We start from the raw sequence: 144,179 nt of genomic DNA, 5'->3' as shown, positions 1-144,179 counted from the left end.
CAAGTATTATCAGTCATGACTTTTATTAGACCAAGCAAAATGACATAAATGTAAGTATTTTATGCTTTCTAGATTAGTCCTAATAATTCTTGATGTTAGATTCAAGCAAGTCTAAAAAAGCAGTAATTTAACACAGTCTGGTTCATTATTAACAATCCGAGTGTTTTTGTTTTGAGTTGTTTCCTTTTGCTTTATTCATCTACTTTTGAATTGGAAACACTGCCCAGACAGGGGAGTGCAATTGTCACATGGCCAGGCAATTAGGTTGCACACCTGGCTTCTGCTGAAAATAGGAAAAACTGGTTGCACCAGCACTTGGTGCCCTGAGGTGAAGCAAGGCTAAAATGGGGGTTGAATGTAGATTTACAATGCGCTCATTGTTGAAACTGTGTTCTCCGGTACACAACCTCTCTCTCTCTATCTCTTTATTTATTTAAAATTTCTGTCACCACCCATCTCCCCCAAAGGGGGACTCTGGGCAGTTTACAACAAAATAAACAAACTAAAACCATAAAACATAAATTACGATAGACCATCATTATAAATAGATAAATATCCTTGTGTGAAAAGCTCTCATTCAATGAGGAGGGCACTAACAGGCAACAGTGGGCCGAGGTTATTCTTTAGTACCTCCAGAGTGGCACGTGGGTGGATAACACAATATTCTAGGCTAAAATGTGGTTGGGTAATTTGAGGTTCAGCCTCTTATGGGAACCCAGTCATTGACTTAACCCATTATGTGAATCAGGTGGTTAAGATAAGCCATAATGTGGTTTCTTTCAGCATAGTGAATATAGTAATTGTATTTTTGTAAGTTAGGTTTAGTGTGTGATGGGAACCCTCTTATGATTGCAGCCATCACTGTATCTTTTTATAAATTAAGAAACTCCAAATAATTCAATATGTCCTCATATGAAAGATTCTCCAACTCTACGCCCTAACCAATTTTGTCCTATTATAGTTTATTTGTCATACAACATGTTATATGAACAGAACCATTGAATTTTTAAAATCCAGATTCAGGGTTTGGCATCATGCTAAGCCATGTGAGGTTTGTTCAGTTTTGGCTTAATCTATATACTACTAAAACTCTTGTGTCTGTTTGTTTGTAACCTTTAACTGGGCGAAACTGTGTGTCATAGGGCAACAATTTTTGAACCAAGGTACCTCAAACGGGCTAACTTACAGAATGCATCCAGAATCCAGGACCCATGACTCCCGTGGAATAGAAATTTGGCAAATTTTATAAAACATTTTATGACATAAAAATTATCACAAAACATTTTATGACATAATACAAAATGTCATAAAAATTTCCTGTGGTCAGGTCCTGATGTTTGACTGTGCTGTACAGTTCAATATGAATGACATGGTTCATTTTCAAGGCAGATATATCTCTGAATATCTCCCTGAATTTTTAAGAACTTTTCCAGTAAAGGCGGTATATTAGAAGCTCTGCCATAGTTGAAGGCATTGAGGAATCTGGTAAGGAAATATCTCAGAAACGATGACCCAATGGATCACGGGTTGTCTAATGTCATATACATTTTGTAAACCAGGGTGTCAGGACTGGACAATCAAATGAACTCAGTGCTCTTGATTGCCTGTCAGTGCCAGTCAACCGAGAAGCCTCGATGAGCGTCAAGATTGTTTGTGCTAGATGGAGGAAGGGGGGAATTCCAACAGATTGTTTGTGCTAGATGGAGGAAGGGGGGAATTCCAACAGATTGTTTGTGCTAGATGGAGGAAGGGGGGAATTCCAACAGGAGCCTAAGCAGTGGGAACCAAGGTCATTGCAACAGCTTGAGCCAGGTGTGGGAGGGGGGAAATGAGCTCACCGAGAGGGGAATGTTTTAATTAGGATTTGCTCACCAATTTCAGCAGTTGCAGCTTTCTCTTGGAATGCTTACTTCAATCTTCAAATAAAAAGTTTTCCTTTTCTGCAAAGGAAATGTGTGAAGCTACAATATTTGGGATCTGAGTACAGTGGACCTTACATAGGGTCTGTTGCTTAGCATGAGGTTTTTGTTTTAATTGTACGGCATAGCAGTTTGATGTTCATGCTGCTTTTTCTTGCTGGGAAATCCTTGTGAGGTCCAGTGGCCAGATGTGTAGACTATGTAGCCATAACAAGTCACGTTGCCCAGGGTGCACCACGAGGAGGCTAGTCTACATTGCACCGAGCTGGGCTGAGAGAGAGCAACTGGCCCAAGGTCACCCAGCCGGCTTTCGTGCCTAAGGCAGGATTAGAACTTATACCACGCCTGATTGGCTCTTGGGCTGAGAGGGAGTGGCAGGCCCAAGGTCACCCAGCCGGCTTGCATGCCTGAGGCGGGACTAGAACTCTCATACCACGCCTGATTGGCTCTTGGGCTGAGAGGGAGCGGCAGGCCCAAGGTCACCCAGCCAGCTTTCATGCCTAAGGCAGGACTAGAACTCTCGGTCTCCTGGTTTCTAGCCCAGCACCTTAACCACTAGACCAAACTGGCTCTCTTAGCATGAGTGAACTCATTTGTTTGCAGTTATTCAGTAAACCATGGTTAAGCAATGGGTTTAATGCAAAGTGCAAACCCAGCTTCTAGCTCAACCATACAGCCTGGCATTACTACTGCAGCTCATTCTGAAAGTACTGATCATGGTCAGCATGCACAGAGGCTTTACCTCAGCATTGGGTAGCTACAACCAACTGCTGAAATCTGGAAGCAGGATAAAAGAGAGAACTTCACTGATGAATCCTGTCACTTCTCATTTCAGAAACAGAACACCCGCCTGCCCTTCTTTTGACCTCCCAGCCAGACCTCCCTGCTGGCTGACAGCAGCCTGAGGGCGAACGGAACTGGAAGGTCCTGCAGTGTGAATCCCCTAGGGGGGATTGGAAAGTAGGTCATGCTGGGCTATGAAAAAATTGTCTGTGTGTGTGTGTCGGGTGCGCACATGCATGCTGTTGGAGGTAAATTGGAAGGGAAAGATGCCAAAGCTATGGGAAATTCTTGGAAAGAGGGAAGCAGCAGCAAAATCAGGATCAAGAACCCTGATTCTTAATTACAAAGTGATTTCTTTCTCTATGTAATTATTTGGTTTAAGAATGTTGGCAAGTACTCCTTTGTTATGCCTAATGACAAAATTATTTGCTTTTCGTTGCCCACATATTATTCTTCCCTTGGTTCTTGCAATACAAAGACCACCACCCCATTTCCCACTTCTCTGGGTTAGTGGGCCATTAGTGTGGGGCTTGCAATCTTTCTTATGAAGGACAAACAGGTAATATCCACATCAAAATCTGAGGTGGGAGTAGTGGATTTTAAGACATCTCTGTGTGATTGTGATATCACAATGAAAAGAACGAGAGGTTCTAGTGGGATAGGTATGTAGACAGAGTCACAAAAATATGGAAAAATCTTTAAAGAAGGGGGAGAAAACTGCTCTGAACGTAGCAGAGGAAAATGGCAGGAAGGAAACATCTGTTCAGAGAAACATAATGGAGATTGTTGTAAGGTTAATATCTGTTTTGTAACATACCTTTCCATTAGTCATTATCTTGGATTTGCATTATGAGTTACTGATCTTTAATAACTTACCTTGAGAATGCTGTGCTATTTTTTTTTCATGTATTTGAAACTAGGTGCTCAATCAGGGAAGGGTACAGACTGAGATATCAGAATTCTGGGAAACATCATGTGAAATTAGCAGGAACAGAAAAATGCTTATCATCAAACACAATGGGTTTTCAACCATCACAAGTGTGAACTGAGAAGGTACTTTTAGTCTGCCTCTTATGTAAACTGCATCTACATACCCAACCTGTCTTCCCCTCCCTTCCCTTCCCCGCCTCATCTCATTATCCCAATTTAAATCCTACAGCAGTCTGGCCCAACATTTTTCAACCAGGGTTCCATGGCACCCTAGGGCTCCACAAGTGGAGTTCCCTGGCAGATCACGATTTATTTAAAAAATTATTTCCAATTTGGGCAACTTCACATGAAAGAGGTAAGTTTCATTCTTTATTTTTAGTTTAACAACACTATTAATGCATATATACAAACTTATCCATGAAACGAATATAATAATTTGTTAACTTCTGGCCTATATTGGAGCCTGAATGTGCAGGGGTTCCCCAAGGCCTGAAAAATATTTCAAGGGTTCCTCCAGGATCAAAGACTGAGAAAGGCTAGTCTAGCCACTCTGTACATCTGATGAAGCTTAGGCTTTTTAATAAAATTAGTCAGTCAGAAAGGGTGCTATAAGACTTCTTCTGATTTTTGCTACCATGGGTTCACATGGCCCTTGTACAATGTAAGGCAGATTGTGAGTGAGGACAGTTACAACTTTTATAGAAGCCTCTCCACTGCATTCTAGGCAAACTTATCTTTCTTAAGTACCATGGGGATGGGGGGTGTTTCTGCAAGTTTGATGCAGAAGGCTTTTGTGCACAGAGCTGATTGGTTGATTACCTCTGATGCCATTAAAAAAAATTCCCAGTCATCAGAACAGTGGAACACTGAACTAACCCATAAACAAAACCCTATCACCCCAGCAGTGATTGGCTGGGATTACACAGCCATACAGGTAGTCCTTGACTTACGACCACAACTGGGACCGGAACTCCCATCACTAAGCAAGGTGGTCATTAAATGAGTCACACTCGATTTTACCACAGTCGTTAAGCAAATCACTGTGGTTGTTAAGTGAATCACCTGGTCATTAACCAAATCTGGCTTCCCCCATTGACTTTGTTTGTTGGAAGCCAGCTGGGAAGGTCACAAATGGTGATCACATGACCCTGGGATGCTGCAACCATTGTAAATACATGCTGGTTTGCCACGTACCTGAATTTTGATCACGTGACCCGAGACACTCTGACAGTTGTAAGTGCGAGGACTGGTCACAATTAACTTTTTCAGCACCATCATAACTTTGAACAGTCACTAAACAAATGGTCATAAGTTGAGGACTACCTATAATGTGTTTAGCCTCATTCCCAATGTATAAAAGGCAAACTAGCAACAATATTTAAGTGTGTAAATGTGATTAATGATGCATGCATTTTGTTATGTATGTTACAACCTTGAGGAAGTTTGAGTGGCCCAAGGACCATGGAAAGTGAAGAAGAGCAGTTTAATTATTTCTTTTCCTCCATTTTTTTACTTTGCAGTTGGCCCAGCGATAGATTTTTACAGAATTATCTCCTATTTGTAAGCCTCCCTTGTTGGCCCCGCTACTTCTTTTGTCATTTTTCTTACCAAGAAAAAAAATGTGAGAGAGGAGAAGATGGAAGGGCTTGATTTTGATTGGTATCATTAAAATTCCTCTGTCTGGAGCCACCCAAACCCTTCCTTTCCAAACCTGCTGTTTTGGTTTCAAAGAAAGTGCCTGGAAGACCATGGCCAGAAGAAGGAAAAAAAATCCTTGCTCTCCCTACTGGAAAGCTGCAGTACAGCTTACCCAGAACACAAAACTGAATCCGCACGGCTAACATAGCTCGTTTGGTCCTAAGAAATTAGTGTGCAGCGGGTATTGGCCTGCCTTTCCTTATCTCTGCTGGGACTGGGAGAGAAAGATGAAGGTGCACCCCTAGGGGCTGAGCCAGGGGTGCTGAAGGCATTTGTCAGCCCGGGCCCTTCTTTCTGGGACATACTCCAGCATTGGCAAAAGAAAACTGGTAAACAGGGTGGCCTGAGGCTTTGGCCAGCGGTATTTATCAAGAAGGATGTGGTAGAGGTCTGAGAAAGAGATCCAGGACATTCGCAGAAGAGCCCCTGCCAAAGGAGATGAAAGAAAAAGGCAGTTATGTGTCAGTTACTGAAATGTTGTCAAGTTTATGCTACTATCAACCGTGCCAAGTAAAATATAATATTGGATTTGGATGTGTTTACAGAAGCACGCGATTGCAAATGCCAGGAGAGTGGAAAAGATCACTGCTTCCTGTCTCCATCCTGGCATCCTCACCTTGTCTGCTGAAGAAAGTTGATGTCTGCTTCCAAAGCAAAGCAATTTTGGGTGGGATTTTGCCCAGGAGTTCAATGATCCGAGCCACATGATCTGAAAGGCACAGAAAACAGAGCCAGATGTTTGTTTATGTAGAATGAACGAACTCACAAAAGATGATGCGTGCATGGACCTACCATCATCTCTGGAAAAATACTGCCCGGCCTGAGGCTCAAACAGGTGCTTTCCAGTTGCCAGTTCAAAAGCCTGCAAGATGAGTGAGCCTTGAGTCTATCAGCTGTAGGCCAATTCAAATGATACAAACAATACACTGGACCACATTTCTGTTGTTCTTGTAATGCTAAGGTTTACAGGTGCCATGCAAGTTGCATTTCCCAGAAATTAAGTAAACATCAAGGAGAAGGGGGAAGCAAAAGGCTTATTATGGCAACCCTGATTTCTTTTTAAGGTGTCAAAACTGACCCTACGGTCTGCATAGCAAAGGGTTGAGTTGGCCAGGGCTGTCTCACATATTTTATAGATTAGATTACCTGCCCTAACTCTATAGCAATGTCACAGGTTGGAGGAATGTCAATATGTCAATATTATAGGTCTGAGAAGAATGGGTGGAGGTCTGTTCTTTCAATCCTTCATTTTGTATTGAGATATAGGGAGATAACCAGCTCATGCAACAGCCTCTACACTAGGTAGTCCTTGCTTAATGACCACAATTGAGACTGGAATTTCAATTGCTAAGTGAAATGGTGATTAAGCAAATCCGACCCGATTTTACTACCTTTTTTGTGGCGGTTGTTAAGCGAATCACCACAGGCATTAAGCAAACCACATGGTCGTTAAGCAAATCATACAATTCCCCATTGATTTTGCTTGCCAGGAGCTGGCTGGGAAGGTCAAAAATGGTGGTCACATGACCACGTGATGCTGTGATGGTCATAAATGCAAACCAGTTGCCAAGCATCCAAATTGTGATCACGTGACCACAGGAACGCTGCAATGGTTGTAAGTGTGAGGATCGGTTGTAAGTTGTTTTTTTCAGCACCGTCATAAGTCCGAACCATCACTAAATGAATGCTTGTTAAGCAACGACTACCTGTAGAAGCACTAGTCAGAATTATAAAGAGTCTTCTGTGTCATTGGCCAAGCAATGTGAAATGGACCCCAGTGGGGTACACAGAATTAGGGCCTGGCCATTTCCTTAGGCAAGGTTAGGCAACATGCAGTCTATTTCCCCCACTCCCAAAGTCTATCAAGATTGTGCCTTGGAAATTCAATGGAAAACAAATGAATTACAGCAGTGCAATGATGACGACGATGATGACTAGTAAACAGTGAAATGGAAATGTCCATAATAAAAAAGTGAAACATTCTACCACATCCATTCTTATGATATTGCCATGTTACCACCTTGGCTTTTGGGTGGGGGGAATAATTTTTAAAAGGGTAGCTCCAACTACAACAAAAAACTTCCCATCCCAGGACATGTACAAAGAATGAATCTAAGTTACTTTCAAATTATTTATGGGTCTTAATTACATAACTATGAGATGGGGCTGTTGGTTCATTAGGATTTCAAGGAACAGCCAATGACAAAGTTTGCTAAACCAGCAAACGGCTTATGATTCTTCAAATGCAGCAGCTTTTTAAAAAGTTCAGTGTGCTAATGCTGCTAGATTGGATGGATTGCTCCAATCTAGAGTCTTGCAAATAGACTTTAGAGAGGAGGTTATTTTTTAAATGTTCATTTCTTAACTGATTTAAAATCTTCTAACTAGTTATATATGCGTGGCTTAAAAAGTATAGCTCAGAATGAACTGTTGTCTGGCCTTAAAAATGACCAAATGAATTATACTTCCTTTTCCTTTTCTTTCCTTTTAGTATACATTTAACTTATTTGCTCAGAAAAAAAATTCAGTCTCAGGATAATAGCCTTGCACTTTGGGGTTTTTTTCCCCCACAGTGAGAAAGGGGTGGAAACATCTAGGTCAAGAAGGAGACGCCTGTCTCTCCTAGTGTGTGGCCCAAAGAGGTGTCTGACAAATACATTGAGAATAAGACTAAATAGAAGAATGCATTCCAGTGGCTGGCTACTAGCTTCTTATCTTCCAGGTTCAAGTCTAAACAGACGGTTGAAATTCCACAGGCAAGTATCACCCTCATGTTCCTGCTGCAACGATTGCACAGGAGCCTGGCCCTACCACGCATGCTGTGCTCCAGATATCAGCTGGGGTGCTGTATTCTAATCCAAGAAGAACTTCCAGAGCTCGGTAGGGCTGGGTCTGGATCTTTTTGGAGAATGGCTTATACTGGAATAGAAGAAACAAACAATGGAGACATTAAGGGTGGATTCTCACATGCCCCATTAGATCACTAGGAACCCAGCCAGTACTGGGTATTGGGTGTGCTTAGACGGGATCATTTGCACTGTAAGATACACAAAGAACACCAAATTTATGGAGTTATGGTAATGGAGAGCTTTCTGTATGAAGAAAGGCAGAAGTGTTTAGAGCAGCCTTTCTCAACTTTTGATCCTGGAGGAACCCCTGCACATTTAGGCACCAATATAGGCCAGAAGTTGCAAAATTATTACATTTCTTTCATGGGTAGGCCTGTCTATATGCATTAACAGTGTTCTTAAACTAAAAATAAAGAATGAAATGTACCTTTTTAATGTGAAGTTGCCCGAATTTGAAATAATTCTTTAAATAAATGGTGATCTCCCAGGGAACCCCTAGGAATCTCTTGCGGAACCCAAGGGTGCCACAGAACCCTGGTTGAGAAACCCTGGGTTAGAGTTTCTTAGATTAAAAGAAAAAATCACTAAGGCTGCAAACCTCAGCAGAAGTTCCATTAACGTAGTAGGATTTATTTCTCAGGAAACATGTGAGTATTGTAAGGATGTGATTGAAGTTTATAAAATTATTATGCAGGAACGGGGCACTGGACCTCAAAAAATCCCACTCTCATGTCTAAGCAATACTGAAACTCATATGCAACTATGAACTAATGGCACTGATTGCTGATAGATTCAGAACAACCAAAAAATTCATACATACATAATTTTTAAAAATTACATGCCCTGAACTACAGCAACTGGCTTTTATAGCTTGAAAAATGAGTTACACAAATTAATGGAGACCCAGCTTCTGAATGTTTAATGGATATGTGGTTTTATGGAACTTCCATGTTCGGAGGAAGCTTGCAGCACAGAAAATCAGTTGCTGAGGATCATAAACAGGAGATGGTTTTTGCTGAGTTTTGCATGTGAGCTTTCCAGAAGCATCAGGCAGAAAGCTGAACTTAAGTGGACTTTTGGATGACCCTAATGCAACTCTTTTTGTATCCAAAGAGATGCAGTGGCACATTAGCCATGGATATGTACCATTTCTGATCCTAGAGGACCGCTCTCTCTTATTTTTTAGTTGATTGGTCGCCAGGATCAACAGGATCCATTCACCAAGTCATCTCAGTGATCTAGGTCACTAGGGTTTGTAAACTACACCTTATGTCTTACAGGTAGTCCTCGCTTAACAATCACAATTGGGACTGGAATTTTGGTTGCTAAGTGAAGTGGTCATTAAGCAAATCCGACCCAATCTTACCACCTTTTTTTTGGCGGTTATTAAGTGAATCACCGTAGGTGTTAAGCGAACCATGTGGTTGTTAAGTGAACCATGTAGTTCCCCATTGATTTTGCTTGCTAGAAGCTGGCTGGGAAGGTTGAAAATGGCAATCATGTGACCATGGAATGCTGCAATGGTCATAAATGCGAACTGGTTGCCAAACTCCCAAATCATGATCATGTGACCGCAGGGATGCTGCGACAGTCATAAGTGTGAGGACTGGTCGTAAGTCGTTTTTTTCCAGCACCATCATAAATCCAAACTGTCACTAAACAAACAGTTGTTAAGCAAGGACTACCTGTACAATGTTCTGGGGGTCTAGCTGGTTGTAGATTATTCAACAAAACATGGTCAAACAAACCATGCCGAAGCACAAGGTGTGAACCCACTTGAAGAGTTCTGCACTTCCAGACATACGAAGAAGATTTTAGCATAAGAAGAGAGGTTGGTATAGACTCACGGTCCAGCATGCACTTCCCAGGTCTGCAATTTTCACTCCCATTTTCATTAGGTTGCAACGGTCTAGAACTGCTGCTGGGCCATCTCCTAGAACAAAGGAACACAAAGAAATCAGCTGGAGGTCCTTCCTGGAGGACCAACTGCACCTCCAACCCCAGTTTTTATCTGTTAACATAGTATCACCAACCCTAATTGCAGCTGTAGTTGGGGCATCTGCAGGGGAGGGGCCAAAAAGTCAAGATGGTGGTTGCAATCACCGAATCAAAGTCCCACCTCTTTTTTTACTGTCCTTCCCCATTGCAGCTCAGGTGGGACCAGCTGCCATTAAACTCTCCCCACCCCTGAACTAGCTTTTCTGTCTTTCTGTATCTTCACTGTGTAGAAAAAGATTTCATACTTGGTTTGTTTTCCTCTGCCCTCCCCTTTTCGAACCTTGCCTTTAGGATGGCAAGCCATTATTCCACCTTGAGTTCAGCTGAAGAAGAACACACACACTCACACTGAATGTAATACATAATGAATCCTTGCCACTTAGAAACCTTGGAGAATTCCACAAATTAAAGCAGGGACCTCTTGTGGCCAAAGATGTGTTCTACCACTGAGCCATAATTGTTTATTGAGATTCGGTTAGTGATTGCAGTTTGTAAAATGAAAAGCAGTCCACACTACGGTTGGTTGTCAGCAGGTATGTGGGCACTGTGGGGCACTTAATAAGTGGAATGAGCGATATTCAGAATGAGGGCTACCATATCTGGGCTGCAAAATCCAGACAACCACCAGATCACAGCAAAGAGATCATCCGCATCTCTTGCAGCGCAGGTGTGGTAGCCCTTCCCTCCTCAAGACCACCCAGTGAAGTCATTCACGGGAGAGAGTGTGATTTAAAAGTACCATGTGTGTCTGCATCTGGTCACTAGTTCTTCCTGCCTAAAACAGGGCCCTCCCTCTAAATATGGATTCCAGTTCCCATCAGACCCAGGCTAGGTAGCATGGCTGATAGGGAAGATGGGAGCTGGAGTCCAACACAGAAGACCACAGGCAGAGTTGTCAAAGAGCAGAGTGATGCCTGGTCCCTGGCCTCCATTCCACCATTAGATGTTGGAAGGAGCTGTGGTGAAGGCTACTCTTTCTGCACCTCCCATCATCTGTACAGTGGAAACACTTCGCTTTGCCTAAAGGCCCACTGGCCCTGGACACGTTCCCCACAGGGAGCTCCCAAAACTGAGAGAACATATGTTTCTTACAAATTGCTATGCTCTCCTGCCTTGTTTTCCAAGCCCAAATGTACCTCCTGTCCTGTGTTTTTGGTTTGCTCCCACGCTGTGTTCCAGAGAAACCATGTTATGCAGGCTCTCTTCAGTGACATACAGCAGGATATTGTCTGGCTTGATATCTGTGTGGATGATGCGACATTCCTTGTGCAGGAAATGCAAGCCTTGGAGAACCTGCATGAACCAGATGTGATAGGTGGTCAGTGGCCCAAACTCTGTCTATTGACACCAGGTCAAGATAAAGACTTAAAGGTCAACCTTGATTGTGGCAATGAAATTGGCCACAGGATAGCATGGGTTTGCCCTGGCCTTTTTTTCACTTCCCAGTCTAGCCTGCAGCCACCAAAGTACTAACCAGTTTTAACCTTGTTTTCCTTCTCTGCTCTGCCTGGCAGCTCTAGAGCAAAGTTTCTCAACCTCGGCAACTTGAAGATGTGTGGACTTCAACTCCATGCTGGCTGGGGAATTCTGGGAGTTGAAGTCCACACATCTTCAAGTTGCTGAGGCTGAGAAACTCTGCTCTAGATTGACCAGCTCCATCATCATTAGAAAAGGGTTGACTTTGTTTATTTCTGAAAATCTCTTTGGGTTAAAATGGTTCCTTCTCAAGCCTCTGATTCTGATCAAGGGAAAACAGGTTCATCCTCTGGATTTGAAATGGCCACCCAGAGACTCCGGTTTCCCCCATGGTGGCTAGCTTTATGCGTCCTTCAGAACCAGAATGGTTTGGTTTGGTCTGGTGTGCAGAAAAAAACAAGAGAAGGATCTCTGGCACCCTCTATATGGGTATGAGCCTCAAACTCGTCGACTAAAATCTAGGAAGAGTTTCATGGCAAGAACAAACACCCTTGAGGGCAGGCAAGAGCAAAACTGAATTGGAAGACGGAGGAGAGAAATCACTGACCAAGGAATGGTCCCAGAGGAGAACATGGCTGAGGGATTCGACCTCCCTCATGCTATTTGGAGGACTCTGAGTAGGTTGAGGGTTGGAGTGCCTAAGCGTAAGACTAATATGCTCAAATGGGGATTGCTGACGGACAGATAATAACACGCTGTGCGAACGTGGAGAGATACAAAATTCAGCCCACCTGCTGACCTGCCGATTATTACCAATAGTGTGCACTGAAAATGACTAGTTTTTGGCAATGACAAAGCCAAGAAGGTGGCATCATATTGGCAGCTTAAGGTTTGATCTGGATATGAAAGGAGGAGGAGGAGGAGTGGGCGGGGGAGGAGGGAAGAAGAAGAAGAAGAGGAGGAGGGGGGGAGAAGAAGAAGAAGAGGAGGGGGGAGGGGGAAGAGGGGAGGGGGAGCAGCAGCAGCAGCCAGAATGTGGCTGATGGCCATCATGATTTCCAAATCATTGTTTATGGCTTAGCCTGTTGAGTGAATTCAGCCAATTATGGTTTAAACGAATTCAGGATTAGCACAGCATGTGAACAAATCAGTCTCACATCCCTGTGCAGATAACCAATTTTGAGCAGAGCCACCTTGTCATCAGTTGTAAGTCTACTAGAAGGTATTTCCATTCTATGGGGAAAAGGAGAAGAACAGGCAAGAGGCTAGCCCTTCTGGGCAGTAAGATCCCCAGCAACTGCCCCTTTATGTAGGGCACTGACTAGGGTGTAGCACCAGCCTAGAGTCTGTAAGGCTAGGGACGACTACGGGCTGTCTGTGTGGGTGCGTGTGTCAAAATCTGCATGATGACAGGTTGTTTTTTTTAAATTGTATGGCATAGCAGTTCGAAGTTCATGCTGCTTTTTCTTGCTGGGAAGTCCTTGTGAGGTCCAGCAGCCAGATGTGTAGACTACTTAGCCGTGACAAGTCATGTTGCCCAGGGTGCACCACGAGGAGGCTAGTCTACATTGCACCAGGATGGCAGGTATAAGTATTGTGACTGAAGCTCTACCCGTTGTGTACATGCCTGCAGGAGGGGTGGTGCTTGGATCACAGTACCACAGCTGCCATCCTGTAGATTTTGAAGCACCCTCCCCAACAGATGCTCCTTCTCATCACTTGGCTGTCCTGAAGTTCTACTCACCTGGCGCATGGCCTTCTTCACAAAGGGCAGAGGGAGGCCTTGGGAGCCTCGGATGCTCAGCAAAGTCTGCAGTGAAGGTCCCAGCAGCTCCATCACTAAGCACACATGTGGGATCAAGTCAGGAATCCACTAACTGAGAAGATTCCTCTAATTCTGCAGTTGCTCTAAAGGGAGAAGGGCATGGAGATGGGAAGGGAACTCTTCAGCATGGGACCCCATGAAATGTGAACTGAGACAGTCAGGGGTGGGCCCAAGTCTGGGAGTGTTTCCAGACAAGGCTTTTGTTCTGCAATTGTTCTACCATTTTCAAGAATTTTATTGGGGTAAAGGGCCAGGCATCATCACATTCCCCGTCTACCCTCTCCCCATCAAATGAAATCTTTATTACAGTCATAGACCAACATACACCCCACTCCATGTTTTCTGAATGTGGCTTTTCCTTTCCCTACAAACATAGAAAACCCCTTTTGGAAAAGTGGCTTCCCTCCACAATACTTGGGGCTGCTAGCAGCTGTCTCTCTCAAGCGTCCTTCTCAGTGAAAGTCATATTCTTGGATGGACTACTGTAATGTATTCTACATGGGGCTGCCTTTGGAGATGGCTCAGAAGATGCAGCTGGTACAAAATGCAGCAGCTACGTTGTTGCAGGATAATCGTGCCCATGTAGAATAACAGCAATTTTAAAATTGCTGTGCAGGTTACCAGCAGGTTTCTGGACCCAAGTCAAAGTGCTGTTTGTTACCTCTCAGATGTGGTACGGAGGCTGGGAAAGAAATAGGAGGACACAGAGATAAGCCATCAAGAGAGTAGTGGGTGAGTCCCTTGGCAGCTTTCCTCATAAACAGCGACTTAGCCCAGGTGGAGAAAAATCTGGGAGAAAGCATTTCAGATCATTCAAAGAATCTCTGCTTTCATTAACTCTTTATAAACGAGGCTGGGAAACTCCTCTTGCAGATTCCAAGATTCTGTATTTACCCCAAACTGGCATTAAAAAGACCTTCCTGAAGTCCTTGCCACTTCTTGGGTCCTGCCCAGCTGTTGGGGCTTGGCATCAATACCGTCAAAGCCCAAAATGGAGCACAGCAGCCATGCCCTGGCAGGATTAAATCTGCCCACCTGTCCTGGTGACCCAGAGAAGACCTATTGAAATTCAAACACATACCCCCAAACAAGAGGTGCATGGGAGGTGACTTGGTGACAAGTCCTCTCTGCAGGCAGGTCAAAAAAATCAAGATGGCGACCACACAATGGAAGCCCCACCCCTTTTTTATCTGTGCCTGTGACACATTAAAAAGGGGTACGGCTTCAATCACGCAGTTGTGGCCGCCATCTTGACTTTTTTTTAAGCTGGTCCCCAACCTCTGCCAATGCTTCTTCCCTCTGGATCACTCTTCCCCCAAGTTTCATCAGGCCCCCACCCTGGCCCTGTTAAAGGAGCCCTTAAAACCTGGCTCTGCCCCCAGGCCCCAGGCCAGTATGGGTGGCAGACCCCTCATGGGATGTTCTGGTTGTTTAACTGGCTGTTGATTTTGTTCAGACTCTTTTTTTGAAGGTAGTTTTATGTTTTTATGTATTTTTATTGCTATACTTTATAAGCCACCCAGAGTCACCACAGATTGGGACAGCATATACTTTTAAAAGATAAATAAATGCCCCTGCTTCTCCCTGTAGTCTCCTCTCTCAGGAAGATTCTTCCCCTACAGCAGTGTTTCCCAACCCTGGCTGGGGAATTCTGGGAGTTGAAGTCCACAAGTCTTCAAGTTGCCAAGGCTGAGAAACGCTGCCCTAGAGAAATGTTTGGCCCCAACGTTTCTTGCATTTTGCAAATTTTAATCTGTTCTGTTCCCATGAATTGGTTTAATGGTGGGTGTCCACTGCAGGAATCGCTGATTGTATTGACTGTTGTATTGTTTTGTCTCTTTTATTTGTAATCTTAGTTTCTTCTACTGTTCTATGCCACCGCCCAGGCTCCTATGGGATTGGAGTGGGTTACCAATGTTGTTAAACAACTAAGTAAATAAATAAAATAACCTTACAAGATAAATTTGTCTCCTCCCCTGTCTGTTTGCAGGTTTTCAGCCACAGCCACAGATTCCCTGCCAGGCCATGCCGTAAATGGAGAGACCATATTTAGTCAAGTCCCCTGTCATGGACGTGCCATGTTTTATACGGCTCTTCTCTCAAACAGCCTGCCCTGAAGGAGAAATTGCTTTTCCATCAGGCTGCACTGAATTAGGAGAACAGCTGCAGTGCTATTTCATCACCTCTGTGAAGGGACTGGTCACCCTGGGCTTTTTCCAAACTGTCACCTGACCAGCAGTGCTTACCCCAGGCTGCCAGAGCTGTTTTCATCCCAGGCCTCTGAGAATAGCTTGCTGAGCCTGCTTCTTCCCCACCCATGCTTCTCCATCCCCCCGCCCCCGCTTCTTTTTCCCTTGTGAGTCTTCTCTCTTGCAAATGAAGCCTGAGAGCAGATGCTGTCTCCCTAATGCAGTGTTTCTCAACCTTGGCAACTTTAAGATGTGTGACTTCAACTTCAGCAATGTGAAGTGACATTTTCTTCTTACCCTTCATCTTACTGATTGGCCAGGTGGATCTTGCTGCTCTAAGGGGTTTCTGCTCTCCATGTTCCAGCCCGGCGTTGGCCCTAGGAGACTAACTAGCTTCTCTCCCTGGATACCACCAGCCATGTCAATAACACCTTCCCCAACCTGGGACTCTCCAGATGCGTTGAACTACAATTCCCATCAGTTAAGAAGAGCCGTAGTCCATCGCATCTGGAGAGCACTCAGTTGAAGGAAGATGCATTCAGAAAATGCAAGTCTGGCTTTGTGGCCTCAAGGCCCCTATTCTATCAACCAAAGGATATGGAAGCCATTTTCTCCAATCATCTTGAAGTCATCCAAGAGGTGGATGATGTGATCGCTGCCTTGGTCTTTCCTCCTCTTGCTGTTGACCTGTTGAGAGAGGAAGGAGGAAGAAGAAGGGTGACCTAGCAAAGAAGGCTACAATCTTTTCTCTGTCATCTCAGAATGCAAAGCATGGAACGGTAGGCTTAACTTACAGGAAGACCAATTTGGTTGAGGGTTAAAAAATAACTTCTGAAATGTAAGAGTAGCTTAGCAGGGAAACTAAGTACCAAAGAGGTGGTGGGCTTACTTCCCTGGATGTGTTCCAGCAGAGGCTAGATAGCCATCTGGTAGGGATGTTTTAATTTACATTCCTTCGCTGAGCAAAAGTTTGGATGGAACAACTCCTTCCCACTGTATGATTGTTCAGAGTTTGTGCAGATTACTTATTTCTTATAGTGCCTTGAACTTTCCTTAGTCTACAGTTCAGGGATAATCAGAATCTAGATTTATACCCAAATGGAGGCACTGGAACAAGCCAGCTTGTTCTTTATAGAGCACAGAAGGTGGACCTGTCCATAGCATGCTGAGCTACTGCTTAGACCCACGGACTGAAGTCGCTGTAGGTTAGAAATATCAGGAAGGCAGCAGATGTTCTACACTTTTATTGTCGAGCACTAACTGCCTGTCTCGGCAGGCCTTGGTAATCAAGGTGGGATGAACTAGCAGGAGCATCTGCAGATACAGTACATCTTCCATTTTTTGCTGTTCCTGCCAGTCTCTTATACAGGACTGCTGACTTCACCTGTGCTCTTCCTCTCCTGCTGAAGGGAGATGAGAAATGTGGGTCAAGTGCTGGGGTAGTTGAAAATGCAAAGGGTTATGAGGGAGGGAGGGAGATTCTCCAGGTCAGCTGCGCCATCTGATGGGCCAAAATAGACTTGTGGGCCAGAGGTTGTCCCCATTCCTTTACAGAATCTCAAGACTGTTGGAATTTCAGATCAGTTTCATTGATTCTTACACAGCGAAGGAGCATAACTTCATCTAGGGCTGCCTCAGCAAAATTCTCCCCTCCTTTGGGTACCTTCACAGCCACGCACCTCTTTTTCCTGAAAGAAAACACATTGCTTAAAATGAGTAAGGAATAAAATATCTCTTTCTTGGCTTTGTGTGGTTTTGAATTCCCTTAGCTGCTATTTTAGACGTTGGTTTAAATTTCCCCATCACAGAAGTTCATCGGTGATATTTCACCAGACACGCTTTTAAAATGTGACCTACTTCAAAGGTAAAATGGATGTGATGGTGGTGGTAGTGGTTTTACAAAACTATAGACTTGTTTCCTTGAAAGTATTAATTATTCAGATAGGATAGGTACTGTAGCTGGTAAGTTACAAAGAAGACATATTTTTCCTAGCCAAAGACTCAGTCCCACAGAGTAAAAAGTAAATGTGGGGAGAGGGGGGGAATAGGGGAATGCACTATGCAAGATATGCATCTCACCATGGAGAGGAGGTAGCTGTTAAGGGTGCCTCTGTTGCAAAGAGGGAAAATCTCTGGGATCTGCACTTCCTCTGCTCCCAAGATTTCAGTACCCACAAGCACCAATATCTGGTTCCCTAAAATTCCCCCAGGGCTGGGCACCATGCCATGCCAGAATCAAGAGAAAAACGCCAGCCCAGCACTGATCCTCTAATTCAGTACTGAGCAGTTCTAGGGAAGCAAAGCCTAGAATTCCAAGTTCCCTTGTAGCCTCTTCCAGGCCAGTTGAAGAAAGGTATGGCCAAGCTCTTCAGCCTTCAGCCTTCCATCTCGTTCCCAAGTTCCAATGAAGGGTTAAGGTTGTTTCAGGCCAAGAACATAAAGCACTTTCAACCAAAAGTCTCTATGCTGTTATTCCATCCTTCCCTGCTTGGCGGACTGTTTTGCAATTAAGGGAAAAAAATGATGGCAGAAGAAATAGGAAGACATCCATTACCCACAGAAATCAACATTGCCTGGACTGTCCACACAACTCCTGAGTGAGACAGGATGATTGCATAATAAAAGGACTATCTGGAAGCACTTCTGATGTGTGCTCCTCATGAATGATTTGTCTGCTGACTTCCGGGGAAGCAACAGCGAACTGAAGACGGCTCTGCTGAGAGCGGAGCCGACAACTGTGGTGGAAGGATGAACCGGCGAATGGATCGGCATCTCAGAATTCCTCTCCAGACGAGAGGACTCGGGATCACCCACATGTGCTCCAGATGGCAGCTCCCCATGAGGAGACCATAAGACAGCGGTCTCCGGCTGGTTTAGAGCTCTGGAAGCTGAGGGACTGCTGTCTTTGCCCAAGCCGTGGTCGGCACCTTCAAAAGGACACTGGGTTTGCATACTTCCTTTCTTAATCACTTCTGGAAATGGCTTGTTAATGGCTTTTTGGATATTAAGAACCTTCAGAAAGGCAAGTTTCATCACACTGGGTAAGTTTCCTTCAATCCTTGGCGAAAGAAGTTTTATACAAGTTTAAGGACTTAAAAAATTCTTATTTTGGAATAAACAGCAAAAGGGTGATTAGAACATTGATTTTGGAAAGTTATAAATGGACTAAGGGGCCAGATAGATTTAAAGTAAGACTTTGAAATTAATTATAAGAATCCTTCCTGTGGGAAAATGCTGCTGATTGGGGAAAAAAATTCATAAGATGGGATTTTGAAGGTTGGACACTAGAGGGAACCAGAAAGAACTAAAGACTGTAATTAAAGGAGAAGAGACCCACTAATAAAGAATGGAGCAAAATACTCTAACTTTGGAAGAATTCAAGGTTATTTGGGAACAATGCACTCAGAAATTACTCTTAAGATTGTCTGCTATCATAAAACTGGATTCAAAAGATGTTATAGAAGAGGAACTGGTTTTACTGGATAAGACAAACGGTGGCTGATTCTAATGTGGATTTAAAAATGACAAGTTACAAGAATGATATGGAAAAAGACGTTACACTGGATTTACAAATGAAACTGGTGATGTCTTAATAATTAAAAGGGATATACTAATAACATACCAGAAGAGTGACTTGGATAACTTTCTTATTTTGGATTTACAAATGAGACATGTTAAAATTTTGAAGGAGCTTCTGAGAAGAGACAAAGAGAAAATGAAAAGGTATCAAGCTCTGGGACACTATTTAAAGGGATTTAACATCAAGATCGCTAAAAGCAAAGGAAAAAAAATACAAAATTGGTTTATTTGATCAAGATTAAAATATATATGTTGTTGTTTTTGGTAACTCTTAATGGATTTTTGCTGACCAGGACTGAATGACGAGGCTTTAAAGATTTGTTGATAGACGAGAGATGAGATATGGGAAGGAGAGATCTTTTATTCTATTTTCAGAGAAAGTGATACATTACTGTATTAAAAATAAAAGAAAGGAATATAAAGTTGGTTTATTTGATTAAGGATAAAATATATATGTTGTCATTTCTGGTAATTCTTAATGGATTTTTGCTGACTAGGACTGAATGACGAGGCTTCAAGAATTTATAGATAAGAGATGAGATATGGGAAGGAGAGATCTTTCGCTGTAGTATCAGAGAACGTGATAAGTTACTGAAATGGTTTGTAGTTGTGACGAAGGGGGAAGCCATTTCTTTATATATCGCTTTTCTTTTTTCTTTACTATATATAGTTTTTATTTCTTTAAAAAAAATCTTTGCACTTTTTCTTTTTCCTTTTTACTGTTTTATATTTTTTCTTAGTTTGTATTAGTTTTTTATCTTCGTATCTCTAAACTTTAATAAAAAGTATTTTTTAAAAAAAATGAATGATTGGTCTGCCAACTTGAGTTGAAAGTAGTCTTCTCCAAACTGATGTCCTCCAGATATATTAGGGTCCCAGAAGTCTCTAGCCAGCAGGAAGGTTACTAAGTTGAGGAAGGTAAATGTAATCCATCTAAGGGCAGGAGAGCAGATGCCATTGTCTACCAAGGAAACCTGTATACTCTTGTAACAAGAAAAATAGGGAGAAAAACCTCTGTTCATCTTTCTCAGTGGGGTTTACAGAGGGACTGGCACCACCTTTCCAGGATTTTGAACATCAGTCTTCTCTTACCCCGACCCTGGAGTTAAAACTTGGACCATTTTCCATGCCCTAAGTACGATTCCATCAAGCTATAAGCCCTTCTTCAATAGCAGAATGCATACTTACCACATCATATGGACTGTCAAAAAGTTAATTAAGATCTGGTCATGTTTACTCACCCAGTGTCTTGGCAAAGCCAGACTGTTGAGAAATACCCATAGCCCAGATTTTGGACCACGTGGTATCTTCCATTGAACGTCTCTCCTTTCTTCACCAGATAGTAGCCTTCTGCAAAAAGGTGGGAGTGGAAATCACTACATTAATAAGGGACATCAAAAGGCTAGTTGCTTAGTTTTACAATGATGTGTATTTCAGAATATAACTAGAAGCCCCTTTTGCAATGAGATTAATGTGAAGATATTTAAGAAAATTGCACAGATTTACTGACAAATGCATAGCGATCTTGTTAAGTTGTATTTATCTTGCCTCTCTAAGGCTGTGTTCACATGACACACTGAACCACAATCACATTTTTGCCCATGTGGGGAACATGCTGTTCAATCTTTAAGCCATGTATCTGTTTGTGATTATTATAGGGATGTGAGGTCTAGGGCTACAATAAGGCTATTGTATCATATTTTCGCCTAGCATATTTTGTGAACCTGGTCCCTGTGGTTGATTTATGGTTCAGTGCAAGCTAGAAAATTGGTCTGAGTAAAACATTGCACACGTAATCATGGATAAGTGTGTTGTGTTATCACAGTTTATAGAGGTTACGTTGATAATTCCTCTTATATGTCTGGGGGGGAGGGGGAAGAGAGGGAAGAAAAGTTGCACGAGAGATGGTTTATTTAGCCATGTTTGATTGAGTTAGCCATAACTACGGTAACACAACACCAAGCAATAAAAGAGGTTTACAACCCACATTAATTTGGTTCAGTCAGTACTGTGTATCTAATCCAGTGTTTCTCAACCCTGGCAACTTGGCTGGCTGTGGAATTCTGGGAGTTGAAGTCCACGCATCTTAAACTTGCCAAGGCTGAGAAACACTGACCTAATTCAAACCAAATAAGCCACAGGATGAAGCTTCTGTGCAGAAGAGGAAAAACAACCCTAGTTTGGAGATGCCAGCTGCAGTAGGCATCCCCCAGCCTTATCCAGTTGACATTTCTGCTGGATGAGACTGTCGGTGAGTGTTCTGTGGCAGGTTTTGTCTCCTCCAGCCAATGTCTATAATACATTAAAATCTTTTGTACCACTTTAAAAATGTTAAAGTCATCGTCATCCTCCTCCTCCTCCAAGGTGTATTCTGAATAGCCCACCTCCTCTTAGTCCATTTGCCAATCTGGCTACCAGGCAGAAATCCATCCTTAACCACAAAACCTACCAGGTAACTTTTGGGTAGACCCAGTTTGGGCGAGTGGTTAAGACACTGGGCTAGAAACCAGGAGACAGTGAGTTCTAGTTCCGCCTTGGGCACAAAATGGTCTTGGGCAGTCCCTCTCTCTCAGCTCTAGGAAGCAGACAAGGGCAAACCACTTCTGAAAAAGCTTGCCCAGAAAACTGCAGGGGCTAGTCCAGGCAGTTGCCAGGAGTCAAAAACTGACCCAAAGGCACCAAAACAAAAGAAAAAAATATTTGGGGTAATCACCTGGCCTGGTTCAGACATCATACTTAGGCATAATGTGGTTGTTTTAATTATGGCTTAATGTACTGTGTGAGTCCTGCAATCTAGCGTACCTCAAGGGTTGACCTGAGAATAAGCAGGACTTGCTTGCAACTCACCCTCACAAGATGTCAAGGAGGGTTCCTCCATGGCAGGGATGCCACCCTTCGTAGGGGAGGATTCCTGGACCTGTTTAGGCTGCAGAGGCTTAACATCTAGGAGTAGAAGCATTTCATCCCAGTCAGTTGTACGTTGTCACTGGTCAGGAGCAAGAAGAGACCCCCCCCCCAATTCCTAGCCTCTTATAATACAAAGCCACATATTTAAATGAATCAATGCAAATGATTACCAGGGATAATTGATCTAGGTTTCATGGCTGCGCACAACTCCCGGGCCTCTTTTATTGCAGCCTCCCTAGACTTTTTGTCCAAGGTAAAGGTAAAGGCTTCCCTCGACGTAAAGTCCAGTCGTGTCCGACTCTAGGGGGCGGTGCTCATCTCCGTTTCTAAGCCTTGGAGCCGGCGTTGTCATAGACACTTCCGTGGTCATGTGGCCAGCATGACTCACGGAACGCCGTTACCTTCCCGCCGAAGCGGTACCTATTGATCTACTCACATTGGCATGTTTTCGAACTGCTAGGTGAGCAGGCTTCAGCAAAGGATCGTTACCTTGTCGTGGTGCTGGAGCTTGAGCACCTCAATGATGCCATGAGCTAAACCGTGAAGGGCCACCCAAGACGGGAAGGTCATGACAGAGAGGTCAGACTAAATGCGATCCCTGGGGAAGGTAATGGCAACCCACCTCAGTATTCTTGCCGTGAAAACTAAATGGATCAGTACAACCAGAGATATGTTGGTATACCATCGGAAGATGAGACCCCCAGGTCGGAAGATGGTCAAAATGCTACTGGGGAGGAACAGAGGATGAGCTCAACTAGCCCCAGACGTGATGACGCAGCTAGCTCAAAGCCGAAAGGACGGCTAGCGGCCGACGGTGCTGGTGGTGAACGGCGAATCCGATGTTCTAAGGATCAACACACCATCGGAACCTGGAATGTAAGATCGATGAGCCAGGGCAAATTGGATGTGGTTATTGGTGAGATGTCAAGATTAAAGATAGACATTCTGGGCGTCAGTGAACTGAAATGGACTGGAATGGGCCACTTCACATCAAATGACCACCAGATCTACTACTGTGGACAAGAGGACCACAGAAGAAATGGAGTAGCCTTCATAATTAATAGTAAAGTGGCTAAAGCAGTGCTTGGATACAACCCAAAAAATGACAGAATGATCTCAATTCGAATTCAGGGCAAGCCATCTAACATCACAGTGATCCAAATATACGCCCCAACCACAAATGCTGAAGAGGCTGAAGTAGAGCAGTTCTATGAGGATCTGCAGCACCTACTGGACAACACGCCTAAAAGAGATGTTATTTTCATCACAGGAGACTGGAATGCTAAGGTGGGCAGTCAAATGACACCTCGAATTACAGGTAAGTATGGCCTGGGAGAACAAAACGAAGCAGGACACAGGCTGATAGAATTTTGCCAAGACAACTCACTCTGCATAACAAACACTCTCTTCCAACAACCTAAGAGACGGCTTTATACATGGACTTCACCAGATGGACAACACCGAAATCAGATTGATTACATCCTTTGCAGCCAAAGGTGGCGGACATCTGTACAGTCGGTAAAAACAAGGCCTGGAGCTGACTGTAGTTCAGATCACGAACTTCTTCTTGCACAATTTAGGATCAGACTAAAGAGATTAGGGAAGACCCACAGATCAGCTAGATATGAGCTCACTAAGATTCCTAAGGAATATGCAGTGGAGGTGAAGAATCGCTTTAAGGGACTGGACTTAGTAGATAGGGTCCCGGAAGAACTCTGGACAGAAGTTGGCAGCATTGTTCAGGAGGCGGCAACAAAATACATCCCAAAGAAAGAGAAAACCAAGAAGGCAAAATGGCTGTCTGCTGAGACACTAGAAGTAGCCCAAGAAAGAAGGAAAGCAAAAGGCAACAGTGATAGGGGGAGATATGCCCAATTAAATGCAAAATTCCAGAGGTTAGCCAGAAGAGATAAGGAATTATTTTTAAACAAGCAATGCATGGAAGTGGAAGAAGACAATAGAATAGGAAGGACAAGAGACCTCTTCCAGAAAATTAGAAACATTGGAGGCAAATTCCAGGCCAAAATGGGTATGATCAAAAACAAAGATGGCAAGGACCTAACAGAAGAAGAAGAGATCAAGAAAAGGTGGCAAGAATATACAGAAGACCTGTATAGGAAGGATAACAATATCGGGGATAGCTTTGACAGTGTGGTCGGTGAGCTAGAGCCAGACATCCTGAAGAGTGAGGTTGAGTGGGCCTTAAGAAGCATTGCTAATAACAAGGCAACAGGAGACGACGGCATCCCAGCTGAACTGTTCAAAATCTTGCAAGATGATGCTGTCAAGGTAATGCATGCTATATGCCAGCAAATTTGGAAAACACAAGAATGGCCATCAGACTGGAAAAAATCAACTTATATCCCCATACCAAAAAAGGGAAACACTAAAGAATGTTCAAACTATCGAACAGTGGCACTCATTTCACATGCCAGTAAGGTAATGCTCAAGATCCTGCAAGGTAGACTTCAGCAGTTCATGGAGCGAGAATTGCCAGATGTACAAGCTGGGTTTAGAAAAGGCAGAGGAACTAGAGACCAAATTGCCAATATCCGCTGGATAATGGAAAAAGCCAGGGAGTTTCAGAAAAACATCTATTTCTGTTTTATTGACTATTCTAAAGCCTTTGACTGTGTGGACCATAACAAATTGTGGCACGTTCTTAGTGGTATGGGGATACCAAGTCATCTTGTATGCCTCCTGAAGAATCTGTATAACGACCAAGTAGCAACAGTAAGAACAGACCACGGAACAACAGACTGGTTTAAGATTGGGAAAGGAGTACGGCAGGGCTGTATACTCTCACCCTACCTATTCAACTTGTATGCAGAACACATCATGCGACAAGCTGGCCTTGAGGAATCCAAGGCTGGAGTTAAAATCTCTGGAAGAAACATTAACAATCTCAGATATGCAGATGATACCACTTTGATGGCTGAAAGCGAAGACGAACTGAGGAGCCTTATGATGAAGGTGAAAGAAGAAAGTGCAAAAGCTGGTTTGCAGCTAAACCTCAAAAAAACCAAGATTATGGCAACCAGCTTGATTGATAACTGGCAAATAGAGGGAGAAAATGTAGAAGCAGTGAAAGACTTTGTATTCCTAGGTGCAAAGATTACTGCAGATGCTGACTGCAGTCAGGAAATCAGAAGACGCTTAATCCTTGGGAGAAGAGCAATGACAAATCTCGATAAAATAGTTAAGAGCAGAGACATCACACTGACAACAAAGGCCCGCATAGTTAAAGCAATGGTGTTCCCTGTAGTAACATATGGCTGCGAGAGCTGGACCATAAGGAAGGCTGAGCGAAGGAAGATCGATGCTTTTGAACTGTGGTGTTGGAGGAAAATTCTGAGAGTGCCTTGGACTGCAAGAAGATCCAACCAGTCCATCCTCCAGGAAATCAAGCCAGACTGCTCACTTGAGGGAATGATATTAAAGGCAAAACTGAAATACTTTGGCCACATAATGAGAAGACAGGACACCCTGGAGAAGATGCTGATGCTAGGGAGAGTGGAAGGCAAAAGGAAGAGGGGCCGACCAAGGGCAAGATGGATGGATGATATTCTAGAGGTGACGGACTCGTCCCTGGGGGAGCTGGGGGTGTTGACGACCGACAGGAAGCTCTGGCGTGGGCTGGTCCATGAAGTCACGAAGAGTCGGAAGCGACTAAACGAATAAACAACAACAGGTGAGCAGGAGCTGGGACGAGCAACGGGAGCTCACCCCGCCGCACGTTTCGAACCGCCGACCTTCCGATCGGCAGCTCAGCGGTTTAACCCGCCGCGCCACCGCATCCAAAGATAATGACCAAAAAAAATGGCAGCAGGGTTTTCTGCCATGCTGAGGTGGGAAACACTTGAAATCTGTAGTATAAACCCTAACATAAGTTTAATTCCACCCCAGAAGAATGCAACAGCAAACTACTTCCGTCCTGTTGCTAAGGGAGTCCCTAGGAGTCAGAGTGGGTACTAGACTTTTGAGAACCGGTGAGCTGCTGGACAGTACCAGGGAGATCCACATCCAAGTCTGTCCTCAGCATTGGAAGCTCGCTGGGTGTCTTTGGAACAGTCCTTCTGCCTCACGGGAGGGTTGTGGTGGCGGAGAAAAATGGGAGTATGCATACCACCTGAACGAAAGGTGGGATATAGATCTAATAAATAAATAAAATTACTTTTTATGTGCCTAAAAAAATCTGCCAAGAATCTGATCCTCCATACGGTGCTGGCCCTGTTCATGTATGGGATAGACCTCTATCTACTGTGCATCATCACTGGACTATCGTGGGCCGCTGTTCTTCCAAATAGTAGGAGGTGCTGCCTCCGACCACCATCGGTTGTCCGTGAGCTTTAGTGTATGGGGAATATGAGACCAGGTGAGCTGGTTTCCTGTTCAGACTACGATCTGTAAGTATGTTGAAAGCAATGACCAAAGCCAAAATGAATTTATCAAAAACAGATCTCAACTAACGTTCATTTTTTGATGGGGTAACTTCTTAACAGATTGCGGAAATGGAGCAGACATACTACACTTAGACTTCAGCATGACATGTTGATTAGCCAACTAGTTAAGTGTGGGCTAGACAGCACCACAATTAAATGGATGCATAGGTTGCTGGACAATCATACTCAGAGTGTTCATCAATGGTTCCTCATGCAGTTGGAGAGAGGTATGAAGGGGGTATTACAAGGATCAAAGTTGCAGATACAAAATTCAGCGGGTTAACTCATACTTTAAAACAGGGTTTCTCCAACTTATCTGCATCACCCCAACCATTAATGATGATATTGGTGGAGGTGGTGGTGGTGAAAAAGCAAGTGCTCCAGTTTTAGCAGTGGCTGTGGTGAGCTTGGCCCTGCATTTTCTTCCCAGCTATGCACCCATGCCCAGGCCTCTCTTTTCCATTGGCCATGTGCCAGACATGGCATGGGTTCCTTCCCCGTGGGTTCCCTGCTTGCCCACCTTCCCAGTCTTGGCCGCCCAGAGCGGAGGCTCTGCTTTCATGCCTCGGCTGCAAGTTCTCCTGCAGATGGGCCTCTTTGATTCTAGCTCCTAGGTTCATTCCCTATCCGGAATAAAATTGTCAGGGCAAAGGACAACTGGGCAAGCCAGGCTGCTCTATACCATAGCTTATTTCCCCCTCAGGGGTGAGCCACAGGAAGTTGGACTCAATGGTCTGAATGACTACTTCCCATTCTATGATTCTATGATCTTAGTACAGGTAGTCCTCAACTACAACCACAACTGGGACTGGAACATTGGTTGCTAAGTGATGCGATCATTAAGTGAGGTATCACACAACCGCACCCAATTTTATGACCCCTTTCTCCGCTGTCATTAAACAAATCACATGGTTGTTAAGTGAATCACATGGTCATTAAGCAAATCTGGCTTCCCCCATTGACTTTGCTTATCAGAAGTCAGCTGGAGAGGTCGCAAATGGCAATCACATGACCCCAGGATGTTGCAACTGTCGTAAATACATGCTGGTTGTGAAGCACTTGAATTCTGATCATACAACCGCTGCAACGGTCATAAGTGTGAGGACTAGTCATAAGTCACTTTTTTCAGCACCGTTGTAACTTCAAACGGTCACTAAACTAATGGTCATAAGTCGAGGACTACCTGATTACCTCTGATGCTCAAGATACTTACATGTTGATGGAATCTTCAAGGTGTACATAGTGGATGAGGCAGCCTTTCATACAGAGGAGGCCTCGTACAGGAGACAGTCTTCCACTTTTCATAGAATTATGGAATGGAAAAGGGCCATTAGTTCATTGAAACCAATCCCCCCCCAACACAATCCAATCTGTAATATAATGTAACGTAATATAACATACAGTAATGAATTCTATTTTTCTACTCTTTCCACTGTTTTCATACTATCTTTGTCCACCAGCCTGCTTCCACCTCTTTGAATTCTGGAACAGGTCTGGCTGGAGCATTCCTAGCATTTCTGGGGAGGTCACAGCAGGAATTATTTCAAGAGTTGGCATACAAGTGATAGCAGGCAAGTCAAGCCAACACTGCTCCATGCTGCAGAGAGCTGGAACAATACCAGGATGAAATCTCAGGTTCCCTGGCTACTCTTGCTGGATTTTCAGACAGATTAGAGGAGGTTGCAAGGAAAGGCCCAGGCATTTCTCCTGGAAAGTTAGGCTGATCTGGCCTTTTACAAGTCAGCTTAGACCATTTCTAGAGAAGCAGAAAGAGGCACTTCTCACACATTCTCAGTTTAACCTGTTCTCTTACTTATTCAAATATATCAGCCTTTAGAGCAGTGTTTCTCAACCTCAGCAACTTGAAGATGTGTGGACTTCCAGAATTCCCCAGCCAACATGTTGGCTGGGGAATTCTGGGAGTTGAAGTCCAAGTATCTTAAAAGTTGCTGAGGTTAAGAAACACTGCTTTAGAGGATTGTGGGCTTGGCTTGATAGAAAATCTGAGGTAACACTGAGAAATAATGTCCTGCAATTTTGTCTAGAGCTATTTCATCCCTAAATCATGAGATACATAGAGTAAAACCTCGGTTTTACAGAGCATTGGGGGGAGGAGGTTCTGTTACACCCAAATGTCCATTAAATCCAAATTTACATCATTTGCATCAATTTATACCATAATTACACAATTTAACAATATTTTTTTCAATGGTTTCACTATCATAGTCAACATTGTTGTGTTGTGTATGTTTTTATTTCTGTAAACCACTGAGGGTCACAAGACTGTGAAAGTTTATACAGGTAATAAATAAATAAATATGCAAATGTGTCAATTTAACAAATAACTCCTTGATTTTTTAAAAAATGGGTTTTATTAATTGAATATAAAACAACAACCCAAAAATCACCTTCGGTTTAATGTTAAATGGAGTCAGTATGAATTAAAAGTGATCTCTTGTATCCTAAGTCTGTTAAAGCTATTTACTATAGATGTAAATCCAGACACTGACCACTCATTTGAGATTAAGAATGTTTCAGTGCCCATAGCTCATGTCTAGCCCCAGTTTGGTGTAGTGGTGAAGGCATCAGGCTAGAGACCGGGAGACCCTGAGTTCTAGTCCCACCTTAGGCACAAGGCCTGCTGGGTGACCTTGGGCCAGCCACTCTCTCTCAACCCTAGGAAGGAGGCAATGGCAAACCACTTCTGAAAACCTTGCTAAGAAAACTGCAGGGACTTGTCCAGGCAGTCTCCAAGAATCGGACATGATTGAACAGATTAATTAAAAAAGCTCACGTCTAACCCTGATTAGATTATTTTGTCCCAATGCTGGCCATTAAGCTCATCACACAGACCAGATGGTGAGTTGGCTTCTCAATAAATAGCATGTGGCTTTCTATGGGCTGCCATTTGTCAGACAAAAGGGCTGACAGTGTTTTTTTCTATATTCATCCTTTCTAAAGAAATCCATGTAATTAGCTAGCAAAATCAAGAGGCTTGAGACCACAAGAAAAAAGGCTTTTTTCCAGGCTAGTTAAAACCAAGCTGGTTGCCACCCAGGAGCTTCTGAAGGTCTCCTCAATGACCCATTTCAGTCCTTCTAACACTGGAAACCGGTGCTGGCTGGAGCAGTACAGATCCTCCTCCTCTCAAATCCAGCAGATGCTTGAAACTTACCTCTTCTGCAGGGTCAGGATCGTAGCCCAGCTCAGGCTCTGGATGCACCTTATAAGCAACTTGGGGGAACACCACTTCCAGATCTGCCAAGCTCTGGAGCTTCAGGGAGTATCATGCAATAAGCTTTGCCCGCTTCTCTTTTTAGTCTCTGGAAAGAGACTCAACTGGAAAGAGGGTGGGAGGAGGGGTCGTCCCAAATCCCCCTGGCATAGCTGTGTCAATGAGGGAGAGGTGGGATTGGATTGCACTCAAGTCTGTAGACACATGGCATCAACCCCAGTGCAGCTCAGGGGCCAGGACAGCTGGGAAGTTCTCATTTTATCATCCCTTTTCATTGCTCTGCACCTGTTGAAACAGCTTCCTGCTTTGCTCTCTAATATTTTCCTAGCTCTGTTGCTGCCTTGCTGCCAAAGCAAAACCTGGAACCTCCAGGGTGGGTATTTATAGATCAGCATTTACAGATAGCCAGGATGGAAATGCAAACGTTTATGTTGTACAGTTGGCTGACTGCCACACCAGCGCTATTTTTTGCTGTGTGTCCATGAGAGGGAAAGGTGTCCTGAGTCAATTGCTGCGGTTCGTAAGCACACACACATCTCCCCTTGGAAACTTGCTGGGCTGGCAGATTTAGGACCCTCCTCCCTGCCAGTTGAGAACATCAGCCATTAATTGCAATGGCAGGGGACTGTCAAGTTAACGTGATTTTAAAAACTCGGGTCAGTAGTTCTTGTGAGCATTTGGGATGATCTGGGTTCCACATCATGTTTAGCAGTAATGTGGCTTGTTTTGTGTTGGCTTAGCACAGCGTTCTCAGCCTTGCAACTTTAAGTGGCAAGGTTGGCCACCTGTCAAGGCAGTCTCCAGGAATCAGACACGATTGAACGGATTAAAAAAAAGAAATCGCAAGAACACCATGTGGGGAAAAGCTGCCAGCATCTCTTTACAGGCCCAAGAAACTCCTACCAGTCACCCTGCTCTCCCTCCTAGCCCTGTTATCTTCAAACAATCAACACAACTTGGGCACCTAAGTTAGAGTAACCAGACTGTGTAATTTTGATCTATTCCAGTGAGAAAATATGAGGGAACTTGGTGTGAAGACTCATCTTTATAGAGAAAACCCAATTTGGGGAGGTGGGTTGGGGAAGGACACCCTGCACTTGGGGGGGGGGATTTCTTTCCCATTGCACTCAAAGAAAAATCTTGAGATACTCCCTCTTGCTGAACATCTGCAAACGCCACCAGCTGATCACTTCTCCCCACACAACTATTTGGAGCTACAGATGCAAAGGACTTTTGTTTCTGCCTAGGAATTGACTACAACGCTGGCTGGGGAATTCTGGGAGTTGAAGTCCAGACGTCTCAATGTCGCTAAGGCTGAGAAACACTGCCGTATAGGCTGGCTGGCTTTTACGAGAGTTCGTCTGATTAGAGCTATCGCTTCTGCACTGCCAGAACCTGTAGAGCCACTAGGTGGTGAAAAGGGGATTCAGAAGCTCTTGGCCGCCACCTAGCGACCATCTGGTTTTGGCAGCCTAAATACGGCAGCCGAGTAATTTGAACTGTTTCAGTGTATACGGGAGCTGATTAACAGCAGACAAACGTGATTCTTGGTCTGAACGGGACTGTATTGGCCACTTGGGGCTGAACGGCGCCTGTCATTGTGCATAACTTGCAAGGCAAGAGGCAGAAAATCCCGCAAGTGCCCGGATCTCATTCTTCAAATCCCTTGCGGCGCAATAAAACAGCAAAACAAGTTAGACGAACAATTCGCTCTCCGTGGAAGGCACCAATCTCTCTCGTTTTGGCGTGGCGCTAGGACCCAGCGAGCATCCGGGCTCACGGGGTGCGGGAATCGGGTGGGACCGAAGCGTGAGCTAAACCAGGCATCTCTTCTCCAAACAATCCGGAGCAGAAGCCTGACGGCAGCGCCGCTTCTGTTCTGATGCGGAGCAAGATCACTCACGCGCCGTCATAGAGGACCCTTAGGCGGGAAGACCGCCCCTGCCTCGCTGACTATTCCTCCAGGACGCTGTTTAGCCCCCCCCCACGGCCCCCCTCTCCATATTCGCGACTGTCAATCTATGTTAGCCAGATTCTCCCGCCGCATCCACCCGCCACCGGGGTCCCCTCGTAAGCCAGGAGGCGAGTCCAGGAGCGCAGCTTCGCCACTTGTCCGAGCCGCGGCTCCGCACGCCCGGCCTTCCAAGTCTGCTCCCCGTTTCGGGGGAGGCGGGCGAGGCGGGCACCCACCTAGCGAGGGACCGCGGGTTGGAAAGGTGCAGCGCTGTCCCTTCCCAGCAAAGGCGGCGGCGCCCGGGGCCCCCGCGCTGCGTCTCCCCTCCCCTCCCCTCCCCTCCCCTCCCCTCCCTCGCCAGTTTGCGAAGCGCCTCCGCAGCCGGTCGCGGCGGCCTCGCTGTTTCCTTCACGCGCCAGAAGAGAGAAGGGAGAGAGCCGCTTCCCGCTCGGACGGAGAATGTATTACCCGCAGGTGTTAACGCCACGCCGAAGGATCAGGGCGGCCCGCTTCGTAAAGCAGCGTCCGGGCCCCACAATCTTCATTACTGCCGGCAGGACTTGTAGCGAGGAATTTGTTAATGTGGCGAGGAAGCTATGATTCTTGGTAACGTCTCCTCGAAGCAAGCCTGTGTTGTTAGTGCTACCGGATCTGGGCAGCAAAAATCCGGACCTCTGCTAAATGGCAGCAAAGAGGAACGGAACATTTTGGGGGCTGTCGAGCTTTGCAGGCCAGATCTGGAAACCTTAAGGTTATGTGAGAAGAAATGAGAGTGGAATAATCTGAAAAAGTTATATTGAAGCTTATGGATGGACATTCGTATTTGTAATTAGGATAATAATAATAGTAATAATAATCTGAAGGCTTAATTTTGGCTGCTCAAGAGCAAGCTATTTGAACTACTGCAATCAAGGCCAGAATTAAAAGATCATCAAATAATTCAGAGTGCAGATTGTGCAAAGAAGCAGAAGAAATAGTAGATCATATACCCGGCTCCTGCAAGATCGTACAAACTGACTATAAACAATGATATAACACAGTCACCAAAATGATTCACTGGAACAGCTGTAAAAATTATTATCTGCCAGTAATGAAAAATTGGGAACATATAATTGAAAAAGTAGTAGAAAATGAGCAGGTTAAAATACTGTGGGATTTCCAAATACAAACTGATAAAGTTTTGGCGCATAACACACCAGATTTAACTGGTTGAAGAGAAAAAAATGTGGATAATTGATGTGGCAATACCGGGGGATAGTAGAATAGAGGAGAAAGAATTGGAGAAGATCATAAAGTATCAAGATCTGAAAACCAAAGTTGAAAGATTATGGCATAAACCAGCCGTGGTAGTCCCAGTGGTTATCGGCACACTGGGTGCCATACCAAAAAACCTTGGGCAGCACTTAGAAAATCTGTGCATCGACAACATTTCCATCTCTCAATTATGAAAGGCCACACTGCTTGGATCCACACATATACTAGGCTGACACATCACAACAGCCTAGGTTCTTGGGAAGGACTCAATGCGAAAGAAGGCCAACAACCGCTGAAGAACTGGCGGCTGTGATTTCACATTGTTGTGTATAGAATGATGATGATATAAATTAAACTTGTATGCAGCCCAACATTAAAAGCAATAGAAAATATATTTACTCCATTATGTATTGAGACTTTAAAATAAATTAAGATGGATGAACTTTAGTTGAGTTCACTCATACTAAGCTGTGACATGTTTGATGGTGGTTTAATCAGCCACAGATGGGATTGAATAATGCCCAACTTTTTCTGCATCAAAGCCTGCAGTCCAAACTCCCATGGGAAGGGGCCAAAACCAGAACTAAGTTTGGTTCATTACAGTTATAATGAAGTACAGATAATACCATTATTCTCCTATCCTATGGATAGTTTCTGCCTTTTAGGATCAACCATCAACAGTAAAGGAATAAACAGCCAAGAAATATGCCACAGACTAGTACCTGGTAGAGCAGCCATGAAGGCCTTGGAAAAGATACTCAAATGCTGTGATGTGTCTATACCTACAAAGATCAGAATTGTGCAAGCCATGGTATTCCCCGTGATACACTATGGAAGCATAAGTTTGAAGAAGCAGGATAGGAAGAGTGTTGATGCCTTTGAACTTTGGTGTTGGAGAAGACTCTGGAGAATACAGCCAAGAAAACAAACCATAGGATTATCAAACAAATCAACCCGAGTTCTCACTTGAGGCACAAATGACCAGGCTCAAATTATCCTACTTTGGACACATAATGCACAGACCCAGCTCTCTGGAAAAGGCTCTAGTCCTGGGAAAGGTGGGAGGAAAGAGAAGAAGAGGATGAGCAGCAACAAGGTGGATGGACTCAGCTACAGTGGCGATAAGTGCACCATTGGGAGATTTGAAAGAACAGGGTAGGGATAGTTCGTCATGCTATATGGTTGCTAAGAGCTGACATCAACTTAATGGCCCATAATCAAAAATCAAATATTTCATACTTTCCTACATCTGCCACATTGAAAACTACAACTTTATAAATGTTTACTTGGCCATACCCAAGGATTTCAGGAGTCACCTATGGTTCTGGGACACTAAACCATAAGACATGGTTTATAAAGTCAGAATAACTGAGTTCATCCACATTAGGCCAAAACTAAACCATGTTATGTGTCAGCACCTGATCATTCAAGCATTCACATATACACAGTCAAGAAGCTGGATCTCTTTGAACTGTTTTAATGAAGCGTAATGAACGGTACAGAAGGCAAGCTGCAAATAAAGATTTCCCACTCAAACCTAATTTAAAACTACATTCCCTTAGCTAGTCCCCTTTCCCACGAAACATGTTACTCCCCCTTCCATCCAGATGGTATTCCTGTCATATCTCAACCCCGCGTCCTTGATGTGCTCCATAGCCATAATAAACCACTTTACACTCCAACTGCACACACCCCTCCCATCTGGCAACATGAGAGAATGAAATGATGGGAGATGCCCTGATAAGGGTTTCTGTGAAACCTTTGATCAGGGGATCTGACATACTGCCCGCCCCCACAAGACAGATTAAAAATAATCAAGCAATTGTTAAGTAAATGAAACAATAAGGCTAGGCAGGAGAGGGCTTAGAAGAATACTTCACATGAAACTTTTTGGTTAACAAAGGAGCATTAACGTGACAAACATTAACCCACTCAGGATCTGGAAAATGTTTCCATTGAATTAAGTACTATAAAGTTTTGTGAAAGAAACGAGAGTCCAGAATGACTTTAACTTCAAAATGTTGGTGGCCATCAATCATGGTGGGTGGAGGGGTTACTGCAAGCTGGTGCCACTTAGAACGTTCTGGTGCAGGTTTAAGCAACCTGCAATGAAAAACAGGGTGAAGTCTTTTTAGGGTGGGGGGTAATTGCAATTGAACAGTCACAGAGTTAATTATCTTAGTAATGGGAAATGGGCCAACAAACTTGGGAGCAAGTTTTTTTGAAGGTTGTTGGGAACACAATAATTTGTTGGAGAGATAAATGAGGTCTCCCACTTTGAAATTCCACTCAGGCCGTCTGTGGCGGTCAGCAAACCTTTTCTGAGTCTCATGAGTGTGATCTAATGCCTGGTGGATGACAGGCCAATTAGTGTAAATTTGTGCAGCCCAGTCTGCCACGGAGGAGTCAGGCAAGGACTGTAGCTGGAGTTCAGGTATTGGAATAAAGTCCGGGCCATAGACAATGTGGAAAGGAGAAAACCCAGTGCTTTGGTGAACAGCATTATTATAAGCAATCTCAGCAAAAGGCAGAAGGTCAACCCAGTTGTCCTGTTGAAAACTAATGTAACAGCAGAGGAATTGCTCTAGAGTAGATTGAGCTCATTCAATAGCCCCGTCTGTGGCCAGATGGCTCGACGAGCTGAGAGATTGTTGGACCTCAATTCATTTCAAAAATGCGCGCCAAAATTTGGAAGTAAATTGGACGCCTCTATCAGAAATTACATGCGTGGGACACCCGTGAATTTTATAGATGTGCGTGAGAAAGAGCTTGGCCAACTGCTGAGCTGTTGGGATTTTAGCACAGGGTATAAAATGAGCCTGTTTGGAAAACAAGTCAATGACAGTCCAAATTACAGTTTTATTCTTACTCTCAGGTAAATCCACAATAAAATCCATGGCTATTTCTTTCTAGGGAGCCTTTGGGGAGGCTACCGGTTGGAGCAGTCCTTGCGGTTTCCCCCCCTTCCTCTTTGCCTGGGCACAGACATGGCATGATGTGACATAGGATTGCACGTCAGCCCGCAGGGAAGGCCACCAAAATTGGTGTCTCACCAAATGCAGAGTTTTAGTAAAGGCAAAATGACCAGCAGATTTACTATTGTGGGAGCGCTGCAAAATGGTTTTGCGAAGAGATTCAGGAATGTAGATTCTGCCATTAGAGTACCAGACGTTGTCAATTTCAGTTAATTGAGCTTTGTTACATTGTAGCCAGAGATTGTTAGGCAGCACCTGAAGCAGTTCCTCTTTTAAGTCAGCCTGCACTTTCACTTTACCAGCTACTGCTTGTTTGCGCATTACGCATGCCATTCCAAGCTGCTTTTGTGAAAAAACAGTGTCTACTATTTGTGTTTGTGCTGTGTGATATTGAGGTAGGCGAGAAAGCGCATTGGCCAAAAAGTTCCTTTTCCCCGGAAGAAAATTAAGGGTAAAATTGAAATGGTTGAAGAACTGAGCCCAACAAATTTGTTTTCCATTCAATTTTCTGGGAGTTTGCAATGCTTGGAGGTTTTTATGATCAGTTCAGACTTCAAAGGGACAAAGGGCACCTTCTAATAGATGCCTCCAGTGTGTAAGAGCAGTTTTTACAGCAAAAGCCTCTTTTTCCCAAATTGGCCAGTTGAGCTCAGCGTCAGAAAACTTGCGTGACAGATAAGCGCAAGGACGGGGGATGCCCGTGTCATCTTTTTGCACTAAAACTGCCCCAATAGCTGAGTCAGAAGCATCTGCCTGTACAATAAATGGGCGTGTTGGGTCTGGGTGGGCAAGAATGGGCTCACAAGTGAAAAGCAATTTCAAGTTGTCAAAAGCTGTTTGACATTCAGAAGTCCATGTAAGTTTGGCCCCAGAGGTGACAACTTTGTGGGTTTCTCCCCTCCCCCTAGTTTTTAACAAGTCAGTGAGAGGCAAAGCAAATTGGGGGATAAAATTTATATAATAATTGGCGAAGCCGAGAAAACTTTGAAGTTGGCGGTGGGTGCGTGGGGGTTCCCACCCCATGATGTCTTGAACTTTGGCAAGATCCATTTCAACCCCCTTGGAGGAAATATGGTAGCCCAAATAATCCAGTTGTGACTTATGGAACTGGCATTTAGAAAGTTTGGCATACAGTTTAGCATTTCTCAGTTTGGTCAAAACCTTTTTTACAAGTTTAACATGGTCCTTGAAATTGTCAGAATAAATTAGAATGTCATCTAGGTAAACCAGGACCCCCTTGTACAAATGCTCATGAAGGGCTTCATTGATATATTGCATAAACACGCCAGGAGCTCCTGCCAACCCAAATGGGAGGACTTTGTACTGATATGAACCAAGAGGACAGTTAAACGCCATTTTCCGTTCATCCCCCTCCTGAATCCGAATTCGGAAATAGGCTTCTCTGAGGTCAGGTTTGGTAAACAATTTCCCTTTGGATAGGTGCGAAAACATGTCTTTCATAAGAGGAAGAAGGTATTAATTGGTGATTGAGATGGCATTTATTCCCCGGTAGTCAGTGCAGAGTCTCAAAGAACCATCTTTTTTCGCTTGAAAAAGCACAGGGGCAGCCAAAGGAGAATTGGCAGGCTCAGTGAACCCCCGTGCTAAGTTTTTGTCAATAAATTCCCTTAGGACGTTTTTTTCAGTCTTGGACATGGCATACATTTTAGGCTTGGGTAGTTTAGCCTTTGGGTCTATTTCAATGGCACAGTCAGTTTTTCTAGAGGAGGCAAGAGATCACACTCTTTCTCATCGAAGACATCAATAAAGTCTGCATATTCAGGTGGAATGGCAGATTGTGGCAAAACTTCAGGCGAGGGTGATGGTTAAGAAGGGTTCCAGCCACCTCCCCCCACTGTTGGAGTACAGAAAAGAGGTTGCCAGCTCCTTTGTTAAACAGTAAAGCACCTGAGTCCAAATCGATCTGTGGCTTTCTGCTTTTCAGCCACAGGAGTCCCAGTATGATAGAGTAAGTTGGCAATAGGGGCTACAATGAACTGCAAGGTTTCCTTATGCCCCCCCAACCTCATGGCTAAAGTCTGTCTGGAATTCCACGGGACCCCCGTGGGCAACTGAGCCATCCATCTATGTGAAAATAATGGGATTTTTAAGTCTCTTGGTTTTTAGGCTCAGAGTGTCAATGATGGCAGGGTGCTCCCAGAGTCTAACATTGCTGTCAAAATGGCTTTGTGCTGGGTTCTTAAATTTTTAAATTCTACTTTCACCAATAAGGTGGGACAATCATCACTCACCAAAGGGTCTTCTTTGTCATCAATGTCAGAATGTTGCACCCTGGAGTTGCCACCTGCTCATGGGCACGATTTAGAACAGGTGAAACTCGTTTCCCGCCGGCTCCAGAACCTCTTGTTCGGAGTCTGCTCCGGAGTCTAGCTGAGCTTCCAGTTTGGGTTCTTTTCAAGCCAGTGCGCTTGCAGCTGCTGCCTTGTGTCTGGGTGGTGGGGTTTTAGTTGGTTTAGTTGCTCCTTTCATGGGTTCTGGGCATTCGGCTGCTCTGTGTGTGTCCTTCCCACACTTGAAACAGGCGCCTTTCTTCCTGGTTCTGTCTTTCCAATCATCCCTATCACAGAAAGGTCTTTGCTGGGCAAAAGGAAATTGACTTGGCAGTACTGTATTTTTTCCCATTGCTTGAGCTCGGAGCTGCCTGCAGAATTTGTACTGGGTGTTCTCCACCTCCCCTGCAAGACAGATCCAATCTTTCAGAGTGGGGGGGTCTCCTCGGCAGAGTGCCCACCTTAGGATTTCTGGCTGTAATGCCTCCTTGAAGTAGTCAATCTTAGTGGTTTCTGACCAGTCCATAACTCTTCCAGCAAGGGCTTTGAACTCCATGGCATACTCTGCCACAGTTCTCTCCCCTTGCCTAAGCTGTTGGATACCTGTTTTTGCTCTCATTTTATCCAGTGGGTCCTCGAAGTGGTCTCTCAGGGCTCTCATGAACTCCCGCAGGCTACCCAGTTCTGGGGCACTAGCATCGTGCAGTTGCACAAACCACTCAGCAGCTGGCCCTCTGAGCCTGGCACCCACTTGGCTGACTTTCTTGTACTCAGTGGGGAAGCAGGAACCATACTCTCTCACATATATGGAAACGGTGGTCAGGAAAAACGGCAACTGTCGTGGGTCGCCATCAAACTTGACCTGTATATCCTTTGGGGCTACGCCCTGAGTTGCCCCACTGGCCAGCGCTTTCCCATCTCCTTGGCTTTCTGGGTGGCCTCCACTCCGCCTGTGCCTCACTGGAGACTCGAAATCCTGGGTTTGTGATGGTTGCCTATTCTAAAACACTCTCAGACTCACAAGCAGGAGCTTAATAATATCTGATTTATTTAAGAATAGTATGCAAGTACAAAGAAAGCTGAGAATGATGAAAGTGCGCCAAATCAAACTAAACCCCCCCAATACAAATGAAGTCCCACCCCCCCACACAATCGTCTCAAATTCACAATCCCAGGTGCTCCTAACGAGTTCTGCTGATCAGTGGGAAAAGACCTTGAACAGAGAAGATAACCCAAACACATTCCATCTAAATGAACACAGATAGAGAGCTTGGTACAAGGTCCCACAGCAGCTCTCTCTCAACCAGAAACGCGCGTCAGCGCCTTGGCATGTGAAACATTACGATGTACAATGCACACTGAAATGGTGAACATGACAGGGTTGGGGTTAGGGTACGCCGTCTTCCTTGCATGACTGGCGACTCTGCTCTTGACAGCTGAGTCGAGATTTCTGCCAAGGGGTACGCCATGGTCCAGAGTTCTCGATACCTGCTGGAAGACCACTTCCATGGCAGACATCCTGGCTTCCAAATTGCGGATGTCTTGGGGAGTTCCAGTGGGATCTGGAATGGTTTCATGCGACCCTGGGCTTCGAACTATTATTTGCACGTTCACAGGTAGAGGAGGTCTTCCCTCTTCTTCTCTGGCACCGACCTGGGAAGGTGCCGCCTGTGGTTCAATAATAATGCTCGGCGTCTGAGGTTCTGTCACAAAATTTAGGGAGTGGAGGGCACTTTCCAACTCCGTCTGGTTGAGCCAGGTTTCAACCTCGCACTCGCTGTCTCCGCTCCCCGAACTCTCCTCTGTCTCAATTTTTTCTTCTGCCACTTTGGCATACAGCACAGTTCTCTCCAATGACAGCAGAGGCGATGGCTGCTTAGCCTGGGACTTTCCATGTTTAGGCATGGTTCGTCAACTCTCAGCTGATTGCTTGCTCAGGAAGAGTTTTCAAATTATGGATTCACAGCTTAATGTCAGCACCTGATCATTCGAGCATTCACACATACACAGTCAAGAAGCTGGATCTCTTTGAACTGTTTTAATGAAGCGTAATGAAAGGTACAGAAGGCAAGCTGCGAATAAAGATTTCCTGCTCAAACCTAATTTAAAACTACATTCCCTTAGCTAGTCCCCTTTCCCACGAAGCATGTCACTCCCCCTCCCATCCAGATGGTATTCCTGTCATATCTCAACCCCGCATCCTTGATGTGCTCCATAGCCATAATAAACCACTTTATACTCCAACTGCACACACCCCTCCCATCTGGCAACATGAGAGAATGAAATGATGGGAGATGCCCTGATAAGGGTTTCTGTGAAACCTTTGATCTGACATTATGTCTCAGCATGATGCGTGAACCCAATCACTGCCTCTTAATCATTGCCCAGCAGCAAAATATGTTGGCTTCTTCAACTTCTCTTGTTAAGATTTGATTCGATTGTCAATGTTCTGCTTTAAGATGGTGTCCACAATTGTTTCAGAGCATGGTGGTACCTAGGCTTATATATATTCTAAGTTGTGGTTTATTGAACAAACCACAGGAATTGCTTTACAAATAATATTATGTCATCAATGGCAGTAAACAAACCGGAATAGCTCATTTCATACATCATATAAACTACATTAAAGCTTAGTGCAATTGAGCTGATGCTCTTCCCTGTGATCTGCTAATTTTAAGCATATCTGCTGCATAAAATGCAAAAATAAACCCAGTAAAAACCTGGCCACTGATTTTTCCTCACATCCCACTCAGATCTGATGCCTTCTTGAGGAAGCCAATTCACAAGGACTAGGAGCCACATTCTGTGTTGTATATTAAAGTTTATTGAATTACCATGTAAGAATCTTGCTCTGTAATAAAAGTCATCTGGAATCTAAGCTGATTATTTACAGACAAAACTTCTCATTTCATGATAAAACCCCTACTTTGCTCAGAGCAGTATCTACAATAACGTTATACTATGGAACGACAACAAACGTAACGAAATCAGGCTGGGTTGTCCATCAAGCTTTCCAGATGAATAATGACCTAATCCTCCAATCAGTTAAGAGAGCAGATTTGGGGAGTGGGGGCTGAACCAGAATGCAGAAAGGAAAGGCAGGTTGTTGGCTCAGAATGCAAGAGGCCAGAATAGCAGCAGCAGCATCTTTGCAACTCTCCCTAAATTTAGGATTGGGCAGCCCTTTCCTCAATAACCATGGCCAGCATTTGCTTTCTCCACCTGTAGCCTCGAAGTTTGGAAGTCCTTCCTGCAAAGTATAAAGGAGTGGAGAAAAAAACCCCAACACCACACTTGCTCTAAGTTACTAAGGCAGTGTTTCTCAACCTTGGCAACTTTAAGAGGTGTGGACTTCAACTCTTAGAATTCCCCAGCCAGCAGAATTGAAGTCCACACCTCTTGACATTGCCAAGGTTGAGAAACCCTGTACTACAGTATCATGCTAGGAGCTGCTGCTTCAACAGCACTGCTGTTGTGAAAGAGGGGAGCAGCTGCAGCCCTCTTTTGTTAAACAAGTCCTGTCACGGTCCAGCATGATTATTAATCTGCTGCTATCAGCAGGTCAAGCTTTCCACGGCAAGGGAACAGAAGCATTATCACCTACCCGTATCTGCAGTTCAGGCTGCTATTAAATACCCATCAAAGGCCAGCCAAGAAAAGGATGATGCAACTTCTACATTTCTTTCTGCTTCAAGAGCACCCATTAATCCTAGGTTGACCTGCATCCAATAGGAGAGGAAGGTGTGGGAGAAGGGCATGGAATATTTTGATCTGAACTGGGAACCCTCAAAATGGCACACACCATTTTGAGGGTTCCCAACTCAGATCAAAATATTCCATGCCCTTCTCCCACACCATTCTGTCCTGTTGTGGATGAGTTGATTCAGGAGACAAAAAAAAATACAACTATATCCTGAGTTGCTGCTAGAGGCATTGAATGAAACCCCATTGATAACAGGATTTTTATACAGTTCCTATTTACGTAAAGGCTAACTACAGTTGCAATGTTCAACCTCTTTCTGAAAAAGCAACTGTCCATGGAGGAAAAGAAGGGGGTGACTGGAATGGACAGCGGGGCAAGAGATTGAACAAACCATAGTCTACTAATCGTATTGAGAGTGAACGGTTGTTTTCTAACAGCAGAGATGGTGGTGCATGTGAGCATTCTGGTGGGTCCCCAGAATTCGTCTCATTTGTACACAGCAAGAAAGCATTCCATCCACTGGCATGTGTCCGTGCAGCCTGAAACTTTGCTGTTCTTTCCCAAGAAACGTTGCAGAAATGTCTGCAAGCAAACAACCAAGCTCAGAGAGCACCAAGGACTCCACTGTTCCTTCCCAGCCCTGACTGCTATGTTATTTTCCAGCTTCAAAGCAAGGGGATACCTCCAGGAGCTAGGGAACAACCATGGGCTTCCTTATGAGTTTTCCTGAGGCATCTGACTTGCCACTAAGGAGGAAGTTGATCCATATAAGGCCTTGGGTCTGATCCAAAAGTGCTCTTCTGTTTACATTTTTAACCTTAAGATATACAGAGATTGGGATCTAACCATAATTTATCTCTAGCACAACTGTAGAGCGAGCTTCCATTGCATACTCAGGCTATATTGACATAACATACGTACACATTAACTGGGATTGCATGTGGGCTGAATTTACACAACCTGCCAGGCTGAAACGTTGTTGGCTAGTTTATGATTTATTGTGTTGTGTGAACAAGCCAACCAGACTTATACCAGAGCAACACAGTCCTATGGAGTAGACAGAAGCTTCTTTTCAGCTCTAGCTCTCAACTGGTGCCCTTGGGAGGAAAACGGTCAAAGTCAAAGGGTGTGATTCAGAGCTGGCTTGAACATGATCAGTTTTTCAGGTCACAGGTAGATTGTACGAAGGCAGGAAAGGAGAAACGATAATGCTCCCAGTGTGGTTTCCTCCAAAGTGCATGAGAAGTAAGAGGACTGGTACATGTGTGTGTGTGTGTGTGTAAAATGGGAAGTAGGAATAACCTTGAGGAACAGGAGGAAGAGCTGAAACCAAGGCAATGGTCAGGTAAAAGAAACCTTATAGTAAAGTAGCTTTAGCATTCATAACTCTGGCATCCTAGTCTGGTCTACCTTGAAGGGCTGGCAGTGTGGCTCTCCCTTGAGTCCCACAGCATACTAAACCATAGTTTGGTTACTCATGGTTTGTTAAATAAACTGCAGTTGGCTAGATTCACACAACATAATGTTGCTAACACACAGTGTCTTTTTATGTGTGTGTTGTGTGATCCGAGATTTTGTGTATTAATGGATGACATTTGTGGCTAGGTTAGCCCTAATATTTATATAGCCCAGCCTTTCCCAACTGCTGCCCCTCTTCTAGTCATGCTGGCTGGGAATCCTAATGAATCTGAGTGTATCTTACAATGCTATGTAAGATAAATCAGTATTATCATTGATATTTTCATATTATAAACATGAAGCGGAGGCTGACTGATAAATGGCCAGTTTAAGGCACCCAGGAAGGTTATGGTTAGACAGATATTTAAACCACAAATGCTCAAGCTGATATTAATTCTACCCCTCATTGGGCACTAGGGGTTGACTCCTTTGGGACCAAGTCAGCAGTGACATAGGAAGAGTTTTCAAAAATAGCTAGAGGGGAGAACGGGTGATCCCAATAGGACTTGAAATGGGGGCTCAGTTTTCTCACCACACTGTGAGATTCTCCTTTAAATCCCCCTGTCTGGAAACTAATGTTTGGTTAGACATGTGAAAACATGCATCGGCTTAGACAGTATTTCCATTCCCCCCAATCACACAGGACAAGAGTAACATCAGGGCTGCATCCAGTGGCATAGAGCAGAATGGTTAACTATCCTCCAGCAGTGTCCATGTATCCAAGCCAAACCCCCCTCTCTGTAGCTGAATTTAACTAATTACCTAACTAAAACTCTTTGCAAGTATCCTGTTTAGACATTTCTCATATCTCATTTAGTTTGCTCCCCAAGTGATCAACTTACTTTTGTCCCCAGATATGTGGGTTTTTTTGTTTAAAGTTGAGCCACATTCTTGAAAACTGGTTGAACTCAAAAGCTGGCATTAGCATATTCCAGCAGAGGTGGGAGCAATAAAAACTCCTCTTAGTTGCTGCCTATGGCTGCAACAGTGAGGGTACTTGCACCTCTTGATCTTCCATGTGTTGTGCAGAACCCTACCAAAAAGATTGCAATACTCCTAGATGGTTTGCAGAGGTCTGGAGCCTGTGATATCAAATGGCAAAGAGAAATGATTTCTGGTATTACAACAAACTACTGATGAGCAAGAATCCCAATCTACCCCAGCGTAGCTGACTAGAGTGTGGTTGTTTCTGGAGTTGGGTTACTAACAGATAATGGACACATTGATTGCAAAAAGAAGCCGCAAAGAGAAAAGGAAATGAAATTAAGGGTGCCGATGGTCTCACCTCCTCTCTTAACAGAAAGGACTGGGGAACAAACACTGCATCAACCGGTGGCCAAAGTTTAATTTTAATTACAGATAAAGCTGCCCACTGGCCAACAAAAGGGGGGCTCTGCTTGGCTTGCCCTTTAACAGCAGTTTAAGTTACAAAACTCAGCAGATGGTGCTTCTCATGACATGGAGATAAACATTATCATCTGCTAATGCCTGTAAATCTAGCTGCTCTCAAAGAGACAGGAGAAGGGCACAGCAAAAAGTGGGCCAGGACAACCGCAAGCCTAGAAATAGCAAAACCTGCCAGGGAGGAGGACTTGGAGAAAATCAAAGGGGCAAGTGGCCAGCTTTGTCATCGTTCCAAGAAGCCTCTGAAGAAGGTGGGAAAGTCTCTATTGGGGAAGAGGGTGAATCGAGTGTCTAGACCAGTGTTTCTCAACCTTGGCAACTGTAAGATGGGTGGACCGCAACTCCCACATCTTCAAAAGCTACCTTTGCTGGCTGGGGAATTTTGGGAGTTGAAGTCCACACATCTTACAGTTGCCAAGGTTGAGAAACCCTGGTCTAGGAGGAAGTAATTCCCTGAAGGTAGGTGTTTACTTGAGAAGTGCTAACTCAAAGTGGGGAGGAAGACCTCAAAACCTTGCAGGTCCTATAGATCTTGCCCCTTCTCTGCAGGGTGATCGACAGCCCTTATTCGGTGTTGGGAGGGCAAGGTAGCATTCTCCGTGCTTTTGGGAAAGCAGGATGGCGCATGGGCCGGAAGCAGCAGCTACAGGAGAGCACCCCCAGGGAACTTGAGTGGGTCTGGCAGAGGAAGAGAGGTGATTCCCCCATGTTTCAGGGGTTTTGGCAAGCAGTCAGCTGGATCTTCCTTCCTCTGCCTGCTCCTTTGTCTGTTGTGCTCATCCCAGCTCATCCCCAATACTCCCAGAGGAAAGTTGGTGTTGCTGGGTGTTAAGAGAGACTCCAAGTGCAGCAAGAAGGGGAGGGGTGAATCTCCCCATGTTTAGCCAGTAGAACACTCTCTCCAGGGATCCAAGAGAGTCTGGAGGAAGCTCAATGCAAATTCAGGTCCCCCCCTCATTATTTGCATGAGGGTAAAGATCCAGCATCCCCCCACAGCTGCATCATTCTCTGACTCCCTTGGCCCATTCATAACATCTGGCCTCCTGGCTGAAAATGGCTCAGCTCATCTGGTGGAGTCCTTCAGTTTCTGGGAATGAGTCCATGGTTATCATTACTTTAAGTGTTATTTTTTAGAAGAGTCTGTAAAAAAAGTAGTCCTCTGGCACCTTAGACTCCTTGCCCTTGGCATTTTCTGACCATCTGCTGCCGCTTCTCTCCACCTCAGTGTGGAGCACGGGTTGGGACGGCAGCCAGTGCCGTCTGTTCTCTTTCTACCTGACCGTCCCTCGGACACCTCACAAATCCGTGACTTTGTTCTCCACTGCTGCGGCAATCTGTTGCAGGCGGTATCCCAGCTGCATCTTCTGTGCGATCGGGTCTTCCTCCAAGGCTGTGATGATCTGTGGGCAGAATCAGAGCTGTCAACCAATGATGGCCTTCACCATCAGGCCTAGATATTTGAGGGGAATGCCTCACAGGGCGTGATCTCTTGCTTGTAGAGACCCAGCTCTCCAGGGACAGTTAATCTGAGCCTTCCCCAGTCTCAGAAGCTTTGGCTGGACCTGTTCTGGGTATCTTCCTTGCCTGATACAGGGCCGGCATCTGCTAGCAATGGGGCCTTTTTGATGGTGGGGGTGTTCTAACTGTGGAATGTGCTCCTTTAATCTGGAGAATTGGATTCTTCCCTGCACTCCAAATGGATCCCCAGATTTCCTGTCCTTCCTGACCCTTTCATAAGCCAAGGAGAAGTACGAAAACAGATGTCTGAGGGACGGAGTGAGGGGAATTTTAAGTTCATTAAGTTCAGCCTGACCAAATGCGAGCAGCAGATTGCTTACTTGCTTCTCCTTAGATACCAGTGCTCCAAGCTCTGGCAGAATCCCATCTGAAGACGTTGCTTTGCCACGAGGGCGCCCAAAGAGAGCCACGTTCTTCACTGCACTCACAATCAGAGCAGGGGAGGTGGGTGTGGGGTCTCTACAGCCCTAAGAAAAACAAGCTTGAAGGAAAATAGGAACCTCACCTGATCATAGTATTTGTTGATGTACTTGTAGAGTTCATGCAGAGCCACCAAGGAATTGAGTTCACCTGAGTAATTCTGTAACCAAGAGACACCAGCTATTTTTAGTTATGGGAGCCAGAGCTGCTCTATTTGCATTACCAAGCCATGTTCAGAGTCCACCAAGTTGCACACTGGGCAGGCCGGGTGGCAGAAGAATCACAGACCCTGCGTCCGGTCTTACACTAATGCAGATGAATGGCCTCCTCTTCTCCATCTCATGAAGAACCTCTCGTCGTACCTTATCTGAGTCTTTTAGCTGGAGGTGCCAGGGAATGAACAAGGACTACAGGACCAGGGTCAAGAGCTTCCGCTGGTGGGTTATCTGAACTAATCCTTGTTTTCTTTGCAATCTCTTTTGCCAAGTTGCCAGAGGGGAGGCCACCGTGCTATATGCCAGGAAAGGAGATTCAGGAAGCATGATCTGATTCTGCCATATTTATGTATTTGATGGGTGAGCTTCTAATCTATGCAGTAACTCTATTTCCCTGGGTGGATTACCAAATTACTAAAAGGATTAAAAACCCAACCACCCCAACAAAGCAGTATGAAAGCAATAAAGTGCAAGTAATAAACCAACAGTCCAGGATTGCTATAAAACATGCACTTCCTCTACTCGTTAAGAGTGAGCATGTAAACTAGAGCAGTGTTTCTCAGCCTTGGGCAGCTTTAAGATGTGTGGACTTCAACTCCCAGAATGCTGGCTGGGGAATTCTGGAAGTTGAAGTCCGCACATCTTAAAGCTGCCAAGGTTGAGAAACACGGAACTGGAGGAATGCCTGGGAGAACTTCTTTCAAAAGGACTTCAGTCAACAGGCTTGATGGGGCTGCGCTTAAGAGAAGTCTGTTCCTTGCAGACACTTGCTTCACTTCAGGTGGAGAGAGAACCCAGAGAACAGCCTAAAAAAATGACTAAAAAGCCTGGACAAGCTCATCAGGAAGAGAGGTTCCTTAAGGTACCTTGAGGTGTCTTCACCACCACCCCTACCACCACCACCTCCCCCAGCCATTCAGGCCTTTAGAAATCTCCAACTGGACAGAGAAACGGCTCGGGAACCAAAGCAGCTGCCAAACCCAGCTTTTGTATGACCTGATCAGCCACTTCCAATGAACAGCCCTGGAGCTTTGTTTTTGATCAACCGAAGTTTCTGAACGATCTTCAAAGAGAGGCCTGGGTACAGGTAGTCCTCGCTTAACGACCATTAGTTTAGCAACGGGTCGGACTTACAATGGTGCTGGGGAAACCAACATACGACTGGTCCTTTCGTTTACGACTGTTGCCACATTCCCCATGGTCACGTGATTTGATTCAGGTGCTTGGCAACCGGTTTGCATTTATGACTGCCACAGCATCCTGTGGTCACACGATCACCATTTTTGACCTTCCCGGCTGGCTTCCGGCTAGCAAAATCAATGGGGAACCGTGTGATTTGCTTAACAGCCACGCGGTTCACTTAAAGACTGTGGTGATTCACTTAATGATCGCTACAAAAAAGGTCATAAAATTGGGTCAGATTCACTTAATGACCACTTTGCTTAGCAACCAAAATTCTGGTCCCAATTGTAGTTGTTATGCAAGGACTACCTGTACAATGCATTGCGGTAATGAAATCATGAAGATGGAGGTGGCAAGGGATGATCAACTCAGAGCTGATGCTGTTTCCAAGAATGGTACTCATAAATGCCTTGGCTAGGAACATGCACAAAAACGAGTCATGTAGGTAGGTGGGAGGCATCTCACCCGCGACAGCTCCGCCAAGGCAGAATTCATCTCCTGATCGCTGGCCGAGATGGTTTGGCGAATATCTGCATAGTACCTGCGGAAGAGTTCAGTTTATTATCATTTTATCCAGCTTGTCCTCTGCCTGTCCTCTTTCTCTGTATGTGTCCAGCCTCCCTTTGAATCTTCTTCCTTACCTTTCCACCATCTGTTTATAGCGTGGAATGTCACGAGCATAGAGCAGCTTGTTAATTGGAGAATCCTGGAAAGGCCACCAAAGGAGCAAGAGATTAATTACGATTTCCAGAAGGTTTTACGCACAACGAAAACAATTAACACCCTCTCAGGTGGGAACAACGAGAAAGGGGGAAAAAAGCCATCATTGGAGGGATTGGCCAAGTACTTCCATCTTATCTCTTTATCCAAGGAATCATTCCCCAGCCTTCCTCTGGATTCTGAAACTTGTCCAAAAACTAGACATGCCTTTCAGAATTACACTGCATGATAATAAGGGTTAGCAATTTGCCGGAGTTGGATAATTTCCAAACAAAACTTTGAATATCTGAAATATATGCAATCAACCAAATCTGCCCAAACCGCTTTATATTCCTACTACTCTAAGTCCCAAGATTTCTACAAGGATGACATCAGAAGATAAAATTACTCTGGTTGGGTCAGGACAAGCTCCTACCTAATTCTCCACTTTTAAAGCAGGGAGGGGCAGCCAGTGGCTCATAGACCACAGGGGCTCCTCTATCCAGCACCTTATTTCTGGTTTCCAGAACCCTTTTGGGTTTCATCCAGTTGAATGCTTCAGCCTTTTTGCTCTGGGCTTTTGGATGGCTTAAGCCTTGTAGGAGAGCCAGTTTGGTGTAAGGGTTACAAGTAGTCCTCGCTTAACAACCATTCATTTAGTGATGGTTCGAACTTATGACAGTGCTGAAAAAACCAACTTACAACCGGTCCTCACACTTAAGACTTTCACAGTGTCCCCATGGTCATGTGATCACGATTTGGGCACCTGGCAACCGGTTCACATTTATGACTGTTGCAGAGTCCTGTGGTCACATGATCGCCATTTTCAATCTTCCCAGCTGGCTTCTGGCAAGCAAAATCAATGGGGAACCGTGTGATTTGTTTAATGACCACATGGTTCGCTTAATGCCTGTGGGGACTCACTTAATGGCCACTGTAAAAAAGGGTGTAAAATCAGGTCAGATTTGCTTAATGACCACTTCACTTAGCAACCAAAATTCTGGTCCCAATTGTGGTTGTTAAGCAAGGACTACCTGTAAAGATACTGGGATGGAAACGGGGAGATGGTGAATTCTAGTCCTGCCTTAGGCATGATGTCAGCTGGGTGATCTTAGTCCCGCTCTCTCAGCCCTAGGAAGGAGGAGGCCAGGGCAAACCACTTCTGAAAATGCTACCAAGAAAACTTGTCCAGGCAGCTTCCAAGAATCAAGACTGACTTGAAGGCACACAAACACTCACACACAAAATGCCTCATGGAGACTCCCAAATAGTTTCTTTGGGGCCTTCATTTAACTTCTTTAAAAATTCCCAAACTCCAAATAAGCTATTTTTTCCCATTTTTAGGAGATTTGAAGGGAGCTTTAAATTTGTTTGTGGCTTAGCATGTGGTATGAGCCTGGCCACTGTTGTTGATAAAACATGGTTTATGGCTTAAGATGTGCATGGTTAAACAAATGAAGGGTTAGTGTGCTGGGTTACATTGCACTAAGCCATAATATAATTTGTTATGTCACAAGTTGTTTGAACTTGGCCAAACATGATTAGTTCATGCTTGATAAATAAGCATGGTAAAATAAATCATAACTTAGCACCGAGCATGATGTTGGTTTATAAGGATGATAACATAATTACAGTGAAAATGGGTGGGGTGTTCCTTAGCACTGCTGGCATCGCCGGTACCAGCCAAGAGGTGCCCATGATAATACAGCAACCACGTCCCAAATGGCAGGTTACACAAATACTCATAAAATAGCATCTTCCCCTTAAGAAAATGCTGTGGGTTCTACATGTAATGACTGCCTATTCAAAATGACAATCAGACTCACACAGGTATTCTATGGATATCTAATTTAATAATGAATAGTATGCAGAAATGCAGGCAACGCTGAGAATACCAAAAGTGCGGGATTTCTCCCAGTTAACCCCCAAGCAGTCCCAAGCCCCTTGCCCCAGAGTCGGTACAATTCCATCCCCTTGCAGGTGTTCCTAACGGTTGCTGGCAGTCTTCGGGTAGCATCCTTGACCAGTTGAGATAGCCCAAACATGCATTCCTCCCAACACGCATCATCCAGCTCGCTGCCTGGCACCAAGGAGCAGTAGCAGCCCCCTCCTGTACAACAACACATGTCAACACCAGCATGGCATGGGAACTCATTGCGATGTTTCAGGAACATTGGAACAGGACCCATGACACTACACAGGAAAGAGACAATATACCCACAAGAGCAGGTACTGTTGGTTGGGGTTTTTTTTTTTTGACTGTTCGCTCCCTTGAGTACTTGGCAGAGTAGAAAGCTGGGGTAGAGATCAAGGCATGAAGCCAGCCCATTTGCGGGAAGAGCCTGGATCCCCCATCACACACTTCTTGCATCAGGAAATAGCCATTTGGGGGGCATCACTTCCCGACCCTCTTAACATCAAAGAGAGACATTATGAGCTGCATTCTTCTAGGCTTACCCGACCCAGTTTGTGGTCAGCGATGGTGCAGGAGTCCATGAAGGTCTGAGCAATGACCAAGAGCACAGCGTCCACGTTATCTGACGTCTGCACATCAAATACAAACTGGGGGTTCTTGATGACATTGATCCAGAACCTCAAGGGCAGACTGCAGGAAGGAAAATGCACTCAGTCAACAGCACTCGGCAAGACCTCTTACAAGCAGGGATTGGCAAATGACATGTCCATGACAACGCCATGATACACATGATGACAGTTATGTGCTTGTATAGTGCCATGGCATCATTACACAACCATGTCATTTGTGCAATGATGTCATGAGGCCCAGGTCATCATGTTGATGTCATCATGGCTTGTCTGGAGCTGTCTACAATGCCTTGGGAGTAGGACTCAAACCAGTGGATTAAGAATTGGTTATTACTCTACATGCAAAACATGCCAGTTTTATGATTTGAAATATTTCTTCACTTAGTGCCATTTACAGTCTATTTAACCAAGTCTATACAACATGCAACAGTGTGGTTTACCCTATTTCCCCTCAACTGCAGTGCCTACAAAATTTCTACTAATTGCTTTAGTCTTAGAGAAAACCCCTTCCCATTGGTGCTATGCTCACCATCACATCTAGGTTGGCCCATCATTTTCTGAGTATTATATACCCTAACTGTAAAATAGGGATTATTAATATGACAAAGATGATCCTGGGCTAGGCACCAGCCGAGTTTTGCTAGGGAAATTTTCTTTGGAGAAATATAGAGCAAGTCAATAAATAGCCTAATCAAGACATTGAGCTTTTGAGAAGCAGTTTCCAGTAGTTTTGATTGCATACCTATTTGTCTTCCAGATATGGATGGTTTCTGGATCTGTGATCCCATGATTCAGTGCTTGCTCATCTAGCAGGTCAAAAAAATATTTCACAGCCAGCGGGACAGGACGATTGGTACTGAGGATCACCTGGAATAAGTCATCTACAAACTTCTGCAGTGTCCCCTACAAGCAAATATAGCACAGGTCAGGCCAAATAATGGCACAGTTCCCTTCGGGGCCAACAAAAACAAGGGCAGTGAAGACCTTGAAGGAAAGCTTAGGATCAACTTACACCATAAGAACCAGCCATTAGATATTATGGACTCTTCCACTGTGTGTCAGAGTGGGAAGGGGTGACCCGCCATTTAGTTCTGATCCAAGGGAAAACTGGCTAAGAAAATCACAAATTCTGTGAACTAGGAACCTGATAGATCAAGGGGAGAAGAAAAAATGGCTGGGCATTTCCTATATGAATTCTTTTTCAGAGCATCTCTTAAGCCACACCACCTGTTGTTGTTTTTTTAAATTTCCACTAATACAAAAAACTTTCTATCACAGAGTTGGAAAGCAAAAATGTGCATCTAACCTAAGTACATTTTCCTAAGGAGCCCTTGGACATATACTGTATTGGGGAACTTCTCAGCTCCCCTATCATTATCAATGTACCTCGTGAGAAAGAATCCAATAGGGAGCTGTGCCCAGTGTGCTGAAATGACTCCTTTTATCTGTCCTAGTCTGCCCTCCATTTAAATTCCCAGAAACAAACATTGTAGATGAGATCAAGTCAAGAAAACTAGATTGGCAGAACTCTTTTTTGGGGGCTTGATGGATCAACAACTTGAAAAAAACTTGGAGCTTTGCTTCTGTATATGACAACAGCGGCAAGACTTTTGTATGCACAAAGATGGAAAGATACACAAATTCCCACAGTGGAAGAATGGATGGTGAAATTATTGGAATCGGTGGGGATGGCAAAACTGACAGCACTGATAAGAGAAAACACTGACTGAATTTGTTTCTACGTGGAAACACTTCTGGACTATTTGCTTGAACCTGAAAAAAAATGAAGTTTTGATTTTGGGTTTGGATGATTCAGCTGCTACTGTTTATAGAAATAATGTTTATTAAGGATTAGTTTAGAGTAAGAGATTAAGGTATTATATTTATTTGTTTTTCAAATGTCTATCACCGCCCATCTCCCCCAAAAAGGGGTTATATATTTGTGTTCATACATGTGTTGAAGAAGGTCAGAAGTCACTTTCTCTGTACTTCTTTCAAGTATTTCTGCACTTTTTTAGTTTGTCTTTTCTTTTAGCTCTTTCTCCAAGCTTTTCTATACTTCGCATTTTATCTGTATTTTGAAACTCTAATGAAGTCTTTTTTTTAAAAAAAAAAGGAAACTAGACCGGCACTGTAATGCTATGCATATTTATTGAGAAGAAAGTCTCATCCTTTCAGTGGGGCTTCCTCCAAAGATGGTGTGCATGGAATTGAAGCCTGAAAGAATGGTTGGGAATAAGTAGAAAAGCCTCAGGGCTGGATTCCTTCTTACCTTCATGGAAAGGAGGCGAGTGAGATAGATCTCGGGAATGGCTTTAGCTCTTTCTCGTTCCCGCAGGCTCCCTCGCCGATGTTTGGGCAGCTCAGGTTCCTCGGTCGGTTTCACCAGGTGCCAAAGCTTCATGCCACCCTCATCTGCATCCTCCAGCATAGGAGTTTCTAAAACACAAGCCGGCAGAAGACCACCCTGGATGATTTGCCATAGCTCGCCAGATGGTAGTTGCCCAATTTCCCCGCTGAACTTTTTTCTCCTTCTTAAGTTAACTTCTACTTGCAAACCTCTACTCCAAACCGGCTTCGTAATTAACTTCCAGTCCATTTTGCTCCTTTGCCCGTTCAGTCCACCCAAGCTGACTTTTCGCTAACAACCAAACAGGAGTTGGGTCATCACTCACTCTCTCCAGGGATGTAATCCTGATTCTCCCTGGGAAGGTGCTTGGTCATACGAGGAACTAGTGCAACAGTGGCTCCGTCAGGCACCTGAGCGTGAACAACAACAACAACAAAAATGGGTTAAACAGCGTCCTGTACTTGACATCTTGTTGCAGTGTTTTCCAGCAAAAATATCTGGAAGTTGGCATTTGAGAGTAGACCATCTCATCTCCTTGTGTGCCAATAGCTCTGGCTTTTGATATAATTAGAGTAGAAGCTACCCCAGTCCAGCAGTGTCCATAATTTAAGATGCTCGGAGATCAACAGAGCAGGGCAGGCTTCACCCCCCAAATACTAAGGGTTAGGGTTAGGGTTCCCCTATGAAGAATTTATTTTTGAAACTAGCCTTTTTATTTGATGACAGCAGTAGTTGTTAACGGCAGCTACGTATTTATAAGGAAATACATATCCTGTCTTTCCACTTTCAAAGCAATACTTGGAGTGGCTTTTCATATGCACATACTTTATGCAATCAATAGGTTAAAAAAACATTAAAACCTAATATAATATAATATTTGATGGCACATTTCAACCTCAGCAACACAGAACGTAGCCATGGGTCAGTAATATTAACGTAAGAATCAGAAAGTAGAAGCTTTATATATGTCATGAGCACGGATGGTGAGCAGGAGGGGACCCCTATCCAGGGGGGAAAACGCATGCGTAGTAGTGAGGAGTTGAGCAGCCATTCAAAGAGACACAGAACAGACCCGCCTTGACTTTGAGGGTTTATCTGTCTGGGTTTTTCCTACGCTTCTTCAGTTTGTTAGGATTTTCTGTCTAACGTAGCAGTAATAAAACACTAGAGACTTATTCCTCATCTCAGCGTGGTTCCTGACTGTTAGGACAATATAGGTAGTCCTCACTTAACAACCACAATTGGAACTGGAATTTCTAAGTGAAGCAGTCATTAAGCGAATCTGACCCATTTTATGACCTTTTTGCAGCGGTTATTAAGTGAATCATGTGGTTCCCCATTGACTTTGCTTGCTGGAAGCCAGCTGGAAAGATCGAAAATGGTGATCACATGACCCTGGGATGCTGTGATGGTCGTAAGTGTGAACCGGTTGCCAAGCAGCTGAATCATAATCACGTGACCATGGGGAATGCGGCAACAGTCATAAGCGTGAGGACCGGTCGTATGTTGGTTTCCCCAGCACTGTCATAACTTCGACCCATTGCTAAATGAATGGGTGTTAAGTGAGGACTACCTGTACACCAACGGTCTGTTTGTCCTGAATACCGTCATGGAAGAGGTGACATAAGAGAACTCTATGTCCCTATACAAATTTCAGTACAGCAATACATGGGCAATGGCTTAATTTCTTCTGAACCACAAGGGCAAACTTTATTTGGAAAAGGGGATTTTAGAGTATCTGATAGTGCTGATGGTAACACAGTACGCCATGCTCAGAAAAGGTTCTTCCACAGCCCGAGGAAGGTGAAAGATGTTAACTATTTGCTGGCATCCAAGGTCATCCTGAAATCCAAGTTCCACTGTTATATGGCATCCTGCTGACATGCAGTTGGTACTCCATATCATCTATCCTTTGAGTGAGTATGTGTCTGGCCTTTTCACACCCCAGGACAAAAAAGAACCTGGCCGTGAGTCCACCAGGCCTCCCTCCAGCCGGGAGAATGGTCATCTGTCAATACAAGAGTTAGCAGCCCAGTGGAGAAGAACTGGTCCTTCAGCCAGTAACTGACCATTGGCTTCCAGACTGTAACCTCTACTTTAGGCATCCCCACCTTGGGTTTGAGAGTGGTGGTTACTGAGCTTGTGGGGGCTAGAACAACTCTCAAAAACTTTGTCTGCACCACTTTCCACAGCATTCCTTGTAGCACAGATTCCCACTTGTGTTCTGAATGAGACCTGAGTGAATCTTTTGACAATTGGTTGGAACTAACTCTTCACCCTTGGAGAAAATGAAGCACTTACTGGTGGCAGAAGACTGTAATATCGCCTGAGAGGTGTGCACTTTCCATGATTCTTTGGCATCAAAAACCACTCCAAGCTACTTAAAAGTTGTCAATCAGCTCAAGTTTACTCTCCTCTATAATCCAGGTTTTTGTTCTTTTCCCAAAGGCCATGGTTTTGCATTTCTGACAGTTGAGCGTTAACCTGCTTTGCTCACAAAAAGGATTATAGATTTCATTCTGAGTTTGAGATACAATGGAGCAGCGTCTGCATACAAAAAGATGGGTATCCTGCAGCCTGCAGTTTGAGAGCATGGGAATCAAGTTTGTTGAGGTTTAATGACATTGAATTAATACATAGACTGAACAAGAATTATGCAAATTTGATAGATCTCTCTCTGTATGGCTATTCTGTCTGAAAGGGGTCCTTGTAGGGAGCATCTCACTTGTCGGAAATTGTTTGAACAAAATCATGAAGCTAAAAAAAAAAAGCTGATTATCAATCAATGTTTTGTGAGGTTTCCCCAAAATATACTTGAAGAGAGAAAAGCAAAGCGAACTTGAAATCCAAAAATGCCATGTACATTTTTGTAGATGCTTCTGGGTAAGATAGTAGAAAACAGGTATTTTATCGAGAGTTGACCAGCCTTCCCTAAAGCCAACTTGTTTATCTCCAGTAATCTTCTTGGGTCACTCCAGTCTTGAAGTTTAATTTTTAGGCGCTTAGCATATAGTTTAGTGATCATGCTCAGCAGACTACTTGGCCTGTAATTAGCTATGCCTTGTCTGTTGTCCTTCTTACAGATGGGTATTATTATTGCTACCTTCCAGACCTTTGGTATAAGGTCAGTTTGACTGATATATGTAAAGAGGGAAGCTAATATTGATGCTCAATAGTTGGGATTTTGTTTTACTGCTTCTGGTAGTACTTGGTCAATGTCTGGGGCCTTGCTCATCTTCAGAGATCTTATCAATTTTATTATTTCTGATACTGAGACTGGGGACTGTGTTTCATGTTTTGCTAGCCTTGTTATGGAGCTGCTTAATGAATACTATGAGTCTGCATACAGGCCTTTATAATGTACTGAGTCCCACGTCAGTACAAATACTTGGATGAGATTTGAGATCATCCAAGTACTATGTTTGGTTTGAGGGTGTATTACAAAGGTCCAAAGTTGTTAAATATCAGAAAAATGAAATTTGACGATCTTCAAATCAACATCTGCCAGGTTTTGGTCTTCTTCTCCCTTCTAAGAGATTTAGATGATTAAGGAGGGCCATTTGGCATGCCACTATAGGCTGCTTTTTATAACTTGGGTAAGCCCTTTTTAACATTTTGTTCACATTCATAGTCAAGCCACATAGGCAATTCATGGCCTGAGTTGACCCACCTATGTCTTTTTTCTGTGCTCGTATTTCATTTGAGTCATTAGCTTTGAAACTTCTCTATATATAGGACTATATGTGGGACTCAATGGTGATCCAGCTAGTGTGGGATTCTACAGTGCATGGAGATTTTAGTCATTCAGTGGTAGCTGCTGTGCCCTTATCATTCCACGGGATACATATTCCATTAGTACCGTTTTGTAATCAGGGAAGATATAATTCAGCTGGTCTGGTTAACTCTTTACTGAATGCCATTTTTAGCATTACTAGGAAGTTGTCACTTTCCAAGTGTGGCTTCAACTCCAAACTGAGCTGTAAGTGCATCATATTGTGGGAATCCAGCCAATAGTTGACGGGGATTGCCTGCCATTTCACTAAAAGTGTATTTGGTGGGCCAGTATTTGCAGCCTTCCTACTTACCTCATATGGAATATGGGGGAGATGCTTGAGTGTTGGAGGCATGGAGGTTCAGCAACACTTATCTACAGGGTCAGATGTTCCTCCAGTGATAGGCAACTTTCTCCTTACTTACCCTGCCTTGGAGGACTAGTCGTAAAGGCTGATCTTTAAAAACTCTTATGGAAATAATAAAGAAGTTAGCCAAGAATCTTTCTGTTGCACCAGCACTGGCTGGGATAATTCGTTGTCTGAAAGAGTGATGAAGTGTTTAAATGACCTTGGGAATTCAGAGGAGATTAATGGAGGAAACAGGGCAGTTAGACAATAGACTTTTAAGGCCAGGGTAGGGAGGAGGTATGAGGAACAGACTCAGAGTAACTCCACCTTAATTTTGCTAGGTGTAAGTTGAGCTGGCAAACTGCTCTGACAGGTTTTCAAGATTCTGTTACTAGCAAGAAGTATCTTTCCATAAATCCAAGTGGTTCTTGTTTCCTGAGCTTGCCAGCCTTGCAGAACTTGACAGAACGTAGGAGGATCCTTTCTGAAAGGGTGTGTGTGTGTGTTAGGAAGCCAAACTGTTGTTCTTAGGTTAATGGCTCACTGACAGGGCCACAACTAGGGTCTGTGTCACCCGGGGCAAACATGGATTCCACACCCATTTTGGCGCCCCCCATGCTCATTTTGGTGACCCCCCCAGCACGGCGCCCGGGGCACATGCCCCGCTTGCTCCCCCCTAGTTGGGGCCCTGCTCACTGATCACATCTTAACAGGCTGCCTAGGGACTTAATGATTCCTCTTCTATCCAGCCAGCAATCTTTCTTGGTGCTGTCAAGTTTAATTTGCACACAGACAGGTTGGAACACTCTACCTTTGTGGGGTGGGGGGTGCCAATTACTAGTCACTATATTTGATCTTATAGGGGAGGAGTTATGCTCCTCTTGTTCATCAGTCTGAGCATCCCTAATGTTACAGTGCCTAGTGCTCTTTTATGTCGTCTCAAGCAATACTTTTTGTTTTATGATTAGGAGTCTTTCGAAAATAGCTACTACTGTATGGTATGGATTGCAGGCAGCCATTGCCTGAATACTGAGTCTTATTCTGGTGCTGGTCAATGTTTATTGTGACAAGGAGTCCCGGTGATAACACTGCTGGCACCTTCATCAGAAAGTGACCGAATGTTAATAGAGGAAGGAAATGTACATTCTTGGGTTATAACTGCTTTAGGTCTGCTGTTTACATTGCGGGTATGTTGTTGAAATGCCATTTCTTTCCTGGTGGCCTTAAGCTTGTCAATTTTCTGTCATTTCTTTCTTTCTTTAATTTTTATCCCGCTTTTACTATTTCAGCAGACTTTCCGGCTGCCTGGTTTGGAACAGAGCAATGTCATTTCTTTTTGTATGCCATCAGGGCCCTCATCTCAAGTGTTTGTGACTCAAGAGGGCCTTGTTGTATCTTCTCAGTTTCCATGATGCACAGAGCCTCAGGCTGAAGTTCAGATCAGGTAAGGGAATGGGCTATCCAGAAGTCTAAATTTTCTGCCAGTTATGTGGAGCGCCTTATAAGAATTGCTATTCCAGTATTGGCCCTCCTCCTCTTTAAAGTGGCCAGCATCATTTGGAAACAAAGCAAGGAAAACTTAGAAAACCTGATGGCAAGTAGAAATTGGGCAGGTATATCCACAGGTGCCAATGCCCGCTGGCTGCATCTCAGAGTGGTTAGCATCTAGTGGCAGACCAGAGTCCAGCGCAAGAACAACTTTTCACAAGAAGTCATCTCCTTTTCAGAAAAGATCAAGTAGCAGATCAGGGACAAGATCTCGGCCTGATCACCTTGAGAGCTGATTCCAGTCAGAGGAAACCATACTGGGATCAACGGAAAAGTGGTCTGAAGGTAAGGTGACTAATTCTAAGTAGCCTGGTTCTAAGGGAGAGTATCTTCATGGACTCCTGAGTCAGAAAATACCAAAAGACTCCCACCTTAAACCTCTTCCCTTTTTGGATCTCCCAGGACCAGAAGGGGCCACAAAGGTCCTTACTGAGAGAAGACCAGAAGGCTGTCTTACCCTGAGCCAAGCTAACCACTGCAGAGGCGGCCAAAAGAGTAGGAGGGTTTCCTCACCTTGTAGTGTTGCAGTGTGTTGAGCCGCTTCCAGCTGCCCTGGACGATCGAAGTCACGTCCTCATCAGAGAGGATGAGGTGCCCCGCCAGCCCAGACCGCCACTCTGTTGCCATCACACAGAAGAAAAGACAAGAAGAAGCTTGTTTGGGAAGAACACCAGCAGTTCCAAATCTGATCATCTAGCATGCCATTGGCTACAATCAGCCAGGCGATCCTCACCACAGGGGCTTCCTATTGGCTAATTTGGCTCCTTTGGATTGCCTCCGAAATGGATGGGAGTACTTTTGCAGTTGCCTAGCAACCTGGAGGCTGGCAGTGTAAATATGTTTTCTACTACAGGATTAAGGTTACTATGGTAACTAATCATTTTGGCCAGGTGAAGAGGTTGAATTTGATTGTCCCCTTTTCAATTGTTAATTTTTGCACCTGGGGGGAAGAACTTGCCTGGACTTGTTTTAGTTTCAGTTTCCCTTCTGTGTAGGCATGTAGAGAGTTAAGCAGCTCTCACTGAGAGCCTGTAAGAATGCAGAAGCTTTTAAATATGTTTTGCTTTCTGTAAATAAAATTATTTTTATAGAAATGCCTGGTGTGTGACTTTTCTGATCTCTCCTGGGCCAAAGGCTTTCCTAGCAATCTGCCAACAGGCAGATGGCCTTCCACTTCGGGAGTCTTACTCAAGGCAGCCCTTCCAGCACCTGAGCCTGATCTTGACTCACCCAAGTCAAGCGAGTCCGAGTCAGGTCGATGGCAATAAGGTGTCCCTTTGTAGATCTGGTCCAGGATCTTCTCTTTCACTTGGGTGATTGTGTCACAATCCAGACCCTTCACCAACACTCCCTGGCTGCCCTCTGTTCCTCCCCCTGTGTTCCCAGCTTGAGACAGCGCAGTTAACGTCTGCAGAAACAAGAAATCAAGACCAACTGATTCCCCTTGTCTTTAGCTCCTGGCAACCACAGCAGTGCTGGTGGGCCTTTTTGTCCTCTTAGATTAGAATTGGATTAATGAATTGGAGGTACACGTGGCTTCTTTTTATCCCCAGAGTCACTGATTTGGATCATGGCTGATGTAAGACTCCTCCACCATGACCCAAATGGCAAGTGCCAGCCATGCAGGACTGCAGATGACTTGATCAGCCAACAGGCAGCCACTGCAAAGGAGGAGGAGGGGGTGTCTTCCCTCCCCACTCCTTGTCGTGATTATGATTTGGCCAGAATGAAAATAACTGAGGAAGCATCCACAGTGGTGCGAGCAGGATAGGTGACATTGCAGATGAGTATGGGGTGGGGATGGGCTTACAAACCTTCCCTCCCTTCTGCTGCTTTTTCACTCTCCTCACATGTGGCTGTGCAGGGCACTGGAGCTGCAGTGGCTGCAGAGACTGAATGCTTAGAAAAACCTTCCTTTTATGAGGCCACTGCAGAATTTCATCTCAATGAAAGGAGAGGAAAGGGGCTAGCTGGCCAAGGAAGCAGTTAAATAAACAGACTGGTCTGTCTGGGGCTAAATCCAACCCTCTGAGGGCTGGGATATTTGATCCAGTTTTTCCGCTCACCCCACCCCTCCACGACTCAGTTAAAAGTGCTGCATGAACAGAGCCACTCTGTGAGATAGCTTAGAAAGGGAGGTGCTGATTGCCCAGAAGTTACCAAGTAAATGTTATGGATTAACGGGGAAATGAATTCTGTCATTCTATATCCAAATCAATATACCTTGCTGGCTCTGCAGAGAAGTTATTTTCTCTGATTAAGCTGCAGAAGTGAAGGAGTTCGGGAGGGGGGAATCGTTTTCAAGAGAACCACTGTGTGTTGGTGAGATTCTGACACCTTCACTCTGCATAATCTTTTGCAGAAAAGTATGGGGTTGGGAGCATATATTTTGCATGCTGGATTTGCACAGTCTGCTGGACTCGTCTAAAATGGGTCCTGGTAATTTGCAGTTCAGCGCCCTGTTGGAATCCAGTCCCTGTCTTCACGTGCTATGGGAAACACATTGTCATGGCTAAGCAAACCATGTTAAGTGGACACAGTAACTGTATTTTCTTCATCTCAGTCTAGACCAGTGTTTCTCAACTGTGGCAACTTAGATGCCTGGACTTCAACTCCCAGAATTCTGGGAGTTGAAGTCCAGGCATCTTAAAGTTGCCACGGTTGAGAAACACTGGTCTAGAGTTTAGTAAGTGAACCCAGCCTTACTAAAGTAGTCAAATATCGTTTAAAATTTTAAAAAGTAAAAGTGATGCTCAAGCTTTACTACAGTCTTCTCCAGCCTAGTGCCCTGCAGGTGTGTTATGGCTTCAGCCCCCAGAATTCCTAGACAGCACAGCCATTGCGGGAACTGAAACCTAGCATCCTATGGAGAGCAACAGGTTGGAGTAGACTGGGCAAGCATAGTTTTACCATTTTCCACCCCTTATTATGCTTGGTTAGTCAGGGTGAAAGCTGGCTTGATCCACAGAGCTTGAAAAGGGCAACTTGCTAAGAATGGCAGGACTGTTAGGTACAAAATGGAGATCTGAAAGAAGTCACCTGGACTCTGAAGATGGCTAGAAGCCTACAGCTGACTGTGTGGTCCAAGACTGATTCTAGCTGTGCTTCCTCCTGACAGCCATCAGTAGCCCTTACCAGTGTGCGATATTCCAGGTCTTCCCGGAGAAGTCGGTTGTCATTCAGGGTGTACTTAGCCTTCCCAGTTACCCAGTCCACCGGTCCCTTGTCTACTTGGTGCTTGATCCCTCGGAACAGCATATAGAGGGGCTCCCCAACAGAGTCCTAGTGGAGAAACAGAGAAATCCTCCTCTTCACCTTTCTAGATGCTCTAAAGCAGTGTTTCTCAAGCTTGGCAAGTTTAAGATGGGTGGACTTCAACTCCCAGAATTCCGCTCTAGAGTTTCCACCTGCCATTTCTGACCATCTAGCTATATTCAAGAAATGGGTCAGGTGGATGACTTCCACCAAGCCAGGTTCAGTGCCAAAGTTTAGCTTTCATCTGGCAGATAAACCCCAGTCTGATGTGCAAATGCCAACATTAGCACCATGCAAGTATATGATAAAATGGTGGATCCTAGGAAAGTATGTTTGTACTAAGGGCATCACCTGGGTCTAAAAACACTGAAGGGTAATCATTCATCTCATAAGACTGAACTCATGGCGGCTCAGTGCTGAGTAAAATCTGTTTCAGTCAGCAACTGGCCTGTTTGCATCAGTATTAAAAATGTCTGGGCTCAACCTAAGTACTAGTGTGCCAAAAACAGGCACCATGGAGATTCCTATTTCACGGGTCTGACTGTTCCCAGTATGTCATCATGCCACTAAGAAGGAAAAAAAAAACTTGGCCAGAATGTCTTGTTCCTGATCCAGAGCCAACTCAGACTCCTATTCATCTGTTTTAGCAATATTTAATGCATAAGAGGACACTGGAGTCTTGGATCTCTCCCTAAGCCTTCTGTGCTCCTCCATCAAGACCCCAACAGCTGAGAATTTAGGGGTCCCTGGCAGTATCAGAGCAGAGATTTATGTAGCCAATTATATAGAGCTATCTAGCAGAGAAGTACATGGTATATATGTACACTAAGAACCTTTTAACACCTATATCTTGGATTATATTTTTGTTTAAGAATATGGTTTTATTGTATTGTACTGTATTTTAACGATTATTTCTTCTGGTTTTCTTCTGGTTTTATTGTAAACTGCCCAGAGTCACTCTTTGAGTGAAATGGGCAGTAACTAAATTTGAAACATAAATAAATGAATAAATAAATTAAGTTGACCTTCTACATATCAAGGGGTCAATGGATGTCTCACCCTTACAAATGCGTAGAGACAGATGGACATCCAGTTGGTCAGCAACTTCTCAACCACAGTTTCTGTCCTGAAAGAGAAGTCGGAGTTGTTTCAACCTTGACCCCCTTAGAGATAACCTATATCTCTAAGTCGGGGGTTGGCAACCTGCCATTTCAAGGCTGCATGCAGCCTCTGATTTCCCTTTTTACAGCCCCTTTAATCATCATCACTCTCCTTCCCCATTTTATGATGGGAAATGCATAGAAACTGTAGGGTAGCCTTAAAAGAAGCGTGTCACTTTTAAAAACTCTTTAAAAACAATGATTAATCCTCCAAATTCCCCCCCCACCCAACCCAGCCCCGCACAGGTTATTGTTACACATCACACTGCTGTCACATGTTATTCAGAACATTCCGCTTTTTACAAAATCTTGAAATGGGGAGACGGGATATTCCCAATATCTTTGGAAAGTTTTACCTGCTCTGCCATATAATTAATTGTATGTTCCTTATGGCATTTGTTTCTGTAAAAGGTGGTGATACCTGATGTACAGGCTTTTAAAAAGAGGGATAATATAACTCCATTAAAAAAATCAATAGCTACTTTACTTTTAGGAACATTTTTATTTTTAATAATTGTTTGTTATTCTTCAATGCTAACAACCCTCCCAATTGGTTTAAAAGAATCCAAAACAAAGGGCAAAAAAAAATACATCTAATACTGAGAAAGGAGGCAAATTCAGTCCTCTTAAAAAACAGAACTCTTGAGCACCATGCAGAGCATGCCTGCCTAAAATCTCTTCAGAGATGGGGACAGTGCCAGCTTCTTATGGAAGAGTTTCCAAAACTGGAGGGCCACAGAGAAAAGACCCTTACTGCATTCCCATATTAAGAAGTGAAATGCCATTGTCTCTTTGCAGGCCATGATGCTAGCCGGCAAACACTGGGAATAGACTACTGCCTCCTTGGCCACAGCTAAGCTTTTTGGCTGGTCTCTGTTGGAAACAGAACACAGGACTAAATATCCCAGTTCTGATTTAATTCTGATGGTCTTTTGTACAGCAAGTGTTCAGACCAGATTTATCCATTTGAGCAAGCAATCAGGAGAAAGTGATCCAGTCTGAGAAAGAAGAGCAAAGGCCTCTTGGATCCAGTGTCCTGTTTCACAAAGGTACCACTGGATGCCTACAGAAGATCTACACATCAGGAACAAGGGCAATAAAACTTCCCCATCGTATTGTCCCCCAGCTTGAGCATCCCACAGCTGGTAGCCCTGGCACATGTGCCCTTCCTCAATCTGTCTAACTCCCCCAGGCTCTTTTCTGACATGGTCCCTCACCTTCGCAGCATCAGCTTTGGGTTCTTGGCCACATATTGCTCTACCAAGTCATTCAGGAGAGTCTTGAGGATATCTGTGAAGTACTCAAGTTTCCCATGCAAGGCAACTGTGAGAAGTGATGCCACGTAAGCTCGGTCCCTTGGAGAGAAGGTGCGCTGGATTTCCAAGGTGTGAATAAACTGGACAAAAGAGAGATGACCTAAGATGACACTGCTGTTAGGCAATTATTTCTTGGCTGGGGGGCGTGCCGAATAGCCATTTTAATTGATTGGTGCTGACCTCCATAACAAAAGCTAAAACAAGCAAAAAAAAAACCCTCAGCAGAAATAAATAAAGCCACAAATTCCATGTCTCATATGCAAATGAAAGAATATACGCAGTCGGGGCAAGCTTGCATTTTTAAAAAAGATTTCATGGTGTGGTTTCTCTCCAACTTCCAGTCTCCTCTTCTGCTTCCTCCACTTCAAGAATCTGTTCACTTCTGTTACAACAGGATTTTGTTATAAAACAAGCGTTGCGCTGAGTAACAGTCCTATGTTCTGATTGGTTCAGAACGTTCTTTTTTTAAAAAATTCTCTAATAACTGCTAATAAGCTTTCCAGTCTTCTTCTATGCTGGTGGCTAGGAACTTGCTTTTATTCTTCATGTAATGAACTTGACTTTGCACAACCCCCTTTAACTTTGTTACTGCAGTAACCCATTTTCTGCATCTGCGCAATTACACTGAAAATTAAACGAACAGGCTAGATTCACACAATGTGCTAAGCCAATAAAAAACAAGCCAAGTTGAAACCAACCAAGCTTAGCATCTTATTTGAGTGCTGTCAGTAGGCCATAGACTAGCCTGGCTGTTATGCAAACACAGCCATAGTGCACTGCGGGCATGACTTTAAGCTCTTCATTACGGCCTGGGCCCTGCATGTAGGACTGTGTTGTGTTGATTAATTTGATTTGATTCTTTATCTAAAACATACCTTGGTGAGAAAGAGCTTGCTGTTGAGGAGGTTGGAGAGCTGCACCAAGCCTTGTTCAACGGTCTGCCTCCGAGATTCAGGCACATCTAGGTCCCTTTGCAGCGGGGACTCCCGGTGACCCGGGAAGAAGATGCGTTCTGCGTAGGACTTGTAATCCAAGAAAGGAATCCCAGTGCCAACCAAGTCACTGGTGAGATCCATCATTTCAGTCATGAGGTCTAGAACGAGAGGAAGCACACAGGTCATGCAGAAGAGAGGGGTGTGGTAAATGTAGAAAACTAAAAACGTTTCTGCCTTATATCAGGAACTGAGTGAATATGGCATCTCCAGAAGTAGGAGGCGGAATGCTTTCTCTTACCTGTAAATTCTTTTTTGCACCGATCCCGGACACTCGTTTCCAGATTTTCTAGCTGGATCTGGACTTTTTTGTAATCTCTCAGGGCCTGTTTGCTTTTCCGCCTATAATGAAAAAAGAAAAGAAAAGAAACCATGCTGGTCCCTTTCTTCCCAAATCTTACAAAGATACCTCCTTCATTAGAGAACGTACTCCCATATTCTCTCTCTCTCTCTCGTTCTCTCTCTCTGTGCTGGAGAATCAGCCTAATTCTTTCAATTATAGAGCCAGAATAAGATAGTTGCTGGACTAAGCTGGGTAAAATACGCATCTTGTAATCCTCAGGATTTGCACTCCTAGATCATTTGGGAATTTTTGTGGAGTGTGTAATTTCTATTACAGTTTGAATCTGGAGCACGGGCAGGGAGAAAGACAGATTTTTTTTTTTAAAGGGGGAGTTAGTTGAAGAGGTACTGCAGAAGATTTGGAGTGCTAAACATGAAACCTCAGCTGGGGTGATTAAAAAAAAGTTCAGAGAGTGGAAACAGAATTTATTTTGGCGGGTCTCTACGGGGCAGGGTGCACAGACTGAGGTCCAAGATATGTGCCGAAGAGAGGGGAGAGGACTAGCTGTTTCACTGAACTGTTGGCACACCAGCCACAGCAGTCAAGGTTTGCACTTGCAAACTGGCCCAAAGGGTCAGGTTTGCACCTTCCTGCATGTGCTAAAAGAAATTCTTCAGGTACGTGGGCAGCGTGCATGCGACTGACATATTACACAGACGTCAACAATGACGCTGAATCTTACACTAGGTCGGAATATTTATTCATCTTTTTTTGTACTGTCTACCTAAACTGGCAGCAGGCTGAACAGGGTCATTCCCATCTCTAGTTACTGAATCCTTCTTAAATGCTAAGACCAAGATCTTTTGCACGCAAAGGAGGGATTTTTCCACTGATGACCTTCCCTCTCAGATATGGGGACGGGGGAGCTAATGCTGGCAGAGACGGTGGACGTAACTTTCACTGCCTCTCCAGGTCCGTACCAGCAATGTGGAATAGGATCCCACCTGGGGAAGCCATGGGACAGGGAGGCCCCATTCTAACCTCATTCCTGCTAGGAAATCCAGCTGGCCACCTTCTTCTCACCTGTAGATGAAGACGATGATGAGGACAACCAGAGCCACAAAAGAAGCACCCACTCCCAAGCCAATCTGGGCCTCCAGGGGGAAGGTCAGCTGACTCTCTGTGTCATATTGCACACGGCCCAGCCAGAAGTTCTTGTTCCCCATTTGAACCTGCAGGAAGACAAATGTGTAAGTGTGCCAGCTTGGGAGATACACCTTGCATCACCACGGGAAAAGATAAAATATCTCAATCATGCTGGCTCTTCATCACAAGCAGCCACCAGACCTATTGCTGCTCCTTTTTGCATTATTGCAGAACTTGCTTTTTATGGACAAGAATTTGAGAACCTTTCTCCATTAGTCCCTCAAAGCTGCTGATGGAGAAGAGAGAAATGAATGACCAAAATTTAAACTTGTTTTTTTCCCTCCTCCACCAATGAATTACACACCACTGCAATTTTTAAGGCAAAAAAACCAACCTCTTAAACCAGGTTTCCCATTCTGGACTGAATTTTATCACCCATCTTCCCCAGACGGCTTCTTACCGTAAACTCCGGCAGCGAGTCGGTGCCTTCCCGCTTCGCCCGGTGTTGGGGCGCCGGTTGCTCAGTAGGAGGTTCACAATACAGGTGGTTCTTGGTGAGGGTCTTGACTGAGCAGATCCCAACTCCAATCATGGCTTTCACTTCATCTTTAGAAATGGCCAGGTCCAGGTTCTCTCCCTAGAGGAACGGATATAAGGATAGCCTTGTGAAAAGTGAGTCTACACCAGGGTCCCCAAACTCTTCAGCTCATCGACCCACAAATGTTTATTATAGGAAAAGAATTTAACAAATACTACTTTAACTAATAGTACTACAAATAACAACAACATAGACCCCTTGGATAGTCCCATCAACCCTTGAGGGTCACTATTGACCACTCTGGGGAACCTGTTCTACACATTATAGGTAGTCCTCATTTAGTGACCACCATTGGAACCGCCAATTCAGTCATTAAGCAAAGTGATTGCTAAGTGAAACCGTGACTGGGCGTACAATCTTATTTCAGCTTTCCTTTGCTTTACAGAACTGCGAAGGTCATGTATGTGAGGATTGGTTGCAAAGTTACTTTTTCATCACCGCTGTAACTGTGAATGGTCGCTAAATGAGGCAATCACTAAATGAGGACTACCTGTACCAGTTTGCAAAAAAATGACTGCTGGCTTGCTAGTGACAGGCAGGTTCCAGCTACAATTTTATGCTGAGGGCAGAGGAGGGATTGGGGATCCTGTCTCTCTGCATTCTAGTTATTTACTTTATTTATTTATTTTATTTTTATCCTGCCTTTATTATTTTTATAAATAACTCAAGGTGGCGAACATACCTAATACTCCTTCCTCCTCCTATTTCCCCCACAACAGCAACCCTGTGAGGTGAGTTGGGGTGAGAGAGAGAGAGGTCACTCAGCCGGCTTTCATGCCTAAGGCGGGACTAGAACTCACAGTCTCCTGGCTTCTAGCCCAGCACCTTCACCACTGGACCAAACTGGCTCTTATCAAACACGCTTCACTTCCATCATATCTTATCACATTCTGTAACCAAATTTCAACTCCATACAAAATACCCTCTAATTAAAGCCTATTCATTTCATGATGTTTTCTGTCTATGAAACTTTTTCTACATTAAACTTTCTTTCTCACATTCATACATTTCTCCAAGACTTGCTAAGAGCAAAAAATCAGCTTATGCATCCCCTGCCAGGTGCAAAACCACACCTCATTTCCAAAATGTTGTTCATTGTCCCCCCTTGTATCCATTCAATCAGATTTCTGCCAAACGTTTCCAGGCTCCGTCAGCAAACCAAGCCCCGTGAAGTGTTTACATGTATTCTTCCTACCTTTCCACCTGTATAAAGCAGTGTTTCTCAGCCTCGGCAACTTTAAGATGAGTGGCCTTCAACTCCCAGAATTCTCCAGCCAGCATGCTGGCTGAGGAATTCTAGAAGCTGAAGTCCACACATCTTAAAGTTGCCAAGGTTGAAAAACACTGGTGTAAAGGAACAAGAGTGTCATTCCTCCAGTCATCAGGCACAGATGCCCCTCTCATGTATACATTAAATAAGTTTCTAGCTCCCCATAAACAAACCACATCCATATTTTAATACTTGCCCAGTTAATTCATCTGTGCCTGCAGCCATATTATTTTTCAACACTCTCCCTGCATTTATGACTTCCTTTTCATCAGTTTTTATAACCCTAATCCAAAGATTAGTGATAAGGGGAATTGTAGGCTAGAAAAATTGGAAAGGCGACAGATTCTTCATCCCTGTGTTAAAGGATCTGTCACGTTCATGCAAACAGAGGTCTGCCTTGGGCTATTCCCCGCTAGGGGTTACCCAGAATCTCCAAACCTGAGGCAGACTATCTCTAAACAGGAGAGAATCATGGTCTTCCTGCTTTACTTGTGCGTTCATGGCTCATCAGTGTATGGTAAGATGTCTTGGCTAGGACCAGGCAGATCCCAATTCAGATCCCAATTCAAGCCACTGTCAGCCACAGAAATGAATGGCTGATTTTGAGTTACTTGCTATCTCTCAGCTTGACATTTCCCTCCCAGGGTTGTGGCTGTGGGAGAAAGGTGAGGCAGAAGACTAGATATGTCACCATGAGCTCCTAGAAGAAATGTGCAATGTAAATTAATGGATGAATGGATCAAATGCATATATACAGGGAGTCCTCACTTAACAACCACAATAGGGCCTGGAAAATTGGTTATTAAGCAGTGCAGTCATTAAGTGAGTCACCACACAACCATTTTTAAGTGAATCGCCGCAGTGTTTAAGCAAATCCAGCTTCCCCGATGGACTTTTTTTGCTACAAACCGGCAAAAAAGGTCGCAAATCACGATCACGTGACCGCAGGACTCTGCAACTAGATATAAATGTGAGCTGGCTGCCAAGTGCCCAAATTGCAATGATGTGACTGCAGGGATGGTGCAATGGTTTCCAACGGTTATAAGTGCGAGTACAGGTTGTAAAGCACTTTTTCCGAGGCCATTGTAACTTTGGACAGTCATTAAACCAATGGTCGTTAAGTGAGGACTATCTGCAAATGCACATACAGCACCCTGAGAATCTCAGCTGTAATTTTGGAAACAAAGCAAGGGTAGTTTCCTACATAACACAGGATAATCACAGCCAATAACCAAAGAAAACACATTGCCTCCACTTGTGGAGAACAAGCTGTTCTGGTTACCTCCACAGAGATGATGCTTCCAGGCTTGTGACGGTAGGGTTTGGTGAGATCCTCTGTATTGAGGGGCTTCAGGAAGGGGTCAACTTCATAAGAAAAGCCGGTGGGATGAAAGGCATTGAAGTCAAAGCTGAGATTATCCAGGACAAACTCCAGTTTTACTTGAATGGAGTGGGACAATGGCTTAATTGCTGGTGTCTTGCAAAGTATGAGGTTGGAGGAGTTGACTTCACATGGCTCTTCAAACTAGGATCAGAATGAAGGGAAGTGAATGGCTACAACTAATTCTCCACTCTTCCAAAGCTACTCAGTTTTCTGAACAAGAAATTCCTGAAGTGGCTCTTCATACCCTGTTCCAGGTACATTCTGGTGGAAGTTGACCGAGGCCTCGGCCATATTCCATTCCCAGAGCCAAGTCTCCAAGCAAAATAGAGTGTTCAACACAGAGCTTGGAATTCGGACTGAAACTAGTACAATCCCAGTGAACCAGGATGTGCCCTGAGAGGCCTCGAGGCAGCCTTCCGCTTTTCGGCCCATCCTATTTTGCACAGAGCTTGGGGGGAAAAATTGGGATGGGTTTGGGAGTCAGCTGTATGTTCCACTGTTCCTCCATGTGTTCATAAATATATGAAAATCAATTAATAAATAATATAATTTGCAGTAACCTCATGAGAAAGGGGAAAATTCACATAAATCCAGTAGTAAAAAGGTACTGTAATATATTTAAACAAATGGACTGTTTTTTAAAGATATGAGGCTCGCATTTGCTTATGCTTCCCATTTTGCCACCACAGTGTGGAAATACTTCCATTTTTGGTGAAGAGAAACAGGGCAGATGGCAGATCGCCGCTAGCTGAGAAGCTTTAAGTCACAGAGAGAAGAAAACTCGGCAGGAACTATCCCATGAAAGTCTATTTGAATTTCAGCAAAATCGCCGATGGCAACCCCAAGAATCAGCACATCTTTACCAGCAGCGTTTTGTTTTGAACAAACATTGTAAGGATTCTTCAGAGTTCTTGGCAGTGCTGAAAGGGCACAGCACTTCCCAGTGTAGCCGAAAGCTTCCTAGCAAGACCAAAGGCAATGAATCATAGAGTTGGAAGGGGCCACCAGGTCCAGCCCTCAATGCAGGAATCCAAATTCAAGCATCCCTCTCTGAGGGTTCTCTCATTTCTGCTTGAACATGTCTAGGGAAGGGGAGCCCACCACTTCCCTGGGTTACTGATTCCACTGCCCAACTTCTCTTACTGTTAGGAAGTTGTTTCTAATACTCAGTTAGAAGTTGCCTTCCTGTAATTTGAACCCATGCTTTTTATAGTCTGGCACTCTGGATAGATGGAGAACTGGTCTTTACCTTCTGGGTGACCTCAAGAACGCCTCAGGGATAGAATATGGCTCCTTTCCTCACAGGTGGCATGCAAGAAACATCAGCTGAAGCCTTTAACTGGCTCTGGGCTGTTGGAATAATGTCCAAACTTCCTGCTTTGGAGTGTCTTGAACCACACCTGACTCTTCCTGGCTCTGAAGTGAGCAGAACATGGTTCTGTTCTCCAACCCGGATCCCTCTAGATACAGCTTGAAACAGGTTAAGAGATAGGTTTTTATCTCACTTACTTGCTGGACACTGCAGAGAGCATTCTCGAGACATTCTGTTTCTGGGATAATCCTACGCCACCTTCCCGCTCCCCGCCGGCGGCGCTCCAAGGGTGAAACTGTGACACGGACTTTTGGCCACTGCACAACATCAAGGTTATGCCCACGAACTCTTATCTCTCGCCCGCCACTGAAATAATGCATGAAGATGTTCAAACATTGGTAGCTTTAGCACATTCAGTTTTGGTATTTGAAACTTTGGGATTGTTCCATTAAAGCAGTGTTTCTCAACCTTGGCAACTTTAAGACGGGTGGACTTCAACTCCCAGAATTTCCCAGCCAGTATGGCTGGCTGGAGAATTCTGGGGGTTAAAGTCCACCCGTCTTAAAGTTGCCAAGGTTGAGAAACACTGCATTAAGGCAATGGAAAACGATGGTTGGTTCTAAATCAACACTACAGTCCCAGGGTGATTCCCTGCAGCCTCATAGATCCTACCACGTTAGCATCACCAGACCACACAGAACAGGAGATGGCAACTTGGTGCTGTCCAAATGGTTCAGGGTACAATTTCTATAACTCATGAACACTGAACCCATTGTTTGAGGCCAATAAGAGCTGTAGCCAAAACAGACTGTGGGGAGTAAGAGATTGTGTCCCACTGATATAGAGGTTGAATTTGCAATTAAATCCATGTTTTTTTGTAGTCTGGCACTCTGGATAAATGAAGAACTGGTCTTTACCTTCTGGGTGATCTCAAGAATGCCTCAAGAATAGAATATGGTTCCTTTCCTCATGTATGGCTCGCTAGAAAAATCAGGTGAAGACAGTGGTCATGAGTTATACAAATTGTACCCTGAACCATTTGGCAGCACCAAGTTACCATCTCCTGTTCTGCACTGTCTGGTGATGCAAATGTGGTAGGATCTATGAGGCTGCAGGGAATCACACTGGGACAGTAGTGTCAATTTGGAACCATCCATTGTCTTCCATTGCCTTAACGCAATAATCTGAGACAAATTAAGGCAGCTTCCTATATTTCTATTCTATAACCCTATCGTATTCCACATTCTTATCACATGCTTTAAGAAAAATCTCCTGAAAATAGCCAAGACTTAGCAACTATGAAAAAACTATGATGTCAAACAGCAGATGTTCACAGAGTTATCTGCCTGTGCACCACGTATTCTCACTGGGTGATAATCATTTCCCTGCAATGGCTGGAATGCTGAACTAAAAGTAGTAGAAACTCTCTTTCGACCGTGCTATCCAGAGGTCCATCTTGTTGGTAGCAGGGCACAACTCTGGCAATTCCAGGTACATTAGCTGGATGAATTCCTCTGTCTGACCCCTGAGAGCAGCTACTGGTTGGAGAACTTGGTCTGATGTAGGGAATTGTAATGGGGGATGCAAAAACTACATTGGCTGCTTTCTCTTCAGGAAGACTGACTGGTCTTTGGTACAGATTAGCTTCTCCTTTATGTGGACCAGAGTATCACCATCAAGAGATTTGGAGGACCACCACACCAGGCACTGGTCAGCAGCAAGGGACCTGTGGGCATGATGGCACCTACAGTATGTTCTTCCTCGAATTGTATCTGTTGGACCTCAGCATTAAATTTAAATGCATTTAAAATTTTAAAATGACTGAAAACACCTTAGATTTGCCCCAACTCTCTTCTGAGATTTTCGTTACTTAGTTCTAATTATTATTTTATTTTGGCCTCTACACCAGGAAGCACTAGCATAGTCCTCATGAACACCAGTGATCTCCACACCATAGGTCCGGAAACACTGATAGACAGCGTGACAGAAACTTGCAGGTCATTTAATCCTCAAATGTTAAAATTCCTCAGCATAAGACAGAGTAGGGAACCTGTCCCTCCTTAGACACTGCTGGACTCCAAAATTATCAATCCTAGTCAGCAGGACCCATGAGCAGAAGGGACAGGGGCTCAAGTCACAGATTTTCAACCACAAAGCTTCATCTCAGATCTATCCTATTTGTTGTTACCTCTGGAAACTCTTGGCTGGTTCTGCATAGGTGACATTGGGGTCAAAGGTGTATTTGAAGAAGGGATGCTTCAGCTTCCGTTCTTGATCACCATACTTGACTGCGATGGGAAACTCTGCAGACACATTACTGGCACTTGTCTGGCACAGCAGCTCATCTTCCTGCATCTCAGAATAACTTTGAAGGAAGGGGAAAGCAAGAAAAATATATAAACCTACTCTAGAAAATACTTAGGTTACCAACACTGTAAAACAGTAAAACTTCACTGAAAAACACAATTTAAAAGCCACACAGTATTTGTTGGCAAAGCTGGGCACTTTGTGGCCTACTGTAAGTATCTTCCAAGTTTCCAGGACCCACCAAGAGAAGGAGGTGAGAAGACTGAATTCACAGTCCTGCTTTTTCTCCTCAGTCCATGAGCTGTGGGTACATTCCTAGATGCTACCTTGCCACAGAAATGAACTGCATCTAGAATGAACAGCCAGTGTGTAATGGAAGAGAGAGCAAGCTTTAAGAGACTCTGTGGAGAGATGCCCCCGCCCCCGAGAGATTCTGGCTCCTTTTCTTGATTTAATTAAACATAAAAACATTTTCATGAAAAGTTCATGAGTCTTCAGTTATTGTTGTTGTTTTTTTACTAAAAATAAAAGCTTAGTTTCTAGAGTTTTGTTCTTAGGGACATATAAAGGAAAACAAAGATGAGAACAGCATTGTGTTATACTAAACAGTAGTTGGTATAAAGTAAATCTTCTCCAACCTTTTCCATGTTCTGTCTGGTGGCACTGGGGAGCCACAAGGCACTTGTTTTCAGTTTTGATAGCCATTTTATTTTACTAATATTTGAAACAATGAATAGTGCAGTCCTAATCCTATCTATTCAGAATTATTCCATTGGGTTGAATATGGTTTATTCCCAACTATGTATAGGGTTACAACGTAAACAGATTTAATAGGTTTTGACTGTTCTGCATCAATTTCTCCTATCACAAACATACTACATCCACCCAAGGATGACCCAACAGGTCACAGGGTTGTCCAGGACAAACTAGAAAAGAAACGGGAAAGATACATGAATGGAAAAATGAGAACTCAGAAACTGAATTAACAAGTTTGCAAAAATGAGATCAAGAAAACCCAAACTTCTACAAAGCAGGCAGATTGGAGATTCAAATGCTCCTGGTCTTTCATTTAAGAGGACAAGGATGGATGAGGATCTTCAACCAACTCTGGAAAGGAGCAGTTTGTGCAGCTCCCCAGAGTGATTTCCAATCCCATACCAAAGGTTGCCTTTTATCGTGCATGTACGTATATACAGTATGTCTGTATATATATCATGTGCATGTCCATATATTTGTATATATGGGGGTGGAATGGATAGGTTCCAATGAACTCCATCTTGGACTGAGCCAGATTCTTATATCCTTAAACAATGCCCTGGGAGCAAATCTGAAGAAGTAGCTGCTGCCAGCCCCTGTCCTCTTACATGTAGCAAGGGAAGCGTCCAACCCAGATGCTGATTCTGCTGGGATTTCCAGTCAGCAGCTTGGATCCGGTCAAGGTGAGGCAGGTTCCTCCAGCCTTGGGGCCTTGAGCTGGAGAAACAGATTTCAGCTCCGGATTCTGCACAGAAGGGCAGGAAGGAATGACTGTATCAGAAAAGGCAAGATGTACGGGCAAAGCATGCAGATACTTGGAGTGGTGGTGTTAGTCCTCTTCAAACCACCAGTGCATTGAAGAACAGGCTCCTCTAAAGACAAAGAGCTGGGGGTGGTCTGGTTGCTTCAGAGCCACTTTTTGCTCAGAAAACAAAACTCCTTCCACTCAGTTCACACTGTGTTCAGGAAAAAGATTGATGAGCAAAATCCCCAGGGATGGTACAAAACAATCAAGCAGCCAGGACCATGGATAGAAAGAAAAAAAAAGACCCCATTGACTGAAGAAGCTCCACTGAAGGCCTCACGAGGTGAGAGGTGAAGCGGGAATCAATGGTCCTCTGAACTGCATCGCACTCCAATTTCTACCAGCCCTACCCACCATGGCAGCAGTCAGGGATGATGGGAGTTACAGGGTCCCCACATCCACATTACAGGATCATGATTTTATCTCCAGCAGATCTTACTTAGAAATACAAGATTATTTCATCATTAGCTGCAGACTGTGTTCCCTTGCTGATACACCTGTTGTGGTTCATACAGCAGCGTGTTTATGGCTTGCAGAGATTGTAAGAAAATGCATGTACTAGTTCAGAATGGGAGTGTGGGAAAAGTGTTTGACTCAATAGATCAAACGCTTGTGCAATTTGTGTAGTGCATGTTAATTATCATCTTTGCAACTGTTACTGGGAGATGCTCTAATGCAGATGGAACAAATTAAATCCCCCCTGCTGCCTGGGAATTCTGAGAACTGTAGTTTCAACACATCAAAGAAACCTAGTTTGAGAAGGCTGGCTTAGTATCTAAAAAAAGGGAGGTTAGCATGAGCCCATTTACACATCCTCAAAATAGACTGTGGAAATGGTGAAGAGGTAGGTCAGAGTATATTTAATTCATTTATTTATTGTATTATACATTTTATAGGCCACCCAACTCCCAAAGACTCTGGGCGGATTACAATTAAGAATAAAAAATTACACAACACGAAGAAGTCATGAATGGCCCCTAAAACAACATACAACCAGAAAAGAAACCCATCTAATAAGGCTCACCACTTCTTCTGCCCCTCTGGAACTGAATGCGACAAGTGAAAATGAATACTTTTTTGCATGTGTGAAGGTGTTCCATGCCAATAGGCAAACCTGACTGCATGGAGCACCTGTGCACATTGGAAATCTTTCCCATGTCCCATTTGTTAAGAACTAGTGGCATACAGGCTGGTTATGGCTGCTTAACTGCTTACTCTACAGCAGCGTTTCTCAACCTTGGCAACTTTAAGATGTGTGGACTTCAACTCCCAGAATTCTCAGCCAGCCTGGCTGGGGAATTCTGGTAGTTGAAGTCCACACATCTTAAAGTTGCTAAGGTTGAGAAACACTGCTGTAGAGACATAAGCAGGACTAGGATGTGTCCCCATTGGGTGACTTTCCTAACCCTTGCAAATGTCCTGGATCAAGTGTATTAATGGCACCAGATGCATTATTTAGGGCTTCAGTTAAGGAGAGGGACTTCTGCTTTTCCTGGAAGTCCCATGTCCTTTTATTCCATCTCCCCTTTAGCTATGGAGTTATTTTACCTGATAGGTGAATACATGACCAGAGATGCCTTGTCCACCTCCAGGAACTTCCACGACCACATGCCCGGACCTCTCTGTGCCGCTTCTGCCCGTGGTGCATACGATACTGCAGGACAAGGGCAGAAGAGAGGATGGAGAAGAATCCCCCACCAAGGTGCACCACATGGGCTGCTCTAAACCTGAGTTAATGAGAGGGGGGGCACTTTTAGCTCTTGGCCTGGTGGGGGAGGAGACTTCACCCACCTGAAGAGTTACCCTGTTGAGCAAAAGTCCTTCATCCACAGTCTGTGACTTGGCTGACTTCCTTGACTCAAGAGCTTGGCAAACGCACCTTTTGGCAGTGCAGGAGACTGGTATGTGTGTGTGTGTGTGATAACATTTGTGATGACAAATGTGGTAACATTTGTGATGATAAAATTCACAGCATAGGGATGAATGGGATGGACCCTGAGTAGCTTTCAACTCCTTTGGTCTGGTGGTTACAGCTCTGGGCTAGAAACCAGGAGACTGAGAGTTCTAGTACCGCCTTAGGCATGAAAGCTGGCTGGGTGACCTTGGGCCAGTCACTCTCTCTCAGCCCAACCCACCTCACAGGGTTGTTGTTGTGGGGAAAATAGGAGGAGGAAGTATTAAGTATGTTTGCCACCTTGAGTTATTTATAAAAATAGTAAAGGTGGGATTAAAACAAAACAAAACAAAACAAAACAAAACAAAACAAAACAAAACAAAACAAAACAAAACAAAACAAAACAAAACAAAACAAAACAAAACAAAACAAAACAAAACAAAACAAAACAAAACAAAACAAAACAAAACAAAAACTGCATTTTGTCACCATCTTTCTTGTGAGAAGTCCCCTTCTGGGCCCAAACAAGTCATTTGCTTCATCTGACTCCCCAGATTGCAATCACACTGGCCCTCTCAAAGTACAGCTGTCTCAGGGACATCAGTCAGCAAAGTGGTGGCCTACCGATTGAAGATAACTGCCTGTCATTGCAGGTGGGTTTGATTACAGAGCTGATGTTTGCAGTTTCAAGAGCTAAAATATCCAGAATTTAGGTCTGTATTCTTCTAGATGCTGTTGGATCCCAATTCTCCAATTCCAAATCTCTAGCTGTAAATGACACACAGTCCACCAATAGCTAGAAGACTCCAGGTTCCCCACCCCAATTATCAACCTTTCCTTCTTTGTCCCAAGAGGAGCAAACAGCAGCTGCAATCAAGGGTTTTCTTTCTCTTTATCTCACAAGGTTGTTCAGGGACCACACAGTTTAAAGGGCAGAAGCACCAGGACTGAACTTGCTCTACTGACTTGGGACAAGGAAGCACTGGACTAAGGTAGCTGCCCTATCCTCATTGCCTTGCAATTCCCGGTATCCTGTAAAACAGGAATCAGGGAAAGGTCTCAGGAGTAGTTTTTATTTGGAGGGGATATAACTTTAGCTTGCTTGAATCTGCTAGTTTTGGTTTGACCTGTAGGTTCCTGTCTTAAACTTCACACTAATCGACCAGACCTGCAGATTTCAGCCTGTCGCTGCCAGATTCTCCTGTAGTCTTTCTCCTGTCAATAAAGCTGATCCTATGAATTCCACTAGCCCAGGACAACCCCCGCAAGCCCACCAGTGGCACTAGAAGCAGCTGGTGGGAAATAAGATAGTGCTGTTGCTGATGGAAAGATCACCATCTGTTTAAGGGAGGAGAACAGAAATGTTCACCCACAACCAGCTGTGCCATGGAACAGCACCATCATTACTGCCATGAGACTGCTGGACATGCACTTACCTGCTGGAGATCTCATACACCAGAGCATCAACCTCACAGGGGATTCCTGCAACTGTGACAGTCTCTGCAATATCTTGATGCTTCTGACCAAGGTTCGAACCAGTGATGGTGATTCTGGTGCCACCTTCAGCCAGACCAGTTAAGGGGTAAACCTAAGAAAGATGACCACAGGAATGTATCATCTGATCACCTGGAAACGCTAAAGAGCCACACTGAATTGGAGAGCGTGACAGCCTCTCTCATCCACTGCACACTAGAAACAGACCAATATTAATGTTTAGCCTTTACAATGATTCTGATTCCAGAACTTATAATAATTCCTTGATGATGGGCCTATGGACAGACCTAAGATTGGAGGAAGAGGTCCTTAAGGCACAAACAAGATCTAAAGTGTGGACTTCCAGATTTACCCTCCAGTCCCTTAGTTACAATGCTATTCAGATCTCACCAGACGAACTCATATTACGGGACGGGTAGCATGATCATGACTTTGCTTGCAAAACTGCTCACTGCATCCTGAATTTTAAGCTTATGGTAGGAGGGGAGGCTAGACTCAGCATTGGTTTTTCTGTTCTTGTACCCCAACCCCACATTCTCTCCAAATACCGATGCATGACATTCAAGGGACACAATTTGTGTGTTTCTAGTTTCCAGAGAGGCAACCATGTTAGTCAGTTGCAGCAAAAAAACAATAAAGCCTTCAAGACACCATATAGGTAGTCCTTGACCTACAACCACAATAGGGATCAGAAAATTCATCAATAAGTAGTGCAGTCATTAAGCAAGGCATCACATGACTGCACCCAATTTTATGACATTTTTTGTGGCAGTTGTTAAGTGAACCATGTGATCATTAAGTGAATCACGCAGTTCTGCTTGTTGGAAGCCAGCTGGGAAGGTCGCAAATGGTTATCATGTGATCCCAGGACGCTGCAACCATCATAAATACACGCTGGTTGCCAAGCACCTGAATTTTAATCATGTGACTGCGGAGATATTGTGATGGTCATAAGGGCGAGGACCAGCCATAAGTCACTTTTTCAGCACCGTCGTAACTTTGAACAGTCGCTAAACAAATGGTTGTGATTCGAGGACTACCTGTAAAACTCTTTGTTTTTGCTGCAATTTACTAACATGGTTGCCTCTCTGGAAACCGAACATACAAGATGACAGCCTGGAAGTCATGGTGTAGGCAGCATGGCTTCCTCTGATGCTGAGAGTGGAGTCCATGTTGTCACCATGGATTCCTTGTGCCAGAGGAGGTCTTACTGCCTGCACCATGACTTATGGACTGTCATCTTGTAGTAATTCACAAGTCAGCACAAGACCCACTGTAATTCTCCCTTCAGGAGACATCTATTATTTGAACTTCTACTGAAATTTCCCTATTCATCCCTATGTGTACCAGGGGTTAGTTTTGCTCCCAGCCCCATCTCTTGCTAATGCCTGTGTGTTATCTACTGTCTTTAAGTTTTTGTAATTTTATCAGTCGCATTTTAATCACTTTTATGCTTATCTGTGAAATGATTAAATAGAAAGCAATGTACATACATATTAATCTGTTTACCTTTTAAGGCACTATAACATTCTATAAAAGGTTTTGTTCACTGTTGATTTTCTTTTGATCTTATCAAGGCCTTTAAACACAAGGTATCTGCTTAATGTTCTCTGGTTCTCTGCCCTTGCTTTATCGCCTTTCTCATCTCTTCATATCCTCCTGTTTGCTTTCTTTCCTATGATGTGTTTCTCTTCTAACAGTTTTCCTTCTTCTGTGTATATGTTGTTTTCTGGAATATTTCTCTCCTACTTGCCCTCTATTTCATCATCATCCATCTCTCCTCCACCTTCTTTAAGAGCCACTTCTTCAGTGAAGCCCTTCTTTAAATTTCAGTGTGATATTGATTTCTCCTGCCAAGGTCAATTCTGTGAAAATGCTTGAAAACATGAAGGGGGAGCTATGAAAATTATTTTCTGGTCAGTTGTCTTAGAGATGCTTAACAAGGTAGCTCATATAAATAGGACCTCATCCCTTCCTGTACATATTTTGTGTATTTTTCAGAATAAAGCCATGTCCATGAATTATATATACGAGGCTTAATTTTTAGAATACAAAAATCACCCTGTCATATCACCCTTCAGATAGGGACTTATAGCTTCATTTGATCTTAATGATCTAACTGTGCAGCCAAATGCAATTTCTCCAAATGATGTCCAGCCTGCAATCTGCATGCAAGATTGAGCACACCGGCAGATCCAGCCAGCCTGCCTCTCCTTTCTCCCTTTAGTAGACAGCTGGACCTTGGAGACAGAACCAGATTTTCCTGCGCACCTGCCCAGCGGCAGGAGCAGGCTGCTCCAGCTGAATGAAGCAAAAGCAAAGCCACGCCTCTCAACTTCCTGTCTTCAACTCCATACTAGCACTGTGTTCATTACTTTAGGTTGTAATACAGTTGTGACTTCTACAAGCTCTGCATCTTGGGTATAAGCAATAGAAAAGCCAAAGATCTCTCTATAATTAAGGAGTTTCAGAACTTCAGCTAGGTGCAAAAGCAAAGTGATCTGTCATTCTTCCACCTCCTGTCTCTGGGCAAGGAATATTCTGAGTTCAGACAAACAGAGCAAGCTTCCCGCTCGGCTTCTGAACTGGAGGAAGAACAGAATTTTGTTTTTCTTTCCTCATTCCCCAGCTCCAGTAGAAGAACTGGAAAACAGAATTGATTTTCCCTTGACCCAGCACTATCTTCCAGACACAGGGTTGATACCCAGGGCCTTGGTTACTAGGTAGTTTTGGTTAACTTCCACAATGTCAGCCTTCCCTGGTAAACCAGACGGGAAACACGAGTAGGTGAGCTAATTCTACTTTATTGTAAGGCTACATTAATATTTACCGCCTGAGCAGTCAGGGAGGGTCCTTCCTAAGTTTCTTTCTCTGGCTGTTGCTGTGTTGCGGGCTCCTTTCTCTTTTATCTGATCACTCCCCAGGTGGCGTCTCTCCCTCCCACCCCATCTTCCAAGGTCACCCTCACATTCCATCACATCCAATGGCTACACAGCCATTGGAATCCCATTCCAGGTCTGTAGGAAACTGCTCTATACAAGATCAGAGCATTGGTTTAGTTAGCTCAGGACTGCCTATGCCAACTGGTAGCTCTCCAAAAATTGGCTAGAGTCATACATAATTCTTGTGGATTATATCCCCCCCCCTTTTTTTTTTTAACATCAAGATAGGAAAGTTGTGACCTTGAGAAATGGAACTAAAACTCCTAGCATCCCTTGATATTCTTCATATTGGCCAGGTCCACTGCGAACTGTAGTTCAGCAAAATCCAGAGAACTCGATGTTCCCTACCCCCACTTTACACAATCCGGCCTGATTGGCTGAAGTCATACAGTTCACTTTTTGTTCCTGCCCCATGAACAGCAATCATTCTAAGGAAGAAAGTTTCTGGTGTGTGTGTGTGTGTGTGTGTGTGAGAGAGAGAGAGAGAGAATTCAGAGAGAGGGCAGGGTTTCTTGTGACCTTCCTCCCAATTTCTGCCCTACATGCTACTTATATTTAGGAGGAAATAAACTCAGGACCCTGGTACTACTAGTAGAGTTTCATCTTCTCAGCCTGCTTCTGGGGTTGGGCCAAGGCCACAGCAGCCACAGCCTGGAGCCACACTTAGGCCAGCAGCTCCCCAGTCCTATGACAGACAAAACTGGGCAAGATAAACAGCCTGTTTATGCCCCTGAATGCAGGCTGCTGGAAACAAGTGGGAATCCCTGCTATTCCCTCTCCAAAGAAAGCTGCTGCTTCTTGGGATGGGAAGTTGTTAAGCTGCTATGTTAGAACCAGCTGCCTTGGTAACCATTATCTTCACCAGTCTGGGGCCTCATCAGGTTATTTGCAAGCATTCTAGATTCCTGTGGGTTGCTTCATCAAGCATCTGGCTTCCATCACACTGGACCGTTACTCACTGCATGAATCAGTGGGGCCGGGCATGTGTCTGCAACCTCTTCTTTGCAAGAGCCTTGAAACAGGCAGCTAGGCTGCTCTCCTCCACACCACACACAGTTATACTTGGCATCAGCGGTTTGGCAGCGGCTGCAATCCAAGTGTCCCACTGAGCAGTCGTATAAAGTCACTGAGGAGAAAGAAACATATTGAGATGGGCATTAGTGGGGTCTCTACAACAATTCTTTGGATACAGAAACCAAATGAGACAAGAAACAGAAGGGACCTAGCAAGCTACTGCCTGCCTTCTCATTCAACCCTGATAGGCCACATATTTTGCCTACCAAAATCTCTTCTTCAACAGCCCCACTGGCTCCCAGTTCATTGCAGAATACAACTCAGTCACCTGCAGGGGAGCTCCATCAAGGCAGATCAAAGTATGACTACATACTACCACAACTCTGTTCTTTTATAAAATAAAGAATATTTTGTCTACGGATGCCCCAGTGTTGTTGTTATCAAGCCACGAGAGCACTGCGCCCTTTCCCTGTACCATGGAGATCTTCAATGCTGTCCACACGGAGATGCCGTTTCCGCTGCACGAAAATCACCACACTGAATTCTAGTTGGGGAGCCGAGTAGCTGTACTGAAAAAGAGACACCCAAGTATTAGTCTTGGAAAATACGTAAGATTATGCTTTTGGTGTTTTTTAGGGGAAAAAAAAAGGAAAAACAATATTGGATCCAAAGATTGCCTTCAAAATTATAAGGAGAACGTGTTTTTCCTTTTCCCTTCATATCAGTGTTTCTCAACCTTGGCCACTTTAAGATGTGTGGACTTCAACTCCCAGAATTCATGGGAGCTGGCTGGGGAATTCTGGGAGTTGAAGTCCACACATCTTAAAGTGGCCAGAGTCGAGAAACACTGCTTCATACATTTAATGATTTTTGTGCACAGAGAAAATAATAATAATAATAATAATAATAATAATAATAATAATAATAATAATAATAAACTTGTGTGCTGCCTGACTCCCAATGACTCTGGGCAGCTCACAACAATCAAAGAAATTACAATAAAACTGATAAAAGATGGCAAGCACAACAGGCTGGATGGAATGAAGCAAGGGGTCTCCCTCTCCCTCACCAAATGCCTGGGTGAAGAGCTGGGTCTTGATGGCTCTTCTAAACAACAGCAGAGTGGGGGGCATCCAGATCTTGGGGGGAACCTCATTCCAGAGGGCAGGCACTACTATGGAGAAGGCATGCTTCTGGGGTCCCAATAGATAATAGATGACATTGTTTAATCAAAGGGATCTGGAGCGCGCCAACCCTGCCAGATCGAACTGACTGGGCAGATACTATGAGAGACAGGCAGTCCCTCAAATAACTAGGCCCTATACCATGTAGGGATTTATTGGCGGCAACCAGCACCTTGAATCACACCTGGAAGCAAACTGGCAACCAGTGCAGCTCACAAAACAGAGGAGTTACATGGGCATACCAAGGCATGCCCATCACTGTCCGCACCACTGCATTCTGGACAGCTGAAGCTTCTGGGTAGTCTTCAAGGGCAGCCCCATGAACAGTACATGTATTATGCAATTACAAGTGTTGTGATTTGTTTAATCTTCTACAAATGTGTAATTGTGATTTGTAGCATGCAGTAGAGCTACCTGGGCTTCTAGTGACTATTTTATTCACACTTTGCTGTAGCAGAGTTTTCTGTTTTGTTTTGTTTTTAATTCTTCCTAACCTTCAGACTGGTGTGTGCCTGTTGAACATACTCTGAGCTGATATTACGAGCACCCCTGCTCAGGATTTTTTTTTCCGGAAAAGTGTTTGTATTCCTCAGATTTTCCTCTTGGAGGATCAATGATGTCATCAATAATAATAGGAGTCCTTGGAAAGAATAATGGAATTCTGCCTTGGAGAAATAGGACACGCTTTCTAGGTTCTTGCTTTTTGCTATTCAGATTTTAAAAATAAAAACCAAATGGTGTGGGATTCTTTTCTTTTGTTAATTGCCTTCCAGATGGTTTGAATGTACCTTTTTTAATGTGATTTAGATCATTTTAACACCCACCTTTTTGCTTTTTTCCAATTATTTCGGCTGATGATAGGAACATCTGGAGCAGTGTGAAGGATTCCTCCTTCTAGCTACACTTAAATGACTTTGGGTAATCTCAGAAAATTAGTAATCCTACTTTTAGTGTCTGGATGGAAGAGCAGCAAGAAATTCCAGAGCTGTAGGCTAGATCAATAAGTCAAAACTGTACCCAGGCAGAAAATGGCACACAACTTCCATACGATTGCAAGAGATATGGATGTGACCAGGCGTTGACTTTGGTTCAGTTGAGACGATCTTTCGTTACTCCATCAGCTTAGCTGGGACCAGCTGCCTCCCTTCTCCACAAGTTTTCCATCACTGAATATTCCAGCTGGTCACTCAGCATTTACTTATTTTCCTGTCTCTCTCCCATCCTATTTTCCCTGCAGCTTGGTTGTTAGATATCAAAGAGGGGAAACAACATTTTTCTAATGACTGTTCTTTCCAAACATTATCGCCACCAGTAGAAGAGAACCTCTGAAGCTCAGGGTTGAACTGAGGAGCCCTTGTTGCTCTCTGAGCTTGGTTGTTTCTTGCAAGCAAAAACCAAGCTCAGAGAGCACCCAGGACTCCAAACTGTAGCCACACTTCTTCGGCTATACTTTGGCAGCCACCCAGAATCACCCAACGCACGGGTGGCCTTTAAAAAATCAAGCAAAATGCACCAACACCTGCGTTGAGACCAAAGCTAGGGGAACCCTGGGGGCAGGCTCTGCTCCCGTGAAGCCCTTACCTGATGCAATTGGCATGTGATGTAGCAAATGGAGGGGTCATTTTCATCTTGTTCAATATAAGCCTCCACCGACAAAGTTTTCCCCTCCAGAACCAGGGCACATTCATAGTCCCAAAGCTGGTCCTTGAAGAGGAAAGAGAAGCAGAGCTGATTCTCAGGAACAAAGATTGCTGCCTTCTTCTCCAAACCACCCATGACACTCTTCAACTCCTTCTGAGCTAGCCTTGGGCAAATGCATCAGTGTTCACTGTCTATGACATTTAGACTATTTCAAACTCACGTCTGTTCCATCCCATTTCCAAATCACTTTGCAAATGTTGTATGTTTGCACATACATGTCTAGAAAGGCTGCATGTACATTTGCATTCCTGCAGGTGGTCCTTGCTTAACAACCACAATCGGGACCGGAATTTTGGTTGCCAAGTGAAGCAGTCATTAAGGGAATCTGACATGATTTTATGACCTTTTTTGAGGCAACTGTTAAGCAAATCACCATGGTCATTAAGCGAACCAAGTGGCTGTTAAGCAAATCATGTGGTTCCCCATTGATTTTGCTTGCTGGAAGCTGGCTGGGAAGGTCAAAAATGGTGATCATGTGATCACAGGACGCTGCGATGGCCATAAGTCTGAGGACCAACTGCAAGTCGATTTTCACCACTGTCATAAGTCTGAATTGTCACTAAACGAATGGCTGTTAAGCGAGGACTGCCTGTATTGCTTTATTTATGCAATTTCCCCTAACACATACATATTTTTTGCAATACGTCTCCTGAAGATACACTTCTGTATATTATTTCCTCATGTTATCAGCCTACAATGAATCCTACAGCAATATAATCAATACGGGGAAGATCAACAGTGAGCCACTGCACATTCTTTTCTTCCACGTCTTCCCTGTTTGTGTCATTTAATTCTCTATCCCCTTTGAAAATGTTTTTACATATAAATCTCAACAATTAATGTACCAGACATAACTATGTTAGTTAGTTTAAGGTCGTTTCACCTAACTCTATATTGTACACCACTTGGGACGTCTTTAGCTTACCAAGTTGTTTACAAACAGATTAAATAAAACATAATAATTCACAAATCACCCAGCCCACTTAGACTGCTTTTTAATGCAGCACAGTTTTCCCCCCCTTCTACATGGCAGGGAAGATAGATGTGTCTGGACAGCTGTGAATTGACCAGACACCCGATATCAGGTGCGCCATGCCTGTTCCTTTAACTATGGGTTTCTCCCAACCGCCCAGAGTCCCTCTTTTGGGGGAGACGGGCGGTAATTAAATTTGAATAATAAATAAATAAATAAACCACGCCCTAAGGCATGTGGGAATCCAGTCCAAGGAGCAAAGGGAGTGCAGGGCTGAAGGGCACCGCTCTGCCCGATTTCTTCCAGATCCCTCTTCTTCTAATGCTCATCTCTCAACGGAGCTAAGCGAAAGACGACATCAAAGGGGATCAACAAGAAAAGAGAGCCCAAGAATTTGGCACCTAGGAGCTAGGCAGACCTGGATTTAAACAGAGATTATCTTCGAAAAGAGGTTTTCAAAGCTCCTCATGGTTGTGTTATTTTTTTGGTCAAAGCAATTTCCCCTACTTTTATGGCCACTTTCACATTTCTTTCTCTGATGTTATGCTTATACAGGTAGTCCTCGCTTAATGACGGTAATTGGGACTGGAATTTCCATTACTAAGCAATGCAATCATAAAGCCCGATGTCACGTGACCACATCACTTAGTGACAGCAATCCTAGCAGTCCCTGTTGTTAAGCAAGAACCACAGGTCGTTCAGTGAGGACCTCCTCACAACTTCCTGCTGGCTTCCCACAACCAAAGTCAGTCCCAGGTGGCTTGTACGCAGGCCAGCAGGCAGGTAAGCGGCAGCTGCTGGGTAGGGGAGGGTGCACGGGTGGCTGCAGTGGCATACACAAGCGATTTCAGGCCTGGACGTAGCTGCTGACAGGCGGGGAGACTTACCAGAGTGACCTGCAACCTTCCCTGCCAGCTGTCCCATTGAGATTGCTTGTAGGGAGCCGGCAGGGAAGGTGGCAAATGGTGATCACGTGACCGTGGGGTGCTGCAACTGTTGTAAGTGCAAGCCGGTTGCCGAGTGCCCAGATCACAATCACAAAATAGCGGGGGTGGTACAATAGCCAGAACTTTGAGGACTGGGTGTAAATCCCACTCATATAGCACCATTGCAACTTTGAACAAGTGGTCGTTAAGTGAGGACTACCTATGTAGCATTTATTCTTGAAGGAAACAGAGCAGAAATATACTTCATTGTTCATCTCTCCTTTCACAGTTAGTAAGAATGGAATCTATAGAATTAATATAGCAGGAGTACGACAGTCGTAGAAAAGGTATACACGGTGGTGTCCTGGTAAATGTTTACGAACTGGCTCTGCTGGCTCCATTTCTACCACTGTGCTGCACCACTAGTGCAGAACAGCTGATTGGCAAGCTAGGCTAGTGGCTCAGCTCTGCTCTCAACCAGTTGGCAAAATTCCAGAAAATTTAACAATCGGCTCTCACACTGGCTCCAGCACACCACTGGGCGTATGCCATCTTGATATCAACAGAATCACAGCACTCACCACCACCACCTGACCCACTGCCACAGTCTTACCTGATAAAGGTGGAAGTTTTGTCCAATCAGGGTGATCTTTCTCTGCACATTGACTGGCATCAGAGAGGATCCCTGGATGCCCCTCACACAGGGACAGGCTTCGGGCCCCCAGCTGTACTCCTCCATCTGAAAGCACACAAACATGCTGAAGACAGTAAAAGATGATTCTGCACCATTTGCTGTGCTTAAAATAACAGGGTATGAGCAAAACGCTGGGACCACGTTGTCTTATTAAAACAAAGAAAGCAGAAACAGGCCATCGAACAGATTAAGTGGGTAAACATAGTGGGAACATGTTATCTTTCTCTTGTCAATCCATAATGGGCACAAGGTATCTGGAGAAGAGTCCCACCATCAACCCCCAGCAGCCTGGAGTCCAGGCAGAAGGCTCCAGAAAGGTTCTCCTGTCTAAAAGGTTCTATTATAATCCAATTCTATAAACCGACGGGTTTTTTCCTGCCTTGCCATGGGCAGGGACAGGGCCCAGCTTTGGTGGGATTACCTGCCTTACAATGAAACTGTCTAGTTACTAAGTTCTGGAGGAGAAGCCCTTTCAAATGAATGATGATTCACAGATGACTAACTTTGGATCTAAAGAGAAGGACTCCTTCCACATCACTCTCCAAATTGTGAAATATTAAGTTGGGAAATGTTGTTCTCCCCTCATGTGGCTTTTGGGAGAAGAAAAAAACAAGATGAATCTTTTTAATTTGCTCTCCTTAAACTGACAATAATTGGTTTAAAATACACTTGGCAAAAGATTTGTATGATCTGGAGAGAAATCAGAGTATTAAAAATACACTTGGTTATAAACAGTGTATTTCTATACCTACAAACATCAGGATTGTGCAAGCCATGGTATTCCCTGTGACACTCTATGGCAGGGTTTCTCAACCAGGGTTCCGTGGCACCCTAGGGTTCCACAAGAGGTCACTATGGGTTCCCTGGAAGATCACAATTTATTTTAAAAATTATTTCAAATTAGGTCAACTTCACATTATAAAGGTAGGTTTCATTCTTTATTTTTAGTTTAAGAACACTGTTCATGCATATATACAGCCCTACACATGAAGCAAATATAATAATTTTGTAACTTCTGGCCTGTATTTGAGCCTGAATGTGCAGGGGTTCCCTGAGGCCTGAAAAATATTTCAAGGGTTCCTCCAGGGTCAAAAGGCTGAGAAAGGCTGTTCTATGGAAGTGAAAGTTGGACTTTGAAGAAGCAGGATAGGAAGAATATTGACACCTTTGAACTTTGGTGTTGGAGAAGACTCCTGAGAATATCGTGGACAGCCAAGAAAACAAACTGATGGATCATCGAACAAATCAACCCAGAGTTCTCACTCAAGGCACAAATGACCAGGCTCAAATTATCCTACTTCAGACACATGATGGGAAGACCCAGCTCTCTGGAAAAGGCTCTAATTGTCCTGACTAAGCAAGAACCATGCCGAGACGAGGAAGAAGTCTCTAGTGCTTTATTACTGCTATTGTAGACAGAAAATCCTACCAAACTGAAGAAGTGTGGGAAAACCCAGACAGATAAACCCCAGAACTCAAGGTGGGTCTGTTCTGGGTGTCTTTGAATGACAGCTCAAAGTCTCTAAACTATGCATGCGTTTTTGCCCTTGGATAGTGGCCGCCTCCTGTTCACCATCAGTACTCATGACATTAATGCTGGGAAAGGTGGAAGGAAAGGGAAAAAGAGGATGACCAGCAGCAAGGTGGATGGACTCAGTTATGGTGGCGATGAGTGCACTGTTGAGTTGAGAGACCTGGAAGAACAGATTAGGGATAGTTCGCCATGGAGAAAATCTACCTATGTGGTCACTAGGAGACAAAAACAACTTCATGTTTAGGGTTTCTCTTTTCCATCAGATGTATCTTGCACTGTAATTAAGATACTGGACCAAGATTAAACTCAGGTTCAAGCCCACATTAGCCATGGAAACTCACTGGATGACTTTGGGCCAGTCGCTTCCTCTCATCCAAGCCCACCCTACCGATCAAGGTTGCTTTGTGTGGATAAAATGCAAGCCACCTTGAGTTCTCAAGGACAAGACTATGCCTATATGTCTGTGCGTGTAGGCACAGTAAACCAACCAACCATTAATGACATGCAACAACATCTGTGGTGCTCTGAAATGAAGCATGAGACTTACCAAATCCAGAAATCCAGGTGCATCATATTGGTAGTCTAGTGCTGGGTTCAGAATTCGGGGAAAATCAGAGATGTCACTCTCAGAGGAGTCTCCATCTCCTGAGAGAAGGATGGATGCAGAGAAGGAGGATGTCTCATTTTCAGGTGGCAGTGAAACCATCCATTCCTCACTCTCCTTGGATTCTGTGCTGTCTTCAGGAGGAAGCCACTCTGGAGGGTCTGTAGGATAAGGCAACTCAAAAACAGGCAGCTCAGTCTCCAGGTCAATTGGTGGTACATTAATAAAAGATGTGGAAGGGCTTCCAGTCTGGTTAGGGGTGAGAGGACTTAGGAGAGAAGATGTAGGGACTTTCTGGGCAGAAGATGGAGTGGAGGAATTTTCAGCCTCAAGGGAAGGAGTCTTCCCTTCTAGAACAGGCTGGGGTGTGCTATACATGGCAGTAGAGGAAGAATCAGTAGAGCCATCTTCAGGATCTGTGACTGGTTCTGAGGTAGGATGCCCTGTGGAAGAAAGTATCTCCAGCTGGCTGCTGGAGGGATGCTCTGAGGTAGGACCAGCAGTTGCAGTAGTAGGCACTTGAGTGGGAGGCAATGTCCGAGAATCCCAGGTTGTCTCCAGCAAAGTAACAGTACCTGTGGTTGATAGAGGTGCCTCTGTGAAAGTAAGGGTTTCAGGCTTCAGAGAAGTCAGGGTAGAAGGGGCTGGCAGGCTGGTGTAGATAATGGGGATGCTGGTGGGAGTAGGCATGGAAGTAGTCCCAGGTGTTTCTGAGAGGACAGGGGGCTCAGTGGCCACAATTGGCAAAGATGACTGTGCTGTACTTGGAATGACTGAGGAAGGTAATGGGCTGGAATCCAGGATTTGAGCCTGGAGAAGTGAAAGGGAACAGAGAAGAGACAGCTAGTTAGAGCTAGAAAAAACCAGGATCAAAAGGAGGCGGAGTGCATACAACATGCTAAGCCACAAATCCAGCTTAACCGTCCCATTGATATGTTCATATTGAATGCCATCCCCAAACAAATAAACCATGTTATGGTGTAGGTGATAGCCTGGATCACAGGACCTGCTAAGGCAATATTTGGGCTTCTGCAATACAAGCGCCTGAAATGCATTTTAGTCTACCTAGCGTGTTATGTAACGCCGTTTTTTAAAACATGTGAACAATTCTTGCACAGATGGGGTGGTAGTAGTGCCAGTGATATACAGGCATGAAAATTAAGGAGCAATCCTAAAAGGATGAGCTATACATAAATAGCAAACCATAGATTTCAAGTTTTCTTGAAAAGTGCCCAGAAGTATTCGGGTCTCTGTGAAGGTCTCATATGCTGAACCAGACCAATGGTCCACCTAAGCTAAGACTCTTATAAACTAGGAACAAGCTATCTTTTCAGACCCGGTGCTTTTGTTACCATTTGGATCGGGGGCTGCACATTCATCTTCACATGTGTACACATGCTCACACACGTGTGTTTGCAAATACCCCACTGTCATCATTCTAACAGAAGACCTATGAAAAACCTACCTTCTTATTGTAGATGATGGACCCATCTTCACAGATAGTTTTGTGTGTGCAGAGGTGTTGATGGACACACCAGTTACACCCCCAGTGGCTGCTCACACATCCCTGGCATCTAAGAACAAGAACACCACAGCTGTTGAGTAGGCCCAACAAATCGAAGTGAGAATGCAATAGTGGGAAAATGCATCTGGGGAAAGGAAACATCTCTTCATGGACTTACGGTGCAGATCTCCTCCGTGAAGCCACAGCAGTACAGTCATAGAAGGAGAAAGCTGTGGAAGCAATGAAGATGTCGTGGAAGCGCACTTCCAGCTGAATGGTGATGTGGTCTGAAAATGGAAATCAGGCAGGCTTCAAACATGATGCCACAGCAAACAGCATCTGCAGCTGGAATTTATATTTCCAGTGAGAGGGACTTATGAATACTTCCTGCTTCTTCTGTGTCTATGCTTTAGACATAAACAGGAAAGATTATTCAGAGAACTGGCTGAACGGAGGCTAAGCCTCCATCAAGGCCAGTATTTAAGGCAATATGGATGCTGATAACATCTAAGAGACCATGCCCAGACCACAATGTTCATGGTTCCCAAGTAATTATCAGTACCTAGAATGACTTAAATCTGGCTTTGCGGGAGGCTCAATTAAGGTAGGGTGGACTGAGCCCTGTTGAGGACTTTATTTCGTCTTGGAGGGGTTCACGGTGGCAGGGACTGAAGCAAACACAGCTGGGACATAGAACCAAAACTAGGGCGGATAGGGGGAATATCCATTCTCCAGCACCCTTTTTTCTCTCTTTCTTTCTAGCAGTTTTGCTTCTCTCTCTCTCCCAAGTGGAAAAGAAGGGGCAGTTTTTAACCAAATGTCTAAAGCAATTTGAATTTACACTAAGGGCTGAATGCTGAGGGCTGAATGTAGCCTACTCACAGCCCACCACTTATCTAAGCTTGAAGTTGAATCACGCTACAGAAAATCTACAGTGGGCATCATATCTTCTCCTAGATCAGTGGGGGAAGTCCATGGGGTCCTCAGCCTTCACATGTGGCCCAGAGAATGGTTGTATTGACATTTTTGGACCTTTCCGAACACCGGGAGTCTGGGAGATTTTAAGGTGTCACCTGCACAAATTAAATATTGAGCAGATGTTTTCCTCCTGTTTGTAGGGACTTAGGGAGTAGCCCGTCCCAAAATACCAGGCCAGTTTCAGCCTTGATCATTCTGGTAATGTCACTAGTTATTCTCCACACAGCTCTGCAGCTTCAAAGCAAAGCAGAACAAAAAGGTGTGGCCCTGAGACCGAAAAAGGACGTCCACTCTAGGCCCGTATCAAAGGCCATCAAGCTGAAGCTGGCTGAAGAACCAATTGGGATCACTGCAAAGCAAACTGCTTGCTGTTTCACTTTCGCACAGTGGGCTGGTTATCCTTTCTAAAACACTCCCAGACACCACAGAGATCTCTCTGAACTTGTCACTCACCTGTCCCTGCGTTCAAACTTGGGGCTTGGTTGGGATCTGGTGACGGACACATAATGCCTGAGCCCATCAATAGAGCTGGGCTCTTATATTCTCCAAAGAAGCACGAATAGGACTCTCTATCCTGGAGAGCTGGCAAGTCCGAAAAAGTCAGGAATATCTGTTGATCACAGAACAGGCAGATCAATAAATTGCCCTTCCTAAGAAAGATTCTCTTGTAATTAGCACTCTCTCACCTTCTGAAAATGAATGGAGAAAAACAGATTTGATAGGGATAGGAGAGATGCTCATACAGGTAGTCCTCGACTTACAACCACAATCAGGACTGGAAATCCGTTGCTAAGCGAGACAATTATTAAGTGAGTCATACCTGATTTTACAACCTTTTTTGCCATGGTTGTTAAATGAATCACCAAGTTTGTTAAACTAATCTGGCTTCCCCCATTGACTTTGCTTGTTGGAAGCTGGCTGGGAAGGTTACAAATGGTGATCACATAACCCCAGAATGCTGCAACTGTTGTAAGCACAAGCCGGTTGCCAAGCGCCTGAATTTTGATCACGTGACTGCAGGGATGCTGCAGTGGTCGTGTGAGGACTGGCCACAAGTCACTTTTCCCAACACCATCATAACTTCAAATGGTTGCTAAACGAATGGTCGTAAGTCGAGGACTACCTGTACAAGTAAGAGAGCTGGGGACCTAAGTCCAGATCTATGAAAACTGACAACACAGAAGTGATATGCAGGCCTCTCTAAACATTCTGGTGGAATAAGTGATACTACAAGATTCTTTGTTGGTTGACTAAGCTGAAAATAGGCCAGAACAAGGCATAATGATGCCCTTTGTGCACAGTGAATTTTAAAAAGTTTATATTTTGGCTGCAATTGCACAATGTGCTTATTAGGTGCATTATATATATTCTATTTACACATTGCGTAAAGCTTGGGTCAGAATAACTTTGGGTTTATGCGTGTGTTTTCTGCTTAATGCGTTAATTTGATTCAGTTAAACAGGTTAGGAATTGGGTTAAGCACACACATGTACATACTCAGTCAAAAATGTAAATTTACTACAATTACATCCTTGTCCTAATCACAGCAATTTACTGCTGAGCTAAATCTGCCATCCGTAATCATTTTACTGATTTCCAAGTTGAGGAAGGCCAGTTTAGACTGTAAAAGGAGCACAGGATTTTTGTCTATTTATTTCACAAAACCTGGCATGATGGAAGACAAGAGCAGAACAGAATGGCCCCCTGGTGCTTAAGGAGCAGTTCCCTCTTATATGGTCCTTCCTTCTTATTTAGTCCTCGAGAGGGCCAAAGCTTTCTACTTGTTCTGAAGGCAAAGAATTACATGGCTTGGATTTGGTTTTCCTCACTCCCACCTAGGAAGGTTCTCTGCAAGCCGTACAAACTTGAAGTTGAAAAACAAGAACCTAATTAACTAATTCAATATCCAAACCAGAGTGAGCTGGGTCCCAGGCACTGAGCTGATAATAGCTTCTTGCAGTGGGATCCTGAATCAAAACTTCTGAGCATCCTAAGTTCTGAACTCATGAATTTTGGGCAGTCCCTGAACATTACAAGACTGAAAGATTACAAGATCCTATATGGATGCTTCTATTTCCATCAGAACTGAAAGGATGGAAATAACTGGAGGCAACTAAGTTACAGCAAGAAGGATTTAGGATCAAACCTCAGATATGCATGCAGAGACAGAGAGACAGGACATAAAGCTGCTGCTTAGAGGTCAGCAACATGATTCCATCCAGAACATTCAAGATTCAATCCCTGACATTTTCCTATGGGGTTGGAAAGGATTATTGGCTGAAATTGTGGGAGCTGCTGCCAAACAATAATGAAGTGAACCTACATGTAGTCCTTGACTTATGACCATTTGTTTAATGACAGTCCAAAGTACCGCAGCCTCAGAATGGGTGTTTTACAGCCTATAAACCACTTCTGAGTGTTGCAAAACATTGCACCGCCACCCCCGCAGCCACATGATCGCATTTTGGGCACTTGGCGACTGGCTTGCATTTACAACCGGTTGCAGCATCCCAGTTACGTGATAGCGTTTTGTGACTTTTTTGCCATTTTCCTATTGGGGAAGCTAGATTTGCTTCACAACCGCCGTAAATGGTTGGAAAAATCACGTGGTGGTCCAGTCACGTGGTGATTTGACTTATGACCACAACAACTTACAATGAAAAGTATTTGACTCAGCACATGTCTTCTGCCTATCTATGCATTCCCCCTCTTCTTTTTTGACCCACGCTATCCATCCACCTGTTCTAAATAGTGTTCCTTGGTTCCCGCTGTTACCCAATCAACATCCATTCAACTTTTTGCACTAATAGCAAAAGTGCAAATAGCTTCCATGTTCTCTCTCCCTGTACGGGATGTGCCTGTCACTCAGGCTTTTGCTGTCACTGGATGGTGAGGAAGCTTCTCATGATGGCGTCACTGCCTTCAAATGGGCACGTTATGCATCACAGCTCACGTTTTTCTGTTCTTCCCTGCTGATGCTGGCGGGGCTGAGAGACAGGATGGATAGACACTGCTGGGCAGAATGAAAGCCCCCCAGCCACTGCTCTTTCACTTGGAACCTGGTGCATTCGGAGCGACGGCTGCACCTGCAGAGACACCAGTAAAGACAGGGACAAGAGACTCTTGAATGAGCAGATTGTGTGGGACTGCCTGAAAACATCCATGCCCTTTCCAGAAAATATACTTTCTGTATAAGGAAAGTCGTAAAGTCTGTTCTCAGTCTCCGGCCCTGCTCTAAGGCAGTGTTTCTCAACCTTGGTGACTTCAAGATGTCCAGCTGGGGAATTCTGGGAGTTGAAGTCCGGACATCTTGAAGTCGCCAAGGTTGAGAAACACTGCCCTAAGGAATAATCAGATGAGGATGAGCTGCAAGCTGGTTTAATACGGGGAAACTCCCTAATCCCCAACCTGTGGCTCTTTTGCTATATCCAGATTCCAAAGCTGAATCACTCCTCAGTAATGTTTTTGATCCATCACAGAAACCAGCAATTAAAGAATGTTCACAAGGAAAGAGAAAGCTGAGGGTGCACTGATAAATAAATACAAATAATATAGAAATAACAATACAACACAGAAAAGAAGACAAGCAGCCCCAAACAGGAAAATCTATTACACTTTTCTGGACCCTTTTAAAAAAACTTCTAGAAATTTCCTCCCACCCTAATTCTCCAAACAGTGATGAGAAAATACTGGAAAATATAAATGGAACTTCATTTACAGTAAATTTCCTTTTATGTTTCTTGCCTGGTAACATTTGTTCGCATCAGTGTGTGAAGCAAAAGATAATAGCCTCTTGGAAGCGATTCTTCTTTCCCATTTAGAATCTGTTTAGTTAATTTACTCATAATTACAAAATGCCAGGAACAGATGTAATCAATGAATTAGTCTGGGAACCTCAGATGATCTCCAGAAGTAGGCAATGCACTGCTTAACAAGGAGTTTTAATTAGTACTTTCTAGATTATAAGAAGGACACCCTGCCAAGCCTATTATGGAACAAGTGTCTTGGATTCGCAGGAACTTTATAACCCACTCCTTGAATTACAGCTTACACAAACTTCCAAAAACATTGTATATGAATTCAGGACTATTGCTGCATACGAGCATAGGATTCTGCAGAATCCTCACTGGTGTCCCTGAAGGACTTCTTCAGAATTATCCAGCACAAAGCTATAGCAAAAGCCCTTTGAGAAAAATCTTAGGATTGCTTCTACTTGGCCCTCTGGATAGTGCTGCGTTAATTTCTGGAGGCCAGCAGAGATGTCCCATGTGAAAGCAGATGGATATAAATTAAATGAGGTCTTACTTTCCTTGAAGAACACACCAGCCACAATATGGGTCTTTCATTGCCAAACATGACTTGCAATCAGAGAACTGGGAACATTCAAAGATGGGAATTTTGGCCAACTGGAAGACAGAAGCATAGAATGGATTTTGGTGTGCTATTACATTACACTTATATCCCAACATTCTTCGAGGAGCTCAAGACAATGCAGAGAGAAGGACTCTCCTCATCTGATCCCACAACAGTCTTTGGAAACGGAGTCACCGAAATCCATGGCTGAGCAGAAACTGGAACCTGGAACTTTCTGATCAGTACAGAAGTCTAAACACCCTCCAAATTAAGAGTCTATTATCTCTCTATTATCCAGGGGAGATGGGTGATGATTCCATAATTTCCTTCAACCTTGTCATTTGAAGAAGTGGAGGGGAAGAGGACTTAATCAATTTGTTTGATGGTCCATCATTGTTTTTGTGTAATTCCTTCCCTTTCAGAAGCAGAAGCAGATTTATTGAATTATGCAAAGTAAGGAAAGATTCATATCTGTGCATAAATACATTTGGTTCAGAAGTCACATATTAAAGATTTGGGTTTGGGATAGTTCTTGTTTTTAAAATCAAGGATTTTAAAATTATTAGTGCATCAAAATACTCTGTTCTTCCTAGCTGATTAATTGACTGAACACAACAGCCTTGGTTTAAATGGTGCAGAATATACCCAAGCCTGCCCAGTTCCATCACCGCTTGCCCCTGGTAGGAAAATTATCAAAGAAGCAAAAAGATACAGCAATAGACAGGAAGGAGGGTACCTGCAAAAGTGGGAAGAGTGGGTGTGTGAGATGGCTCTGATGAAACCTGCTGATATCAGATTGATATCACAACTGAAATTCCCAATTGGCTTGGATGCAGAGCTAGTCCCTGAACAGCCAGTGGACAGGCCATAAAGAACAGAAAGTGATCAATGGCATAGATAATGCGGGGTGAAAAGGGTCAGGTCAGGCTTTTCGTCTTGGTGGACAATTCCCACCTGCTAGATTTATTCCAACCAGTTATCTATTTTTTTTGCCAGGAATTTGTCTGAACCATTTTTATAATTAAAAAGCTAACATTAGCTCCTCCCTCTCCCAGCCCCCACGTAGATGCTATGAAATGGGGCTGTTCAGCACTTTGAACTGGATCCCAAAACGTGCTTTGGAACATTCATGAGTTCAAATGGAGCACCTGTCTGTAACTCTTTAAAGCATCCGAGTCTTTTCCCAGGATCATCCAGCAGCTGTAGACGACAGCTGCACAGCTGTTTTCAAAAAATGCAGACTAGGGCTGCACAAACACCCCTCATTTTCCAAAGCACAGTTTTGGAGCTGAATGCAAAGCCTAGCACAGCCCTGCTGTGCAATGTCACTGAGGCCAACCCTCAGTTTTGAACGCATACAAGGGTGAGAGTTTTATCTCGCACAGGCCAGAGAAAAATAACACAATAACAATTCTGACCACTGCAAAATCAAGGGCCAGATGAAACAGACCAGCTCTGTCAAAAGAAAAGGCCAAGCAGGCCTTACTTAGCGTGGGAAGGAGAAAGAGGCACAAGTGGGTTTGATGATTGTTTCTACATAGAGAGCTTGTTCTTGAAACATAGCATTTGCTGAAATCCTTTGGTTATGGCTTTTGAACTTTATCAGTAAAAATTATTTATCGGAGGTTCTGGATTCTTGTGAGTCTGCAAAGTCTGACAACAAGTCACATTGACTCCAACAGGGCTGACTTGCAAATAAATGGATTGCAGTCCATGGGATGCTTCATATGGCAATGGCGACATATTTATCCTTAAATATGGTTACTTAATCAGTCTTAAGCCCTGGAGCCCTTGGGAAAAAGCAGATGACAAGGTGAGAGATAAAATAAAATAAAGGAAAGCATGTTTATGAGACTGGTCCCCTTTCCCAGTCTCACATCCGTTTTACAATTACATCTTTATTTCACTTTGAACTCAGTGCCCTAGTTTCCGGAATAAAGACCACTTTAAACAGTGGCAAAGGTATGTGATTTGAAGCCTCCACAGCAACCATCCAAACAACAGTGGACTAATAACATTTGAAAGTCCATGATTAGATTTAAATTTAAAGTTGCAAGCAAGAACATCATTTGTTTTAAAATAAATTAGAGCACCAAAATACCTATTATTAACTAAATGATTCTCATTCATTTCCTCAGTGATATTCCTTTAAAACCACTGATCAAATTCCAGTTAAATACAGATGCCTCTATTTTTTCATCCTATCTGCACACACATTTGAACGCCTTAGATATGCGATATACAAGACCAATCAATTCCTTAAGTGGATTTCCTCCAGCTGTCCCACAAAACTTATGCTAAGGTTTGTAAACCTTATTTCTATAGTTCTTTATTTCTCTTGAGATCTTGTACTACACTGATGGCTTTATTGTTAACTTTATTTCAAAATGAAATGCAGTACCATCGGTCAAACTAAGTTAATACATGACCTTTTCCTCTTCCACAGGGGCTTAAAATATTCAACAACCCTCTGGATATTACGACTACTTTTGTTATATTTTTTTATAGATGTGTGTTTTTCATCCTTTGCTACACCAGTGGCTCAGAGAAGATCACCACACTGTAGTGTCGGAACAACCTCTCCTTTGGGGAGCACAGGAAGAAAGATACATCAAAGCACCAAATGTGGCTGAAAGTCCAACTGCTGCAAGATCATAAAGATTTCATCCATTCCAAATCATTCTACACACCTCTAATATTACAAATACTTTTTTTAAAAGTGGATTTTCAGTAGCAGATCTGAATCATACCCATTTCCTTCAGGAACCAATCTTGTAGCATTTGAAAAGGAATGATGCCCAAGTATCTATGCACAGCTCTACCACTGGACAGCATAATCCTATACATGTTTGCCTGGAGCTAAGTCCTACTTTAGTCCTACCATGTACATTTTATACATATTCTTGGGTATGGATAAAATATATGCATCTACACATTTAAGGAAGTACTAGCTTTTAGTCTGCAATGTTTTTGTTAAGATCTCAGGTGGGATACTTTAGTTTGGGACTCAGTTTTGACACTACTGGGATCCCCTGCTGACTTAGCATGCCCTGCACAAAGTAAGATACTTTCCTCATCTTCATCAGCAGGTCCTCATTTATTCTCACCATTGACTGAGTCATAACGTAGAGGTGCTCCTTGAGCTGGTCAAACAGGAGGTCTCTACATACTGCACTGTTCGGCTGGATCATCAGAGAAGCATATAGGATGGTGTCTCCTGTGGCTTCCATGTAGCCCTGCAAGGTAGCAAACCAAAATGGCTAATGACTTTTTGATTTAAGGGGGTGGAGGAACTAGGCAGCTCTTGGGACCAAGCTTGTAATTGTCCTGTTTAGTAAAAAGAAATATTATTTTTATATCTTTATCAGAAAACATCCCCAATACTCAATGTTGCAGTCAAAGTAAACCAGGGACTGGCAACATTTTCAGGTAGTGGGCACTACAGCACATGATCATGCAATGGTGTGGGTACTCCCCCAAAATATACATGGCCAAAATCTTGCAAGCGCACCCAAATCCCACAAAAATTTACAAGTCCAAATCTTTGTCATATTCTCACCTGAAATCTTATCAGTGCTGTGAAATCTCATGAATTTCAACCATCCTTATGTTTTTAATTAATTGTTATTTAATTTTGGCAACTCTAGGTACCACTGATGATGGGCCCAGAGGCCTGGTGTCCATTGCCAAGCTCTGGTGCAAATACCTTTTGACATTTCCGTACAGTCAATCCAACTCGGTTACATTTTAGGTTTATAAAAAAGACTCTGAGAAGAGCCTGTGTTGCCGTCTGTTCGCTGGGAATATTAGATCAAGATAATGCTGTTAGGAAGAGGAACTCTCCATCTGGAAGGTGGCTGAGGAAGACCCCTCCCTCCCAGTTCTGGTTTGTAAAAAGGCAGCTAGATGTGTATTCCAGAGCACCAGAGCAGAAAGGGGAGCATGCAAACAATCTGACTTTTGAAAAAGCAAAATCAAATGTTGCCAGAGGTCCTGCAAAGCATTATAGCAAGACCAGGGGGAGGGAGATGGGGAGGAGAAGCTGGGCTGATGTTCACAGCATTAAACAGATGTGGCCAGACCTGTGCCTGCATTGGAACTGTTAGGATAAGATTGATTTATTTATCTATCAAATTTGACCACCACCCTCTCCTCCCAAGGAGGGACTCTGGGCGGTTTACAATAAGATGTAATATCCCACCCATCCTCCAGCATCTCAAGGGAATGAGATATAACCCTCTTTCCCCCCCTTTCTCCCTACAACAATCCTATGGTGTAGTTGGGCTGAGAAGAGTAAAGGAGGGGAGAAATGCTTTCAGACTTGCAAGGTTCTGTTATGGTGACTTCACAATAAAGGTAGTCTTAGTACTCATGGTGTGCGCTTCTTGTCTGGACTACCCTGAAGGCCTGACAGCTTCCATGGCTGAAGGTGGACCTGAATATGAGTCTTCTGGCCCCAAGTCCAACATTAGACCATGATGGTTCTCCAGTACGCAAAAAAGAAGACCCAGTTCTCCCGAGCATAACAAAAAAGTTAATTTGCTAGATTTAACATAAAACTACAAGTATAGCTTTCTGCATCCTGGTGTCCTCCAAAGGCCACGCTGGCTTGGAATGATAGTGGTAGTTCAACACACATAAGGGGCACCAGATAAAGGAAAGGAATTCTAGCGCAGTGTGTCTCAACCTTGGCAACTTTAAGACATATGGAATGTACTTCTGAATTCCCCAGCCATCATGGGGAATTCAGGAATAGAAGTCCACACATCTTAAAGTTGCCAAGGTTGAGAAATACTGTTCTAGTGGATAAGAAAGCATACAAAATACTGTATCTGTTCACCTACTGCAGAGATCATGGCAAGAAAACCACTACTTCTTGAATAGCACTGTGTACAACATTTCATTTCAAACCATTCTGAGCATGACATTTCACTATAAAGTCCCATTTGCAGCACAAAACGGTTACTTACAGTCCATTCCAAGCACAAAATGGCTGTTCAGAACCTATTCTGCACTTGAAGGGTGCTTTCATGCCTCAACTGGGATGTTTCATGAAAGTGTGAGTTCAAAATAGATCAAATGAAATTTTTGCACGCTCCTGTTCTGTGACCAAAGGAGAACCCAGGTGTGAAATAATGTAGATCTAGCCTTGAAAAGGGGGAAGGGAACAATGAACTGTTAAGGGAGGGGAAAGAGGGAAGCATGAGGAAAAAAAAAATCTCAAAATAACTCCCCACTTGATTTTGTTTGGGGTTTTTTTTTTAACCTGTTCAATTGTGTCCAATTCTCAGAGACTGACTGGACAAGTCCCTGAAGTTTTCTTGGCAAGATTTCAGAAGTGATTTGCCATTGCCTGCTTCCTAGGGCAGAGAAACAGTAACTGGCCCAAGGTCACCCAACTGGCTTTGTGCCTAAGGCGGGGCTAGAACTCCCGGTCTCCCAGTTTCTAGCCTGGAGCCTTCACCACTAAAGCAAGCTGGTTCATTGTTTAGCATAAGATATGGTAAAGAGTAACTCAGACAGACTTTCAGGATTGTTACTCTACCCAATAAAAAACATTCCTGGAATCCTGCTGCTTCCGTTTCTTGACCTTGCCTACCTTGATTGGCTGATATCAGATCAGAAATACAGCCAATGAAGCATCGGAACAACTGCTTTGGGACACGTCTCCCCAGTCTGGTGCCCTCTATAATTCTTAGCTACCCCATCAGATCTTCACAGGTTGGGACCACCAAAGGAAACTTTCTTCCAGGATGTTGCTACCTAAAGCATAAAGTCACCCACAGAGGTCCAATGGCTGCCAAGAAGCCCTTAGATGTTGGAATACCCTCCTCAGAAAGGTCCATCTGGCATCCTGAGTAAGTACTTTGCAGGCCAAAGCAAAACCTGTTTTATTCTTCCAGGTCTTTTAATAATGTGTTGATGCTGTTATGATTTTCACCTTTTCTTTGGCTCCTTTTCTTCTTTTCTTATTGTTTTAACATTTATCTTGTTATATATGTTATTCTGTATTTTATACAGTGCTACAGTAGATGTCGTAATAAATCATTTTCACTGTTGTCTACTGTAAAGCAGTCTCTCTCAACCTCAGCAACTTTGAATGTGTGGACTTCAATCCCAGAAGCGCTAGGTGGCGATAATGCCCCCCAAATGAAAAAAGGATGGTTCTCAGCGTGGACTCACTAGTGTGTGACAAGCAGCACTGTGTGGGGCCAGGTGCGTCCATGGAGGCGGCGTGGGGAGCAGATAATGACGTGCGCATGGTGATATTATGATGTCACAACACCCACCCTTTGGAACACCATCCCCCCTGAGATTCGTCTGGCCCTTACCTCAACTGTGTTTAAAGAGCCTGGAAAGCCATCTTTCTGGCTGCTTGGGGTTTTTCATTTGCATTTCATCTGCATGTTATGAGTGTTTTTACTGTTTGCCGCCCAGAGTCATTACAGAGTTGGGCTGCCTTGTAAATTGAATAAAAGAAATAAGTAAGTGTCACCATGCAAATGCCACAGTGTATGTACTTGCATCAGACTTCACAAAGCAAGTCTGTAATCATGGCCTTTGCATGATGACATCATTTTGGCACCAGCGAGGTTTAGATACTGTTGTGTGATACAGGTAGTCCTCACTTACCAACCACAATTGGGACCGGCAACTCTGTCGCTAAGTGATGGGGTTGTGAAGTGAAATGTCATGTCATTGTGCCTGACTTATTTCAGTTCTGCTGCAATTGTTAAGCAAATCACTGGTCGTTAAGTGCATCATCTCAGGACCATGACTTGCGACTTCCTGCTGGTTTCTTCATTGACTTTGCTTCTCAGAAACTGGTGGTGAAGGTTGCAAATGGTGATCGTGTGACTGCAGGACGTTGTAACGGTTGTAAACGCGCCTCAGTTGCAAAGCACCTGGATGGCAATCACGTGACCATGGGGATGCTGCGACGGCTGCATGTTTGAGGTCTGGTCATAAACCTACTGTTTCAGCACCTTTGTAACTTCGAATGGTTGTTGAATGAGGCAGTTGGTAAGCGAGGACTACTTGTACTGAAAAGGCCCCAAATGCCCTTTTGTCTGGCAGGACAACCAGGCTAAGTGACAACTGAACTTTAGTTTGGACATCTGTGATGATCCTGCAGTTTCAGTTTTCTCATCTATAATATAGAAACTGCATACCAGGGATTTCTCCTTTTCATGAACCCACCCAACATAATTGCCATTCTGGATTGCAAAACCCTCCTTTAAAAAAAGAAAAAGAAGTATTTCAGGGTGATAGCTGAGAAAAAATGTAGTTCTAAATCTTGAGTCAAGGATGTATTAAATGCCATTGCCACTAATACAGAGATACTGTACATCAAATTAAGGTTAATATTGTAAGTTACTCATATGTGGAAAAATGAGCTCAGTTACTTTTTCCCAATTCAGAAATGTACCTACTTGTCAAAAAACTGTACATTTTATCCAATGTATGTTGTAGGGCAGAGTGTTCTACATCTGTCTGCATGGCCAAAAAGGAGAAAAATTATTTAGGGATGTATTTCTATGATTTAAAACAAACACAGAAACTGGTGCTGGTTGGGGAATCTCAGTCTCTAATTTTTCTTTAAGTTTCTGGCCTTAGTGTGGCCAGATAAAGTCTCAGAATTCACTCAATTCCCAGAAGTCACTCAATTTCTAGGGATCTGTGAGCAGGTATTGTCTGAGAGCCTGATGTGGCCCCTAACCTTTACAGAGAGAATCGACAGAATTATTAGGGAAACTAGCCAAACGTGTGTGAGAGTATAAAGTATATTTATTAGGGAAACTATATTTCTTTATCTGCTACATTTATATGGTAATTTTTCTTTGGGAGTTCAAGGCAGCATGAATGGAGGTTTCACCTTACAGGTAGTCCTTGCTTAGCGACCAACCGTTCAGCGACAGTTTGAAGTTACGGTGGCACTAAAAACATGGACTTATGACCAGTCCTCACACTTACCATCATTGCAACATCCCCGCAGTCATGTGATCAAAATTCAGGCACTTGGCAACCGTTGCGCATTTCTAACTGTCGCAGCATCCTGCCTATTTCCCCCCCCCATCATCTCTGCCCTTTGGGCCACCCTGCACAGCATGGCCGAGATGAGGAGGATGCTGTATTCTGCCCCCCCTTGGCACCCCCCAGCGGACCTTCCTCATTGTCGTCCCGGGGGCAGCAGGGGCCTCTGTCAGAGCTGGGCTCGTTCCCTCCCCTCCTTACCATCTCTGCCCCCAGGATGACAACAAGGAGGAAGGAGGAGGAAGATCTGCTGGGGGGGTGGGGAATGGGGCAGAAGTCAGCGGCCTCGTCATCTCGGCCATGCTGTGCAGGGCAGCCCAAAGGGCAGAGATGCAGGGGGGAGATAGGCAGGTGGGGGGAGTTGAAGCAGAGGCAGTTCACGCAGGGCAGGAGAAGCGAGTCGGTCTCTTCTGGCTCAGTGATCCCCTGAAAGCATCCCTTGCCTTGGAAGAACCAAGGCTCAGGGCTGGGAGGGACCCAGCCAGGAATGACTTGGATCAGGGTGGGTCCTCGCCTAACAACTACATAGGATTTGCTTAATGACAGCAACTGGGACTGCCATTGCTAAGCAGCATGGTTGTGTAATGTTTCACTTAATGACCGCTTTGCTTAACAACAGAATTGCCAGTCCCAATTAGGGTCATTAAGTGAGGACTACCTGTAATTCATTCCCACAACCACCTCCAATCAGGTCATTGGCCTGAGTGTGGTTGGCCCACAGTCCCCCGGTGAAATCTGTGGAAACCTGAACTGAAGTCTCTCTAGTCAGGATCACATATCATAATCACTACAGACGTATGTTCACTTTCATAATCTGTATGGGATGTTCAGTGTCATTTTTCTTGACTACAAATACTTACTTTTTATAATTTTAGGCTATACACCCCTGCACTCATTATATAATGAATATTTTTTCCTGAAATGGACTTAGGTCTCTGCTGGGGCAAGCCATATATAAAGCTACCCTCTTCTTGGCTGCAAAACCCAACTCTGAGAAGTAATAAAAGCATTATCGATACAAGCAGGCCTTCCTCTCGGGTCTGAGCTAACCACCTTGTGTAGTCGGCCTTGGCTGTCCCCCAGGAAAACAACCACGTGTCCGTCTTCGATGCTGGCAGCCACAGCCGTTAGTCGGGCGTCTGACTTTTCCAGGACTGGTGCTGCTTCAAGTGGCACTCGACTCGCCATGGGACTGGGGGTGTGGTCCGAGCCACAAGGATAGGCAGCCAAAGTGTCCTTTGGATGGAGGAAGAAAACAAGATCAATCAATGTGGGCTGGGGTGGGTGGTTTTGATTACTTACCAAGAGACTCTAATATATCATGGCAGGTTTCAAGAATACTCATCACCGCCAAGTGGGTAGAAAGTGGATGGGAGCAGAATACAAAATCACAAGACTTGTGCTCTGCACCAACAAAGGTTTTCTCCTCCCCACAATTTAACGGTAGCAACCACGGGGCTTTTTTTCCCACGCTCGCTATTGTAACTCAGATATAGGTATGTCAGCATCACCAACATCATCTGCATATTTGTAAATCACCTTCCATCCATTAAGGGATGGAGACAGTATACAAAAATTAGATAAAACAATTAGAAATATATAATGTACTCATATTTGCCATCTTGTTCATTGTTCATTTTGCATACTGCTGCTTGGTTTTGATGCTGTGAGCCGCCCAGAGTTGACTGGAGTCGGGCAGCGTCCAGGTTGAATAAAATAAATAAATCTAAGAGCAGTGCAGCTAAGAAATAAATAAATAAATGAATCAGGAGCCGACGCATTCATCACAATGCAATCGGGAGACAATATCACAAACAAAAGCTTAACAAACATTGTTTTTGCTGCTGACCAAAAGCATAGTAAAAACTTTTTTTACGGAAGGTATTCTAAGCATTTGAAAATTTGGTGCGGCTTTGTATGGGAGGAGGCAGGCCTTTAACAGTTTTGATTACAAATGCTTTAGAGTTTGATAGAGAAGAACCAGCACAATGAACCAGGTTCCAGAATGAATCGGAAGCCAGCACCTTTGATCAAAGTGCTAAGTTACGGGGTCTCTAAAATGCACAGCAGCCAGCTGTTTATCTACTACGTTCTCCAACCAATGTAGATTCTGCCCTTTATAGACTGGCCTTTTAGGAACTGTTCCATCCTCCCTTGTCCCCATGCCTTCCCTTTGCTTTTTTCAGATGTTTGCACCCACTGCTGCCTTCACACCCCCTTCCCACACTATCTCCTTTGACCCTAATGCAGAGGACACCATTGGATCGTCTGCAAGATTATAAAATACAGTAATGGCAGCTGCTGATAGCAGAAAACACAGCTGGCCAGCAGGCCAGGAAGAAATGGCTGCATGGAAGGGCCAGCTGCTATAGCCAAGCAGAGGTTTACCAAAATAGTATATATTGGAAGTGCTGCAGACCTCACTCATTCTCAAGGGCTGAAGACAGCTCAGGTTGGAAAAGAGCAGTATTGAATCGAAGCTGGGGGGCATTTACAGTGTGTTGGGAGTGGGAAGAGGACAACCATGTGTATTTCTGCACTCAGGAAGTGATCAAGGGTCTGGACTGGTGATGGGCCAAGCAGAAAGGGCAGATCTGCCCCACGTAAGAGGTGAGAAAGTGGCCAGATCCAGTTTTTCTCAGGAAAGGATACTGCTGACCCACCAGATAAATCCAGGGAAAGGTGCTTCATGGGCATGGCCAGTGGCTTGCTTTCCAAACATTCAACGGGCACTCACTTCTTCAAAAGGAATGCAGCCCCATCAAGAAGCTCCACCTATGTTCCTAGACCAGTCCAATCTCTCTCTTTTTAGCCATCTCAGCCTCCATTTCCTCACTGCATCCAGAGCATGGGTCAGAAGTTCTGCCGTTTGCATGAAAAAAGAGCTTGACTTGCATATCAACCACCCAGTAATAAGTCCCAATCCAAAACTCCAGATGACCTTCCCCAGAGGATTCATGTAGATGTATCATAAAAGGGTGACCTCAAATCACTCATTAGCCTCCCAGAAGGACAGTCTCTGCTTTCTTCTTCCCCTTTTCCAACCTCTCCATGCCCTCTTCTGGCTGCAAAGTGATCTACCTGGCTGCAGCTGCTTTTCCCAAGCATGGACAGCAACCCCAGACACCTTTGTTCCTTTTTGGTTTTGTGCTGTTTTCTTCCTTTAAATGTTAACAATTTGTAAACCGCCCAGAGTTGCTGGGAGTCAGGCAGCATATAAATTTATTAAATTATTAAATTAGTATTATTAGCTGCTGATGTTGGTTATATACCAAAGTGACGACACCAGGAGAACCAAACCAGATCTGAATTCAGTTTGTGAAGGGTCCAAATCATTAGATTAACCCAAGAAAAACCTGGAAATGTGATGCCAACACCCACTCACTCCTGAACTGTACTCAGAAAAGAGAGGTTACAAGAAGCTGATATATCATGTAAAGTTGCAGAAAGGAACTTTAATAAATCTTTTGATCAGCTTCTTCACAGCACTTCTTCAAATAAGGATTTATCATTTCTACCCCTCCTAGCCAGCCAGCTCTTGAGCCAAGATGGGTGCAGGTTCCAAGTGCGTGAGCGTAGCCTCCCTCCTCCAAGCAACCTGTCCATCGAGTTGCTTAGGCTGCACAAACTGAAAATCATCCATCAGTCCTGGAGCAACGCCTATCTCTGTCAACTCACCAGCACCTGTTCTCAATGTGGAGTCCTAGCTGGAAGAGATGCAGGTCATTTTATCAGCAAAGCCCTTTGCAAACCTGTGCAAAGTCTCCTGCTCAGTAGGCTAGATAGTGTGTCAACTCAAACTCACAGAGTGCAGCAGGCAAGGAGTGATCTCTCTCTGAATCATCACTTTGTATTTGGTTCTGGATAACAGACTTTCATTGTGCCTGGAAGGCAGGGTTTATAAATCACAACCCCAAACAGAATCTGAAAGAAGATGGGCTAATTTACAAGGGAAAGCATATTACTTCCTCCTCCTCCTCCTTCCATGTTGATGGTGCCATGGTTCTAACCCAGCCTGATTCTACCACACCACCATCCCTTCCATCTGCTGGCCAACACTGTACACCCAGCCCACTTTTTCTTCACTTTGTCCCCATCAACTGCAGATTGCAAACGGGAGCCCATTACCACTCCTCATGAGGGTGCGATTTGATGTGAGCTGGGAGGACTTTGTCAATTCTGAAGTTGATAAAGGCTCCCTATCCATTACTTAAGGATTAGGAAGCCTGTTTGCCTGCCCCAAGGGTAGAGAACCAACGAGTGTATCCAAAGTATTATTGTCTTCAGTGTCAACAGCATTAGTGCAAACTCTCAAAAGATACTTCTTTCAGACTTGTTCTTTGATTTGGGCAACAAAGGGATTTTTTTTTAGTCTAGACCAGTGTTTCCCAACCTTACAAATTTTAAGCTGTGTGGACTTCATCTCCCAGAATTCCCCAGCCCACACAGCTTAAAATTTGTAAGGCTGGGAAACACTGGTCTAGACAGGGCTTCTGCTGTACAATCGCTCTGCCTCCTCCCTGGGATTTGATGAAAATGGAGTCCAGGGATTTGATGGGAATTGTCCTCCACTTCCAGGTTTTCCCACTGCTTCTTCTACCCTTTTCCTTACTACAACCTCAAAACCAACAGAGAAAATAAGACAAAAAAAAAAAACAGTTAAAGAGGCTAGGATGGAGTAGAGGCCTACCATCTTTTAAGGCCTGCTAGTGCACTGGTGGATGCACGGGGCGTCAGGAGCACAATCTGTCTTAGCCAGACACCCTGTATTTCAAGGACCCAAATCAATTGGAAGCTGATTTAAGCCAGCTTGTTTATTTACAGAGTCTGACAGCAACACTCCAAGGTCAGCACCTGCAAAGCCAAAAGAGCTACCACCGTTTCCTCCCCGAACAATTTTGAACCGAGCTAATTTATCCCTCAGTCCAAGAGTAGGAAATCTAGTGCATTCCAGATGTTTTGGATCACAATTCCCATAATTCCTGGTGACCCAGTGTGCTTCAGTGGCAGATGGGAGGTGAAAACTCACCCATCTCACCAGATGTTCTGCATCTCCCACCATCCCAGTTATTGCTTTCCTCTGACTTTCCTCATTTGTATTCTTTGTCATTATTTCTGTTGAAAGATGTGGCTACTTATTCACCAGCTATCTGCATTAAGAGACTACATTTCAAACTTGGTTTTCTTACCTCAGAGCCCTTGCTTTGCTTTAGCCAAACAACATGCAAATATAAATATGCAGGATGCTATGTTTTATCACAAGAATCAGCTGGGGAAAGAGTCTCATTGGACTACAGCAGTTAAACGAGTAAGCCTTGTCATGATTTATTGGGTCTGTCCAGAACGCCACTATCTGGCCCTGCATAAAAAGTTTCCTGGAGCTGGCTAGAAATCCTAGGAGCTAAATCCTGCACATTTAAAGAGACAGGAGGCCATCTAGGATGAGGAAGATATTCTTACAGAAAACAGCCATACTGTTTTGTGAAGGGGAGCACATTTAGCTGAATACATTCAGCTATGGTGTAGCCCAGTATTTCTCTTTTTTTTAAATAGCAATTTTATTAAGGATTATAATAACAGTAAAAACTAATACAAACTTTAAAAAGAGATGAAAAGAAAGAGTAGAAAGTGCAGAAAAGAAAAAAGAAAGAGAAAAGAAAAATAATATAGTAAAGAAAAAGAAAATATATAAAGAAGTGACTTCCCACCTTCATCACAAGTATAAACAATTTTAGTAACTTATCACCTTCTCTTAAAATACAACAAATGATCTCTTCTTCCCATATCCCATCTCTTATCTATAAACAAATCCATAAAATGTCATTTCAGTCCTGGTGACAGCTAAAGTCCATTATGGGTTACTAGAGAAAACATACCTATTTTAACCTTGATCAAATAAACCAACTTTATATTCCTTCCTTAATCTTTAGTCCATACAAACAATGTTGTGCTGGCTGGGGAATTCCAGGAGTTGAAGTTCAGATATCTTAAAGTTACCACGGTTGAGAAACACAAACCTACACACATCCCATGGATATATTTCATCACTTTCTCAGTCTCCAAACACTCGCAGTCAAGCCTTACTAAGCTTTCTGAATATGAATAACAAAGATGGTGCCCTTATTTCTCTGTCTGTAGGATGGAGTCCTAGCAGAGAACTGTGGCTTTGTAAAATGAAGTTAGTGGTACCTTTCTTAAAATCAAGTTACATGCACACACAATTCAACTAAAATTTGATTGGTTTATTGGCAGGGAATTTTGGGAGTTGAAGGCCACACCTCTTAAAGGTGGTAAGGTTGAGAAACCCTGCTCTAGGAAATAAAACTTGACTTATCTCCAGGAAGAGAGTCACCTGTGTCTGACCTTCACCTGCTGAGGACCAACTGTGAAGATTTCCCTCAGGTGTCGCTTATGGATTTCTTAGAGGCAGCTGGTTGGCCACAATGGGAAACAGGATGCAGGCCTCAGTCTAATCTACAGAGCTCATCATCTTAAACCTGAAAGGAATTCAGGTGGTGAGGCTTGCAGATTTCTCTGCCTCATGTTCCCTTCCCCATTATTGTCTTGGAACCTGGATTCTGGGGCTGTACCCAGATTGCTCAAGTTGACCCTCTCTTCCTCCCCCATCCTGACTCTCTGGTGCTTGAACAGTCTGGAGGAAGTTTCACTTCAATTGTGTAACCAAATGGGTCCCACCCATTAGGGAGATCCATCTAGTGGGACCAAGAAGAAGGGCCTTCTCCATGGTGGCTCTCTCCCTGTGGAACATCATCCCCACAGAGATAGGATTGCCCCTTAATACTCTTCCCAAAGGCCCTGAAGACATGGCTTTGCCAGCGGGCCAGGGGACCCCAGGTTGATGTGGAGCCCATCACATGGTTTGTTTGAATGTATTGTTGTTGCCAGGGGGGTGGGGGTGTTGTGGGTTTTGTATTTGGGGTTTTGTTTTTCTAAGCAGCCCAGAGTCACTCTGAGTGAGTTGGGCAGCCTTATAAATCTCTTTAATAAATAAATAAACCTCATCATCCAGTTTGCTGTTCTCTGTCCCCTTCCTTCTGCAACACACCTATCAGGCCCAATCTAGTCTTCAATGTCAACTCTGTCTCCTTTGCAAACTACATTATTCCACTTCTTAATTTATGCTTCTGTTAAAAAGACTGAACAGCAAATGGTATTCACAATCTTTTTTTAAAGCCACTATGCTGTGTTCTGATCCAGACCATAAAATTGTGGTGTGGGAGAAAGGAAGACTAATAACCCTGTCTTCTTCGTGCTAATTTCCTGCCAATCATTGCCCCCTAAAGCTATTTTCTTCCAAAGCATTCCCTCCAAATGGCCTTTAAAAGCAAAGGGCCAGAGGCAGCCACCTCCACACACTGTAGGCCAATCCCCATTGGGGCTCTGCAGAACTGTGTTTTCTTAGAAAAAGAAAAGATGTATGTACGTTTCTTTTTCTTTTTAATATTCTTAATGTCACATGAAAATTGACTCAGGAATGCATACATTATTATAAGCTTCCTGTCACCCAAACCCTAATATGAGACACACACACATTAAACTGTGTTTGAAGTTCACTGAGATCACCAGAAAGTTTTGCAGAGGAAATGACCAAGCTGAACTTTTTCTAATGTCTGGGGTTTCTGGCTGTCCCCTAGATGTTGAAAATAGATCCCAAAGCCAGCTTGGGAATTGCCTTAAGAAATTACTTCCAGAGAAAACCTGTGCAGGAGGACTGGTTGCAAAGCTGAGAAGACAGAGAGAAAAAACAGCATTTTGCCTAAAAAAGAAGAGAGAAGAACCATGGTCAGGAACCAGCCAAGCTAAAAATTGCCACTGGCAATACAGCTAAGAGACCACACAGAGATTTTTAAAAGTCCTTCCTTAAATTAAAGGGTAAAGGTGAAGTTCCCAAACCACCGGATAAGTCCATGTCCCATACAGCATATTTATGTAGCTTGAACTGTATAACGCTAAGCCAATGCTGTGGAGATATGACATTTCTTCCCAGGGATCTTGTTTTACCCAGCCATGTGATTTATTTTGATATTCACATCCATTTCAATAAAGACATTATAATGGCATTCACCTATAATGGTACCTACTCATAGCATCTCTCCATGGTTTATAGCCTAGCGCACATTTAATTGTTAGCAGGAGTAAAGGAATATGCTTTACTTCAAAAGAAAGATCAGCAGTTATGACAGGCAACAGGGGTGTTTGGGGTCATCCATGGTATGTGCGTGTATGTGTGAAAAAACCAAGATGGTGACCACTACTGTGTAATCAAATCCCTGTCCATTTTTTATATTTATTGCTCTCTTTATTTTTTTATTTTACCTCCCCCTGCAGAACACCCCAGGGGTGTTCAAATGATCTAGCAGGTTGATACTTTACACCTTGAGAGGATGGAATGAGAGCCAAATCTAGCAAGCAGTTTGAAAAAGGAAGTGTCTCTTTTAAATATTAGAGCAGGTAGTCTTCGACTTACGATCGTTCATTTAACAATGTTTCAAAGTTACAATGACCTCCGGAAAAGTGCTTTATGACCTGCACTTGCACTTACGACCGTTGTACCACCCCCGCAGTCACGTGATTGCAATTTGGGCACTTGGCAACTGGCTCACATTTACGACTGGGTGCAGCGTCCTGTGGTTACGTGATCACAATTTACAACCTTTTTTTGCCTGTTTCCAGCAAAAAACATCCACTGGGGAAACTGGATTCACTTAATGACTGTGGTGATTTGCTTAACGACTGTCATAAAAATAGTCATAAAATCAGGTCCAGTCACATGGTGAGTCGACTTACGACCGCAAGAACTTAGGAGAGAAATTCCAGTCCGAATTGTGATTGTAAGTCAAGGACTACCTTTACAGTACAAAAATAATCTTGGATATTTTAAAGGAGGTGTTTTGATGCATAAACATTTTACAGAAGAAACTTCAGCACAAAACTAGAACCTATATCTATACCTCCTACTTATTATGTCTTAAATCACTGTGAATGGATCAAAAACACTTTCAACTAGGTTTAAGGAAAACACGTGCCAAAGCTTGTCGGAAGGCTTCCTAGGTCAGACTATCCTGAACTATCCTGATCCATTCAGGATAAATGTCACAACACAATTCTCTCTTCTCCAGTGGTTCATCTAGAAGATTCTCCTAATTTAGTGCTCCATTACAATGGCAAATTCAGAGACCTCCTTCCTGCTTTTCATCCAGACAGGGCTGATTCATCTTTCTGCTCTTTTCTGCCCTAAGCAAATAAAAACATTGCCATCACTCCTCACTCCCCCTTGGTGTCCTACAGCAAAAGGAAATACATCCATCAGGAGTTGAAGAGGATGTTATTTTCCCCTTTCTGTGCTAGTGTGTGTGTTCCTTCCCTTAATAACTCCATTTACTGTCCCTGGTGACTGAGAGATCACACGTTTCATGGAGCAAAGTGTGCCAGTTTTGAACCAGTCCACACAGTCAGGACTTTTAACATCCCTCTGATCTGCAGGTGATCACATATCCTTCATCAACATGCAGTGTTTGTACATCAACCTGCTGCGTGAACCACAAGAGGCACCCATCTGTGTTTCTGGCCAGTTAACAACCCCCACTCGGAATAAAGGGGAATACCGTTCCAGAGTTAGGCATATTAGAGACTTGATTATCTTTTTTTTCCCCTCAGGAATCTTAAATCCATCAACCAGGTTCAGCTGGAAACGACACCTATTTAGAATTAAATAGATCTCTGAGCCAGTTCAGAGAATTTGAGACAGTTCTTTTTTTCTACACCAGAATTCAGCTAATCTCTTATTTCTTACATGCAAAAGTCCATTACTAGGCTTCCCAAACCTTCTCTCTTTCAATTTAGGTGGGGGGGAAAAACAATGTTTTCTCACTTCTGCTGTTAAACAACTGGGAATCTGAAATTCTTGTCAATCTCATGCAATCAGCCAGAGGTGAAATGATAGAACCTAATTTACCATCCTCCCTGATTTATAACAAGCTGTTAAGCAGCTGGTTCTTCCCAAACAGCACACCATGGTGCTCTGTTTCTCCCCACCCCACCCCAGCCCCCCAAAAAACACTGGCCTGGGGCATCCATCGCTCTCAGTGTTATAACCAAGGGACTGTGGTCTGTTTATCTATGATTTGTAAATCCTGACTTGGTGCTATGTGTGAATGCAGTCACTGTAAATGCTCAGGGATGAGGGTTTTCAATGTGACACTTTTGAATAAGCATGTTGGCCCTTCCTGTTAGGTTCCTCCTCCTCCTCTGATGAGTTTTGGCTGGTCCTAGTTTTCTCGAAATCCTCCCTATTCACCCCTCACCTCTCTCCTAAGGGCAGGATGGATATTTGATGGAAACCCAGGCTTGGGAATCTGGATGCTGGCCAAGCAGCTGCAAAAGGGGGAGAGGGGAGGGTAGGTGGACAGGAAGATGCTTAAATCAGAGAAGTGACAAAAGAGGAAGTTTAACTCTTCCCTTGCCAGGAAGAACAGGAGTGGCAAGAAAGTAATTTTCTCATCATTTATCCTGTTTTCTTCTGCTCTGCCTCCCAATACTTGGGCAGATTTTTCCCATGCCCAGCTACCTGATGCTTTGAACTGGATGTGCCTGGACAAGAACTTGAGCCTTTTTTAATGTAGTGCAGAGAAGCCATGAAGAATAGGGCTGGGAAAGGGGGGGGGGGGTCCCCATTCAATTGTGCATTTGTCCTCAGAACTGGAAATTAGTTGACCCCTGAACTGATGAGGCAGCTCAGCATTTTCCAGTTTAAAACATTCTGTCCAGGACAGATGAAGGAAGAAAAGCCGGGTTCACACAATATAACTTCTCCAGCTCATTGCCAAAACATGTGGCAATAGCCGTGTGTGAGCACGGCCCCCCATAAAAAGAGGTACCCATAATGGCTATAATAGCTCCTCCTATATAGAGCCTCCTGCTATAAACATCTCCACCCATAACCATTTATGTTTCTTTGACTACAAGGAGTGTGTTTTGAGGGAGAAGGAGAGAGAATTATTTCTGAATTATTTGATTTTGGCATTTGAAATAACAATTTAGAGGTTCAATTTATAGCACAAGCACAAAAATAAAACAATCCATGCAGAGTTTAAATTGCTGATTATTCTCTTGTGCAATGAAGTTAATTATGATGCTATGCATTTCTGTTTAGTACTGCTACTACAGCAATTACAAAATTAAATGTCTGTGATGTGCAAAAGTGTCATAGTAAAGGCAGCATCCACCTGAGTCAATTAAAAGATGTGCCCTTGTGAATTACCTTCCTCCACATCCAGCTGAGTATTGAAATATTTTTCTTTTGCATTTTCAGAATCAATCTAGGAGAACCAGGGCTTTGGAAGGAAGGGTGTCTGTCTAACAAAGAAGGCCAAGAAGCAAGATTTTAGAAGAAACGGCCTCTGGCATAGAGGGAAGGCAGGACCAATGAAGAGGCGAGGAAAGCTTTAATCTCATATATCTCCTTGGGATCTCAAATCAGGCAAGATCACCGTTTCTTCTTGTGTGGCAGTCCTGATCAAGTTTGCTGCTTTGGTGTTGCTAATGCAGTTTGTCTTCTCCCCAGCTGGCCAGTGGCAAAAAATAGGCTCCAGTTATGCAGACAATGTTTAAGGGGCCAGGTACACCCCACCCCTTACCCTCCTGTGCCTGACAGGATGTAAAATGACAGCAACACACCTGGAAAGGGATCTTGGGTTTGTGACAGCTAGCTTGCTGAGATGTCAGGCTAGTGTGGCTGCTGTGAAGAGAAGCCACATTCTATACCAGAGAGGAGGAACATTAAGAAATGGGTCCAGAACAAAAGGGCCATGTTCCTAACGCTTTCAAACAAATCCATCTTGTAAGCACACTTAATTCTTGGCCTCAAAGGTAATACTATTACACTGGAAAAGCTACAAAAGGATGCCATCAAAATACTCAACTCCCTTAGAAACACTTGGGTGTAGAGAGGCATGGTATAGAATACCGGAATCGCAGAGTTGGAAGAGACCCTAGAGGTCATCTGATCCAGCCCCTGCTCTGCACAGGAGACACTAGAGCAGTGTTTTTCAACCTCGGCATCTTTAAGATGTGTGGACTTCAACTCCCAGAATTCCCCAGCCAGCCATGCTGGCTAGGGAATTCTGGGAGTTGAAGTCCACACATCTTAAAGTTGCCGAGGTTGAAAAACACTGCAGTAGAGCATCTCTGACAGACGAGCAACTGCAGTGCCCAAAATTGGACCCAATACTCCAAATGGGATCTGAGCAGGGCAAAATAGAGTGGAACCATTACTTTCCATCAATTAGACTCTATGCAGCTGCTCATGAACCCTAAGATAACATTTGCCTTTTTAGCAGCTGCATCACGCTCTGGCTCACGATTAACTTGTGGTAGGCAAGCTTCTCTCCCTCTCTTATCAAGTGAAGTTGAATTATGAGAGATTCTGAACGGGCAAGAAGAAGGCCTTTACTTGGCACATTAGTCAAACTGCAGAAGCCTGGACAGTTTTAAAAGGGGGTTAGAAAAATTAATAGACATAAAGCTGTCAGTACTCATGATAGCTATACACCTCCTCCAGTGTCAAAAGCAATATGCTTCTCAGTGCCAAATGCTCAGGAGCGCAAGAAGACAAATGCTTTTATATTGAATCACGTCTATTTTGGTCTGTTACCTCCATCACAAAAACAGAATTCTGGACTTCATCCACCTTTGTACCAGTTTTAGTATCTCTTTCTCTGGGATCAACAAAGCAGATCATTCATAAGCTAGATCGGGAGTGACCTGTGTGCTGAATCAGACCCCCAGCATCTATCAGTGACGAGTGACCGATTCTAAGCTGGCTGGCCAGCCGCCATCCAGTCTTCCCAACAGAAAGTGGCCTATGAGTTCCCTCTGGGAACCAACGGGATAGTGCAGCTGAATGGTAGTCATAAATCCTAGGCATATTGTGCTGAGTTCGGTTCAGCCTCTTGAGCAAGTTCTTTAAAAAAACAGAGCAGCCAAGGGGAACCACATGAGAGTCCTATCCGCCTTCTAAGTTAAGTCTATGAGTCCGGCAAGCACACCAATAGAGACTGCTCCATAGGAGAGCATGCTTTCCTTACCACTGGTGAGCCTCTACGGGATAATGGAGACGTTAAAGAATATCATTTGTCCTATCAAAAGGTAATCAACCCAGAGTTCTCACTCAAGGCACAAATGACCAGGCTCAAATTACCCTATTTTGGACACCTTCTGCAAAGACCTAGCTCTCTAGAGAAGGCTCTAATGCTGGGAAAGATGGAAGGAAAGAGAAGAAGAGGACGACCAGCAGCATGGGGGGTGGACTGTTACAGTGGTGAAGGGTGCGCTGTTGGGAGACCTGAAAGACCAAGTTAGGGACAGATCGTCATGGAGAAAATCTATCTACTTGATGGCACAAAATCAATCAATCAATCCATATCAAAAAGTAATTCTGTTTTCAAGTCTTCCAGCTGGCCAGTGCTCCTCTTGACTCTGAAGGGGAGGATGGCGGACAACAAAAAGGTGGGCATCACCATGGTTTTAAGTGCCAGAGCCGATTTTCCTTCTATGAGATGATGGAAGGAGTACTATGAGGAGACAGCAGGGAAAATCCAGCCCTGTGTGCAGAGTAAAATTGTTAACAGCGCAGAGTCTGTTATGATGCTGATAAAACTACTTTAGTCTGGATCAGCTTAACACGCAGCCCCCAAAGGCCTTGGGTTCCCCCCCTCACAAATTGGTACCAAATTATACCTTTAATATGACGGAGGGGGGACATGAATGCATGCATGACCAGAAAGTAATCATTATCAGCTGTTTATTTTTAATTACACTTAAAAGAAAAAGAAAGAAAAATCGTCATGAGGAAACTGGGAGGCAGGAGTAGATACATTCACCAACTTGAGTTGATCAAGTATAAATAAATAAACAAACAAACAGGTGGGATAAAAGTCTAATCATCATCATCATCATCAGTATTCCTTCCTAGTTTTTGAAGTGTATCCCCCAGCAAACTTCTTAAAGGTCATGGGGGATCATCAGCTTGGAAAACAATGTGACTGGAAATTATGGAAATGCCTGAATGACAAATTGCCTGGGAATCCCATCTGAATCCACGCACAGAAGGAAACCTTCTGAATTCCATGCACAGGGTGTACCAAAAGGGAGGCCCCAAAGGCCAATCACAATATGTTTTATTAATTTTTTTTACCAGAGAAAATGTTAGTGTACTTAGGATGTTCAAAGGTTATGAGTCAAACAAATAAGGAAATATTTAGAAGAAAATGGCAACCAATTCAAACATTTAATATAATTGATACAACAAATTTCCATGAGCCCTGCCTTCAAGTATGGGCCCTGGCTTTTGGTACACCCTGTACAGATTTACACACAAATGCAATGAATGTGCACTTACCGCTGACAGCTGGACGCAGCTAGAGCTGACATCGTATTCTATATAGGCCACCTCCCTGCCATCCTCCGTTTTCCCGTCCTTGGTATAACAAAGGTCCCTGGTCTGAGTTATGAAGCGGTCTACTTCCTCCATTGGATAAACACAGAGTGCAGATTCTTCACTCAGCTTCCCCAGAGAAGCCTGCCAGGCAGAAAAGGTCACAAAAAGCGCATCTCCAACTTCTCCTTCTCCCCCTGCCTGCGCAACATAGGCGGCCTGCAAGAGGCTGTAGGTCTTCTCTTGGTTCCTGCAGACCAAGGGCAGCTCCACATAGGAGTAATAGTGGGAGTCATCCAGACAGATTCTAGAAATGTAGGTCTTGTACTCACGGGACTGCGACTTGAGATCACGCCGGTAGAACAGGAAGTAGACACTGGAACCATGAGTGAAGGATTTGACAAAATGGTGGCTATATTCTGAGAGTCGACCCACAGCCAGCTTTGCTGTTTCCTCGTAGGAAAAGATGGAGTGGGAGTCCGGCCCTGGCACCTCTCCTGGGTGGGCCCTGAGATTGCGAGTTGTAATGGGGGGAATGCTGCCTCCGACGCCCCGACTGGTGTATCCTCGGCCAACAAACAGAAGTGGCACATTTTCTTTGGAGTATCCTACCAGCCCCACGGTGGAAATGTTGGGGTCATTTGCTACGACATATTGAGTGTCTCCTGGTGTCCGGGGTTGGAAGAGGACATGTTTAATGAAGCCGAGACTCCTCTTCTCACAGATCCCCTGCCATACACTGCCGCAAACAATGAGTTCCTTCTCCAGCGAGTTGATCAGCAGGAGTTTGTTATAGTTGTCTGTCTCCTGAGCTTGGGGACAGTCCTGCTTGAAAACAGGAGGAAGACAATCCTTGCTGTCCAAGATTGGACCCACGGAAACTGCTTCTTCCATCACCAGGCCTGGGGTCAGCTGAAAAAGGAAGTTTGTAGCCCCCAGATATAGAGTCCCAGAATCAGGATCCATAATCAAGTGAATAAATTTGGTGGCATTGTGTGAAAAGGTGGCATACTGTAGTTCCTGTGGAATCGCTGGCCCCAGGAAACACAGAACAGGGAGAAGGAATGGCCCCAGAGGCATCATACTTATCCTACAAGAGAGAAAATGACAAAGGTATGGTTTATGTTTTGAAATTTTACATATCATAAAGAGGCTGTGAGATTGAAAAATTATTTCATAAAGTAATATCCAAATTCTATTCTGCATTTCCATAAACGATCAAAGGAGATTATGGTCATTCCTCAGTTTCTGTGTATTATCTGCCATCTCCTTGGAGATAAATCTCCTTGGGGCATCTTAAGAGGAAAGAAGAATATAAATGTAATCAATACAATTTAACAGATATAAATGTAATTATTATTGCTACACTCTATGCCCTAAAACACAATTCTTTCAAAGCCGGAGAATTAAGACCATACCATGTGCAATTCTTATCTTGGCAGTAGTAATTCAAAACAGATTATAATGTTCATATCTAACTACATCCTCCACATATTGGAGCAATATAATCAACAAAGTATGTGGGAGAGAGCAATTATCAAGCTGCATACATTAGTGTTTTCCTGAAAAAGTCATAAGCATAGTTTCACCACCTATTCTCCACTACTAAAGTGTATGTCTAGTAATTAGTCCCGCATGGAGTTAGAGAAGTTAAGAACAATTGCTGAAGCACATTCATATGTGAATGATGACATTTGCATATTTTCTATTGAAAGGGTGTATGGTAGATATATTTTATTTATTCTACAAATGGGATGGGCAGTCTCTGGAGGGGAATCACACAATAATTTCACTCTTAATTTTTAGAAAGAGTAGGGCAATGATGCAAAGGGGTAAACCTCGTAAGTGGGGTAGATTTTTTCTTTTTCACCTGAATACAAGATTCTTTTTCTCTCTTTCTAACTATATGCAATGCACTAATAAAATCTAAACTTCCAAGATAAACAGGAAAGGATCAGAGCCAATAAAGTCTAGGCCAGGGTTTCTCAACCAGGGTTCTGTGAGAAGTCACTAGGGTTCCCTGGGAGATCACAACTTATTTTAAAAATTATTTCAAATTCAGGCAGCTTCACATTAAAGAGGTAAATTTCATTCTTTATTTTTAGTTTAAGAACCTTGTCCGTGCATATATACAGGCCTACCCATGAAATGAATATAATGATTTTGTAACTTCTGGCCTACATTTGAGCCTGAATGTGCAGGGGTTCCCCAAGGTCTGAGAAATATCTCAAGGGTTCCTCCAGGGCCAAAAGGTCGAGCAAGGCTGGTCCAGGTCCAACTAGCCATCAGTTAACCACCGCTGTGTACAGCCAAGGAGTTTTGAACCAACATTTGCAGAGCCAGTGAAGGTGCAAGGAAACCAGGGTGGTCTTGCTCTACAACTACTGTTCCCATCCCCCCCAACTTTGGCTCTGCTGGCTAGGGCTGATGGGAACTGAACTCCAACATCTTGAGGGCCACCGAGCCCTCGACCTCTGTCCCCACAGTCCCCCATCTCTGTCCTTTAAAGTGAACCAAACAGTTGGGTTCACACAACATACTGAACACAATAAAGCCCAAAAGATGCTCTGTCTGCATAACATGCTGTGTCTGAAAAATTGTTCTAATATAGCATCATGACTGCATTCTCTAAAGTGGGTCATGACCCACACACCCTGGGAATTGCAAGCAATTTAGAGGGGACACAATTAAAAAAAAAATTGCCTTGCTGAGACAAAGCAGCAGCACTGTCAAAATTCATTTCAGGCTTTTCTCTCAGCTTTGCCTGCACAAGCTTGCAGTGTGCAGTTGCAGTACTGCAAAGTTTGAGAAACTCTGTGATACAGTATACACAAATTAAAATTTTATTAATAAACGTATCTGGTACGCTTATTTCTTGCCCAGCCCTAGCCCCAGTGAAATCATGACTTTTATTCATGGAAGAGTCACACAAATTCATTTGTCATTTAAAGGGGTTTAAAGTTTGATAATCCCTATTCTGATGCGATGGTCTGGTGCGCACAACTTGTTATGACAGTGCTTGGATTCACACAACTCACCGAATGACAAACCACCTAACCTCATTTCATTCTAGTTTAGTATGTTGTGCAAATCCAACCACTAAGTCAGGGTTATGTTAAGGACCAAAAGATAAGAAAGTGAAATACTCTAAGAGACTCTACTGAATAAGAAAGCAATTTACTCAATAAGGCAGGAGGGGTTTGCCAGAAAACGAAGAAGGCTTCCCAGGAGGAAGGAAACTTGGGGTTCTCAGCCATCTAGCTTTGCAAAAATGAGTCCTGCAGACAATAGTTCCAGGTCTGTGCAGGGGAACAATGCCACGTACCCTCCCCACTCTTAATCCATCTCTATGGAAACTGCCCATCAAGGCGTGAAGGGTCCATGTGGCCAGGATGGTGAAAGCAGAGTCCAGGGCTCAAGTTCCAATGGGGAATGCCTCCTGGGGCAGCCAGAACACTTGGCCTTTTCACACACTCAGCTTGGCCAGGAGGACAAGCTCTATCAAAAAAGAGGCTGGACGCAGCTTTCACAGCCTGATGAGGAACAAGCTGTCCATGCCAAGCCTCCTTCTTTCAAGTTGTTTTGCTGGATCCTGGGTCCACTGATACAGTAAATAAAAGCTTTCAGTTCAGAAGAAATTCATGGTCATACCTCCAAGAGTTTTCTTCTCCCTCACCTCCAACAGGAATATTAATATCTAAGCTTCTGAGATGTAGTTAACAGGGTTGTACGATCAGTTTTGATTGCAAAATAGTGCTTCAGAGCACATGGGAGCATTAATGTAGTAACTATATCCAACTCTTTAAAGCAGCCATGTCTTTTCAGAGACCTCCACAACTGTAGAAGCTTAAGACACTGCTACTTTAAAGAGTTGCAGGCTGGGGTTCCATTCACACTCTTGTCTCAGTGCTCTGAAATATTTTTAGAGAATTTAATCTGAAACACTTCTCAGGCCTGTAATTCAATTCCCCAACAGAAGTACACAAATTTGAACCATTTACTTGTGGTTTGTGACTGGTTCATACCTGTAAATCAGCTGTAATTTTGCCTATATGATTCACTACCCATGTCCCACCATAGATCTAGGAAATTAAAGATATAAGTTGATACTGAATGGTTTTGATATATTCTGCTCCAATTTTTGCAATGTGAAACTGCTTAAATGCTGCAATATGAAAAATGCTGTGGAAATACTGGACACAAGAGCTACTCCACCTTTCCCCACAGTACAACTAACCACAAGGCAATTTTACAAACTCCCTTCATGCCTAAAGACAGCTTTGCCTGTAGTGTAAAGGGCTGTTCTTTGAGAAAATCAAGTATCAGGTCCCTTGGGGGCTCAGAAAACCAGTTTCACTGTTCTTTTCCTTCTGCTCATTCTGTCCACACAGTGATGATTGACTGCTAAAACCATTGAAATTGCTGGCCACGATACAGTAATTGGGTAAGTCACACATTATATTTCTTCAAAAACTGCTTTAGAATTTCTACCGGGATGTCAAAATTACTTAATTAACGAAAATAAAATTATAAGGAAAAAAGCGTTATATTAGTGCAGGATATGCATTGAATGAAAGGGAATATCCCAATAGAAATTCCATGCACTGCCATATTCCCTTTGCTGTACAGGTAGACCCTGTTTACAGATCGTTCAACGTTACAACAGTGCTGAAAAAGTAACTTTCTGACCAATCCTAGCATGACCAGTCCTCACATTTATGACCGTCACAGTGTCCCCACAGTCACGTGATCGCCATTTGCACGCTTCACAACTGGCTTCGGACAAGCAGAGTCAATGAGAAGCCAGCAGTAAAATCACAAGTCACAGTCACACGATGTCTCACTTAATGACTCACTGTGATTTGCTTAATGAATGCAGCAGAAGTGAGCCCATCACAGTCATGTGATGGTGATGTTTCACTTAGTGACCACGTCACTTATCAGCAGAGTTGCCGGTCCCAATTGCGTTTGCTAAGTGAGAGCTAACTGTATGCTCTTCTGTCCATTGTTTGGATCTGCAAAGTGTAGGATAGATTCTGCTCTGCTAACACTCTCTCAACCTTCTCAGGGGCAACATCAAAATTGGGAATCCCAACTTTAGGAGACCAGGCAAGGGCTCTCTGCTGGCACATCACCACTTGATTAAGATTCTCCGATTCTCCACCCTCCTTCATTCCACAAGCTGAACACAATTTACTTCAAGCAGTCTTGCCTACAGTATCTCCATCATTTTATTATTTAATTGGGGGGAGGGGGGTTTTGTACTTCTTTAAAATCCTTCAAAAGATTTTTTGTATTGATTTTCCCTGATGTTAGCCACTTTGGGTGACTGTGCATATTGGAAGGATGAGGTAATTTAATTAACCTATCAATCACTCAGCCCATATTCTTGGGATATCTCACACTTAGTAGACTAAGTTACATGTAAATATACTTTCAATTATATTCTTAAATCTCCCTTTCCCAGATATATCAATGGATCAAACCTGCATTTCTCAGGAAATAAGCTGGCATATTACCTTCATGGCACCTTTGCGCTCAGATGTGAAGGAAGGGAACAGAGTGCACTGATTATTTGTTAGTTTAACAACCAGTATTTTTTAAGCTCTAAAATCCAGCTCCATATTTCAAATAAGTAAGCAAGATAACAGGACACTCGTGCTTACTGAAGCCAGGCTGGCACACTGCCTCGGAGATCCACATCACACACCCTGTTTAAGTGACTCAGACAGAGGCTCTTTTGTTCCAAGGGGATATTCTCAGAGGATATCAGAGTTTTCCTCCTCACAAAGCCATTGGGGATTCCTTCACTCACGTGAATTTCCCAGCTACTCTGCAATGGGGCTTGAAGCCTTCCTCCCTCCTGATGGTGGTGGGAGGAGGAAGGAGAGAGTGAGATGCATTTATAATAGCCAAACACTGAGGAGGTCCTGTTTACAGTACACCACCCTATAGAGCAGAGATGGCTTCCAAGTGACCCCCTCCTCAGATGTCAGGATGATTTTCCAGATGCTTTGAGAGGCAAAATAGTTGCATGAATGCTTCAGGAACTCATTTTACTACTTAGCTCCCCCCAAACAAACCAAAAAACTCTTAGATCCACTCACTAAAATCTATCATGTCCCCTAAGCAACAGCACAAAATAGTGTGTGTGTGTTTGTGTGTGTGTGTGTGTGTGTGTGTGTATGTGTGTGTGTGTGTGTGTGTGTGTATATATATACACATACACATATACCATATATATATAAAAAATTCCCTTCTCACCCTTATGGGTGGTATGTGTCTTCCTCAGCCTCGGGTCCTCCATCAAAGGCCTGGGAGTTTGAGGGTTCTGCGCAGGATCTCAGCTGTTCCTAGCACTGCACTCTTCTGGTCAGAGAGCTCTGAGGTTACTCCTGGGATCTGTTGGAGCCTCTCTCCCAGCTTGGGAGTCACAGCCCCAAGTGCCCCTACCACCACTGGGACCACTTTGGCCTTCACTTTCCACATCCTCTCTAGTTCCTCCTTCAGGCACTGGTCCTTCTCCAGCTTCTCATACTCCTTCTTCTTGATGTTGCTGTCACTTGGCACCACTACATCGATCACCACCGCTGTCTTCTGGTCCTTGTCTATTACCACTATCTCTGGCTGATTGGCCAGTACCTGCCTGTCTGTTTGGATCTGGAAGTCCCACAGGATAACAAGATAACATTTCATCTATCTTTACACAGCTGCAATGCTACCTGTTGTGTTCTTAGGAAACACAAAGGTTTTATTAAGCCTTTTTACCAGGCTTTATGGAAAAACAACTAAACCATCTTTGTTTTTCTTTCTTTCTCTTGGAGCTGGGCTGAATGAAAGGGACCTTGGTAAAGAAGCTTAGAGACAACAGGTTGTGGCAGAAAGTTGAATCTAACTGGTGCTACCTGAATGTGAAGAAGATGAAGATTCACACAAATGGACCAATAAACAATGTCACAATAAATGGAGAAGAAATTGAAGTCATCAATGATTTCATTCTACTTGGATCAACGTGCCAAGGGAAGTAGTAATCAAGAAATCAAATGACATATCGTGCTGGGAAAATCTGCCATCAAAGATCTATCTAAAGTTTTCAGAAGTAAATATGTCAGTTTAAAAACAAAGGTGCGTCTGACTCACGCCATGGTCTTCTCAATTGCCAGATATGCCTGTGAAAGCTGGGCATTAAAAAGGGAAGATAGAAGAAGAATTGATGCATTCAAATTGTGGTGTTGGCGAAGATCACTGAAAATACCATGGACTGCCAGAAGAACAAACAGATCAGTTTTAGAAGAAATACAGCCAGAATATTCCCTAGAGGCAAAGATAACTAGGCTTAGACTCTCATACTTTGGGCACACCATCAGGAAAGACCGATCGCTTGAAGAGGACATCACGTTTGGTAAAGTCGAGGGCCAGCGGAAAAGAGGAAGACCTTCAATGCGATGGATTGATACAATCACAGCAACAATGGATGCAAACATTGGGACAGTCAGGCGTATGGCGCAAGACCGAACAGCATTTCATTCTGCTATACACAGGGTCGCCATGAGTCGTAAACAACTTGACGGCAACCAACCACAACAACCTTTGATAGATAGATTTGGAGGGAGAGCAGCTTTGGAAAGAAGTCTCCCAATCTGGATTCATATTAACTTTCTAATAAATTGCATGGCAACAAGGCTAAATTCAAGTTTCCAAATCCTTTTATACTGTTTTTTAAATTCCTTAAATCTACCAGCACCCGTAATTGTGAACACACAACAAGGTGAATTGTCCACAGTTATTTGGAAAGCATTATTAACAAGTCCAAGCAGCTGGAGACAGAAAAATGTCTCCTGCCTTCAAAGAAGTAATTATCACCTCTAATTCCATAGCATTAATAGCTACCTGTGAAGGTTTCAAAGACTGTACTTTGCAAAGGTTTATCCCATCAACAAAATAGAAAGAAAAACAGTCACAAATATTTGGCAGAATTGAAGATGCTTAAAAGTTTAGCTCTAGCAGAGGGCAAAGCAGGAGAAAATTGATATGACATGATACGGACTGTTGCCAAGAAGGCAGTACGAGAAGAGAAGACAATAAAGACCAGGAAAGAAAATGGAGAAAAGAGGATATGAGGGAAGATATAAACTATGAAAGGTCACAGTATTGCTGCTTATTCTGACGGGAAACACATTTTCCGCGGACTCTGAAGAATACAGCACAAAGCAGCTTTGGAAAAACAATCAGAAGCTCATGGAATTGCCGTAAATGGAGTTGTAAGGCCACTGGCCTGGTCTACAAAGCAGCAGATCATATGGAAGAACTCCTAAACTGGGTTGCTTCCTATTGCACAGAAGGATCCCACAATCCTATTGTACCCTGCACTCATTAAAACATAACTTACGAAATGGACTTGAACCTCAAACTTGGTGGGCTTGTGTTCCATGTGCAGATAGAGCAGGGTTGGTTTCCATTTTCTGGAAGCAGGAAGCAGGCCTGGACTACCTTTCTGCCCCCAGAGCCTGCCTGCAGTGATCAGTGTGGGCTGGTCTCCACATATTAGGGAGCAGGTCCTGGGCAGGCTGGAGACATGGGCAGAGCCAACTTCCCCTTCACTTAGCACACACAACCTTTTGTCACGCTGTCTATCTGTCTGTCTATTTATTTTCTATCCCACCTTTATTATTTTTATAAATAACTCAAGGCAGGGAACTTATCTAATACTCCTTCTTCCTCCTATTTTCCCCACAACAGCAACCTGGTGAGTTGGGCTGAGAGAGAGGGACTGGCTCAAGGTCACCCAGCTGGCTTTCAGGCCTAAGGCGGGACTAGAATCCTCATACCACACCTGATTGGCTCTTGTGCTGAGAGAGAGGGACTGGCCCAAGGTCACCCAGCCAGTTTTCAGGCCTAAGGCAGGACTAGAATCCTCATACCATACCTGATTGGCTCTTGTGCTGAGAGAGAGGGACTGGCCCAAGGTCACCCAGCTGGCTTTCAGGCCTAAGGCGGGACTAGAATCCTCATACCACACCTGATTGGCTCTTGTGCTGAGAGAGAGGGATTGGCCCAAGGTCACCCAGCCAGCTTTCAGGCCTAAGGCAGGACTAGAATCCTCATACCATACCTGATTGGCTCTTGTGCTGAGAGAGAGGGACTGGCCCAAGGTCACCCAGCTGGCTTTCAGGCCTAAGGCGGGACTAGAACTCTCAGTCTCCTGGTTTCTAGCCCAGCACCTTCACCACTATACCAAACTAGCTCTCAATATACATGTCTTTGCACATGTATATCATAGATTACATGTGCAAACACACAGCCTACGATAAGAATCTTCTTAGTCCTGATAGATCAAGCCTGGGGTCCTTTTGCCCATATGATTCCTTCCCCTGTCACACCATAGAACTATCTAGGAAATTAAAGATATAGGTATTAACTTGTCTCCTGCAACTGCCTGACTAGTCCCTGAAGTTTTCGTGGCAAGATTTTCAGAAGTGGTTTGCCCTTTCCTCCTCCTTCCTAGGTCTGAGAGAGAGGGAATGGCGCAAAACCCCCCAGCCAGCTTCATATCTAACATGGGACTAGAACTCATAGTCTCCTGGTTTCTTGCCTGGTGCCTTAAGCACTACACCAAACTGGCTCAGCTGGGATCTTCTGTATGCTAAACATCTGCTCCACGCATATCCCACCCCAGCCAGGCACCTCCTTCTGTTTTGTGCTTTTCTCATTCCCAAGAGTATAATTTCTAAAGAAAGTGAACTATAGATTGGGCAAGTCTTGGTTAACAGCATAGTATCTTCTGCAAAAGAGACACTTACTTTCCCTAAATCCAAGCTGCTTCAGGATTTATTAATTTATTTATTGTTCACATTCATATGGCCACCCATCTCACACAAGGCGACTCTGGTGTGGATGGCAGGAGTTGCAATTTCACATCCTCTTTCATGAATTGTGTCTTGCGTTCTTCTCCTCCACCGAAAACTCTAATGCTGTTTTCCCTATTTATTTATTTATTTATTTATTTATTTGTCATATTTATATAGCCACTCATCTCACAGAAAAGTGACTCTAGGCAGTGCACAATAAGAAACAATAATAAAATCAAACATTAAAACAAGTACAATTAAAAGACATTGACAATATTATTAATGACAAGGCAGTCAAGAAAATTGATATTAAAAACAATGCAGCCATCTCATTAAATCACCATTTCCTTGAGACCCCCAAGCCTGCTGACACAGCCATATTTTGAGGGACTTCCGGAAGGATATCAAGGATGGGATCAATCTCACCTCAGGGGGGGATGATATTCTGAGAGCAGTCGCCACGGCAGAAAAAGCCAGTCTCCTGGGTCCTGCCAGATGAAACTCTTCCGCAGATGAGACCCACAGCATACCTCTTCTGCTGGACCTGGTGGGACGGGTAGATGGGATCAGGTGGAAGCAGTCCCTCAAATAACCTGGGCCCATGTTGTGAAGGGCTTTAAAAGTCAAAACCAGCACCTTGAATTGGACCCAGAAGCAAACCGGCAACTAATGCAGCTTGCAGAGCAGAGGTGTAACGTGTGCCATTCTAGGGGCACAGACAACTGCCGGCGCCATTGCATTTTGTACCAGCTGAAGCTTCTGGACACTGTTCAAGGGCCACCCCATGTACAGCACATTACAGTAGCCCACCTGGGAGGTGACCAGGGCATGAGTGACCGTGAGCAGAGCCTCCAGGTCCAGGAACGAGCACAAGTGACGCACAACACAAAGCTGTGCAAAAGCCCTCCTAGCCACGATTGCCACCTGCTTCTGATTGACAGAGAATCTCAACTGGGAATTGCTGTTAGTAAGTATACTGTATGTTCCTTCTGCTTATTTGGGAAGAGCAGTCCCTTTTGAAGCCTGTGCCTTACCCCCTAAACTCACCTTTAAAAGTGCACACCTTTAGTGAGACATCCTGCCCCACAACACACTCTGCTTCAAAACATTTCCCTGCTCTTAACGGGTGCTGACAGTGGCTCTGAGGTTATCCACACACTCTTTGCGATCCACCAGTAGATAGGTAGATAGTTATACAGGATGCACTGGCCATTTAGAATCAGTAGAGGAATCCAGAGAAAGATGGGGAGGCAAAGGCAAGATCAGACAGGGTTTATTTTGGTTTAAGCGTATCTTCTGCATACTATAAATGTCACGGAACAGCTTTGAGGACGGTAGATGAAAAGTGGAGTATTAATATATTAAATAAAACAGTTCAGATAAATCAGAGAATCCAGACTTTCTCCGCATACCAATCAGATTATTTAAAAAAAGTAGAACGTGCCATTTTCACTCGATAAGAATAGGCTTCCTAACTTTTGTTTACAACCTTCCGTCTTTCAGAAGTGTAGGTAGCAGAAACCTCTCCTTGCTCTATTGCCCTACATAGTTTCCAGCTGCTCTGGTAATCCAAGCATCATAATAGCCAGCAGAAAGGGATAGCGATGGATAATCTACACATGCATCTGCAAAGCTGTTGGGATTGGTTAGTCTGAATACTAGCTCCTCTGACCCTGAATTTTTCTCCTCTTGGCTATTCATCACTGGTATGTGTGTGTGTGTGGATTATAAAGATGGATAAACTTCAATAGTTTCTCCTTTGAAGTACTCATTAATTCTTCTTCATCAGGAAGATAATACTGCGCAGTTTATTTTCTTAGCTATTGTCCCCAAGGAAATTTCCCACCCTACATAGCTAAAATACCACTCCCACATTCAACGTATTTAATCTGGAGTGCAACAGAAGGCGATGAAGGATTTATTGCTTCTGCCGAAGAAGCCTGTATCACTTGTCAGGGAACAACTGAGCTGCAAAGGAGACTTGTTCGGCTACTTTTGATTAATTTTGTTTTAAAACTGGAATGTACATTAATTGGAATTGGATTGCCCTTCTCTGCTGCCTTTCTGTTCAAGAGGCAAAATGGGGAGAACATAAACATTCTTCTCATCTCTTCATCGCTACCAGAAATCCTAATCTCAGCTCTGCATTAAAAGATTGATTCCTCTTGCATTATTTGCTTAAGCCACCTCTCCTAAGCCGTATTGAATAGATGAGGAAATAGAGGATAATGCCTCCCTTTCCAAACTAGGTTTTATGTTATTAGTTAATAATCACAATCATACCTGATAACCAGAGGAGCAAGCAACAGACCAATGCCAGCCCTTCAGCATAATCTTCCCCAACTCAGTTCCCTCCAGATGTCTTGAGACTGGGAGTTCCAGTTTTAACACTTTTGGGGAACAGCAGGTTGGATATATTTCTAAAGGCTTTCCAAATGGTTATTCCTAAAGCTAAACGTGGTGAAGGCTGTTGATGCAGTTATGTTGGCATCTGGTGCTTCAAAAGTGTGACCTAGTTATTCCTATAGAGGCAAACCATTCCTATGCATGGTGTTACTTCTGTCCTAGAGCCCTATGAGTCTCTCTCTCTTTTCCATTTAAGACTAATTTGTTAATCTTTCTTTTCATCCCAGATACGTTCTAAGCTTTGTCCCTCTATTCTTTTAATGCTTCCCATTTTTCTTATTCCAGTTTGTTGGCTGAGTTCACACCACATTTCTAGGCTGGTTGCTGAATTAATTCGTTTTCTGAGTTTAGAAATAAAAAGGAAAAAAGAAGCAAAAGACAGAAGCAGAAAGTAGATAAACAGGGAGTTTACTAGCACAGGATTAGGTTAAAATTTTCAATATTTCATTAATTAGTTTAACTGAATGTACTATATTGTTCTAGAAACTATCAATCATTGCTAAACTCCAAGTACTATATGAATTTCAACAGTAATGTAAATCATAAAGTGAGATTAAGAATTGCGATAATTTTTATCTGAGCAATAAAGACTGTATGTTAAAACAGCAGTTCCCAACCTTTTTGGCACCAGGGACTGGCTTCACGGTCAATTTTTCCACGGAAGACAATTTTTCCATGGACTGGGGGTAGGGCATGGTTTCGGGATGATTCAAGCACTTCCTCTTTTTCCCGACCTTTTATTCTTTTTTCTTCGCGCCGTTTGGAGATAGCAGCCAATGGGCTTGCTTTCTCTGAAAGGAGGCGGAGCTCAGGCGGTAATGCAAGCGATGGGGAGTAGCTGTAAATACTCAGGCTGTAAATTCGCTTGCTTGCCCACCGCTCACCTCCTGCTGTGCGGCCCGGTTCCTAACAGGCCATGGACCAGTACCAGTCCACGGCCCGGGGGTTGGGGACCCCTGTGTTAAAAGAAATCCAAATTTCAGATCTAGTGATTGATTATGTGCCATTAAGTCATTGTCATCTCCAGCAGCCACACAGAGAGATCTTCTCCATGACAATCTGTCCCTAACCTGGTCTCTCAGGCCTTCCAATGGTGCCCCCATCTCCACTGTAGCTGAGTCCATCCACCTGGCTGCTGGTCATCATCTTCTTCTTCTCTTTCCTTCCACCCTTCCCAGCATCAGAGCCTTCTCCACAGAGCTGGGTCTTCACATCATGTGAAGTCTAAAGTAGGATGATGTGAGCCTGGTCATTTGTGCCTTGAGTGAGAACTCGGGTTGATTTGTTCGATGATCCATTTGTTTGTTTTTTTGGCTGTCCACGGTATTCTCAGGAGTCTTCTCCAACACTAAAGTTCAAAGTCTCTTGTCTGTTTGTTCCTTTACTGTTGAGGATTGATCCTAAAAGGCAGAAGCTATCCACCACTTTGATATCTTCACTGTCAATTCTAAGGCTGGTTGGTCTTCTTTATATTTAATTTTAGTCCCACTTTTTCACTGTGCTGCTTGACTTTTATTACTCAGACTTGCAGATCCTTTGCATTTTTGGCTATCAGGGCAGTGTCATCAGCATTGCACAGGTTATTGATGTTTCTTCCTCCAATTTTATAACCATGCTCATCTTCTTCCAATCCAGCTTCCCTTGATATATTCAGCATATACATTGAATAAATAAAGGGTGAGTATACAGCCTTGCCACGTTCCTTTGCCAAGCTGGAGCTAGTCTGTTTTGCCATGTTCTGTCCATACTGTGTTTCCTGCCCTGTACAGTATATAAGTTTCTCATGAGGAACAGGAGATGTTCTGGGATTCCTATTTTTCTGAGCACATTCACACAATGAAAGGCCTTTCTATAATCGATGAAGCACATATTGCACTGACTTCTTTTTGCTATTCTCTGGCATTCTGAATTATCCAGCATGCATCAGCAATTATGTCTTGTGTCCCTCAGCCTTTTCTAAAGCCAGCTTGAACATCTGATCTCTTTCTCCATGTAGGGCTCTAATCTGTGTTGGATGATCCTAAGTATAATTTTACTAGCATGTGAAACAGCTGGTTTCAATGGAATCCATGTGATCTGCCCCCAGTAGTGATATCTTCCTTAGCTCAGTTTTAAGAAAGAACATTAGAATACATTTGCCTCAGCCACCAACCTATCAAAATGTACAGTAAGGCTTTATCATTTTGGAAGGAAAGAGAGTGCATTTTAACTGCCAGCCTTCTTGCAAGCCACCTGGGACTATGATCCTTGCTTAATGACGGCAACAGGGAATGCCATGATTACCGTCACTAAGCAATGTGGTCACATGCCATCCCGCTTTACCACCACATTGCTTAACAATGGAAATTCTGGTCCCAATTACCACTGTTAATTGAGGACTACCTATACATTTCCTAGATTGCAGGACGTGAAATACAGTAATAGATTTAATCAAGGCACATTCTGACTGAAAACTAGGAAAAAAATCCTAACAGCAACTGGAATCAACTATTCAAAGAGAAGTCCCACCAAAGGCTCTATTGTCTGAGGTAAGGTTACAGGGAGCTACCATCTTCTTAGTAGTTGGATCACAGCTACTAAATACTGTCTCCTTGGATGGTGACGATGACGACGACGACGACGACGATGATAGGCTGCCCAACTCCACTGACTGGGTGGCTTAACAAATACAAAAAATAAAATAAAAAAATCGAACCCAAAAGACAGCATCATCTGGAGAAAGCAGTGACTAACTCTCCCCCTACACCAATAAAGATAAAAGCAGACAAAGAGGCCCCCCAAATACCCCCAGTCACCCCAGCTTGAGGGAAAAGCCATGTTTTTTAATAGTATTAACTTGAGAGTAATACAACTCTCTGGGGGGGTGCTGTTCTGCGGGGCAGATCCCCTGACAGAGAAGGCCGGCTTCCTGGGCCCTGCTGGGTGACGCTGCTTAACTGACAGGACCAGGAGTGAGCCAATTCTGTCCAATTCAGGCAGAAATCCATCCTGTTAATCCACAGGTAGATGAGCCACGATCTGTGGACCACATGCAGCCTCTGAATCCTTTTGCTGGCGGCCCCGACCACCCCCACAGCCTCCAGGATCAAGCTGCTGAAATTCAGCAGCAAGGCACCAAATTACAGAAGTGCCATTTTTTGCTATGCTGAGCTGTTTCTTAAGCTATCCGTTTTTAATGTTGATTTCTTTTTAATTGCTCTCAGTATTATTATTTACCGCACCTCTAACTGCATTATGTTCTTATGATGTATTTGCAAAATTACTATGTTGCTTAGTGTATTGTTGACAAAATAAGGAGTAACAGCCTTTGTCGGCAAAACAGTGCCAGGAGGGTGGTACAGATGGAGTGTGGCATTGCCCTGTGAGTTCTTGTCCTTTTGATAAAGTTCAGCTGTCACTTGTCCAGGCCTCCCAATTCCCTAAGTGGTCAACTACTCATTTCAATTGTAAATCTTTCCCATTTGGAAAACTACACTCAAGATGAGTAACTACCATTTAGAATTTGATGAGCTATTAATAGATGGCAAATAAAAAGCTTCCTGCTCATTTGGTGCCTAATAATATATTGCTGAGTGATGCCAGAGCTCATACCTTTTATTGCTCAAGGCAGCAAAGATTCAGTGTAACTGCGAATTATAGAAAAATAAGGCTAAAAGAAATAGTGGCGGCCCTTTGCTTCCCCAATTTCACTGAATGAGATTTGTTTAAACATCACAAGGGGAATCTTGCATGGATCCCTAGCCTATCTTAAGGATGTAGTCCTGTGATGGAGTTTAGTTCATTCAGTGCACTAAAATGAAAGTGATTGGGGAAGGGAAACTTTAATCACCCACGTGCTTATTTTAATTCACATATCTGTCCATTTTCATGGGAATGTGGGATCACTGAAGCTATCCCAGTGTACAGAAGAAATGCTTCAAACAGCCTCATGAAACCTGCTACCCTTAATATACATTGGCCTATGAGGCCTGCCGCTCCCATCTAGCACGACAGGCCAGGCCGGCTGAGCATGTGGGAAGATACAGTTTAACACATCTGGCAAACAGCAGGCTTGTAGACCATGCTACAAAGACCTACAGTATTCCTTCCCTAACGTAACAGCAGGAAATCTAAATTCAGCCCCTGGCTATATCCAAAATATACCCAGAATCTAAAAATATTATTCTTACTCCTGGGATTTCTTGTTACTGATATTAGAAGCTTGAAGAGGCAATTAGACAATGGAACCAACTGTCTAGAAAAGGGCTGTCTTCTTCTTGATGGAAGCATGAACAAAATGAGTATCTTTCTTCAACCTTGTGAATTCCAGATGTGTTGGATCCCAGTGGAAGTCCCAAACTATACCTAATGCAGTGTTTCTCAACCTTAGCAACTTTAAGATGGGTGGACTTCAACTCCCAGAAGTTGAAGTCCACCCATCTGAAAGTTGCCAAGGTTGAGATACATTGGACTAGAGAGTCATTGTTGTAGAAGGTAGGAGGGGAATATAGTCACCTTCACCCTTGACTTTCCAAATCTCTGGCTGGGGAATTCTGGGAGTTGAAGTCCACCCATCTTAAAGTTGCTAAGGTTGAAAAACACTGCCCTAATGTCTTTATCAAGGAGACAGATCATAAATATGTAGCTGGGTGCACCATCCACATAGGTTTTCCCAGTTTAACTCTCGGCACCTCCGCTTGAAGCTGGATTGCACAGCTCTTGTTAATCTAAGTGCCACCCCCCTGCCTCTGAGCATAGTGAATCAAGTTCCTGAATCTTGTTTCATTTCAGCAGCATCCTTGGTGTGTGTGCGTGTGCGCACACAAGACAAGCACAACTCAGGTCTCACCGCTTTGTGCATATATATATACAAAGAAGCAGGGCTTTGGCTGTATCACCGCGACTGCCCTGTCGCCTTTTTTCCACCCACCCCAGGTTTTGCTTCCATAGAAATTTAATTAAAACTATTCAGTTAATTGAATATACTGATCTCTAATAATTTTCCCTTTCTGCCCACAAATTAGAGGCAGCTTTAGAATGGGCTTGCATGAAATCCAGGGGCCTCAGGTTACCTCCCCATCCCAGTTTAAAGAATCTGGAAGAAGACAAGGGGAAAGGCCTTGCCTTAAACCACGGAGAGCTTGTGTCTCAGGCAGAGAGCACCATGCCAGAGGGGTGGATGGTGTGACACCATTTAAAGGAATTTACTATGAACGCAGAGGCCTGTTTTGTTTACAACTTCGTTGGTTCTGCTAGACACAGGGCGGCAAGCGGGGCATGTATGAAAATAATATAATGTATGTAAAAAATGGTATATTTTTGCTCCTCACCAACCCATGGGGGGGGGGGTGGAATCCATGTTTGCCCTGGGAGACACAGACCCTAGTTGTGGGCCTGGCTAGACATGTAGGTTATTATACCTGTGGTTCTTGACTCAGGTGCCAGTTTGGCCACACACGAGACGTGTGACGGGGTGCTTTCCCCATTTTTTTGGCAGAAGCCAACAAAACACCAAACCCTAGCAAGACTGTATGCCACAATGTGGGCAACTCACTCCAGTACAGCAGCTTGTGTGTGAATCAAGTAAGCTGCTTCGGGGCTGTGTGTTTAATTTAGCCATTGTTTAAACAGCTTTCCTAACAGACAAAGCCTTCAATTATTCCTTCTCCTTAGGGCCGTGAAGGAGCAGCCAAGATTTTGTAAGATGCTTTGAAAAAGTGTCTTCTCCAGTACACACATGCCCTAGGTGCTAAATATAGGAAAGCATCTATTTTTTTCATTAAGAGTGCAATTCACAAGCCGGGTTACACCTAAAGCCTCAGCTATGTAAGCAACAGGTCAGCTGGAAAAATGTTCTTGAAATGTAGCTTTCAGAGAATGAATGGAGTGGGGCCCTGTTTTACAGCAACTAAGGCAAGAAAACTTCCCACCACACAGGAAAAGCAATGTTAGGGAGAAGGATTTTAGCCCCAACTTGTTCACTCTTTGTGTGTTAAGGATTATCTTTGGAGGAATGTAGTCTATCAGTTTACAGTCTGAATAGAACAATCCAGGAACAGTTTTGCTATGTGATCTTCTCTTTGCAACGGATACTCCTGGTTAAAAGGGTCTTATCTTTTAAAGCAGTCTTCCCCAAATTAGTACCCTCCAGATGCACTGGATTATAACCCCCATCATCAGGCATCTGGGAATGATGGGCATTGCAGTTCAACACATGGGGGTACCAGATGGTGAAGGCTATTTAGTGCATATAATTTAATATCACATAATATGCAAGTTTTTGACAGAGCATTTGGGGGTGAGGGGAAGGTGATGATGCAAAAAAAAAAATGAATGTCCAAAAGGACACCCTGGTAATGCAAGAAAGAGCAAGATCTGGGAATAAAAGAGTGCAAGGCCAATATGGTCTTCTGTAAAGGTGCCATATTCAAAGCTTGCCATCTTTATACAAAAAGAGTTCTGGTCTCAGGGCTGAGGAGGATTTTGAAATGGCTGAGAAAGGCCTGGAGGAACTCCAGAACAGGCCAATGAGAACCAACAACTCCTAATGTGAATGCTGAGATACGTTTGTGTGCCACCACAAAATGTGAAGAACATCTAAGCCACCATAAATTGAATCCATGATCTGTCAGACAAGCAGGCCACAAATGGCATCAAATTCTTCCCCACTGTCCCCATACTCCACACTGCTCTATAGCTTGTCAAACATACTAATATTGGTTGTGTTCATAAAAGATGTGAATTCATAAACACAGTTTACAAAACTCAATGACTAGGTTTGGACAACCCGTAACCAAACAAAGCACACAATCTGGTTCAGATACAACACTACATTGTAGTTTAACACAGCCAGCCCTGCTTCCTCATTCCTCTGATTTGGTCAAAAAGAAGCTCTCCTTCCAGCTTTATCTTAGTGATTGCTCGCTGGATCATCTAAACCTCAGTAAAGGTAGCTGTCTGAATGCAGCCCCTCTCTCTTTCAGCAACATTCAAGATGCTGATGCTGGAATACAAAGCCCCCAACCACTGAGGGGCAATTGCCCTAAAGAAATCTCCAGTGATCAAGCCTCCAGGTACACATTTCTCAACCTTGGCAACTTTAAGTTGGATGGACTTCAACTCCCAGAATTCCCCAGCTGGCTGGGGAATTCTGGGAGTTGAAGTCCACACATCTTAAAGTTGCCAAGGTTGAGAAACCCTGCTCCAGGTACTTGGGGTCTTTGGCGGAGATTCTGCTCAACGTGCCCAGCTTGTTACTGGGGGCCAACTGGAGGCCCATACTTTCCCGCCCTATAGAAGGCCCTCCCCTCCAGGATACATCAGACCCCATGCTTACATGCTTCAGATGACTCTGAAAGACCCACCTTTTTATGTTAGCGTTCCTCAGCCTTATCCTAATGAGAAGTCATGTAGAAATATTTTTAATAAGTAACAAAAATGGGCACGCAGGAAGGGGAGGCTGAAGGATACCTGGGGATATCCTGCAGCACATGTGCTCCAACGGATGAAGATGCGGAAAGCCCTTCCTTATCTCCCCGCCACCCTGCGTCTAACGCTGAGCCTCTTTGGTCAAAGGGAGGGCAGGAAGCCAGGAGACCCTTTTGCTTCAGTCTGCTCTTTGTTCTGGGAGCTGATGGGAGGAAACAGACGTTTCTCTCTGATGATGCCTGCCTGGCCAAAGCAGGGCTGAGAAGGGAAAGTGGGGGCTAGGAGGTGATGGGCAACCTTTTTGCGATGAGGTGTCAGATGATCTACTGAGTGAGCCGGAATGACAGTGCCAAGGGGGCAGGACTGGTCAGGCACAAGAGCTAAACTTTCCTGAGTTTTCCTAGGTTAAAGAGAAAATTTGGGGAGGCACTTTAAAAAAAAGCACCCTATGTTATGCCTATGGTATGACTTACATTAAAATGTTCTTGGGTTTCCTCCATCACAATGTCAGGCTGATTTTCAGTAGTTGTTGGGTGAGCTCTGGGGGTCACAGAAAAGCCACCTGGCTGCCGCTGGAAGATCTGGACTGGCCCAACAACTCTCTTTTGGCCAGATGTATTATAGTATCCGGAAGCTACAGCTGGTGCAAAATGCAGCCGCGTGGGCGATCTTGGGTACCCCAAGATCAGCACGTGTCACCCCTTTGCTCTGCGAGCTGCATTGGTTGCCAGTATGCTTCTGGGTCCAATTCAAGGTGTTGGTTATCACCTTTAAAGCCTTACATAGTACAGGTCCAGGCTACCTAAGGGACCGTCTCCTCCCCATCACATCAACCCGTCCCACCCGGTTGTGCAAAGAGGGCATGCTGCAGACCCCGTCTGCAAGAGAATTCCATCTGGCGGGGTCCAGGAGGTGGGCCTTCTCTGCAATAGCACCTGCCCTTTGGAATATCCTTCCCCCAGAAGTGAGATTGGCTCCCTCCCTCCTGGACTTTAGGAAACAACTAAAGACCTGGTTCTGTTATCAGGCCTGGGGCAGGAGAGAGAGTAGTCATTCCTGGGGATGGTTAGTCTCTTAGAAGGACCCTGCTCTGCTTGCAAATCACAGAGAACTTCAGCCATTGGTGGTTTTATCATATTTATTTTATTATGTATTATAGTATTTTTACAGTTTTATATTTTTCTCATTTATGTTTTATTGTAAACCACCCAGAGTCCCTTTTGGGAGATGGGCGGTGATAAATTTGATTAATAAATAACTAAATAAAAAATATGTTTGTCTAACAGGTAATCCCCTTCTGCTCACAGAAACATCACATTGGCTCTCTCCCTGCTGCCTTGCATTTTGGGCAGATTGTGCCCTACTCCCCATTTCCTAAAACATTGCCATACTCTTTCCTCTTGAGTACTAAAATCAGGAGGAGTCTGGTAGCACCTTTTCATTTTATTCAACGTTTTGGAGCTGTAAGTCATTTCATCAGATGCACAGAGCGGCTGAACTGATGCAGGGTTTGTGTCGGGATGAGGTGAGGGAGAAGGGGAGAAGACAGGGTGATTCTGCACACACAGACTGCATGTCAGACAGATTACAAGCACCTTATCTATTGTCAGTGATGGAGTAGTTAAGTAGCTGGATGGTGTGGTAGTTAAGAAGTTGACCAGAAATCCGGAGACCAGGAGTTCTAGTCCCACCTTAGCCATGGAGGCCAGCTGGGTGACCTTGGGCCAGTCACTCTCTCTCAGCACAACCCACCTCACAGTTGGGTGAGAAAATTGGGGGAAGGAACACAATGTAAGCTATCCTGAGCTGCACAAATAAAGGTAGGATATACAGGTAGTCCTCAACTTATGACAACTGGGACTAGAATTTCCATCGTAAGTCATTGTGGTCATAAGTTGAGTCACCACATGACCAGACCCAATTTTATGACCATTTTTATGATGGCCATTAAGCAAATCACAGGTTGTTAAATGAATCCAGCTTCCCCAATGGGCATTTTTTTGCTGGAAAATGGCAAAAAATGTTGCAAACCACAATCAGGATGCTGCAACCAGTTGTAAATGTGGGCCGGTTGCCAAGTGCCCGAAATGCAATCATGTGACCACGGGGGTGGTGGTGTGATGTTTTGTGACACTTGGAAGTGCTTTACAGGCCATAAAGCACCCATTCCAAGGCCGTCGTAACTTCAGACCATCCTTAAATGAACAGTTGTAAGTTGAGGACTCCCTGTAAATCTTATAAATAAATAATAAACAATTGTAATGTGTTAAAAGCTCATTGCGTTTGTGGAGGCCTGAGATGCCCAAACCCTTTTGATGTACCTGAGTTTAACAGTTCCTCATTCAACTGTGCTGGTAAAGTTTGCCTGGTTTTTTTATTTTACTACTTTAAGATCTGCAATGGAGTGTCCTGGGAGGTTAAAAATTTTGTCCTGGTTCTAAGTCCTGATGTCAAACTTGTGTCCCTTAATTCTTTGGCACAAAGTCTGCCTTGTTTGTCGTTTGTAGAATCCAGAGGGGCACAGCTGGCAGAGGAGGACTAATAACTTTTAGTCTATAAAATTAAGATTGACTCTCTAGACCAGCACTCTGGTCACAGCACTTCTCAACTGCAACTAGCATGCAAAAGCTCTAACAACAAAACCCCTGACAGATCCATGCCAGGCAGCGTTGTCATGTGAAAGGGATATAAAGTGACAAGAAAACAACTTTGAACAAAGGTCCTGTGACACAGCGGGAGGAGGCTTCGCAGAAAGCTGCAGACATTCAATACTATTCAATATTTCAATTACACATTTGAAGGGCTGTGTGGAAAATATGCTGGCTGGATTTGTGAATGATTTGGGCCCAAGGAGAGAAATGTAAAGACAGTGGACAGAGACCATAGGGGGAAAAAAAACTGACCTCAATAACATGAAAAATGAGGCTGAACATTTGGCCTAATGCCAGAGAAAGGCTTATCCTCATTAGGCTGCAGAGAAGACACTGAAGTACACTGAAAATATTTGAATTTTGCCAAATGTGCAAAGTCCAGCTTTAAGAAAAAGAATGGGGGAGGGAGGAGAAAAGGTTGGAAAAGCTTCTGTAGGTGAGAGGGATAAATGAACCTTTAGTCCAGTGTTTCTCAACCTTGCAGCTTGAAGATGTGTGGACTTCAACTCCCAGAATTCCCCAGCCAGCATGGAGGGCACCAGGGTGCTGCCAGATATACTCAGTGAGGATTCTTGAGCCTCTACAAGACTCTTTAGTGAAGACCAAGTTAAGTGCCAAGCAAGAAAGTAGAGAATAGATGGGATAACTAGAACAAAGGTACATATTTTTTAAATACATGTATTGAACTTTCTAAAAAGCTCATCCTTTCTACAAAGTGCGGAGAGCATTATACATATCCCCACTACACATAGATTTTTAATCTCACAACAACACTATGATATGCCAGTATCTCTCACTGCATTTCAGAGCTGTCCAGGAATTTGAACTCAGGTCTCCCCCATCTTAGCTGCTACTGAAGTTCTTGTTTGCCATGCAAAAGAGGCCATCTGCTGTCTATTTCACTGACAAAAACCAGCAGGGGATTCCTGTAGTTGAACTAAAATTCCTCGCAGCCCCAGCCAGCATGACCAACGGTCAGCAATGCTTGTAGGTCCGTGGCCTTTAGTACGCCCTATTTCCCAGGCCCAGCCTCCCCTACAGCGTTCCCAAAAGAGCTGCATGCCTTTGGGCTTCCTAATCCTTAGGGCTCACATTACCTAGAAAGGTGGTGAGTTCCCTGCAATTTTTGCCACAGTAACTATTACGCACAGGGTGAACTTAGGTGTCAACACCAGCAGAAAAAGAGTAAATAATCTAATCAAATTAGATGTGAAGGCAGCTGGTTGCCAGAGGTGAGAAGGAGAAATTAATGAGGAGATAGCAACCATGTTGGTCCCAGGCGTTTTACTGCCAAAGAGAAACAGGAAGTTAGCGGTGGAAGTTTATCTTCCCAACTCAGCAAATCAAGAGGAAAACTGTGATTGACTTCTCATAATTCTGAAGCCTAAAGGGATTTGCCCCAGCTTCTATATTAGCTAGCCATATCCTTGCAACAGTGGTATTCCCTCTGAATCGCCTGCAAGAATTAATCCGGTTAACTCAGTTTATTGCATAATGAACTGTTAAATTGTTTTGTTTTTTTTTAAACCCGTCTGCTGGACTGGAACTCTTTATCATGCCATGTTCTAGAATCACATCTGACTTGTGTATGGA

General features: G+C 43.9%; 2 protein-coding genes across 2 annotated transcripts; both read right to left on the bottom strand.

The window, feature by feature from the left end:
* Window positions 1-5,571: 5,571 nt before the first annotated feature.
* On the bottom strand, window positions 5,572-22,145 carry LOC134489946 (SRSF protein kinase 3-like). The gene is made up of 11 exons (XM_063292822.1): window positions 22,034-22,145; window positions 20,428-20,536; window positions 17,208-17,295; window positions 16,207-16,294; window positions 13,338-13,444; window positions 11,314-11,470; window positions 10,027-10,112; window positions 8,142-8,249; window positions 6,123-6,192; window positions 5,947-6,039; window positions 5,572-5,756 (listed from the first exon to the last, which is right to left on the bottom strand). The coding sequence occupies exons 1-11, from the start codon at window positions 22,143-22,145 to the stop codon at window positions 5,572-5,574; spliced, it is 1,203 nt and encodes a 400-aa protein (XP_063148892.1).
* A 23,090-nt stretch (window positions 22,146-45,235) lies between these two features.
* Window positions 45,236-121,360, bottom strand: PLXNB1 (plexin B1). The gene is made up of 36 exons (XM_063291409.1): window positions 120,239-121,360; window positions 106,873-107,055; window positions 100,893-101,021; window positions 97,738-97,838; window positions 96,386-96,518; window positions 93,886-94,042; window positions 92,633-92,741; window positions 92,416-92,524; window positions 90,894-91,760; window positions 88,732-88,857; window positions 86,100-86,222; window positions 83,810-83,903; window positions 83,280-83,446; window positions 79,321-79,472; window positions 77,539-77,644; window positions 75,794-75,930; window positions 74,311-74,487; window positions 72,320-72,488; window positions 70,709-70,951; window positions 68,019-68,195; window positions 67,496-67,644; window positions 66,371-66,471; window positions 66,013-66,230; window positions 65,039-65,217; window positions 63,721-63,787; window positions 62,542-62,688; window positions 60,637-60,814; window positions 59,920-60,023; window positions 54,063-54,147; window positions 53,660-53,826; window positions 52,130-52,290; window positions 51,301-51,448; window positions 48,786-48,850; window positions 48,610-48,685; window positions 46,833-46,907; window positions 45,236-46,209 (listed from the first exon to the last, which is right to left on the bottom strand). The coding sequence occupies exons 1-36, from the start codon at window positions 121,355-121,357 to the stop codon at window positions 46,105-46,107; spliced, it is 6,603 nt and encodes a 2,200-aa protein (XP_063147479.1). The 5' UTR covers window positions 121,358-121,360; the 3' UTR covers window positions 45,236-46,104.
* Window positions 121,361-144,179: the final 22,819 nt, after the last annotated feature.

The sequence above is a fragment of the Candoia aspera genome, chromosome 2 (genome assembly GCF_035149785.1).
Source record: "Candoia aspera isolate rCanAsp1 chromosome 2, rCanAsp1.hap2, whole genome shotgun sequence".
Classification (NCBI taxonomy): domain Eukaryota; kingdom Metazoa; phylum Chordata; class Lepidosauria; order Squamata; family Boidae; genus Candoia; species Candoia aspera.
The sequence above is the reverse complement of the archived record's forward strand: the minus strand, read 5'-3'. Positions and strand labels throughout refer to the sequence as shown.

Bases quoted from the DNA above. Each gene is read 5' to 3' on its own strand.
- LOC134489946 (XM_063292822.1), bottom strand. From the start codon at position 22,145: ATGCTTCTACTCCTAGATGTTAAGCCTCTGCAGCCTAAACAGGTCCAG. The intron at 8,250-10,026 runs GTGAGTCTATAC...CTTCTATTCCAG, and splicing joins TGGGAAGTGCATGCTGGACC to TATAAGCCATTCTCCAAAAA. The intron at 5,757-5,946 runs GTGAGGATGCCA...CTCCTTTGGCAG, and splicing joins AACTTTCTTCAGCAGACAAG to GGGCTCTTCTGCGAATGTCC.
- PLXNB1 (XM_063291409.1), bottom strand. From the start codon at position 121,357: ATGATGCCTCTGGGGCCATTCCTTCTCCCTGTTCTGTGTTTCCTGGGG. The intron at 72,489-74,310 runs GTAACAACAAAT...GCATTATTTCAG, and splicing joins CCAGCCAAGAGTTTCCAGAG to TGGCGGGCGAGAGATAAGAG. The intron at 65,218-66,012 runs GTATGTTTTAGA...TCTTTTGTCCAG, and splicing joins GCAAGCTCTTTCTCACCAAG to TTTATTCACACCTTGGAAAT.